The following is a 144,179-nucleotide window of genomic DNA, read 5'->3' as shown; positions in this document are numbered from 1 at the left end:
CCTGTAGAATCTGTGGAATATCAGCTTGCTAATCGATATCTTGTTTGTGCAGATACGATAAGTAATAAGGGTATCATAAGTAACGTGAGTTCTGTGATAAGTGTGTCAGCATTCTTTCACTCAGGGCTCATTTAGACGCTTCTTGTGAGACTTGTGTTTTGTTTCGGTAAAAATGGTTTGTATCGTCAGTTAGTTGAGTTTCTTTGCGTTAATCGGGTATGACACATTAATAGGTTTTTAAATGTTAAGAAGCCCTGAGACACAGTTTCGTGAAAAAAAGAGGCTCTCGGGCTTAACAGGTTAACTGCAACATTCAGAGGATGTTTTGAGGATGTTATTAAGGCCTGAGATGACAAAATGATAAAATGGTGGAACGTTTTGCCTGCAACATTCTGAGGATGTTTTTTGGTCGTTGTTGGGGTAACACATTACAGATGTTCTTTTATAAAACATTACCTCAATGTTACATGATAACAAAAGAAGAACATTTTCAAAGCAACATTTAGAAAATGTGTTCAGGATGTTATTAAGGCCTGAAATGACAGAAAGTCGCCAGCTAAAATCTTGCCTATCAAATTGGCTAGAACCGGCCCTGTATCAACCAATCAGAGTAAGAGTAACGGCCCCTACACACGGCGGCGTGCGTTGAAGCTTCAACGCTTCTGCCCATTCACTTTGAATGGGGTGACGTCACGCTTCGCCGAATGGCATTGCGCGAGCAAAGCTTAGCTTTGCTCGCTTCAAAAGTAGAGCAATGTTCTACTTTTGAAGCTTCGACGGAAGCGTCAGCCAATCAAATCATATGTCAGTACAAGCTCTAGCCAATCAAACCGCTGCTTGTGTGTCTGGGGCGGGAGATTCATGTGATTGGTTGTTGGTCGAGCGTCAGACATGCCCGCCGGCAAGCTTCAACGCACGCGTGTGGGCCTTAAGACGGTCATGCCTTTGGTTTAGAAGCAGGGTTAAATATACAGATAAATGGGCCTTAAGAAGCAATTGGTGTCTTTCTCGACAGACTGTTGGACTGTTGGTGTTTCACAACAATGTGCCCCTCTGGTCAGGTAGGGCTAGGTTTATTTGCTGGTCTTCTGTATGACAATATGTTATTTTCCTTAAGTAGAATACATAATGTAAGAATTACATACCTGGTAATTGTAGACTTTCCACAGGTTTGTTTCAGATTGAAGCCAAAATCATGGACCTTTGAAAACCTCTTAGAATATCAACAGATTGATTTCTGGGTGGTGTAAAAGTTGCTTGCTTTTTGTTTGAAAGGTACTTGCTAATTAATACAAGTATCAGTAGGTGCCAGAAGTGTTGATACATATAAAAGGGAAAAAGGATGAAAAACGTTTTTTAAAGTCCAATCATGCTGGAAACATGTCTAACTGAGAGCTCTTTTCACCACATAATAATTAATGACACACCAGGTCCGAGAAATAATACTCAGCAATCAACTCACACCACCAAAGTTTTGAAAATCCATCATTAATTCACCATGGGTTGAGCGTTCATGGGGCTATGAGCTGTACGGCTGTGGTTAAATTGGCTTTAATGGATTTCATGGGGTGCGGTTCGTGGGCCTTTTGATTGACAAGGAGGTTTGAGAGTTGCCACAGCCCCCTGCTCTCGCTCTGTCCCCGAGCTATGCACCATTGATCAAACACATACAAACTGTCACTCTGTATTGCCAAGACGCTGGTGACGGACTCACCAGTCACTTCAATCATTAGTCAATCAACCTCACATTCAATAACTGGAGGGCTGTTAGATGCATTTTCATTTGGATTAAGGTACAGAAAAGTGTTTTTTAATCATGAATTAATGCCTACTGAGTGACACAAAGTAATTACTTTATTCCATTTTCATAGCAATACAGATATAAATAACATTAGCCTTTAAAAACGCTTGTTTTTCAGATTCTGCTCAAACTCTAAAAATGAACACATTAACTACTTAATTAGCAGCTTCCTCTGAATACTGTCCAACGCACAAACACCTACTGAATCCAAAGTGCGAACTACGACCTGTGGTGTCCTTCAACGGCAATTGGCTCTCAATCTCCATGGAGACGGTGCCAGGGCACGACAGTGGATGTCCACACAGGACATGAGAAATGAGCACAATTACAGCTTTTGAGAGGTAATTATATGTGCGCTGTGGTGGCAAGGGACCATAAATAATGCCGGATCCACCCTGTGTGCTTGTTCAGTAATTGAAGAACAATGAGGTGGGAGAAGGGAGCTGCGTGGCCATATCACCTACTGTAGTGCATTGTGGTCCCTTTCACCCCGGAAGAAAGGAAGATCGGAAGGCAAGACAAAGCTGAATGATGTCAAGCACTTCAACTGTGCTGATGAATGTCTAATAGCATGGTGGGGAATGAGAAAAAAGGCGGGAAATATGGGTATGGTGGGGTACAGAGGTAGGAATCACCAAAGGACACACGATACAATACTTCAGTAACGATACAATATTTTGGGGATTTTAAAATGCTAGGATTTGCTGGGTACAGTATGCGATAACAAATATAGATATCTATTTTTGTTCAGCTATGCACTTTTGTCAACATCTGTTTTGTGTAATAAGATAACATTTTCAGCGCATTTTTTCACCAGATGTCTCCATCTTTAATTTGTTCATCTTCCTGACATTTTTACTGACCTCGGCAGAAGAAGAAATAATCAGCACCTTCTACAGTAGTTGACTGTAAAAGCAAATGTTACGAGAAAAGTTGAATATTTATTTGCAACATTAAAAGATTCATATTTGGGTTGACGGATAGCTAAGTGGTTAGAGCTGGAAGCCAATATGCGGTCACCGCTGCTTAATAAACTGGTTTCTGTCTCCCCCTTTCAACTGTAAGATCTCCAACAAATACCATAAAAAAAGATGAATATTTGGCTTCCTTATATCAATTTCATGATGAAATATTGCGATAGGTTGTATTCATTTTTGGGGCATCGGGCTTTGCGTTTTAGTGTGGCTTGCCTAAAGACATTAGATAAGCTGTAAGGGTCTGTAAGCGTTAATATTGCACATGTACTACTCCAGAGATTTAGAGTGCTAGGATACTATTAGCATGGAGAGAACATAAGCAAAAAAAAACAAGTACGGTACCTCCTGTAATTTACCGATGGCTTAAGAGTCTCTGCTCGCCCTTTCCCAAAGCAGTTTATCTTCCGCAGAAGCGATAGGACAGTAAATAAGTAGCTTACGACACACAAGAGCTTTTCCCTGACTACGGGGTGGTTGTCAGTGTTAAGTAGCTATCCTTGCATGCACCCAGGCGAGCTAACATCCAAAGTGATGGCAGCGTGTTTCATGGGGTTTCCACAATTACGGAGCTAGAAGCTGGAGAAATTCACGAACAAAGAGCACACTGCGGCTGCAAGTGGGTTAACATTTAACAGATTATCAGTAAATCCCTGCACATTCCAAATGGCTTGTTTATTTTCAGTCTTCTACAGGCAAAGGCAGTAAACCTTATCTCTTGATACGTATTTCAAATGCAGTTGGAGTGCCTTATTCTGGCCTATGTTGGCAACGTTTGCCTTACCGTTTTCTTGAGCAAATCCCTTCAAGATCAGGAGTCCTATATTTAAGAAGTATTGTGAAAACACTTGAAATAAAGAACAGAGACACAAATGCTGGAACTGCATGATTCTGAAAGTCATTAAGCTCGCCATCAACCCCCTGGAGGACCACACACACGGTCAAATCTGTCATACGCACACACACACTCACACACAATCCTCAACATACCTTTATTGGTCATGCCATTCTCTTCCTCTTCTGGGCGCCATCTCTCCGAAGCCCCCCCTTCTGCTGCCATCAGTCACTCTTTCCTTTATTTGTCTTTCTCCCCCCCTCTTCCTGTGGAGAGCGACGTGATTGTGCATAATTTCCATTTCAAGGGGTCATATAAATCCCCCTCCATGCAAATGAGTCAAAATCTCCGAGGTAATAATCACCTGAAACCCCCGCTCACACACACAAACACACAAACACCCCAGGTGGCTCCATATTGCATCGCCAACATGAATAAATAATTAAATGAAATCTATTTTTTTCTATTTAATTTCCTGAGCAGCTGAATCCAATTCCGCCTCCACCCTTTGAGGAAGGCACCCAGGTGACCCTCAGGTACAATTACCGCCATTCAAGGCGTTACACAAACACTTGTGTTTTAGAAGTGTGCTGCATTTCCTGTGCGAGACACATGTCTGATGTGTGGAGTAAAAAAACAAGGTGTATAGAAACAGCTTGTAGCATCAATGGCATTTACAGTGCGACACAATGGAAAGAATACATAAATATAGACCCTCATGCCCACTGATCTCTCAAACATCATACATTTCATTTCATCCTTCCACTGAGAGAGCATCCATAATTGTTCCTCAAATAGTTAAGGTATATTCTAGTCATATGTCCCTCTTTTTGTTGAAGAAAACAACATCCTATATTTCCCAGACACATCAATATTTCAGTCATTTTCTCATGCAAGTTCCTTCCCAGGCACATGAGTCTGCCAGCAGCCACGACATCACTGTCATCTCTTATCCAGGTCAAGAGGTATATGACCTAAAGGAAGCCAGGGCGACTGGCACGTAAAGCACCCGGTCATGTGACCTGCAGGTGACGACACGCTGGATTCTTGTGCTGCAGCAGCTCTCTGTCGCTATAGGTCTCTGAGCCGAGGCTGTGGGTGGTTCTGGGAGGGAGAGGAGACGGCACGCTAGAGAGAGGAGACTAACCCATGGCAACCACCGCGCAGATGTCTTGGCTTCCATCTAATGGAACATATGTCGTTTCAATATAGTGCTTAGGTAGTAGCGGGGCCTCAGGTGGAATTATAGGTCAACCAAACAGAAATGTTTTATTCTTAATGGTAGAAATTGCATTCAAAATGAATTTGTATTTCTGTTTAAAGCTGCAATAATCAGTATTCAAATATTAACAATGAATCAAAGGGCCACATGTCATTCGTAGTGAGGAACCCAGATGGTGCAATTTTGTTTGGGAAGTCTTTCTTCCGATTTCTTTATGTTCTTCATTAGTTTTAAGCATGGATGTACAAAGAGAACTGGATACAGTGTTGGAGGCGGGGTCCCATTCATTCCTATGAGAGTTGCTCAAAATGAAGCGACTGTAGATTCCAAAAATGTGGGCTCATAGAGGATGCATAGAGTTTTCCGTAAGATTTTTGATCTCCCACTTTTGTCTCAGTCAAATATTTGGAAACATTTTTTTATGATTTATAGACGTCTCTTTCCCAATGTAAGTCAATGGGGAAAAGTATTTATGGTGCAAAACAATGTCGCGTACATTACATGTTACTTGTTAGACGCTTTTATCCAAAGCGACTTACATACTCAATACTGTGGGCAATCCCCACAGGAGCCATTTGGGGTGACACAACGACATGCTGACTGCAGTGGGTTTTGAACCTGTGACCCCCTGATCCGAACACCAAGGCTCCATCCACTGCACCACACGCCTCCTCAACATACTAGTGTAGTACCACTGTTTGGTCACTACACAAATTAGGTTCAAGCTAACTTTAGCTACTCTAGCTACTTTTTTTGGCAGTTAATAGCCGCTTTCATACCAAGTACTTAGCCGGTACTTGTTCCCCCCGTACACTTTGGTCCCTCGAACTGTCCTAGTAGATCGCGTTCTCACCGGAATAAGTCCCTGAGGGAGGGAAAATGAAGCCGCTGATGTCACTTCTTCTTCTTCTGCTGCTTTGGGTTCACAAAACTTTTCGGAGTTTTACGGGGCGTGGTTTGCAATTCGCCCAGCCACTCAGAAATTGTTAGTGTGGCCGACAAACCCACGAATCATTTCCTCCCCAGGAAAGTACTACCTCTCTAACAGGGACTATCTGGAGGTGAAAAGGTTTGCACGAACTAGGGACTAGTTCCAGATCCTTTTTGGTGTGAAACCAAATCTCCCCCCCCTATTGGCCTAGTTCGGGGGGAAAAGTACTCCGGTGTGAAAGCGCCTATTAGAGGCAAAGAATGGGGACTTCTGAGAGAGACAATGGAAGGCTAGCATTCATTTAAAGGGGACCTATCATGCAAAATGCACTTTTGTACGTCTTTTATACATGAATATGTGTCCCCGGTGTGTCAGGGAACTCACCAAGTGTCAGAAAACACAACCCTCTCTCTTTTCCTCCATACCCAAATCTCTAAAAACGGGGATGCAACGGATCTGATACAGACTGATACAGATTTGAAAATTCTCTGACGTCAGGAACGAGGAGCTCCGCCTATATGGCCAACTCTCCACCTATCAGGGGAATGTGGGGTTGGGCCACGGCCGGCCGCTCGAAAGCGCTGGAGACGCTGTAGTACATATGCCAGGCCTGTAAGTGGCGCTGTAGTCTGCCACAAAAGCAGCGAAGAAGACTTCCCGCGCATGGTTGCCATGGTTGCCCTTCTGTTTATTCTCCGCTGTGGCTCTTTTTCTCCCTCCCCGAGGCAAGCGTTTGCTCCTGCTGCTGTAATTCAATGCAATCCCTCCCCGTTGAGGCAAGCACTATAATTCTCTCCGGTAGTCCACCAGCAGATGACAAACACCCACCTCTCCGCCTCTTCCAAGGAACGAGGGGACCGTGCGGCAGAGTTTCAGTTAGGTTTTCTTTCGCCGGTCAAGATGTCCGTTAAAGTTTAAATCTTCCGGACAAAATTAGAAAAGTGCCGGTCAAAGGTCTTCTTTGTTATTTATTGAGCTTTAAAACAAATGAATAATGACTCTATATAATCATATAAGAATAAAACACGGAGGACGGAGATCTCTTTTTCTCCCCCTCTTCTGACAGCCCAGCAGCTGATCTCAAAGCACGCTCCCCTCTCCTGCAGGGGGGCGTGGTCAGCTGCAGCTCATTTGCATTAAAGCTACGTCACAGAATCAGCCCTTGCAAAAACAGGGCTGGAAAGAGCAAATAGAGCGAAATGAGGCATGGCTAAAATGCATGATCTGTTTGGTATTTTGAAAACAAAACTTCGCAGACATGTTTTATATAGGTATGGCCCTACAATATATTATTCAAATATAGCATGATAGGTCCACTTTAAAGGAAAATGGATGTTACTTCAATTTGCATTTTGTGGGTAAATGCAGGCAAAAATGGCCCAAAGGTTTGTGCATTTTGAGTCATTTATAGACTACATTGGTTTGCATTTCAGTGTGCATATATTTAATTAAAGCCTAATATTGGTCATTCTTTTGGGATTTGTCATATAAAGAAAGTGTGTGTACTTTTAAATTTGCATTCGGCCGATGTGTTTCTCTGGTTAGTCATGACCTTTTGGGAAGGGAACTTGGACTATTAGACTGGATAGCCTATGACAAAGGATTCAAACCAGGAAGCTATGACCAGAGTTGGGTGTAACGCGTTACTTTGTAACGCGTTACTGTAATAATATTACTTTTGTCGGTAACGGAGTAGTGTAACGCGTTACTTTTATAATTCAGTAATCACACTACAGTTACTAACATTGCCCCCGACACGCGTTACTCTTCGTTACTTTTATAAAATTAGTCATAATCACACTGACAGACAAGAGGGGTTTCCGCCGCAGGTTTATATGTACGTAATCTGCGCGACTTGCGCGTCCACATCTCCGCGTGCAGTGCTGCATAAACATGGCTGAGTCAGCGATAACTTTCGAGGGGTGGAGGTATGCCCATTATTTTGAGTTCGTCTGAAGAATAGACAGGAATGTGACGGTGAGGTGCAAACTGTGTCCAGGCCAGAAGCTGTTATACACTGCTGCAAACACCACGTCAAACCTCAACAAACACCTGCAAAGAACACATGCTAAGGTGAAGTGTAAGAAATTAAAATTCAATGTTTTATGGCATGATTTAGTCTAAAACATACCGTCAGTTTAAAAGCAGTCAGATGAAGAACTTATTACTTTTAGTATTGTGTTCACACCTTAAATGGTGTGAAAGGAGGGATTGTTAGAAATTAAAATCAATGTTAAACAGCATAATTCAGTCTAAAACATATCGTCAGTTTAAAGCTGTTTTATTGTGGAAAAGCCCGGAAGTTCTCAGGAAATCAATGCCAAGCTTTTATTTTGAAAAATCCTTTATCCGGTTAGCTTGTGACTAATGTTGCGTTTTCTGAATGTAAAGTGAAAATGACTTGGAGTGTTACACACAAACGTACGGACTTTAACACTACATCGATAGACGTTAAGATATTATTACTGCTGAATATTAAATGAAGGTCTAGTTGATCGTAGTGTTTACAGATACGTGAGAAGCTATGACGTCAGAGGGAATTTCCGTAAAATAAGAACTGTGCCGGAGCGGAACCACTAGGACTTCTAAACTAAGTATTACAGCTGTTTATAAGGTATTAAATAGAAAGTCATGACAGAGATAATGAGGAGAAAATGCTTAAGGAAGTAGGCAGAGAATATCAATGTCGAAATCATCTGTGCTCTCGCGATATCGAACCGGCAAATGAGTAGGGGGCCACCCACTATTTGCACAGCGGGGGACAACGAGACGTGGATAAAAAGGCAGGACGAAAGATAACTCAGTCTCTTCCCTTCGCTGCAGCCTCCCTCAAGACAACACCGGCTTTGTCTCTCCATTCACCATGCTTGTTCTTTAACCACGTTACTTAATTAAACTACCCATTTGAACCTTTTCAGAGACTCCATTAGTCTCGTTATTTTAAGTTTCTTTCCTGGGAGCGAGAAGATCACAAATTATCAACATTTGGCTGACCCAGACGTGTGATATCAACACTGGGAGAGAAATCGCTAGTTTCGACGGAGATTCCGCCAACCAAAAGACACACAAAGGGCCCATACACAAACGGTAAGGAGAAGCCAGTTATATCAAATTCTTCAATAGCTTATATAGAACCATTTAGATTTGTGTGTTTTGCGGCGAGCAGGACATCCTGAGAACAGCTGTTAATTTAATGTTAAATATAAATTTAAACCAAACCACGTGGCGTTGTTTTACAGCAAGCAGGGTGAGTCTATTTTCCTTTCTTTGATTCATTAACCAACTGCATGTTTTTTTAAACCAACTGCATGATTATAATGTGTGTGTTTTCCAAGCCGGATATATTAATGTGCTTTTAAGCCGGTATTTATATAATCTTTTTTAAAAAAAAATAATTAAAAAAATAAATAAAAATAAAATAAAATTAATAAAAAATAAATAAATAGATCCCAGATATTGTTCGGATGACATAGGATATTTGTTATCAGGAGCGAAGGTACTATTCAGTAGATTAGTGATTCATCTTTGATACATTTAAGGACTATATCCAAACTACTTATTATATTGTGTTTGACGACTTATAGATGGACTCTTGTCGTTTTGTATATTCTCAAGACAGATGGTATCTTCTTGACAGAGAAATAGATGGTATCTTTTCTCGTTATTAGCAAGTTAAAGATGGAATCTTCTTGTTAAAGAGAGTTGATGGCATCGTCTCGTTTTTAGTCTCAAGATCAGATGGAATCGTCTTGTTTCATTGTCCCAAATAAGTGAGATGGTCTCTTGTTTAATTGGTGATAAGAGTCTGTGGAAGTCTGAAGTATACTCTTTAATCATTGCGTGTGCATTACGGAAAGAAATGCGGCATTCGTGCGTTAGATAGACGATATTCTCCTAATAGTGTTTGACTGGCTTCCCATTTGGTCGCATAATAGCGTGAGAGTTGCTCAGATGACCATAGGCTAAATAGTTTTGATGGTCTCTAACTATTTTGTATTAACTTGTTTAAATTGTATAGCATATTGAGAGCGTCGTGCTGTTATACTGCTCTGAAGTTTAGCCTGGAATGAGGTCTCCTTGTTGAGATCAACACCTCCAGGATTTCAACGCATCAGAGACAGCCATTCTTCTTGCAAAAAACTCTTTGTTCTGCAGGTCAGCATTTGAAATCAGTTGCCATCTTGTTTTGACCTCATGTTGACAAACAATGACATGGCAGTCGCCATTCTGTGAAATGTAAATTCAGAGGACCAGTTGTTGTCTTTTTGAAATCCATTCAGTTTCACTCACATGAGGCTAATTCAATATTCATGACCTCCATAGTGTGTAGAAAAAAATCATTCTTCTTGAGTCAAAGTTGGAATTAGATATTCCATTTTGCTGAATCAGGTTATCTATACCGTTGGAGTTTGGTTTTTGAAGAAAAAGATTATTGTATTTTCTAAAAAGCTCAAATCTGATTTTTGAAATATTAGTCCTTGCAAAGGAGTTTTACCTGCTTATGCTTATACTGTGCAATGTGGTGTGGCTGGGATATGCTTTGTTGATTAATCCTAAAAATTGTGTGTGCTGATGGCTGTTTTTATGCTTTGTCCATTAATCCTAAACATTGTGATTGCAAGTGTATTCGCTGGTTTAAGTTTGACTGTTTAATCATAAAGTCAATTTCTTTCCCATATCAAAGGTAGTTATTAAGAAAATAAGCTTCTTGTTAAAAAGAAGTCCGTTTTTAGAAGAGCTAAAAAAGGGTGGAAAAAAGCTGAAAAATTACAACAGCACACTCTGCTGGTTGTACAGAATTGTTGCACAAGAAATAGGGGTAAAAGGACAAACGTATAAATACAACACCAATTGATTATAATTATGCTAAGGTTTACTTTCAAGTATTATAGATGAACATGTACTTCATCACACATAGATAGAATCACAGGTGGTTCCTGATATTAAGATAAGAAACCTTACACAAGTCTTTCAACCTAGACTGTAGAATACCTAAACACCACACAATTGAAGTAAAAACATAGTTTATGACATTAGCATAATTTCATGCACTTTGGAATACACTATACACAGTAAAGCTAGATTTTTACGAGATTTCTATTTGCATATTTCAAAGCCAAGCCACTGTACAAGGTTTAAAAAAAAAATTAAAAAATTAAAAAAATTAAAAATTAAAAACGTTTTTGCATATTTTTATTTTACTTTTTATTAATCTTTAAAAAAAAATCCCAGATATTGAAGTTAGGTTCGGATGACATAGGATATTTGTTATCAGGAGCGAAGGTACTATTCAGAAGATTAGTGATTCACCTTTGATACATTTAATAACTATATCCAACTACTTAAGCAATATGTCGCCAAAATACACTAAGTTAGGAGCACCCGCAGAGCCAGGGTCAACTGCAGACATCAAGGCAAAGGTACATGTCAGATCAGATGCCACAACACATGCATCAGACAGACAAAAGAACTGGAAACAGATACAGGAATTGTTTGATCAATGGCAAACAAGAGGGTTGATTCCACCAGATGATCAACCTGGACCAACAAAAGCCCATAGAAGAGCAGTACTCGACTATGAACAGGAACAATGCCTACAACAGCTAAATGTATGGAGGGAAGCTGAACAAAGGTTTATAAGAGTTACAAGTCTAATACTCCATCTGGAATATGCCAGCCTATTGACAGACAGCATAAATGTGGTCCAAGTAGCAGACCTACCAGTGAGGGAAGACATAGCAGAAAAAACTAAAGACGCTCAAGTTATCCAAACTCCAAAGCTGTATCTAAGCCTGGCCGAAGTCCCTCCTCCCTCCCCAAATGTTGGATTTATAGAAGCATTGCAGTTCAATGGAGTCTCCACGGACAAAAGTGTCAAAGAATTGGAGTATGAAGTAAGAGTGCTAACCAGCAAATCCAAACAGCTGATGGAAGAGAACATACGATTAGAAGAAATCACAGAAGAAAGACGACGAGAAAGACAAACACAAAAGACAGAGCGGGAAGCGCTACAGATAAGACTTTTGAAGATGCAAGTAGCTGAGAAAGACATTGAGGCTTGTAGGAAGAAGACAAGGAGAAGGGAGGAGAAGCTTTCAGAGAAGGCAGGGCGAACACCTCTAACAGTTCAAACTCAGGAAGAACCAGAGAATCAAATGCAGAACCAACAAAGCGGAGGAGGAAGTTTCAGAGGAAGACGTTTCCAGAATGGTGGCTGCTACACATGTGGTCAGACGTCACATTGGTCCAATGCATGTCCCACACAACTCCAGCAACAGCAAGCACCTGTGTATCTTCCTACCCAAGTACAGCCACAAGCACCACAGTATCTTCAACAGCAAACACCTGCATATCTGCCTACCCAAGTACAGCCGCAAGCACAGGTATACCCTCCCATACAACGAAGGGGCAGAGGAGGACGTTTTCAATCAACAGAAAGAGGTTCCCAAAGTGAAGGATGCTTCAAATGTGGTCAGCTGACACATTGGTCCAGAGAGTGTCCGCAGAACATTGCATCAAACAACGGCCCTCCACAAAGTTACCCCAGGGGAGGTTTCCATGACTATAACAGAGGCAGGGGGTCTCAGGGATGGCAAAGAAGAATAGTATTTCCAAACATGAATGTGTTGAATGTTATTTAACAATAGTGAGTAGCATATTGCATTTAAATATAAATCATCCACAGATTAGTATAAGAAGATTAAAACATAGTAGAACATTTAGCAGACTATTTTTGTAATTATGAGAAGGAAAGAGATTACGAGTGATGTTGTTCCCCCACACAGAAAACTATTGTGCCCACACAGCTAGAGAGGTCAAGACAATGGTTTTCGCCCAAAAGATGAAGATGAAAGCCTAGTCCTCGCCCAAGACGGAGGGTCCTTACCAAGTCCTCCTGTTTAAATCGACTGCAGTTCAAGGGGCAGTACAGGCTACACCTGATGTGCAGCTGCTAAAAAAAAAAACAGAAACTCGATTCTGCTGTGGTGAAGTCTGGCTACAAAGGGAGGTGTTTCAATAAGATCGCTTGTCTCAAACCAGTGAAGAAGTCAACAAGAACCCAGCAGAACTAGAGAGTGACTGTTAGCGGGAGAACAGTGACAGAGTGACAGAAACTGGCACAACATTTACCAGCCACCATAGATAGACCCCGTCAGAAGACCGGGGCTGTGTTTAAAGGGGAACTTCATTTATTAAGTTGAGGTATATATGGAGTCAGATTACATTCTCTCATAAACACATTTTTATAATAGGTCTGAAGTTTCTGATTTAAGGCATGAGCTGCCAACTAAATAACATAACACTGAGCTTGGATGAAGAAGTTGTAGGGTTTTTACAACAGTTTCAAGAATCAGTCTTCATTTATTTATGTTCAAGTTAATTTGTTGATTTATAAAGTAGTGCATAAAGCAATATCTATTTTTAAGTGAGGGACATCAGCCCTTCATGTTCTTCTGCGTGCAACCCTCTGTGAGAGTAGTTCGTATTTCCCACTAGTTTAAAGACATATTATTCTGTCATGATTTGTTTGTTTAACAGTGTCAGCCAATCTCTAATACTAGAGCTATTAAGACGTATTAGCAACACCAGTGTGGTTTTTTCGCAGCAACACTGATACATAGTACCATGACAAAAGCCATTATTGAACTAACAAGAAGTAAACTATATTGTTGTACTAATGACAGATTTTTAGTCAATGTGCATTTATACCATTGGAAGACGATACATCACACAACATCTTTGTACGCCTTGTGGGTACACAGAGGATTTATATGTGTTTGCTACGACGTTATGGGTTTTCCATGTCCTATTCATAATAGAGTAATCATTGCGATATTAATTGAGCATTTTATGCTCAAAGGAGGGAAGGTCATGATTAGTCAGATAATGGATTTCGGTAACGTTGTAGTTGATAAATACTAACATGCTGTCAACAATAGGTCGCATAACAACAAAAGGTATACCAAAGCTTGGGCCTCCTCCAAGGAGGGAGTGGTCCAGTTTTAGATATTAGACAAATAGAAGTGGATGAATATGTCAGAGCTCAGAGTAATATTTTCCAAGTTTTTGTCTACACAGGCTAGGAAAGACTGCACAGATACCAGACGAGACATCAGAAGAGACTCCTGTTCGGCCAGGTGATTGGGTGAGGGTGAAAGTTCCCAAAACACAGTGGGCTGATCCCCGGTGGTCGGAACCGTGACAAGTTGTAAAGAACTTCCCACGCGCTCCGGTTTAAAGGTAAAGAAAAAGGAGCAAATTGACACCACCTCACACATTGTCACCCTTCACTGGCAACTTCCAGAAAATTATTGGAAGCTAGGACTGATTTGGCAGAGCTGGAACAAAAACAATAAATAGAAATACGATTAAGATCAACAGCTCAAGAGACGAATTGTCTTTAGATTTTTATAGATTGTACACTAAAGTGAAAACCTATTTTGTTTTTTCACCTGAAAAAGAGTCCAACGTTTTGTTTCCATTTTCGTATACGTTATTTTTGTACTCATTTACATTTTATAACTGACACAACCATGGATAAAATGTCAAGAACAAAGCCAAAGCAATTATGGGGTCCCCTAGGGATAAGAGTCAGAATAGCATTGTTGATTGTGCTCATTACACTTGGCACCTTTCTGTTTGGATGGGGAGTACAATATCATGAAAGACATGGATCCATTAGTTCACTCGTAGAAAATGCCCACATCACTAACAAAACACCAGCTGTGTTTCAGAGACTTTCACTTATCCCCAGAGCCAAAAGATCAGTTGAGCAACAAGAGGAGGAGTTAGAAATACTCGTTCCCAAAGATGAGGAGGTTACAATCAAGATCATTCACCCCCCCCTATATGCAGTTCTTGTATCAAATGATGAGATGGGTTTAAGTGATCGGAATATTTAAGTGATGGGAATTTACAATTTAGGGGAATCTCCAAATACACTGGATCCATGTTTTAGTCTGTACCAGAAACACCCCCGTTAAGACTATGGACAACCGACTGGTGACCTGAGCAAAATTATTGAAAAGTTATTACAGTAGAAACAGGGTACTAACCCACGAGGACAACTGTATGTACAAACTCTATGAACAAAATTCCCCAACAGATTGTGGCGACTGTGCACAGATGTATCCAGTCACAAAAGTTACTATTGTTCTAAGTAATAGTGAGATTTAACATATTGGAGAATATATGGAGACGTCCTTTTATAGTGTGTGAAACATGTGGTGCTTGAAACATGTAAGTATTTCAATTTATAGAAGAAAATGGTTTCCTGAAAGAGTTATTTGGAGTAGATGTGTTACAGTGGGAGAAAAAACAATGTTTAGAGATATAGTACATTTATTAGTAGACATTAATTGTGTTTAGATGGCATTTAACATTTAAAACAGATAGTATGATTAGAAGATAGAGTGGAGAAGGTTAGATTTACTTTACCTCAGTGTGTTAGAATTTCTATAGGTAATGCGTCCCGAGACCTGGACTCTCTCTCTCTCTCTCTCTCTCTCTGCCTGTCAGACTGCTACGACCCCTATCAGACAAAAGACCTCACTACAGGAGACTCCTCCTCCTCCTCCTTCATCGAACAGACAGAGAACCAGAGCTGAACCAACAACGACAAGACTGCATCCAGAACCTTCTCCACCTGCGGCATCCAGAACCAGAACAGCATGCTGACATAAAGAGGCATACTCTCATCAGTCCCTAACCCAGGACATGAAGTTCCAAGCTGAGCCACGAGATTTGGCACAAGAGCAGAGTGTGGGACATGAAAGCAGAATACGCCCTCCATACAACAGCGAAGAGACTGTAAAGAAGGAGATGAAATGCAAAGCAGTTGGGCCACTGAAAAGAGTACCAGCGAAAGGATTTAAGAGCTGATGGACTGAGGAGAAGACGGAACCAGAGGAGTTGGCATGGTCTAACAGAATGTGAGGGGGTCGTGGCTTGAGACAACAAGAGGAGGAGAAAAGGAAAACGGGAGTGAGTGAGTTTATACATAAACACACTTATTCACAAACAAACTTGAATTGACTTGATAAATACGTAAAGACAAAAAGATTTATTAGCCATGAATTAATAAATTGGTAAATTAAAATAGTAATAAAGAGGAAACTGTTAAAGTAAAATGAGGAAATAATCCTAAAACACACTGAGGGTACTGTGAGATAAAGGGGTAGACATGATGGAAATATTCACCACACTTTACACTTTAAGCAGTGAGTGTTGTGGGACTTAGGAGTAGAACATATTTTTCAATCTTTCCATCATGTAAACGAATTATTCCCTAAAAGATTTTATTCATGGGTGAATTTGGTAGAGATCTAATGTGTTACAATATTGATCTACAGCTAAAGGGATAGTTTTAGTGACCACTCTATAAGAGCAGACAAATCTGTGTTTGTTGGACAATGTTAAAGGGAGAGCTAATACCAAGCCAAATATAGTATCCCAATCTAAAGTATTGTTTTCGCCATTGTAGCATAGTTATTACCATAGGAGAACTGTTAAGGTGGAAATAACATTTGTTTGTCCAAGATGTAGAGTTTTAAAGGACACTGGGCAAAGAGCGATTGCAAATTTAATTTTGGAAAAAGCAATATAATTGGGAGTAATACATGCGGGGCCTTGGATCACTCATTGCAATGATGCATATTTTTGACAACCCATATCGTTTAGAGAGAAGGGGTCACTCAACCCACCCAGCAGTTGTTTTAAATCTTACTTGTAGCTTCACAGGGAGCGCACGGCACCAAATTATGAGTTTAAAAGACAAGCGCCACCACCTCCTGATGGTCATCCATTTAATCAGGGATGACCTGAAATTTAGAGATGTTATTTAAAGTAGAAACATATCCGCCATAAGTGAAAATTCCTAAATTGAACTACAAACCATGGATGAAATAACTACTGTTTTTAAAATCCTTGATAGAGGAGGGAGTAACTGTTACATGCTCGGACACCCAAGGTTCCACACACTGTTAAAGGGGTTAGCATAGTTCTTTAAACAGACTAGAATTGAAGATAAATTAGTGAAATGAGTTATTGATATTCCACCGGTTTTCACACCATTTAAGGAACTTTATCACTGCATTAGAACGGACCACCCAAAGGTACTGAAGTAGGAACCATAAGTGATGAAATTCTCCAATTGTTGTAACTGACCAAAATCTTCTCCCAGAAATGACTGTCTGAAATGCCGTATCCCAGAGTAGATGTTTGATGGTATCATGGAACTAAACCCTTGTATGCAGTCTTGCTACAGGATTAGACTGGGACCTGTGCACTTGTACAGCCAGTGATGTTTTATATGCAGTACCAATGACAGTGGGGCAGTTAATCAACATGGCGAAACGCCCCAAAACCAGTAGGGCTAAGAGACCAGTCAAAGGAGGGAGTTTAGGCTCGACAGTGTACAAGGATAGCATAGGGGGGCCCAGGGGAGTGCTAGATGTTGGAGTTGCATTCCATGTACCCGCACCCTAACATACCGATTGATCACCACGGCCTTTTCTAGAGAACATATTACTTTCATACTTTAAAAAGTATGAAAGGGGGGAGGGTCAATTTCTCATAAGGGAACAGTTTCAATTGCTAGCAGAACAAGACGACTCAACCCATATACAGATATTGATGAAAATGAAGACAGTGTGTAAATGATGTTAAATGATATGGATGATAAATGATGAGATTGTTCAAAGAATGTCCAAATCATGTGATATTTCAAATGATGAAATATATTTCAAATGATGAAATCATTAGAATGAAGAACCAGCTACAAAGTGGTATTACTTTGCACTATTCAAAAAAGGTTTCTAACTTTTATGTTTTATACTGTTATTAGTGATGCGATTTTTAAATAGTATGTTTTTATACTTTGTAAAACAAGTGCCTTAACACTGAATGTGGTATGGGAACGGTTTCTGTGAAAGGAGGGAGTAAGAAATGTTCTAATACCACAAGTTGCTGCTATTTTAAAAAGTGATATTGAATGTTAAAACTAAAAGTTATGCACAAGGGAAAACTTTTACACCAGAAGACCAACCAATGTATTGTTTGTATTTTTGATGACGGTTATTTGAACCATTCCATTTTGATAGTATGTTTTTGATATGAGTTATGTACTATGCAAAGTTCAGATGAAGAACTCATTGATTTCAGTATTGTGTTCACACCTTAAAAGGTGTGAAAGGAGGGATTGTAAGAAATTAAAATTCAATGTTTTATGGCATGATTTAGTCTAAAACATACCGTCAGTTTAAAAGCAGTCAGATGAAGAACTTATTACTTTTAGTATTGTGTTCACACCTTAAATGGTGTGAAAGGAGGGATTGTTAGAAATTAAAATCAATGTTAAACAGCATAATTCAGTCTAAAACATATCGTCAGTTTAAAGCTGTTTTATTGTGGAAAAGCCCGGAAGTTCTCAGGAAATCAATGCCAAGCTTTTATTTTGAAAAATCCTTTATCCGGTTAGCTTGTGACTAATGTTGCGTTTTCTGAATGTAAAGTGAAAATGACTTGGAGTGTTACACACAAACGTACGGACTTTAACACTACATCGATAGACGTTAAGATATTATTACTGCTGAATATTAAATGAAGGTCTAGTTGATCGTAGTGTTTACAGATACGTGAGAAGCTATGACGTCAGAGGGAATTTCCGTAAAATAAGAACTGTGCCGGAGCGGAACCACTAGGACTTCTAAACTAAGTATTACAGCTGTTTATAAGGTATTAAATAGAAAGTCATGACAGAGATAATGAGGAGAAAATGCTTAAGGAAGTAGGCAGAGAATATCAATGTCGAAATCATCTGTGCTCTCGCGATATCGAACCGGCAAATGAGTAGGGGGCCACCCACTATTTGCACAGCGGGGGACAACGAGACGTGGATAAAAAGGCAGGACGAAAGATAACAGTCTCTTCCCTTCGCTGCAGCCTCCCTCAAGACAACACCGGCTTTGTCTCTCCATTCACCATGCTTGTTCTTTAACCACGTTACTTAATTAAACTACCCATTTGAACCTTTTCAGAGACTCCATTAGTCTCGTTATTTTAAGTTTCTTTCCTGGGAGCGAGAAGATCACAAATTATCAACAGAAGCTAATAGCTAAGGACCGGACCCCCGAACCCAGAGTGAGGATGTTGTGAGTGCGCCGCCGCCGACTCTGAAGCGGCACAAATTAGAATTTGGAGGACCGGTAACCAAAGCAGAGATGGACAGGCTTGTAGCATCCTTCATAGTAGAGGTAATGTTGCCCATTTGCACAGTGGAATCACCATCGCATCGTTCAGAGATATACTGCGCAAAATACAGATAGCAGGACACAGAGGACAGCCATAGTCAGAGCTATCTGGATCAGTCTTATGCGACAATGGAAACTGAACTAAAGAGAACATTTGAAACTTTAGCAGTCTGCGTGATCTGCCTGTAGGGAGGGGCGGGCCGGCCCTGCGAGTAAAGTAACGAGTAAAGTAACGAGTTACTTTATGTAGAGAGTAACGAAGTAGTGTAATATATTACTTTTTTTTAAAGTAATATGTAATATGTAATATATTACTTTTTTTTAGTAACGACCCCATCTCTGGCTATGACTGTAGATTCAAGCAATGGACAGAAAAGTGTTTGCTGAGTTGTCACAGCTGTAGAGCCACGCCCCTTTAATTAGTTAACTCTCTGCAGCTGATGGGCAGCAATAGTAACTGGCTCACTTCACACTAGCTGGAGTCTCCAGGCCTTTCTTAGACCCCGTTTACACGAGGACGATACGGGTTGTATCCGCATAGTTTCTCTTGCGTATAGCCCTTTCGTTTACACGAGGCCGTAACAAAACGATAGAAACTGACCCCGCAAATGATAACGGGTCCCAAGGTGGATAGATCTGCAAACGGAATGCTCTGGGGGGTCTAACGGCTCCGCATGTACGCCCTATACAATCATTTTCTGATAACGATGAAATAGCCCCGCCTCCCTCTCCCCACGTCTCCCTCTCCCCACGTCTCCTGCTCAGAGATCAGCTGCTGGGCTGTCAGAAGAGGGGGAGGAAAAGAGAGGCTCCGTTTATTATTCTTATATTATTATATCAGTCGTTATCAATTTGTTTTAAAGCTCAATAAATAACAAAGAAGACTTCTGACCGGCACTTTTCTAATTTTGTCTGGAAGATTTCAACTTTAACAGACATGTTGACCGGCGAAAAAAAAATGTTAACGGAAACTCTGCCGCATGGTCCCCTCGTCCCTTGGAAGAGGCGAAGAGGTGGGTGTTTTTCATCTGCTGGTGGACTACCGGAGATATTTACAGCAGGAGCACACACCGTCCACCGCGGAGAATAAACAGAAGGGCAACCATGGCAACCATGCTCCGGGGTCTTCTTTGCTGCTTTTGGTGTATTTTGTGGCGGCAGCAGCGCCACTTACAGGCTCTGCATATGTACTACAGCGTTTCCAGCGTGTCGAGCGGTCTCGTGTGAACGGACACGTTAAATGAATCGAATGCGTGTGAACGGAATACTTTTTTGAAAATGCATACGGTGCGTAAACGCAAATGTCCCCGTGTAAATGGGGTCTTAATTAACTTTTTAGTGACAATTTTTTACAATTACATTAACCCTAGGTAATAAGGTCATGAGGTTAACCCTAATACAGTTACCCCTAGTCAATAAAGCCCTTAGTATTCTACACATTTTGAAATCAAAGTTAACCCTAAGAACCAGTTAGTTCAGTTTTAAGGTTTCTGTACAAATAATTTTCCCAGATTTCTGCCTGAAAATCAGATACTTTAGCTGTTTTGAGATTAAAAGCACAATTGTAATCAGATGAACTACAAAACATTTATACAGAGCACACTGAAACAGAGAAGTCTAAAGACAAAATGGTACATACACATGTGTTTTGGAGCTGCAGTAAAATGCAACCTTTCTGGGACTGTGTACACTGTTATATGAAAGGCTATAGAATGCCTCGAACCTGTTTGGTATTATACCTGGGACATATGGAAGGATCTGTACATGTCGGAGATCAATACCTGATCAAGATCCTCCTAGCTGCTGGAAAGAAGGCTATCACTAAAAACTGGCTAAAGGCTGAAACACCAAGCTACAGACAATGGGTTAATATTATTGGTAATATCCTAATAATGGAGAAAATCACATACAAGTTGAAAGTAATGGAAGACACATTTCTTAAGGGCTGGGAAAAATGGTTAAGGTACATAACAAAGGCAATATTTGATTACTATGTAGATCGTCTCCGTACAGGCATTGTTCTCTCTGAAATGTAATATTTGTATTTGTGTAATTTTACCTTGTGAAAAAAACAATAAAAGAAAGTTGTCTGGGTGTGTTTATGAGATTCAGATGCAGATTCAAAATTAGCGACATTTCCACTATTGCAAAAAGCAGCATCGTTGAAGCTGAGAGGATCTGTGAATACTGTGCTTCAATCTGTGGAAAATACAATATTATGATTTATGAAAAACATTGTTTAAAGTTACAGATGAAGACATTTATTTTGCATTATTTAACACTGTATTTTAGGTTACTTGTAAATGACATTGGTTTACATTTCAGTGTGCATGTATGTGTGTAAATAACACTGTTGGTAAATCTTTTGGGATTTATTATATATAGAAAGTGTATGAGTGTTTACATTTGCATGAGGCCGATGTTTTCCTTATAAGTTACGCTGTAAGATGTTGGTGGATAATGTCAATTACATGTAAATTACTCAAAAATAAGATAACGGCCTCATTCTATATTTGTGCATGACGTTAAGGGACGGATTTTTTTTGTAAAACATTGTAAAATCTAGATGTAAATGTATGATTCTTTTAACGTGTAAATGTGTGGAACAGTTATAAAAGACACGTTTTAGCGATAAAAAAAACAAAACATAAAATTATTTTTAATCTGATGCTATATTTGTCTATTCAGCGACGCTTGAGATGTAAGACACATTTAATTTACATCATCATTTATTCACTAAATCTGTTTCCATGACATTTTACTTTTATCTGTAACTTTTTGCTGTTTAACCAGGCCGAAAAACATGTTTTCCATATTTAAAGATTTGTCTTCATTTTCTGCATTTTCTTCATGCACAAATTGAGTAAGCATGGCAAACCAGTTGGATGAAAACGCACCTATTGTTGGCATGGAAAATTCTGTAGCCTGTATTTGGTTATTTACGGTGTTTATAACCGGTTCTATAACACGTCTCAAAATCTCCACATTGACTATCAATGCATCATACTCAGTGTAATTTGTCCGGGCCGCGCCATTCAGGAATACTAAGCAGGTCCCCTCATCGATTCACATGCAAATACTTAGCAGGTGGATTAACTGATTGGTCACAATCACTGAAATCACATGCCAGTTAATCTGTAGAAGATGAGAAGATATCTACACACACACACACATCGCCTGGCACACACGCTTTTCATTGTCACATCTCCTCATTCACTGGTGCCCAGAAGATGGTGGAGAAGTGACAATGAGTGCTGCATGTGTGTGTGTCCTTGCATGTGTGTGACAAGCATCACAAGTTTCCAGATGGGCGATATTCAGCGATTACCTTTTCAGCGCTCACCATTTCTCTGTATCTACACCCTGATCCCTCCTCTCAATAATTGACTGCAGGGTAACAAGGGCTGTGTGTGTGTGTGTGTGTGTGTGTGTGTGTGTGTGTGTGTGTGTGTGTGTGTGTGTGTGTGTGTGTGTGTGTGTGTGTGTGTGTGTGTGTGTGTGTGTGTGTGTGGCTCTTTGTGTTTGTGTGTCTCTGTGAGCAGCTTCTCTGATTAGATAGCTGAATATACTCTGTATTCAGCCACAGCACTGCCTGCCCCAACTGGCATAGCTAATGAAGAGCCTATGCCCCTCCCTTGGCACTGGTGTGTGTGTGTGTGTGTGTGTGTGTGTGTGTGTGTGTGTGTGTGTGTGTGTGTGTGTGTGTGTGTGTGTGTGTGTGTGTGTGTGTGTGTGTGTGTGTGTGTGTGTGTGTGTGAATGAATGTGTGTGTGTGTATGTGTGAATGTGTGATGCATGGAGCCAAGCTGCAATTAAAAGGCCTGTCAATGGTGTCTGCCATGACAGAGGCTTGGACTGTCACTATCGACCAAGCTCAACACACACTGTATGGAGGGAGAGGGGGAGGGAGGGGCGGGGAGAGAAGAGTAGGGGACGCAGAGAGGAGGACGAGGAAGAAGAGAAGGGGATGGTGAGAGTGGAGAAGACCCACAGTAGGTAGGTAGGGTTGTTCATTAGTTTGTCCATCTGGTCAAACTGTAAATCTTAAAGGTCCCATGTCATGCTTTTCTGGTTATTACCCGTCCCCTTGTGTGTTATGAAGGTTTTTCTGCATGTAAACGGTCTGCAGAGTCACAAACCCTCAAAGTACACCCTGTAGCGAGTAAAACTCTAACACAGAAAAGACCTGTCTATGCTGCCCCAGAACGCCTCGTTGGAGATTTCTCTTTTTCTTCCTGGGTACAGTGACGTGCCCATACCCAAATGGACCCATTGGTCCAAATGGACCAATCCGCGGAGCCGTTAGGTTAAGTCCGTGGATTGGTCCAAATGGGCCAATCCGCGGACTTCCTCACACACACACACTCAAACTTTTTTCTCAGCTGCAGCTCTGCCGATTTCTCCTCCCTGAGATGGCGGGACGCGGCGAGGCTGTGAGTCGGTGTGTGAGCACACACACAAACTCCCAGCCAGGCTGCGGGTGTGTGTGTGTGTTCGGGCTGGGTTTAGCTGTGTCTCGCTGTCTCGCAGACGGCCACTGGGCTCATAGGGAGGGGGGGGCAGGAGCTCCAACAAGCCGTTTAGGACAGAGAGTGAATACACATACTATACAGAGATGCTGTATGAGAAACCAATGTGAGTTTGGAAATGAATATGTCTATGGCGTGTTCATAGTTTGTTCTCATAGTTTTCTTTGATCAAATATCATGTTTTCAGATAGCTGCATTTTATAACTGTAGTAGTTGTAATGATAGCTGAGCACTAGTAAATACCTGCATACAGATAATATATAAATGATAACAAACACAATAATATTTGTATGCACAAAATGATTCGACACAGTAGATCTTATGGAATTATGCCATGATGAAACAATTATAATTAGCTTTTTTTTACTTTAATTTACATTTTATTGTTAACAGTTATCATTGGAACATATGGGTCACAGTTTATTTACATCACAAACACACGCTTTTTACCATTGCTGCCCTCACGAGCAGATGCAGTGTCTCGCACAGCACACGTACTGTGCCACGTTATAATGGAATGTCATTCTTTACGCTTCTTGCAGCGTCACATGTGTACAGATGTGTACAGATGTGTCACTCCTCAGAGCAGGATGCGGTACTTGAGGGCGCGGGGGACCCTGTTGATGACGAGGCGGCCATCGTAGCTGAGCGAGGCGAAGAGCCAGGGGTCTGCCGACGACCACTCTGCAGCATACACGCTGTCTTCATGCTCCTCGTAGGTAGACACCACACTGTCCTTCAGGGGCTCCTTACTCCTGAATCACACACATAACACACAGAGGGATGAGCTATGACCACTGGCAGAGGAATTCTTCATATTTTCCCTCATACCACCAATGACGTTGAAATACTGAATGATAGCTAATAGTTAATCATTTTGCATTCCTTTGTAATGTTTTTTGCATGTATTTTTAGTCATTTCTGGTTGTTTTGCATCTGTTTTGCGTCTGTTTGTGTTTTTGTAGACATTTTCAGTCTCTTTGTGCTTTGTTTGCATCTCATGAAGTCTCATGTTCATCATTTCTCTCTCTGTGGTCACTTTGTGGTCACTTTAGAAATGTTTCTGTCTCCATGTGGTCCTTTTGGGGTTTTCTGTAGTCGTTATGTGTATGTTTTTTATTGTATCCATTTAATTTCAGTCATTAGGCGTCTCTTTGTGATCGTGGTGTGTCTTTTCAGGGACATTTTATTAGTCAGACCCCTGAGTCCTTTGGCCCCTGGGCTCAGTAGGCCTGTTCAGTAATTCCTTCCCTGCCATCAGCACTAAAAGGAAGTGGTAATACATATACTCTTACAAACACAATACTTCTGTTTGTATCGGTTTATATCCTTCGAGTAGAGGGTGCCCAACACACACCAGTACCTGCTGAGGATTGGATAGTTTTGACTTTATTTCTCCCTGTCTTCAGTACACCAACATCAGCCTCCCCAGTGCTGAGACATTTCTCCCACTGCTTCAACAACGTGACTAGATACTAATACTATTTAGGAATTATGATCTAGCATTATTGCCATCCCAGATTTCTCCCAAACCCACTGCTGTACTCTAAGTAGTCCTGAGGGGAAACAGTGACATATATACTTTGGATTTATTTCCCACATAAATTGTTTCACACAGACAGTAGCTGCTCCCTCCGGCCAGCAGCCTAAAATAAGAACACTCTTAAGTGCTCTGCTCGCATAGACTCATTGGGGGGAAAAAAGACAAGAGGGGATATGAGAGAGCACTTGACTGATGCTACAAAACGCTGGACTCTGCCTCAGTTAGCCTAAAGTATTGCAAGGTCATTAAGGATCATTTCAATAGACAGTTTGCCTAAAGGAACTATTGTACACTTCAATGAGATAACATTCATTTGTAGCTGAAAAAATAGTGACTCAGTTGTTTTTTAGGTACATATGCCTAAAAGTAATTCATGGAAAATGGGGATTCAAATCGAATCCACATCAAAAGTCCTGCAATAAATCCCACTTTCATGAAGGAGAGAATGTTCAGTTATTGTTCAAACTTTTTAGGGTGATGTATTGCATTATACTGAGACTATAAGATTTTAAAAGAAGTGGACGTAATCTGGATTACTGTATGGGTCCAGTTTTTGCTAACCCTAACCTGCAACAGCCTATATAAGGGATTATGTTTTAAACTTCCTAAAATATAAAAAATAAAATCTCCATATATATGTAGATATATAGTGAAGATCTGTTTGATTGAAAAACTTAGAAAAACTAATTCCTTTAGTTTAGAGTGTTAAAACCCTATCCTCTTCTGTTTGGTTATATTGAAAAGTGTCACCATCTTTGAATTACGTCTTATCTGTTGAGTTTGAAAAGCTACCGTATAAAATCAGAAGAGAGTCCCACCACTGGAGGAGTCCTGTCTGTAGTGTCCAGGTACCGTGGAGTGGGCACGTACCGTACACACAAGAGGGGTCAATAAGTATAGTGGAAGGGTTCAAACAAAGCTGAGTGCTGGTGATTAGGGAGAAGAGTTGATAATTGTGCATGAGAGTCAGTCATTGAGTGTAAGAGCTGGTAGTCATAGGTAAGAGGCTGAATTAGACCAGAGCGGATAGAGGACTGTGGCAGAAGTAAAAGTACTGAATAGTAACCACTACAAAACCCCAGAATTGTTTTGACAGTAATATTTTTCACTGTTTTTTCCTCTCCACTTGGTCTTAAAGAGTGTGAAAGTAAAGGTTGAGGCAGTCAGCTCTAATCTTCAGAGCCCTATTATCAAATGAACAGTTAGAATACATGTGTGTGTATCTTATCGATGTGGTGGTGAAAGCTGTGCCTTAAAGGGGCCCTATTATGCTCACTTTCAGGTTCATATTTATATGTTGTGCCTATACTGTGACATGTTTACATTAAATGTTCAGAAATTGGGTGTGTGGAAGAGAAATGTTGGGATTTGATCCTTTGAAGACCAGGAAAGGGAAAACCCCAAAAAGCATAATAGGGCCCCTTTAAACAGATAGTTTGGATGTATGAGGCACTTGTCCACATTCAGTGTATTAACTACATTTGTAAGGCAAAAAATAACACAAACAAACTCATTTGTAGAGGAATCAGAGCACAATTCCCGTTCTCTACAAAGTAAAACGATATGTTCCGCCTCCATCTACTGTAGACAACACACCGACTTTTGATAAGTACCCCATACCACCCCACCTCAAAACATACAAACTATCCCTTTAACACAGCGATTCCACACCCATACTTCAAATGTGCTCCACATTATAAAATAGAATCAAAACTGAAAAAGGGGAATCAATGTCCAAACACTTTTAAGAGGATGAGGGGCATTCATGGATCACACGGTAATAGGGAGATGCTCGGAGCAAGAAAAGTGTCATCTTGAAATAGACTGGCATTATGCATCCAAAAGAATGAATTCACAACCCTGTTAATGTTTATTAAGTGGGCCAATGAAGGATGGTTTATGCATGGTGATAAACATCAATAATTGGCAGTGGAGCTAATACTGTACTGCTCCATCTCAATTTATTTTCCTCCAGTGTGTTCAGTATTGAGAAATATGAACAAGTTTACAGGAGCACCAATAACCAAGACACTTAGCGTAGCCTCCTCAAAGTTCATGATGATAACAGTCAAGTGAGTTACAGTCGACAGTAAAAACCCAAATACTTATTAATACTCTGTTTTAACAATCTTACAGCCTGGAAAAACATAACTGATAGGGTAGCTACACAAATAAAAACCCAAGCTGTAATACATGATTGGTTTAAGTCCCTATTTTACGATCTAAAAGCTAATTATTACTGAAGAAAAGCACTTATTATTGAATCTTAGATCACTTTACACTTATGTTTATAATGCACAAGGCGTCATTACAGTTAAAGGTGGGGTAGGTAAGTTTGAGAAACCGGCTCGAGATACACTTTTTGTTATATTCCATGGAATGCTCTTAACATCCCGATAGCAATGAATATCTTAAGTGCTTTGACAAAAAATCCATAAAAAAATGTCATCTGTGGAAGCCGTAATATTGTAAAAAGCACGACCAATCATTTTAGCCGGCCCGGCTAAAATGATTGGATGGCCTACCTGCCTGTCAGCCTTCCATCTGTGCACAAACTTATCTCCTGCCCTCATTGGTCATGTGCGCGTTTGTGTGTGTTGGAGGAGGGGCTCTGTAAGGAAGTGGCAGATTTTTTCTGGTTGTGTATTTTCAAATTCGAGCGATCTCGAGCCGGTTTCTCAAACTTACCTACCCCACCTTTAAAAGCATTAAGAAATATTCTTAATGCTTATAACGTTGAGTATCATGATACTTGCTTATTGCTGGTCGCTCACTGACATGTAAATAATGAATTATAAACATACTTTGACATGCTATATGAATAAACCGCATATATTTATGCGTAATAAAACATTAATTAGGAAAAATAACTATTGGAGTTATAATTTGCTATGACTATGACAAAGAAAAATGAAGGTCATGTTTATTGAACATTGTGCATAATAAAACATTGTAAATGGTTATAATCAGTCATAACAACTTTAAACAAGGTATATAAAGTATAATAAGTAGTGGAAATAATGTATTATAAGTTCATCTCCTATAACGCTTTAAGACACCATGCCTTATAAATGCATTATCATTTCCTAAGAATATGCTTATGATGCATTATAGTAGGGCTGTGCAATTAATCGTATTTTAATCTCGATTACAATTTTGGCTTGCAACGATTACGAAAACAACGTAATCGAAATAAAACGATTATTATTTTTAATTAAAAAAAATCTTTTCAGTTGAATTATCCTTAAAGTTCAGGGTAATCAACTGTTAAAAACATACTGTTCAAATACATTTTTTTCAATAAATGGATATTTTCAAAGTGAATGGATAATCGTTTTTAATAATCGTGATATCAATTATTGACCCAAATAATCGTGATTATGATTCTTGCCATAATCGCACAGCCCTACATTATAGAGAAGACCTTCATATAAAGGGTTATTTAAGAAAAATACCAATAAGGAAGTACTATGATTCCTGACCTTATAAGTAATTATAAAACAATTTATAATATTATATAATTATTGGTGTAAAGCCTAATGAAGATGTATGAGTGCTTATGACTATTATACAGGAGTATAAACCGATTATAAAGCATTATAACTATGTCTCTAATGTATTAAGGCATGGTCTCACTGCATTTCCTTTCCTAAGTAGCCCCAGTTGCTCTTACTTGTCCTCCTGGTGGTTGTCCTCGCCCTCGCTGAGCTCCTCGTCGTCCACCAAGTGTCCGAAAGGCTCCGAGGAGATGGACACCATGTTGGAGAGGATGAGGCGGCTGTCACTGCTGGCTGTCAACACCAGCTGGTCATGGCTGTGGTTGTAGCGCACGCTCCACACCCTGGGACGGAAAAAAACACCACACAATGCATTCGATATTAAATAATGCAGTAATGTGGGGAGGTGCAGGACATTTTAGAGAGTCCAAGGGGATGTATGTATCTGCCATTGTTCCAAACTCTCCGCACAGGGTTAGGTTAATCCTAAAACCCTGACGCACCATTGTTCGATGCATGCTCGGGTTGGATGGTCTGCCCTCATCATCCGTAGACAAAACCATTGGAACACCCTTATATATGAGGCTATTCTTAGTTCTCGTCCACCTTATTTGCAGACTACATCAAAGTAGAGTAACCTGTCAACTTTTTTTTTGCTCACTGTCCCTAAAGTCACCAGGCTTGGGAAAGGGCATTCAATTACGCTGCTCCAGAGAAGAACAAAACTCTGTCTGTACTGTAGATGCTTTTTATCATGATGTTACTGATTGTGACCATATATGTTCTTTATTATTGTTTTTCATTTGAGCCTGTTACTGTGCTGCTGACTATCTTGGCCAGTACTCTCATTGGGACTTTCCTTCAAATAAATCAATTGAAACACTCTTGCCCACACAAATCATGGAGAAAATGCAACGTTCTCAGTGGGATTCACTTGATATTATGCCTTTCTGGGTGTATACTCCGATGCCAGTAATGAGGATTTGGCACATTTCAGTCTATATTTAGGCTTCCTGATCATAATCATAAACTCTCTGATCCTGGTTTTATTTGTTGCTCAGTTCCGCTTTCTCCAATTCAATTCTCCCTCACCTCTCCATTTTTGTCCCCCTCTTTCAATTTTTCCGATTGTCACCACCGTCTCCCCCCTCGTGCTATTTTTCCTCCTCTCTTTCTTTCTCTATGTCTCTCTCCCTCACTGTGAGCCCGGGGCACAGCTCACAGTGCGGTCCCACTCCCCTCACAGGGAGGGATTGAGGGATAACGGAGGCTGTTGACAGGAAATCAGCCTCGGCCACGCCGTTCCCAGCGCTCCCCTAATCCGATTCCCTGCTAAAAAATAGTCCCTAATACCCCCAGCAGCCCCGAGGCCATATCCTGGCTGCGCTCCGAAAAATGAGAGCGCACAACCGACACAAACACACAAACGGAAACACCCACACGTATATTCATCGCACTGGAGATAAGTGTTCACACAGGACAAATACACACAGGCGTATGCATATGCGTTATAGAAATGCTTGAATACACACAAACGCATGTAGCCACATATAGAGATAAAAAGAGAGTCCTTGCAAAAACACAGATAAGATGGCACACACACACACACAGACACACACACACACACACACACACACACACACACATCTCCTATCTGAAAAGATCCTATCTTCAGCTATCTACAGTTATGGATATGTCTGCCAAGTCTATCTTTCATTTGGAGATAACACCCCCCTCGTGTGTGTGTGTGTGTGTGTGTGTGTGTGTGTGTGTGTGTGTGTGTGTGTGTGTGTGTGTGTGTGTGTGTGTGTGTGTGTGTGTGTGTGTATAGAACAATGTGCCTGTGTGTGTGTGTGTCTACCTTTATCAGGTAAGGACTGGTGTGCTGCAGTAGCCCAGTTTGGCTCGCAGACACACTGATCATCTATTCAGCTCACACAGGACACACACACACACACACACACACACACACACACACACACACACACACACACACACACACACACACACACACACACACACACACACACACACACACACACACACACACACACACACACACACACACACACACACACACACACACACACACACACACACACACACACACACACACACACACACACACACAACACACACACACACACACACACACACACACACACACACACACACACACACACACACACACACACACACACACACACACACACAGTAAACCATGTTCAGCTCTGAGCATCGCCTGAAGCCTCACAGAAGACTAGCCGGTGCAGGACTTGGGCTCCGTTCGACCCACAATGCAATCCTCACTGACATAATGAGTAGCAGCCTATTTAATTAGTCATTAGTGTATTACTACCTTTTATTGCACCAGCAGTAGTTAGGGCATTTCATTAGTTAGGAGATAAAGCCATTATTAAATCCAGAAACCAATCAACAGTGTGGCAAAGGAGTTATCATCATGTTTATCATTATTGTTGGTGAGTTTTACTGAACGTGCCTGAATTAGACTCCGATGGTGTTTAAAGATTTTTTTCCCATTACACAAATACAGTATAATTATATTAGACACAGGATTACTTTTCCCCCAGACAGTTGTACAATGTAATGATATGATAGATTTATTTTCCAACTATTTCTGTAATATTATCTTGAATTGAATAACATTAAGATAAAACGTTATGTCCCCAACCCAGGTTTAGTGAGCTCTGAGGAAACGTTGGAATTTGAAATACTATAATATGTAAAGGCAATGTAAAATAAATGGTGTCTCCTAATGAAGAAATCTGAACAATGTTGATTTCCTGGCATATTTATGTGAAAGAAATCCCTCAAATCTGTCATATCCACTTAGCAAATGAGACTCACACCCAGTTTTTGCCACATCCCATTCTGAGGTTTCTCCACCCTAATACAATAGAACAGTTTATTTTAATAAAACATGAATTTGTCTCTTGTTTTTGCTTGTATTCTTTATAGTTGTACTTATAAGTTTGACTTATATTCAAGAGAGATACATTGGTCAAAGGGGTAATAGAGGGGAAGACATTGCACTGAAATATTCGCAGGATCGATTCCCAGGCCCGTGGAAAATCGCAGTATTTGGCCGCTCCAGCTCTAACCACTGAGCTATCCTGCAGCCTCAATGATATGATAATTGGTCCTAGATTCACGCAATACAGTCAATAACTGCATCCAATGTAGAACAAGCCACGATACATTCAGGTCATACTATATAATAACCCACCCCAACATGAGGTGACTGAAAATATATGTATCCAAGCAGCAAATACATCACATTAAAAGTGATGATTAAAAGATGACTCTTCATGGGACCTTGAACATTTTCAATCAACCCTTCCTGCAATATGCCCCAGAGAAAAACTGCCTTAAATTAAGGAAGCTAATTAAATTGAATATTGGTATCAGATATTGACATTGGCCTTGAAGAGCTTGTACAGGGGTCCAAAGACTAACTGCCTGTAGTTCAAAAATGTCATACTTCATTAATCTCCACCCAAACATGGAAGCTAGTTAGTGTGACACTCAGGGAGCAGGACGGGTGCTCGCTAACACGGGGACTTGAACTCGGGTCATCAGGTTCAATGACACAGTACACTGTCTGACCCTCTCTGGACCACCCACCCATCCACCCACCAGTGAGAGTGCTCCTCCAGGGTCTTGACGGGCTCCTGGACGTTGCGGACGTCCCAGAACTTGACCTTGCAGTCGTCTCCGCAGCTGGACAGGTAGTACTGGCGGTTGGGGTTGAAGTCCAGGTCGCGCACCAGCTGGCCGTGGGCGTTCTCGATACAGTAGATCTGACTGGAGAGGGAGGAGAGGACACAGGTGATTAAAAACAAGGCAGACGACAGGAGGCATGGAGGGGAAGACAGATGAGAGAAAGAGAGAAGGGCATATGACAGAACGACAAAAGAGGGAGAGAGTGATTCACAGGGTCAAAACACACACACACACACACACAGCAGAACGTTCCCAGGTTAACACAAAGCCTCCTCTGTGTCTGTGAGCGAAGGCCAGGCTCAATAAAAGAAGCCGGCACTGGCGGTGGTAAATTATGAAGGCGAGCCTCATAAGCGCGCAGCCTTGAGTTCCTGCTAGAGTGAAGCTAACAGGAAGACATGACAGAGGAAGAGACGTTCTGCGTATTGTTCCACTTGACATCTTTCTGGCCAGCTCCTTTCATCTCCTATACTGTACGTTTTCCTCGGCTTAGCCTTGTCTTGTCTCCTTACATACAGTATACAGGAATATGTGGAAATATTATTGCAACGTCTTTTATTTGCAATCTCCTTGACCTTCCACCCGTTACTTTTCTTTATGTGCTGGTGTGAAGGTAGATAGTTGCACAATCATTGTCACCAAAACCCATTTACCACCGTTTCTACCTGACAGTCATTAGACACAGATATATGATAGGGGATGGGACACATTTTATACTGGTTTTAATGGGGAAGTGTCTTCAATTGCATTTACATATAGAGCAAGTAGTTGCCCTATACATGTCCATTATAAATGATAAACAGTTTGATCAAGTGACGTCAATACACAGTGCATAAAGCATCTTTAGGACTGTATAACAGCAGCTTGTACTGTATAAAATATGTTATATGAACAATCACATTTATTGCGTAAGTCATGAAATCTCTTTGTTTGTACATGTACACAACACACACATTGAAATTTGACCTCTGAATTTGACCAATCCTAGTACTAAAAGCATGTAGACAAGCTTCTATACTGTATGTGTGTGTATGTGTGTGTCAGGTGTAATAATGGTGGCGTTGCTGATTAAAGTAAGCTGTCTGTGCAGCCTGCTGAAACTGTTTTCTAACTTTAAGAAGGACGAAGCAAATCAAGCGGGTGTCAGAGAATAGAAACCAATTTGAATAAAATGCTAATAATTAAATCTAGAGGTCTGCCTCTATCATAAATGCTACACGAGGCTGTAGAAAGTCTGCACTTGTTTTTCTTCACCACGATTTCCTCTCCAGGCTAGCCTAACAAAGCTCAGCTTGGCACAGTTGTGTTCAGCGGAGTGGAAAGCCTCAGTGTTATGGCCCAGCTGGAAGCCAACAGCAGCTAGCCAGCTAGCTAGTCACCCTGCTGATCACGTTAGGCAATTAACATGCTAATTAAAAATCTCATTAAAATAAAGGAGGTATAAGAGAATGACCTCAGGCAGACCGCTGGGCTTCAATTAGGTCAAGACAACTCAGGGACTGTGTGACTCTGTCGGTGTCGGTGTGTGTGTGTGTGTGTGTGTGTGTGTGTGTGTGTGTGTGTGTGTTGTGACTGCCACTGGACCGTTTCGTTGGTGTTAGCATATGGAGCTTGACAGACAATGTCAAATATCTTCCACCAGCTTCCACTGAAAAAACACATTTTCAGCAAAGATGAAGCTACATGTCTGTTCTAAATGACTAACTCTGCATTCATGAGTTTACATAGATTGATATCTGGTTTGCAGTTATTAGCATGTCAATGCAACTTGATCCCTGGTTATAAGGCTTTTGTTATATGGATATGTCCGAGTTGCATACTTAATACCAATTTATGTGGTGCATTCTAGCTGAAAAAGGGACAGCATAAAATACCTATAATCACCTTTTTAAGGGTGTGTTTTAGCTCTTAGAGCCCAGGGATATTGCCATTTCATAAGAGCTGTGATTTTAATGTGGCATTAGCGTTCCAAGGTCATTGTTTAAATGAAGTCTGAACGTTAAGGTTTATTATTACTGTAAGTGTGTGTGAGGGTTTCCAAATGCAAGTTACATTGTTCAATGTTTCAAAACCACATTGGTTTCTCATACAGCATCTCTGTATAGTATGTGTATTCACTCTCTGTCCTAAACGGCTTGTTGGAGCCCCCCCCCCTTCCCTATGAGCCCACTGTGCTCTGATTGGTCAGCTCGCCCACTCTGTTCTGATGAGTCCACCACCGTTACAGCGGAACATCAGTGATTATGTGTTACGATGGTGTTTGTTAGCAACCAGAAAATGACACCAGTAATGACAAACAGATGAGAATGCTGCGTGGGGTCTGAGTGCCGTGTTGGCGGGACGTTGCGGGGCTCGCTGCTCCGCCCTTTGAGGCTCGAGGAGCGGACAGTGTGAGCTGGATTACTGGTGTCGTTTCCTGGTTGCTGCGTGGGGTCTGCGAGACAGCGAGACACCGCAGAACTCAGCCTGAGCACACACATACACTCACAGCCAGGCTGTTCGCCACACACTCGCAGCCTGAGAAAAGATAAGGCTGAGTGAGTGTGTGTGCCGGCGAAACTCCGTGGAGTAGCGTGGCTGAGAAAAGATAAGGCTGAGTGAGTGTGTGTGTGTGAGGAGCTCCACGGATTGGTCCATTTGGTCGCCGTTACGTCACTGTGACCAGGATGAAAAAAATGGAAAAAGAGAAATCTCCAACAAGGCGTTCTGGGGCAGCATAGACAGGTCTTTTCTGTGTTAGAGTTTTACTCGCTACAGGGTGTACTTTGAGGGTTTGTGACTTTGCAGACCGTTTACATGCAGAAAAAGCTACATAACACACAAGGGGACGGGTAATAACAGGAAAAGCATGACATGGGACCTTTAAGGTTTGGGTAATATGACATATTACACTGTGAGGTGATTTAAACAAATCTACCGTCAATGGTCCAAATAGATATCAAAAAGAAAAAGGGCCATGCTTGTCTATCATACAATTTTGGTTAAAGTGGCAATATGTCGTCATTGAAAAAACTCCACTCAATAACACTAGAGTTGAGGGTATCTCATGTACAACTTCTATCAGTAACGTAGTAATGTAACACAATACTTATAGTAGTGTTTTTAGTATTATAACATTTACTATGTCAAGTAACAAGTAAAGACTAACATAATTAATTTATGGTTATCATTCATTTACACCAAGTCACTTCCGGCGATGATATCACTTTATTTATGTTGAACTCATCAATACAATGTAGGAGGACAAGCATACAGAACAATAAGACATTGGTCAAAATAGATAAGGCTAGTCCATCATACAATGTCGGTTAAAGTGTTGATATGTCGCCATAGAAACAAATCCACGCTTTGCTGCCAGAAAAATGCACTTTATAGACATACGCCTTTAGGCTATAAATTATCGCCGACCTCTGGATTCACAATACTTTAATTAACCACTACAAAACAACATTACCATTTTCCAATTTATAATGTCACTATATTTAAAAATAAATTGTGAAAGTAATGCAAAAGTTGTGTAAGACAGTAATATTGTAAAGACTTTTTGAAATTAAAGTAACCAGTTATATTTTTAACTTTATGTATACTTTCCCATTAACAGATGCTTTATGGAATATGTTTTGCTTAAAACCTATAGTGCGAAATTGAATCTGACTTGGAACTTTTGGTGAACTTTAATTTCACTCAAAACAGCATTTCCATGTGTTATTTTGAGCAGGAGCACATGATTTATTTACAGCGCTCCCCCCCCTCTCCAGCGTGTGACTCTGAGGTAAAAGGCGTGACCCCGGGCTGTAGGGTGGCTGGTGTTCAACCCGACCCGCCGTGGAATGGGACACGCCCGGCGCGTGAAAAGGAAATGGAGCAGGAAATTGGGTTAGTTTCGCTCTTTCCCTCTCTGGTGTCTCTGAGCAATCCCCTCCACGCTGGCACACACTGGGACACACACACCCTGATGCATACACTCCCCCTGCCCCGCCAATAGTGGAGGGACCTGGGACTTTTTATAAGTGTGCGAGTGTGTGTTTGTGTTTGTATGAGGGCAGAGGATTAGAGCTGTGGCCGGCCTAAGCCACCAAACACACTCAATCTCAAGTCATCCAGTTGAGAGTGTGTGAGTGTGTGAGTGTGTGTGCTGGGGGGGTTGATGAGGGGACAGGAGACCTATTACACACACTGTTAGGCACACACAGATAAAAGCATAAACTGGGGGAACACACTGACTAAAATACAGTTATGTGTGTAAATACAGAAGAAGATTTAGGTGTGCAAGAGGGGAGCGACAAAGGTAGACAGACAAGCACAGACAAGCGCACACACACACACACACACACACACACACACACACACACACACACACACACACACACACACACACACACACACACACACACACACACACACACACACACACACACACACACACACACACACACACACACACACACACACACACACACACACACACACACACACACACACACGCACACGCACACGCACACGCACACGGCTTAGCCTGGGTGATAAATCTCTCCACTGAGGGGATCGACTGGAACACAGACGCTCACAGTCGCACACAAACTCACACACACACACTTCTGTTTCTATGACAACTGCAGTGGGGAGGGAGGGGTGGAAAGAAAAATCGAAAGAGGAGAGCAATCATTTCATCGCTGATCAAAATTAAAGCTTGGCTTTGAGAGGGAGCTGGCAGAGAAAGAAAGATGGGAGAGAGAGAGGCAGGTAGAGGGAGGGAGGGAGGGAGGGAGGGGGAGAATCTTCACATGCACATGAGTAAGGGATCATTACTGGTGGGGGGGGGGGGGGGGGGTCATGATGGTTAGCAAAACAGTTGTTTAGTGAAAAACTAGAAGTGTAAACCTAAGCCTACAACACATGATATTGGATTTAAAAATGTCTGAATTTAGTAAATGTCAGTGATACTGTAGCAGTATTAAAGTTATGAAATAAACAAATATCTCAATACGATACATTTTAGTCTTTTAACACATTTTCCTGACAATTATCGTCCAATCATAGCTTAGCAACTGTCCAACTTTGAATCTTCAAAGGTTGAGGCGCTATGTATGGTATGGGGCTGTTATTTTGCTATACTAAACTTAAATGTTTTGTGACAGTATTCTTTGGTGTGCCAACTTAAAAGGAAAACCCAACAAAGTTTCAAAATGTCACCTTTATAAAAGAAGTCTTTTATTTCAAGCATTTTTCCAAACTTTAGAGTCCAACTCCTTTTTACAACCGTGAAAACACCACATTACATTGAAATGTTTTTAAGGATTTCCAGCACTTGGCAGGTACCCTGGTCCATATATTGTACAATATATGGTTGGATAACGTTATTGTAGTAGCAGGCCTAGTTACAGGCTAAAAAAAGCCCCATTCACAATTAGCACATCAACTGTGTGTAAGCCAGCCATGCTATTTAGAAATAAAGCTAATGTCAGATTTGGACAAGTTTAAATTCCAGCCACCCAGCTAACAATACTATAGCTATAGTTACGTTTGTCAGACGTGTTAGTCCTCACCCTTTAAACCTTTGTATTGTAATGTGAAAACTGAAACTATATATTACCTATGTCTCCAATCAAGTACCCACTAATTCAAAAATAACCCAAAAGTTCAAGAGGTTAGTCTGCCACCAGGCCACCATCATTGTAAACTTGACAGGCGTAGCAACAGTATCGAAAAGAGGTGCGGTGCTTGCATCAAAAATCTACCGGTATTATTGTATTGTTTTGTTTTTATTCTTTAATTTCAAGGTTTGCATAAGGTCATGAATACACCATTATGAGATAAACACTATGATGTCTGGATGTCTACTGGGAAGTTGGGGGGGGGGGCTTGGAGCACATGAAAAGGTTACAGATGATCAATTTGACCACAGCGGGGTTCAAAAGGTCAGCCTCAGATCGACAGCGGCGTACGGACTATCACTATTTAAAAAACAGCTGACATCTTTCGTTTTGGAATGTGATGTCGGATTATCCTGATAGGCAACCCTTTTTGCATAATGGAGAGATATTTGAATATGTGAATAAAATATGATGGAAAAAAGGCTTTTGAATGATTGGCTTTACCTTGGGTACCCTATCATTATGGCACTGCCAAATCTGTGGAGCAGGTGCAATGAAAAGGCTGTGCTTTTGGCCATGAGATGTGTGTGAGCCTCTGTTGTGGGACGAGCTCTGATGCTGTCTAGCACCAACAGACAGCTGGCTTTTAACCTGGAGTGTGAAGGAGCAAATAGCACCACTATCAGTCATTCCACCTTCTTTTTACGCTCCCTCTCTTTCTTTATTGGCTCTTTCTCTGTCAGTCTCTCTCTCACACTCACACACATACACACCACAGGGGAGGTGTAGAGAATCCATGCTTCACTGCAGCACTGCACTGCTTTTCAGTATGCACCCTGCAGTGCATGGTATGGCTGCAAGCATGACAGCTATTACACAGCTCTGAGTGTGTGTGTGTGTGTGTGTGTGTGTGTGTGTGTGTGTGTTGCCCCTCACTGTGGACTGTCGATCCAAGAGGGAATTCAAGGGAGATGCAGTGGAAGAACATCTCCAATGACAGGCATGCCTTCCTGTCACACACACACACACACACACACACACACACACACACACACACACACACACACACACACACACACACACACACACACACACACACACACACACACACACACACACACACACACACACACACACACACACACACACACACACAACACACACACACACACACACACACACACACACACACACACACACACACACACACACACACACACACACACACACACACACACACACACACACACACACACACACACACACACACACACACACACACACACACACACACACACACACACACACACACACACACACACACACACACACACACACACACACACACACACACACACACAGGCTAGTACTACATGCCTGTTAGCTAGCCTAATATTATTCAAAGGCTGGAAGCACCCCAGTGTGCCGGGAATGACACACAGTTGGTTGGCCCCAAAAACACAACACTGTTTTTTTTTAAAGATTTTACTACAAAGACATTACGAAGTTACTGACATAATTGCTGACATTGATGGATCCATAATTTCATATTACACCCTAAATGTTGACAGTCTGTATTCAAGGCTGATACCATTGTATCCGACTTGCGTTCCTCGATCATTTCTGATTCTTGTGAGCGTACAATACTTTTTTTGACCAAACAATATATATTTGTTGACACTAGCGAACATTAGCCACCATAAGCTACTGTTCATACCAGACCTAGTGCACCCTGAGTGTGTGAAACTGAAGTGTGTTTAAATCTGCATAGGACATAATGTTTTCAGCTCAGTTTGTCAATCAGAAGGATGACAACAAAATCAGGAAAAAACACTGCCTGAATTACCATTACACGTAGTGGAGGAGTGCAGCATGGGCCAAGGAAGAACCAATTCATTATTGAAACGGAACGAATCACGTCATGAATACACGCACAGTGGCCTTTTTAATGCAAGGGATGTAAGAATAATCTGAAAAAATCTTGTGAACGCCCCTACAAGTCAGAAACAGCTATTGAAATGTTTGTCTTGTGGTGTCCAAGTTATTTTCAATGTCAACTTCAAGCTCATGAACACACCAAAGTCCGAAAGATCGACTTACTAAATCGGGAAATGGGACCATCCGAGGAGCATGTGATTTGGTTTTTGTTGAGGATTGCACTCTCCCATGATATTCTAGTTGTTCATTAATTCACCTTCTCATTTTTTAATGTGTCGGAATGCATTAAATTATGTTATAGACAGCGATCCCAATTATTTGTCTATCCCATTGATTTGCTGTATATAAAATATGATATTATTTAATCAATATTTGACAAGAAAAAACGTCAAAATGCTCCAAGTACCTTCTTACAACCTAGGGCACAAGTGAAATAAGACTTTAAAACATGCATCAATGCCTATAAAATCACAACAGCCTTCCCGTACAACAGGGATTAGATTCTGAATAATGTAAAAGCAGAGGTACAACAAAAAAGACAGGCTTAGAAGAAGAGAAAATGTGTCAGGCTTTTCCATTAAACACCACTTTCTGTCCCCAATATCGGAGCAGAGTATTTCATAATTTACATAATGCTGCATATTACATCAGTACAAACTAGAACAGGCTCCATATATGTTTTATAAGCAGTGTTATATTTTATTTTTTTAGAAGCGGTGTGTGTCTGGGAGATGGGGTGTGCTGCAGAAACTCCTCTCCGGGGTGTAAGATGACTAACTAAAGGCGGCTGCTACTGCTGGGCTGCTCCCCCTGTCCTTATTTCAGAGCACGGCAGCCGTGATTGGGCTGGCAGAGAGGGGGGGGCGAGCCTGGGGGAAGTTAAGGGAAGTGGTGGGGGGGGGGGGGGGGAGAAAAGAAGAGTGTGTATCTGTGTACTTCCCTGTGTGCGCCTATGTGTTTGTGCAGGTGTGAGGGGACACCTCAGAGGTCGTCTGAGGAGGCAGCGGAGCGTGCTGAAAGGCTGCCATCACACAGCTGCCACACCAACTGGACACACACACACACACTTACAAGCGGGTCATATTTATGTAGAGGCATGAGCTCACCACACCACACACACACACAAGCGGAAAGGTACACATCACAGCAAAGAGCAAACACAGGCGAGCACACAGTCACTTGTCACATGCAAGTCACTTACTCAAACAGACACACACACACGTGACTCAACGCTCATTCACACTTGCAAGCTTTTCACTCGCAACCACTTCACACTAGCGCATGGACGCGCACGCCTGAACACACACACTCAGGCAAACACTCCATGCCCTTGGTTTCTGTCTGAGTGAAGAAGGCACACGGATTCATTCAGTTATTGGATGAATGACCAAAAAAGACCCATAGAAATTAGGGAGCTGTTACTTATATTATCATATGAAGCTATAGGAATCTTTTCTTGTTTTTAAAAGGGGCCCTATTATGCTTTTGGGGGTTTTCCTGTAGTGTGTTGTATGGGTTTGTGTGCATGTAAAGGGTCAGCAAAGTCTAAAATCCCAAAGTTCCCTTGAGAGGGAGTTTAGTGACATCGCTATGTAACACTCGCGCTTCTATTGGCTAGCGCTCCAACCCATTGTAACTGATGGCTAATCTCAAATCTCTCACATCTCAAAACGGTTTACAAATCAGAAAAACAGAGAATGAAAAGAAGTGCTGCAGCACAGGCAGTATGAGAAGAATAAAGAGCTTTTTGAACATTAAAGGTGGGTTAGGTAATTTTGGAGAAACCAGCTCGAGTGCGCTAGAATTTGAAGAGAATTTGTTAAGAGCATTCCATGGAATATAACAAAAAGTGTATCTCGAGCCGGTTTCTCAAACTTACCTACCTTTAAAGCATGGACAAAATGGGCACAAAATACAAATATCAACCAAAACATTTTGCATATAAGCTTTTTACATTAGGTTATTTGTTTTGGTCTTTTAGGTAAAATGACTTTATAACTTATTAATACGTTTACAAATGTTGTATTATTATTATATATTTTTAATATGAATTATATTACATTTTTTTAAGTAGTCAAGAGCGACAGTTTACCAAAAAAAAGAAAAAGCAACCAATCTGAAAACAATTATTAATTGCTCATTAGATTATTATTTTAATTCAAATGAATGATCAAGTAGTGGATTATTTGTCTTACAATTTCAGCAACGTATTACTTGTGTATATCTTTCTTTGGCGTTTGATGTGTTACTCCCATCAGTATCTCATTTTCTATCTGCTTTTTATATTATATAATAAATAATATGTAAAGCATTGAGTAAACTTATTTTAATTCAAATTAAAGGCGATTATTTCCTTAAGCAGAATCAACCTATTTATTATTATTATTTAAAAAAAGATTAAAGACCACATAAATGTACTTAACACTTTTTCGTGGAAGTGTCCAAAGATACCAGCTGAATTTTGGGAAAATGTGTCTAAAATATATCTTTCGGTACAGTACTGTGATATCAGAGAAGAGTCTGTGCTAACAAGCCCAGTGCTGCCGCCCCCTCCTTCCCTTTGTGCCCACGGCCAAATCAGCACTGTTGCATCTTTCAAAATAGCACAGCGGGAGGAGAACGGCCAAAATGGAGCGTGCAGGAACTCGGTAATTTGTTATGGGGCTGAAGGGGAGTGATATCAATGATTCTCTATCTTATCTGGGCCTGTGATACACATCTTGTAAATATATATAAATTATATACATTCTCCCTCTCCTTCACCCGGCGCCCCCCTCTCAATCTCCTCGGCACGTTATCATTGCGATGGATAGCGAGGTGATTGTTATTCCTCGGGCAGAGAACACGCGTACACACTTGCTGACCTCGCTCATCACGTACACAAATGCAAACAAAGCACACACAATGCATGCACATGCACAGCTCGAGGTTGGGGGGTGGGTGGCTGATAACCTGCAGTTACAAGGTTAATGTGGGGTACTACACATGCTCCATGTCAAACAGGAACATTAGAGCTCGGCCGCCTCGCACTTTATCATGAGCTGCGGAGAAGCTCACACTTCATTACACTCATGAACAACCACAGGCTAACAAAATGTTTCATATAAAGACAGGAGGACACTGACAGAGGCTCAGTCCACCGTAACCACCGCCTTCCTGTCTCCACTGAGAGTATGAGTGGATGGCTGTAGCTCAGTTTGTAGGGACTTGGCTCCGGTTCAAATCTCCAATCAGACCAAAATAATACAGAGCGTGGATTGGTAGCTGGAAAGGTGCCCTGCCGAGGTGCCTTTGAGCAAGGTACTGAACCCCCAACTGCTCCCTGGCGCTGGACATACTGGCACTCACCTCTTTATAATGCATTTGTACACCTGTAACTGTATTCCATGTGTGTATTTGTACTGTAATGTGTGTGTCAAAAGAAGAGAAACGGAAACAGAGTGGAAAACTGAATATTCTAATCCACATCTAATTCCAGACAGACACTCCTAAAGAAATATGTTTCTGGACAGAACAGAAATCGGATCAAAATCGTAGATCAATACTAGGTTATGTTAATACAACTTTGAAAAAAAGAATAAGAAACCAATAAAACATTTGGATTCAAAAACATGCTTCTCAAAAAGATAATATCCAAGTTTTTGGGGATATACATGTGGATTGGTAGTCAATTTGAAGTAAAAGAAAAGGTTCACTTGGCATGATGAGTCACATTACATGTATATTTCAGTGTGCTGCACTGAAGTATCGTGTAATTACATGTAAAATGACACATTATTAGGCTCTGAGAGTAGAACTTACATGACTCACTTCTGTCAGATTTAAATTCAGGCTGTTGAGAAACATCCGACTGGTTTTAAGTCAGGTGCATGTGGAAATGTGTCATGTAAAAAAAAAGGTCCTAATACTGAGTGGCAAAGCTTACAGAACAGATGCCTCATGTTTAAAAATGTTCAATCCTCAATATGACTGAAACTTCTTTTTTTTCAAATTCACGTTTCTAGCTTGTTGTCAGTCATAGTGTTTTTGAGCATATGGGGTTTTATAAACTCATGTGCTGAATCACATTTGCAATATATCAATACAGTGAATTATGAGGAGAGGTTTTTGTAAAGTAAATAAATAATCTCTACCTTAAATAATGACCATTTCAAGTATCAATATCAGGATTTCAGGAACATCTCAGACTTGAAAAAAAAGGCTTTTGAAAAAAATATTGTATTTCCCGACCACGCCCACAAAGCGTTTCTCACCTCATGGTGCGGAGGTCCCAGCCCCGTATGGCCGTGTCATTGGCTGTGGCGAGCTGGCTGCAGTTGTGGTGGGGGCTCCACTTTCCCGAGGTGAACTTCAGCTGACCTTTGCCCTCCAGGGTGGCCGTGCTGGAAACCTGCAGAGGACAGCAACACCTTCATTACCATCTCAGAGCAGGGACGTGAGTTTCATCCAAATCTGATTGATTGTTTCAGCCGGCGCGGGGCACTCCATCAGCATAATAAGGCTTTATTAGAGCTCATTTTCTCTGCAGGCCCCACTCAACACTACAATGGTTCAGTGAGACACCGTGGTAATATTTTGGCCATTAGCGGCACACCAACTGCCTGCAGATTTACGCCACGCTGACAAGTTTGCACATGAAACTTCTACCTACTTTAAATGTCCCACTCCAGATTTAATTTGGTTCTGATTGAGACTCTGCTATAATGAACATAACTTATTCTAACAATTGATCAAATTCCTGTCAGCAGTGAATGGAGTTGTGGTGACACACTCATTGTACTAAGCTCTGCAGTTCCCATTTTCTCTACAGAGTCTTTTAGCTTATTGTTTTGGTTTTCTGGCAGGCTAGTTCTGCTCTCATTCAATCTTTTTTCAAGAGCAGGCAGTGGTTTTCAGAAGAAAGCTTGAATAACCCCATTCTATGCTCTCTGCCCAAAGGTTAGCTCCAAGCTAACCTTGCCTTTAAAATCACATTACATTTATTTAGCCAGTCACTGACTTAATTTTAGCCCCATTTCCTTTGGGGAATAATATGTTTGGTTTAGTTTTCCCATCACCAGTTGGTGATGTATCCATCCAAACTTCATTTTCATTTTTTTGACAACAAAGTTTCAGAAGTTTGTGCTTAGATTGAACATAACGGTTTTCTCTCTTTCTCCAACTGTAAGGAAAAGGCCATTATTTGGGAAAACTCTTGACCAATTTGTATTGTTAAACTAGAATGATTTGAAACCAGGCTAGGTGCACATCATGCAGCTTGACATTTTGTATGGGCTGGTGGAAAGCATAACTGAACAAAAGTTGTGTTGAAATTGGACATAAATTCTTCAAATGGGACAGTAAAAAAACAAGTACTAATAAATACTGTTGCTCTGCTTCTTCTGGATGAGGAAAGAGGACAATGCTTGCCAACAAGGTAATCATTTTGAATTCTTATGTGATGTCAGATGTTGTGTTTTTCAGCTTGTTTTTCTTTCCCTAAATCGCCAAAATATCAATTCGGAGCTTTGAATAACCTGTTAAAATAGTCAGTATGCACTGAATGGAAGAAAAGGCATTACTTTTAAAACCATGTTTTATAAAAATGAACTATTATCTAGATATGCAAAAACTGATAACAGCAGTAGTGTTGTAAATATTTTCTCAGAATCTGATCTGCCACTTCTCTGATTCCCTCTTCATAAGTAGATCCACTTTCCTGATATCAGCTCGCTTCACCATATGGATCAGTATGTTCTGTTCTCATTTCATACATCCAAACCCCCCCAGTGTGGGCGCTGGGAGGCAACAGCATGCACCTGTCTGCTCTGTGACCTGCTGCTCAGTCAGCAGACCCCCTGACCCCCGACCCCCCTGGTCCCAGAGCAGGGATCCATACAGTGGATCGTTCACAGTTACTTATAGATCAACTGTCGAGAGTGAGATTGGCCCCTGGAGGATTTAAGACTGGTGAGTGTGGAAAACTGATTCATAATAGTTTGTTTAGACTGGTTTGAAATCCTTCACACTAATTACACTTTCTTAGGTTCAACATTTAACTGACAAAATGATTGGAGCAGTTCAGCTGAAAGGCAGTCAGGTTAAATTGCCACATTTAAGGCTTTTAAAACAACATGTCATGCTTGTCATTGGATATTTATCAAAGTCAAAACACTACAAGGACTTTGAATAAAAAAAGCATATCACTTCGTCAACCTACTTTAAAAATGGAATCCAATTAATTCCGCAGGTCGGCTTTGGGATGATTATTTCCCCTTAAACTATGATGCATCTAACACAAAAAGCAGCATTACATCTCTCCATTTCCCTTGCTCTCTGACTATCTGTGGGGTTTTTATCCTTATCTTTCTCCTTCTTCCATTTCTCTCCCTCTCCTCCCTCTCTCCAGCGTCTCTGCCTGTTGGAGCAGGGATCATCGATCGCCCCGTCACCGCACAGCTCCCTGGTACACTCTCATTATTTCAGCTAGAGAGGACAGAGGCAGCGCGGGCAAGAGAGAGACAGGCCGTCAGAGCAGCAGGGAGGGAGGGAGGGAGTGAGGGAGGCTGAGGAAGGAAAGCAGAAAGGATGAAAGGAAGGAGAACAAAGAGGGTAAAAAAAGAGAGAATGAAAAGAGATAAGGTGGCAGAGGAAGTGGGACACATACAATCGGACAAGAAGAAGAGCAGATTCTTCTGTGGCCTTGATGTCAAATTCTTTGATTTTTTTCATGATTAAATCTGAGATTTGTCCCCGATTTAATCTTTTTCACCATCATATATCATCACAAAATCAGACATGTGATTTGATTAAAGACAACGTGAGCTTAGAACACCTTTACATAGCTGATAGACTTATTTTATCTTTCCGTGTCGCTATCCTTGAGCATCTTGCGTTCCTTTGTGTGTGTCGGCAAAAATTGCAGCTAAAAGTGTACCGTAAGTATGACCCAATCAAAATGCTTGTCGGATAGTCGAAGAAACTTTGGTTGATTATGGCAAAAACGCATTTATCTGGGCTGATGTATAGCTCAGTAGGTAAAGCTGGTGAGCTTGGGACTATTTGATGCAATGACCCCTCTCTACAATCATTGCTAACTTAGTGTGATCAAAATTGTGCGAATAGACACATTTATACAATCGCAACAGACTAAATCTATAATATTGGTGAAACGGCTTGCCTTTATTTATTTTTCTGGATTTCGATTTTTATGATTTGTATTTGAAATGTTGTTCCTTTCGTCGGCTCCAAAAAAATCGAATACGTTTGTCATCAGAAAATGTAGGGATTTGGACATTTGAATACTCTAGGTATGAAACATCGAGATAGCAGAATAATATTCACATGGAGACAAGGAAATAATATGAATATTGAAACAAGAATCAAACAGTGTATGCAAAAATGATATGGTTCTGTGCCTACAAAGGTTTAATTTGCTCAATCTGCTGATCGTCCCTTCAATAAATTGATCAAGTTCCTTCTGTCTGACAGAAAACTCCATGATCCCTGGGAAGTTTGAAGTAGGACTCTCCCTTTCTGATTCGTCAGCTAACGCCCGAGCTCCGTGCATCCCAGGTTCCCAGCTTTATTAAAGCATTAACCAAATTAGGGACCCTAACAAGGCAGTGCACACAACACTAGGGGACGCATTCATTTAGGACGCAAGCGGCACTAATGCAAAGCTATCTGTCAAATCGCCATGCATTTATGCTTCCTCTACACTCCCGTACAGGAGGTGTGTTTGCGCATGTGTTGGTGTGTGTGTGTGTGTGTGTGTGTGTGTGTGTGTGTGTGTGTGTGTGTGTGTGTGTGTGTGATAGCAGATGTGCAGGACAGGGTGTGTGGGTGTGCTGTGAGCCGGTGGAGATGTTCTCACTCAATACCACCAGCAATTCTAATTGATGAGCCATGCACACACAAACACACACATAAACACACAAATCCTCCTTCAAACAATGCACATTGGTAAGCTTATGCACATGATCCTCTCCTCTAAATGCATACACACACTCACACCGAACACACACACTAATCTAGGCCAGACCCTTGAGAGAGAGACACATCCACACTGCAGCTGGACACGGCTTGAGATGAACACATCACCCTCTGACAGATAGAGGGAGCGGGAGAGAAAAGAGTGGGATGAAAGGAAGGAGGGAGGGAAGGAGATTAGCATTCTCATCAGCACTGGAGGAATTTGTCTTGACTGCCAAGCTCCTTCTCCTCTCTCTTATTCCCTTTCTCCTCATCAAGCCCCCTCTCTACTTATCCATATCTCCCTCTTCCGCCTCCCTAATCTCCATCTTTCCAATCAGACGTGTCCTCCGTTGCTCCCCCTTTTTCCGTCGTCCCTTTCTCATCACACCACTTTGCACCTCTCTCCTAGTTCCTTGATACAGGATTTAATAGTGTTGTCCATGTTGGTGTGAGAGGACAGAATCAGCAACCACCACACCACCATGGTCCTATTTGACCTCACACTGGGGTAATACACACACAAACACTGACTTGATAACAAGCAGAACCAACAAACGTACAAATGTCACCATTACTGAATATTGGGTTGTTTATCATTACTTGTTTTAATTGTCCACTAGGTGGAGCTGTTTCTCATGTGTCATTTTCACGGCAAACTAGGGATGTCACAAGAAACGATATTTTGGTACTCAAACGATCGAAATTTGCAAGAAATTTGAATGAATACAGTCGTACGAAGTAGATTGTATTTATAGCTATATAAAATAGATATTAAAGCTTCCAGTACCACACTTCCAGTAAACACATACATTCAATTGACAAACTCACAATTCAATGAATCATCATTAAGGTTAACTAAGAGCATATTGCACTAATAAATAATGCAACACTTGACTCGGGAAATCGAAAATGTTGTTTTCTCCTACCAAATGTTTCACCTCTAGAGTATAGGATTAGGGCCACATGTGAATATTCTCACTAGTTCTGACCAAATCCTCTTCCGTACACCTCAAACTAATGACAGTAACATATAGTGCAGAATACATGAACATATGTATTAATTCGAAAAATGTGTGTAAAAACCCTATTGGGAATGCCTATAGTACATATGTAGCCCAAAGGGTAAGACCTTTGTCTCTGTGCGCCTGTACTCATAATTTAACCACATTGTAAAGTAGTCACAAAACCTTTCCTAACACAGAAAGAACAATGCTAGCTCGAAGCTAATATCCATACCCACTACAGCGGGAACAATGTTGCTCTGAGGCCATGTTGTGAAGGAACACGGATACAAAATGCAAACTTCTCAGTCATGCTGGAACAGGACGCACCGCTCCACACTGCGTGTTTTATTCAACGCCTCGCACTAACATATGGACAGCTCCATCTGGTGAACAATTGAAATAGTTTCATTTTTTGTAAAACAGGGACAAAGTAAAATGACCCAAAATGAAACTGTAATTGAAATCTTGATGGATCTGGACACACACACACACACACACACACACACACACACACACACACACACACACACACACACACACACACACACACACACACACACACACACACACACACACACACACACACACACACACACACACACACACACACACACACACACACACACACACACACACACACACACACACACACACACACACACACACACACACACACACACCACACACACACACACACACACACACACACACACACACACACACACACACACACACACACACACACACACACACACACACACACACACACACACACACACACACACACACACACACACACACACACACACACACACACACACACACACACACACACACACACACACACACACACACACACACAAGGTGTGTGACCTGGGTGTATTTGGTAGGTGTGTGACCTGGCCGCCCTTTTTGTGAATCCCTCAACGAGAGCATGAATTAACAATGACCCATCTAGATTCTTCTACTCTCATGTCTTCTAATGGAACACACACCCATGAAAGCATGGGCCGACACAGCACTACTCTATCACTCCTTCCTCACACACATGCACACCTGACACACCATTATCTTGAGTCTTTAAATACATAATGGCCATTTTAATTGCAGAGCCGGCGGGTTAGAGACAGTGAAGAGCCTCTCCACCTTGCATTAGGAAGGACACAACTACAAGCGAGCGGACCAGAAGTACTTACACACCAGTTACGTTCATTTTTAGTCCTTTAAAGGCCATTATTGTGTTTTCCTGCATAATAGGAATATGACGGAACAGAGTATGAATGCATTGAAAAATTAGTTCAACCCTTGTTTTTACATTTCCTGTTAACCTGGTTCTCCTCCACAACATTTTGGAGGGAAAAATTACAGTTTTTACTCCACTGCATTTGTTTGACACCAAGTGTTACTATTTACTTTTCATCTGAAGATATTTAATAAAAGAAACCTATGACATGGCAATAAGTGATTCATCTACCCAGAAGTAAATAAAATATCTACAATTTGGTGAATACAATACAATGCTATTTACAGTACATGGAATCATTGGGGACTATATTACAGTAACAAAATATATTACTATTCATACTTTAACTAGATTTTTCTGATAAGACTTTCATTCTTGTAGTTGATTAACATTTTGAACTTGTGACTTGGACTTGCAATGAAGTATTTATATTGACTTAATCTCAATACTTTATCCACCACTGCTGATTGGGAGCAAATCCCTGAAGCGGGATTCCAAAAAATGGAGGCTCGAGCCATTCTAGTCGAAAATGTTGCAGGAAATAAAGGAACTAAAGCATTTAAGATCAGGGATCAAACTGGGTCTTTAAACTTCTTATGGTAACCAATGTCACTGTGAGCTTAGACTCTAAGCTCACAGTGACATTGACCTTAGACCACCAAAATCTAATCAGTTCCTCCTGGAGTCAAGGTGTGCCAAATTGGTGGAAATTCCCTCCAGGAGTTTCTATGATGTTGCGTTCAAGAGATTAGTACGGACTGATGAGTTGGGAAGTTGTTCTTTAGACTTTTATGGCAAGCCATTTGAGTATTTATTCCATATCCTTGATATCAGACGGCAGCTGCCTACACTAGTTGGCTCTTTGATTTCACTTGTTAGATATATGGTCAAACTAGTTTGGCACTCTGCTTTACTAGTTAAATAAAACATTACACTAGTCACTCTTTTTCAGTGGATATTTTCAGTGGATATTTTCAGCCCACTAGTTGTGGTTTTCTTCTCTCTAGTTCAACACAATGGCTTACTAGTTGACATGTACGTGCAACTAGTTTACTAGTGATGTGTCAAAAAATTCACTAGACTTTGAAACAATTCACTAGTAAACTAGTTGCACGTACATGTCAACTAGTAAGTCATTGTGTTGAACTAGAGAGAAGAAAACCACAACTAGTGGGCTGAAAATATCCACTAGTTTAGGAAAAAGCCATACATGTTGAATCAATATCTAACTAGTTGCATAGTTGCTCACTAGTGCAAAAAAAGCCAAACTAGTTGAAGGAAAGGCCTTACATGTAAGACAAATGTGTGAGGTGCATCAGTCTATGGCCAGTAAAGTGCCAAACTAGTGTGACCATATATCTAACAAGTGAAATCAAAGAGCCAACTAGTATAGGCAGCTGCCGTCTGTTATCAGCCATAGACTTTGGTGTGTGCAGGAGCTTTAAGTCGCTATTTGAAAACAACATGGATGCTAATGAGGATGCATTCAAATTGATCAGAGCATGTGATTGACATTTCAGAAATAGTGTTCTGGCTTGAGTTGGCTTACACATTCATTTTTCAAGTTAAGAAATGCTTTTTATAATTCCAACTGCAGCACTAATGGCCAAAAGTTACAAAACCAAAGTGAAACATATATCTGGACCCACTCCAAAATGTAATTGTTTTTTCTTTGGCAACACACAAAGTTTCACTCAAATATGGCCAGTATCTTTTTTTGTATTCATACTTAAGGGGCCCGAAACATCACCCTCGCAGAAGGAGGTCAGGCTTGTTTTTATTGCCTTGTCCACACACTATGATGTTGTTTATCTGACACTTTTTCAGAAGGGAAACGTCTTCTTTGTATTGATACTACACCCAATAACTACTTATATATTGCACAGGAACTACAATGGGTTCCTGTACAATACGTTTCTCTGGTTGAAACATGGGTTACATTCTTGAGCTTCTTTAAAATGTGTTTGGGCCCCTAAAAAGATTATCCTGTGGGGTTAACGTGCTATAACAGCATATCGATGCCCTTGGTTTTGGAATGATGTGTTCCAAGTTTGTCGAGTATGCCTTAAACCATCATAACATACGTATAGTGGTATAATGTTACAGTGTCCACATACTGTATGCAGTGTCTGTACATTTCATCAGAAAAGCTTTCAGTAGCTCTACTTCAGTAATCTGAGAAACAGATACACTAATTTACTTTTCTCTTACTTATTAAACAAGACTATTACTATCAGTGTGGTGGAGACTTGACCAGCATTATATTAAAGTGGCCACATCTTATAAACCTGCCCAGATACTGTGTGTGTGTATCCATGTGTGTGTAGGTGTGTGAGTGTGTGAGACAGAATGAATAGTGGACTCTGTTGTCGCAGAGAGAGGATGTGAGTGCCTGATAACACCAAGACGATATGGTGGTTATCAAATAATGAGTTAGCTATTGTGTGATATGGTGTGTGAGTTCGTGTATCTACTGTGGTGTACAGTACGTTTGTGTGTGTGTATGTGTATGTGTATGTGTGTGTGTTTTTGTCCTACCTTGGCCTGTGTGGAGCTCTCGTGCAGGTCCCAGAGTAGTGCATGGTTATCAGCCAATGAAATCACACGCTTGCCATCCCCCATGGGCTCCCACAGCACGCTGTAAATACACACACACACACACACACACACACACACACACACACACACACACACACACACACACACACACACACACACACACACACACACACACACACACACACACACACACACACACACACACACACACACACACACACACACACACACACACACACACACACACACACACACACACACACACACACACACACACACACACACACACACACACACACACACACACACACACACACACACACACACACACACACACACACACACACACACACACACACACACACACACACACACCACACACACACACACACACACACACACACACACACACAGTCAATTAGAATAAAGACGCTAGTCAAACATGCATACAGTCTCAGCCTCATGCTGCAGATTTAGGGAATGGAGCGTGTTGGTCACATTTCACATTTCACATGACTGCTAAACTGCTAGACTGCTAAATGCAGCACTTTGTACAAAAATCGTAGCTTAACTGATTTAAAACTTCTGCATGCATTTATAGATCATGTCTGGGAATGCATGCAAATGTATGGATGAATGTTACTTGCTTGTATGGTGTCAAAATCCCAAAATACAATTGTACAATGTAAAATGCAAAGGCTGGTGTTATGCTTTATTTTTATTTTTGGCATAACATTTCATTTAAAAAAACATATTATCCATCATATTATCTCTTCATGTTTTTGAAACACCATCTTTATACTGATGATTCTGTATGATACTGTAATGTGAATGTTTCTGAATCTAAATCTACTTCGTACGATGGCCAACAGGTGCCACTGCGCTGCAACGGCCCGATACAATCCTGGCAGTTTCAAGATCGATGTAAATATAAAAACACAAATGTGCCAAAACACATACAAAAGAAGAAACATCATCACCAACTTGATAGCACATGCGCAGCGTTTAGAAAACATTCACCAACTTGAACGCTGCAAGAAGCTCAAAGCACAACAAAAACGTGGACACGATTATAAAGATGGCCAACTGTCACTTTTTTATACTTACAGTATTTGAACAATGTTTGATTCCTTGAACTTAGCTATTTCAAAGTCATTCATGTTAAAAAATAAAAACCGGTTATTTGGATAGCAATAAAATATGTATTAAATCCCATATGTACGGTGGCCGAAAACACCGCACTGCAGTTTCAAAAACGATGTAAATAAAAACATTGTAGAAGGACCATTTGTTATCACAATTATGGGGATGGTGGTGATTATGGTGGATCCATGCATGCTTCAGCTGTGACTCCTTGCCGTTTATCAATCTGCACTAAGAATTATTATGGGTGATCATGTTTGCCCCTTTCTCTCTGTCAGGCGTGATAGACACTGGGTGTGATTTATTTATAAGGCCCTAACCTTGCTTCATTGTACTCTTTCAATGCCCTTATCCAACATGCTCAAATCGTTGGAGGCTGTTGCAGGTGCCGGATGTTTTTACTAAGCTTGAAAAATCCTGTTTTTCTCATTGTGCATCTGCAACAGGGAATAACTATGTAAAGCTTACTTCACTTCTATCCTGAGGGACAATTCAAAATGTTCAATTTGATTCTATTACACCTCAATTATTCTTGTTTAGGTTGATTCATTTGCTTTACATATAAATTGCCTTATTTATTCTAACGCTATTATTATTCTAACCCTATTTCTGCTTTTTATCACCATTTGGATCTCAATGTATGTCCCATTTAAAGGTTGAATGAATTGATGATTTTGTGGTTTACATGTTAAAAGCAGGAACTATTGATTAAGTAACCACTCAAATCAAATCAAATCAAGTTTTATTTATATAGCACATTTTTAAAACGATTTTTGGTCGAGCCAAAGTGCTGTACATATAATAAAATACCCTACAGTAAATAGGACGACTACTACTACTACTAATGAGGACACCAGCAACTGTCTGTGTGGTGCACATAAGTATTGGGCTTTCTGTATCTCACTCTTTGGAAAAAAAGCAACTTATTCACCCAACATTTAACATTTTCTTTTGAGATCATGTTAGTAAAAAAAGATATTTCTATACCTATAGATGTCCCCAATTCTTCTGAATGTTTAATTCTGTGTGATTTCGAAAATACATTTCCTTGGTAACAATATGATTCTTACAAATTGAGGAAGCTTCTGTAACCCAGACTAACAGCATGTGCCAGTGTCACTCTCACCAGCCATAAGAGGATGTTTTTGTGCATTTCGTCTGTCAGGTTACTACTAGGATGTCTGCATAAAAAAGTCCTTCAAAAATCATTTGTGACTTTGCCTGGAGCATGTGAAACCTACACAAATTGAGCGGCTGCAGCTAATTATGAATTCCTTGAGAAAAGTGACAATAGCATACAACCGTCGCTCAGCAAAGAGTACTTATTGGCAAATCCAGCAGCCCAATTCTGTCAATCTGGTGTTCAAACACAGCAGAGGGATGCAGGGTTGCCTCAGTGGTGTTAAAGAAGAGGTAGCTTTTACTGCATACTTAGCTTTGATTCCTCCCCGCATACTACTTTCTGTAGAGTATTGATTCCTCGCCGCATGCTCCGTGGCGTTGTGATTCTCCACTGCGCTCTACTTACAATATGTATTCTGTGCGCAAGCCATAGGGACCTAACCAGGCCTGACACACTGGAGCCCAAACTTTTGCTCAATCCCTCCCTTGGCGTTGATTTAAATGCTTTTTTTCTTCAGTTGTTTGTTCTTGGAAAGGTTTAGAAACTCTGCAATGAAGACACTATATGAAACAGGACACAACCCAAGTGAGAAGACAGGGATTTTAACTCTGAGTCCTGTCGACTCTAAAAGCAATATGTCAGCGCAGTCAGAGTCCTGGCAATAAGCTAAACATAACCTTGGCCTTGAAGTGCTCCTTTATGCTTGTTAAGGGTTAGATTTAGTGTGGCCTTTCCGCTGAAGTAAAAGGAATCTGGGATAAAGGATGTCAAATGTCACAGAGGTGCAGACGTGGTCTGGCTCAACGTTTTGGATGTCTAGGCCAATCTCAGCTTTAAAGCAGCTGTCATTAGAGGTTTACAAAATCATGCCATTTATTTAAAGGGGTTCATCCATTAGACAACTCAATTTTCTTGGACTCATTTGTCAACTTGAAGCAGCAGCAACAATGCCAGTGTTTGAGAGAGCATGTGGTATAGAAGGTGAGAGTGTTTGCAGGAGATAAAAGAAATGACGGGTAGGGAAGGGAGGGAAGGGAAGACAAAGTTCAAGTTTGCTTTTGAAATTGAATTCAAGTTTCAAATATGCATAGTCCTATTAGAAAAGGTGGAGCGGGGAGATGGGGAGGGAGGGGGTGAGGGTGAGAGAGGGAAGAGCGGTGTTTATATGGGCTGTAAATTCATGACTGCTGAGGGACAGCTTTTACTGCCCTCCTGAGGAGCAGCAAGTCATGGGCACGGGATGCACGCACGCATGCACAAAATCTAACTACACACAACCTGGACAAAAGATTTGAGGAAAGATTATGTTCTCAAATATAAAAAAAAAAAAGACTGTAACCTATTAATAATAAGATGTTACATTAATGGTATACTTTAAATGCTTTTCAAATACTTTACATTTGTCAAAAATAATCGTGTCATACAAATGTGCCTTACATGTATTAACACCTTATGCTTGTCAGTGTTAATGACAAACTATTCATAAGTCAAATGTAATGTTCAAATCTGATTGACTTCCTTTAACTTAACCTTAAATGACATTCAGAGAGCACAGGCCAAGGTCAATACTGCATTCAAGTGCTTCCTGATGTTGCCATTTCATTTGAACAAACAAAGACGATGTGTTGCTCGGAGCGTTAGCAAAGGTGAAAATGATTGCGTCTTCTGCCTCCTTGTTTTGCTCCTGACACATACTGTTAACCTTAAATCAAACACTGAAACGTGATTGGTCAATACAACGATTAGAAACCATAATCTCTGATACCAAAATATTGTTCTGTATTCACCTACAAATTCTGCATTCATGTGGAGGTGTCATTTTATAAAGATTCCTATGGCCCATACACTAAGCCTAACCATTACAAAAAACAATGAATAGCTAAATCAAATGTTTAACTTAGACCACCTTTTGGCCCCATAATGTGAAAGGCTGATCAGATTCGCCTTCCCAAAAGTACACACACAGCTTGGTGGGGCAACTCAATGCATCTCAGACCTTAGAGATGGAGGCTGCAGCACTTCAGATTCCACCTTCCTTTCTCTCTCACACAAACACACTGTTAAACACATAAATCAGTACACCGTAGGACCAATTAAAATATACAGCATGCTTCCCTGTAGTATCAATCAATTCCTACAAGGGAGAAAGGGAGAGCGGGAGGCAGAGACAGTATGGTACACACCACTTCATACTGCCTTCCTCTCGTATTAAAGTATACAAGTTATGTGCATTTAACCTTGAGCTCTGCAACATGCAGGCACATGGAATGGTATGTAAATACTGTTGTGGAGCGCTACGGAGGTTTTACAGCCTCATATATCTAAGTCTGGGACACAGATGCACTGCTCTCTCTCTTTGTCTCTCTATGGCTCTTGCTCATCAGATTGTTTCCCATCTTTGCTGTGCTTTGCATCCATATGAGTTTAATCCCAGCCCCTTATATAGAAAGCCAACAACAAACACAAACAAAGATGTGTGCGCGTGTCTTTTCTCCTTCTGGATAAGATTTCAGTGTGGATACAGGGACACCAAGGGCAGTGTGTGTGTGTGTGTGTGTGTGTGTGTGTGTGTGTGTGTGTGTGTGTGTGTGTGTGTGTGTGTGTGTGTGTGTGTGTGTGTGTGTGTGTGTGTGTGTGTGTGTGTGTGTGTGTGTGTGTGTGTGTGTGTGTGTGTGTGTGTGTATGAGAACCAGCTTGAGTTGAAGTTGTTCAGAAGAAAGGCATTATAGCAAAGTGCCATTGGGAATGAAGTGTGGGTCTTTTTTACAGCTATCGTTTGAGATGAAGTCTCTAAGGATATAGTTGTGATCTGGGAACATGGTGACATTACCACAAAGGCTTCACGTAGTACGTTTGCTTACAACCTGTGTTTTGGACCAATCAGCATCCTTTGAGGAGCTAATTGTGGTTACTTGACTGGTTTAGGTGACGACAAAAAGAGGCGACAAGACACTGGTTCTGGCTTACTATGCTGTGAAGTGATCCACACCTTCCTACATTCATGACATGGTTACACCAAACACTCTAGCACATGCACTTTGCTCTGCATCAATCGACTTGTTAATCCCTCACTGCGAAGTGGACCCAGGTACCCTTCAACAAAAACATGCCTGTTTGCTACCCTGGCACCAAAATGTTGGAACCAGCCCATCATGGACATCAGGACGGCAGAAAGTCTACCGACCTTTTGTCGAACACTTGAATCCCATCAGATTCACCTGTACCTTGGCCATTCAATTAAAAAGAGAAGCACTTCAATGGTTCGGCTTATTTGAAGGGATTATATCTGACCTTTTTTCTTGTTGTTGTGAGTTTGTATATTTATTGTTTATTGCAGCATGTTTAAGTTGCGTCAACTAAGTGAAATGTCAAATGTGAAAATAGGGTAGCATACAGTAGATGCCCTTTTAGCATCACTTAAGAACTGGAGAGTATTTCTCGATTGGAAAAAAGGCATTAAAGGTTTTCTCTCTAAAAATATAAAAATATGTTCAGTCTTCTCCCGACTGGCCTTGGGGGTTAGGGTTGGTTGGCCAGATCTGATTGGTTGAAGTTAGCCCGAGATAGACGATGATAGAAAGTTGGTTGATCCAATCACCTGCAACATATTTATTTATTTATTTTAGTTTCTCCGATTTGTGTATCAGGTTTCACCTGATGGTGGAAAAGACTCCCGAACTTAAATGCAACACCTCCGTTCATGTTTAATCAAAGATGTGGTTAAAAAGAAAGGGTCTCACAGGCCCTACAATCGACTGATAGCCCCAATCAAAAACACACACACACACACACACTCACAAAGATACACACACAGTGTACCTGAGAGCTCGCTACTGAGGTCCAATTGATTGGGACTAGGGGACCCTCACAGTGAAAATCACATTGAGTGATCGCCAAAATCGCCCTACACACTTTTGCAAGTCCAGGCACACGCACAAGGAAACAGCAGAGAGGATATCGCACTGCAGGACAAAAGAGACCCGACATATATATACAGCCAGACCTCTGAGTGAAAGCCTTTGAGTCCTTCACTCGAAATAATCACACAATAATACACATGATTGCATTCATGCGTGTGTGCACAAACACGCACAATCACATCCACAAACACCTCCAACCCCCCCGTCACATCCCACTTTAAAAAATCAGCCATGTTGCCTTTTGTGCTCCAGCATTCCCTCCTACGGCAGTGATTGACTCAAATGGCTCCGCGGGAATCGATTCGCCCGAGCCAATCGAATCCAAGGGTGTGAGGAAAAAGAAGCGGAAGAGGAAGAAGAAGAAGAAGGCGAGGAAGGGAAACTAACGCAGCTATGGTGCACATATAAGCCACAAAAAACACAGATTGGTTAGCCCAGGTTTGTGGGGACATATTTTGCCCGTGTTTCTATTCAGAGCACGCTTCACAACAGGACAGAGCTCAAATGTTTGCCCACCCAAACAATGAGGGGATTTGTATTGTAGGAAGGAGAAAGTGTTATTGTTAGTGAGAGTGGAGGACACCAGGCACCGGATGACACACACATGAAGGATGTAGACATGCTACAGTGAGTGGACGCAAACACACACATGGGCAGGTTATCAAACACACACACGCACGCATGAAACAGACAATACCCTCATAAGAGTATGAACTCCAAACTCTCTTTACTCTTTGTCTACTTACACACACAAACATGCACAGGCTGGTGAAAGCTGCCAGTATAATCGGAGTGAGTGTGTGTGTGTGTGCCCGTGTGTGTGTGTGTGCCCGTGTGTGTCACAGAGAGATGGAGGAGGTGGGCAGCAGACCAAAGCCATCCATCTAGGGGAGCCAATAGTGAACAGCATAGAATACAGGCTTCACAGCACTGAATGCACACTCCCACCACACACACACACACACACACACACACACACACACACACACACACACACACACACACACACACACACACACACACACACACACACACACACACACACACACACACACACACACACACACACACACACACAACACACACACACACACACACACACACACACACACATCACACACACACACACACACACACACACACACACACACACACACACACACACACACACACACACACACACACACACACACACACACACACACACACACACACACACACACACACACACACACACACACACACACACACACACACAGTTTGGTGCCCTTGTGAGGGTTACAGCTCTCACGCTGTTAAGATGGTGGAGCCCACAGCCATCAATCTTTACCCAGCAGCCTTGCCTGACCTGCCCTCTGACACAGACGCATATATACAGTACATACACACACATGGGCGCACCCCTGCTCATCCAAAACCCTCCTCCTCCTTCCACACACACAAGTTGCACAAATGCAATATATCTTCTTCTCTTTTGTGCTCTTCTTTGTGAGCTCCTCTCCATCTTTCCCTCTCTCCATCTTCCTCACTCCTTCTCCATCTTTATCTCTCCCGCGCAGACAGCTGCTACAGAATAACTGCTAACTGATCGGCGCCTCTAAAAATGATAGTAATCATGAGGCAGCTGATGAACAGTGGACTAAAAAAGGGAATGACCATTGATTTTCATTCTTATAGGCGTGAGTTATGGCAGGGCATTGTGCACAGGAGCTTCGACTGTAAGACAAACGGGCCGAGACTACAAGCTGAGATGTGGGCCAGTCAATAGTCTGAGCCCAAAAAGTAAAAACACTCTTATAAATTAGGGTAACAGGGATAGAGGTAGGGATATGAGAAAGAGGAGAGGAGAGGAGAGGAGAGGAGAGGAGGAGAGGAGAGGAGAGGAGAGGAGAGGAGGAAAGGAGAGGAGAGGAGAGGAGAGGAGAGGAGAGGATAGGCAAAGCCAGGAAAGGAAACACAAGGAATTGAATGGAATCTAAACGTGTGGAGAGTGTGGGCTATTTCAGTTTCAGAAGGAGTTGTCCACCATCTGTCCATAATTCAGGAATAAATGAAAACATGCACAAGTTTCGAGGGGTTGCAAGTAGACATTGCTATAGTTCATTTTATGATTATCCTTACATTTTCGCATTATATTACGATGATCTTTTTTTAAAGAACCTTATTGGCTAGGTTTGGTGGTTGGCGGTATGGCTAGATATATGGATACATATTTCTTTGTACAGATAATAGTTTAATGGTCATTTGATTGTGAAACCATAAATAGATAACTAATCAGATAGGAATCAGCCCTGGAAGATAGAGAAAGATAATATGATATTTGAATAAAAATGCCCCAATATTGCAATATAACTATGGATATATAATATTGGTGATAGCAAACATCTTAAAACCTATGAGCTTTCCATCCTCTTGACCTTACAACTCATGCGCTGCCTAAGAAGACCATGACATGTATTTTAAAGTTCCATAAGAATATATATTGACCACCAATAGTGCTAGACTGCTCATTTTATTCAGCTAAAGCCACAATGATCTGGACTAATATAGAATAATATATAACATATAGCTTGATATTCCAGTAGCCAGATCTAAATCCTTTATCACAAAGGGCTGTCAAGGTGCCCCAGGCGTCTGTGTTTAGGTAATCAGGCCACCTGTAGTCCACAAATACAACAAAGGATAGAAAGAATAATTGCACTAGCATCACTGGTACTGTGAGTGCGGCTGTTCCCCAGCAACACCTACCAGGCAGCGTTGCCGTGGGGGCTGTCGTCTAGGTGACAGAGCAGCTCCAAGGTCTGGGGGTTGTGGGCGGAGTCGTCAGGTGAATCATTGCTTCCTGTCTCCCAATCGCAGGGCATCCTCCAAACTGCCGCACAGGACACCACCCTGCTGTCACTGGCTGGAGGGGACAACACACACAGTCAGAGTGTTAGAGTACAGTGTGTGTTTGTGTGGTTTACAGGAGCTAATGCGGTGACGTGAATACACTTTCCCCCCAAAATCCACATCACAAATTAGTTATTTTGGCACATCCACACCAGAGCCAGAGCTGCTAATTGGAACCAGTGGAGTAAATGTAGAATTGATACAGTAATTGGAGTAAAAGTTTGAGGCTGTAGGGCATAAACGATCACAGAGAGAGGGAGAGAGAAAGCAAAAAGCCTAATTTCTTTTTGGTGTAGATATTGACAGTGTGTGGGCAGGCGTTGGGCTATGAAACACTGGCGTTACGCCTATTTGTCAAATTAAAAAGCAACGTGCTGCGGGTCCACAGGCTCTTGAGTGGTTTTAGACAACCTTGCACTTGGAGTAAGTGGGCAAGCAATCATCTCGAACAAAAGCCTTTTCTTGCTCACGTATTGGAGTGCCGGTGGGAGGCGGTATGGAAGCGCTTTATTGTTTGTGTGTTTGTGGTTTGTACGTATACATCTTTTTTCTGTGTGAATATGTGGTATGCGCAGCAGTGCATTCTGGGCCCGTCTGAGCTTCAGCCCGGCCCAGAGTGGCTGTCATCCTGTGAACTCAAGCATGTAGAACTCAGAGACAGAAGTGAGATGGGGGAGAGGGTGGTGGAGGGTTATTTGGGGGGGGCACAGAGACAAAGATCCTGTTCCAGATGAGGCAAATATCCCAAACTCTAACTGCGTCTGGCCCTAGAAGATATCTTACACACAAATAACAAAGGTCCATACTAGCCATTCAGACACATTGAGGCACCGGTAGCTGGAATTTGCATACCGTATGGATATGTATTTAAAGGAATAGTTCTGATTGTTTGAACTCCGATTGAATATCCATTAACAGTGTACGACCGGTAGGCATGCCTCAAGTTTGGTGAACCAGACAGGAGAGACCGCATCGAAGCAAAGCAATGTACTGCTGTGGACGGTGGTACTGTAGTAACAACATGTATGATACCTAAAAGAAAACCTGCTTAAAGAAACCCAAAGTGGGTGTCACCAAAGTCACACAAAAACTCAAAATTACTCGAGGCAGCGACGATAGACCAGAAACCTGTTTTTAGAAAGTAAAAAATTCTGTTCTTGTCAATGGAGTGTGGTTGCTTGGGCGAGAGAGTGTAGAAAAAATGGCTTAGGTGGCTAACAAGAGTTTTGCTTCTGCCCTTGTCCACAGCAGTATAATGCTCAGCCTACCTGTGCTTCTTCCTGTCTGTTTCTCCAAACTGGGAGTGTGCCGACCACCATTTATTCTATTTGATACACTGATTATGGGTACCTTAAGTACCTCCTTCCATCCCATTAAAAACATATAAACCATCCAAAGAATGAGATGCAGGACATTGTATATAACCCTAACCCTATTTTATAAAAATAAATCTTAAGAGTTCCACTGATACACTGGAATTGCAAACATTATCGGCTGATTTTAACTAATAAAAGATACATTGTTATTTTCTCCAATTTAGTTTACTATTTAAATATGGTGCAGAAAACCTGTGAAGTTTTAAAGCTAAAATAAAACCCTACATATTGCACAGATGATGTGCATGTGACCTTTTTAAAGATTTTCTCCTGTCTGACAGTGATTGTGCAGCCGCTGCTCTTATCCCTCATGAGGTTCATCATGTCCACACATTAGTATTGATTCTATCAGACATGACTTCTTACACAGTAGCGGTAGCCGCTGTCGGACCTGTGAAGAGCGACTGTCTGTTATCGATCATCTGTTAAAGACAGACTACATGTCATGATTCTCAACTAAACTGCATGAGGTCATTAGACGGAAACAGAAAGGAAGGGTTTATGTAAAATAACAACAACAGAAAAACAGAAAAAGGAAACAGAGTGACTAGATGCTGAAAGAGGCAGTGAACGGAGCCGGAGACAGAAGGAAACAGCAGGACTCACTTTTGTTATAGCAGGTGGTAAGCACAGCCTTATCGGCAGGACTGGCTCCAATGTGCCATATCTCCCCAGCTTGGTGCAGAAGGACATTCTTATTAATGATGTTATTCTCATCATCAAAGTCAATGATGTGGATCTGGAAGAGAAGCAGAGACAGAGAGATGTGTCGAGGAGGGTTCTAGAGTTAAAACACTGCATGCACCTCCGCACTCGCACACACACACGCACACACACACACACACACACAAACGCCAGTTCAAAGCTCCACTTTCTCCTCTGATCCCCCCAAAAAAAGAAGACTCCTCGTTTAAATACGACAGTAAACGTAATTTAAAGGCAGGCATCTCTTTGGTTCTCTTTTCCCCCCCGTCAACTTCTAACGGCTGAGGACTTTTCATCTTGATTTGGCCTTTAAAACGGTGATTAAGACACTTCTAGAAGCCTTTTAGAAGTTGGATCCCTGGGAGTTCTGCATATGACACGTAGAAGGAGTCAGAGGAAATGGAACAACAAAAAGGAAATCCATGAAACTCATTCCATCTTTGTTTCTCTTTGACGAGTGGCCCTGCTAAAAGGGGCTGTGGATGAGGTGCATTATCCAAGAGAGCTTTTTTAGTAGAAGTGCTTTCATTGTGTACTTATATAAAAGGAATTTCTTGTGCGCCAACCTTTGGCAGCAGATGGTAATTTGGCTATAGCTATACTCCAGTTCTAAAGGTCTAGATTTGATCTGCATAGTGTGTAATTTATCATTAAAAGTAGAGTGACAGTCTCGGGGGGGAAATCAAGGAAAAAGGGAAAAGTATATCATGATTTTGTAGAAGATTTGAGTTGCACCTTGCACATATATTTTGCAAAAAAAGGTGATTGATGTTACTCTCACCGGAGAACATGGCGCCCTGATTGTCTATGATAGCGTTCTTTGTGTTGAAATATAGCTTCAACCCAGAAAATCTTAAATGTGTATATGAGGTTTGCATATTTTAAATATAATTCAGTGAGAATGGGGGAACATTTTTACAAGAGAGGAAAGTATTATTTAAGGGTGATTTCAATTATTTGGAATCAAGCAGCTCAGCAACCTAGTGTTCACTTTATGTTAAAAACGTTGGATACAATGTACAACCTAACCCTGGACCGCCCAGTAGTCAGATCGCTACTCCTGCTGATTTTAAATCTACTGTAGGTCTGGGTTGGGATTCATCCACTTGAATGTGCGCAGTCTTTTATCTAAACTAGATTTTGTCCGCATTTGGGCAAGCTCGACTGACGCTGATGTCATTGTTTTATCAGAGACGTGGCTAAAAAAATCTATTTCGGCCTCTGACATCTCCTTAAATGGTAACAATGTATATCGTGCCGACCGACCTAATAAAGGTGGTGGCGTTGCCATTTATGTGAAGAATACGTTTTGTGTAACCACGTTGGTTTCCAAATCAATTAGCAAGCAACTCGAATTTTTAGCCTTGAATATTGAAGTGGCAAAGGGTCAACAGGTCATGGTGGTGGGCTGTTACAGACCCCCATCAGAGTCTCTGTCGTCGTTGGCAAATCTTTTATCTCAACTTGACTACAAGGAAATAATGCTACTTGCCGATTTTAACTGGGACTGGTTAACTGCTGTGTCAGAGGATTTTAAAAATCTTTGCATTTCATTGAATGTTACTCAGATTGTTGACAGTCCTACTCGCCCTAATATTAAGTCCCCTAGTAAATCCTCCTTAATTGATCTCATTCTAACTAATGTTCCCCATAAATACTCATCTGTGGGAGTATTTGCAAATGATGTGAGTGACCACTGTGTTGTAGCCACAATTAGGGACACAAAGGTCCAAAAAGGTAAACCTCACATTATTATAAAGAGAGACACAAAACATTTTGTGGAGCAGGGTTTTGTACATGATCTGTTTGGGTATCTTACTTAGAGAATAAGCAGAGTTGTGCAGCTCTGTTTATTGATCTTTCCAAAGCGTTCAACACCGTCGATCATCATATCTTGAAGCAGAGGGTGGTTGGTGAACCCTCTGAAAGGTCCCAATGTGTTCACTTTGATGGGCTGTCTTCTGAGTGGTTGAACATTGCTAATGGTGTTCCCCAAGGTTCTGTTTTAGGTCCACTATTATTCTCCATCTATATCAACAGTTTAGGTCAAAATGTGGATGGAGCAACTTTACATTTTTATGCGGACGATACCGTTATGTACTGTGCAGGTCCCTCCATTAAAGAGGCTGTTGTTAAATTGCAGGCTGTTTTTAACATTATTCAGACTCAGCTCTCTGAACTAAAGCTTCTTTTAAATGTTGATAAAACTAAGGTAATGCTATTTTCAAAAGCCAAAAAGACACCAGAGACCGCTTTGGATATTGTTAATGCGCGTGGAAAAATACTTTAAGTGGTTGCCTGTTACAAATACCTTGGTATCTGGCTTGATGATTGTCTCTCTTTTAAACTTCAGGTCAATAATCTGCTTAAAAAGCTGAGGGTGAAGCTACAGTAGGTTTCTTTTTCAGAAACAAGTCCTGTTTCTCACTTGAGGCCAGGAAAAGGCTAGTGACCTCTTTATCTGTGCTGGATGGTGATCTGATTTATATGAATGCACCTGCCTGAACAAGTAAGATGCCGCCTATCACAGTGCACTGAGATTTGTTACTAATTGTAAAGCACTTACTCATCACTGTACCCTGTATGCCAGGGGTCATCACTGTATGCCAGGGGTCATCACTGTACCCTGTATGTCAGGGCAGGTTTGCCTTCACTTACGGCCTGTCCACACAGCAGCGTTAAAAAAATCTTGGAACGCTTCTGCCCATTCACTTTGAATGGGGTGACGTCACTTTGCCTCACTTTTCTCCGAACTGCATTGTGGGCAGCAGAGCGGAGATTTTCAGGATTTTCAGGATTCAAAGTTGAACAATGTTCAACTTTTGAAGCTGAGGTGGAAGCGTCAGCCAATCAAATCCCGTTTATGCAAATCTGACAGTACAAGCGCTAGCCAATCAAACCGCGTGTATGCTGGGAGAGACATACCGCAGGTCATTTCCTCATATTCCAAAAAATGGAGGAGAAATTAGCGGTAGGGAATCACCCGGTGCTTTATGACCAGTCCCTATTTACCTACCGGGATATAAACCGGAGGAGCCAGGCATGGAGGGAGGTGGCAGAGACAGTGGTATGTTTTCGCCTGTTTGGGGAGTTTATATCCAGTTTACTTCGGGATTTTTTGCTTCGTATGTCGGGGACGGGAGATTCATGTGATTGGTTGTTGGTGCCTTGCTCGCAAAAAATCCCCAAGATTCAGATACGCCCACCTCCAAGATTTTTTTTAACGCTGCTGTGTGGACGGGCCGTTACTGTACGGAGGCTCAGTCATTGGTACATGTTCATATATAAAGCCATGTTGGGTAAACTTCCATCTTATATCTGCTCTCTGATCACACAGAGAGTTGCAGGTAGCTATTGTCTGAGATCACATGATGTAGTGTTGTTAGATGTGCCAAGTGCAAGGACTGACTTAGGTACGAAAGCTTTTATGTGCGCAGCTCCTCTTGCTTGGAACAATCTTGAAAAATAATTGAAACTGAGCAATTTGGTTCCACTGCATGTTTTTAAAGCTTGGATAGGTGAAATGCTCTTTGATACTGTTGGTACTTGTAAATGTCGATAGGTATGTAAATGTAGCCCTGTAAATATGAAGTATGATGTCCTTTATTGTTTTATGTTTCATGTGTAACCTACTTGCGCAGGTCTCCCTTGAAAAAGAGATCAATGATCTCAATGGGACCTACCTGGTTAAATAAAGGTTTGAAATGAAATGAAAATTGGCTAGCACTCCAACACAATGTACGGGATAGGCTAAGGAGCGGGAAATCTCTAAGCGGTTGACCAATCAGAGCAGACTGAGCTCTTGATTCAACACAATTTAAAGGGGACCTATCATGCAAAATGCACTTTTGTACGTCTTTTATACATGAATATGTGTCCCCGGTGTTCCAGGGAACTCACCAAGTGTCAGAAAACACAACCCTCTCTATTTTCCTCCATACCCAAATCTCTAAAAAAGGAGCTGCAACGGATCTGATAAAAACTGATCCAGATTTGAACACTTTCCTGACGTCAGGACAGTGGCGCTACGGCTATTGGGCCAACTCCACCAATCAGGAGGAGACAGCCAAGGCCATTGCCGTTCGAAAACGCTGGAGACGCTGTAGTACATATGCCAGGCCTCTAGATGGTGCTGTTCTCACAGAATCTGCCCTTGCAAAAACAGAGCTAACATTTTTCAAATTGAGCGAAATGAGGCATGGCTAAAATGCATGATCTGTTTGGTATTTTGAAAAAAAAAAAGTATAAATATGCCTTATATAGGTATGGTCCTACACTATATTATTCAAATTTAGCATGATAGGTCCACTTTAAATGACAGGTAAGGAATTGAATGATGGCTGGAATTCATTATCTTCTTTTCTTGTCACTTGTGTGGTTTTGAATACAATTTTAGAAAGTATTTCTACCTATAGAAAGGAACAATGCTACTTTTCAGATTACATTTGAAAATGTGATATGCATACCAATAACTCGTTAACAGTTACCTAAACTTCTATATTACACAAGGCACCTGAAATACTCACAGGTCTCCTTGACCTGGTCTACCGCAGAGACCTGAGCTGCACTTGAAAACAAATCAACAGTTGTCTAGACGTTATAGAAAACAAGCTAAACTTTTATCCATAAGAACTTAATAGAAACTCCTCCTCCTCCTCACTGAGTTTGTTTTTTTAGATGGAAATCTATTCCAAGAGGGTCCTCAATTGAATGCAGTTCAGGGCCCACAAAGCAGTAAAACAGTGAGGGTCTCAAGGTTTGATCAGACAATTAATGGCGGTTTCTCCCATAAGAGAGACACTTACAGCACCTTGGGGGACCGTTAATGGGGTTGCACTGGACAATAACTCCTGCTAGGCACTTCCACTCCCCTTCCCTGTACTTTTACAGGCTAGGAAAAAAAAAAGGATGAAAGGAGAAGGCGTGAGTAGGAGGAGGAGAAGAGCATCGTAGCGCCAGCATCCTTCAGCCTCCTCAAAGTCAGCTAGGCGGCTATTAACCTTGGGTTGGACTGCATCGAGCAAAAAATTATTACGCAAAGTTATAATTTTATGGTGGTGTGGGAGCGGTACAAATAAATTCAGGCTGGCGGGACAGGGTAATTGGAGGGCCTGGTAATAGGGTCCCCCTAAATGAACCTAGGTGTGAGAGGATAGAGAAGTTCCAGCCCTCCTCCCCCAGGTGATTTATCCCTCGTTCTTCCAGGCTTGGGGAGTGACTCATAGCCTTCAGCCACTTGGGCACCCAGCCCGGCACTTTTAATTATGTGCCGATGTTGGGAGGAATGGAGGAAAGGAAAGGGGAGAGGGAGATCAGGAAGAGGGGGTAAGGGAAGGATAAAGCCAAGCTGGCTCTCAGCCCCCCCCCCCTACTTCAGGGTCCTCTCCGCTAAAGCTCTTTAGCCGCACAGATGACAGTAAGCGGGGTGGAGGAGTAGCGAGCGTGTGAGAGGTGCCAAGCTCGGGCGCTTTATCTCGTTAGCAGCCTTAAATGCCATGCCGACGTGCCCTCCTATTTGTCATTCCTGCTATTGGTCTCTGAGGGATTTGAGAGGTGCTCTGCGAGTTAAGAGAGACATTTCCACCCTGCATTATGCTTAATGGGAGGTGGAGAGGCCAGCAGGCTTATGGATACAGCAGAAGCAATCAGCGCTGAAATGCCCATCGGAAAAACATTTTTCACAACGCAAGTTCAAACTTAGACGAAGTGAGCTCACCAATGTTGGCCAGCAAAGTTATGCAGAGTGCGAAAGACAATGAGCTTCATGAATAAAACGGACCGCTCTGACTGAGTCAAATGTAGGGTCATCTCAAAGAACATGGCCCAAAAGATGAATAATGACCCCAATTAGATTCACGGCTTCGAATGCTCTTTGACATAAATCTAAGAAAAAGTCCGTAAAGTTCGTTTTTTTTACACTTAACTATGGGATTGATTTCGCTTTGTTTTAAAGTAAACAACTTAAGTTGGTATTATCCAAAAGAAACATCATTCTATTAGCACTAAAGGAATTAGCAACAATTTAGTAGTTATTTGCATTATGTGCTAGATGGATCTAATCAGTTTGAGAGATGTTGGTGTGCAATGATGTGTATCTTAGCCCTAAAATGTAACTTAGGAAAATATCCAAACAACTTTTCTGTATTAGAAAGTTACACACAACTACAACTGGAAAGGGATTTTCAGGGGCCGTGTGTCGATTTAAAGAACTTTGTTTTTAAAGAATATTGAGGCTTAGACTGTGAGTTATTGGACCAATCTAGTGTTGGGTTATGCTTTTCTACGACACGTTGTCCAATATCTTTAGATGTTCCGAGCGGCCGTAAAGGCGGGGTAAAAAGTGAGAAGTTCTAAACCTGGCTCCCTTCAGCGCTGGGTAACGAGTTGGACAAAAACATTAAAGTCAGGAAGATACAGGCGTATTGTTGCTTTTGCTGGGAATTGTGAATGAAAACCATGCCCTCTTAAGTGGATCTCGAGTTCACATACCGAATACAGACCTCAGCATCTAAAAAGGTAGGTAGAGTCAGATTGGAAACCACTTACTGTGCGACCTAAGACCAACGTTTTGGCAATCAGCTGAGACATCACAGAATTGGAAAGTCTACACTAGCCTCAAGGTAAATCGATTAATAATGAGTAATAAGCCCATTCATTACATAAATCGAGTGACTGTCCTGTGATTATTCACCCTACTATTGAACAATTTGCTTCTGATTCTCTCGTGTCTCAGCTTTGCACTAATGCCAGAATAGTGAAAGTGTTAGGAGGAGTATATTAAGCTCCTGTCAGAGTGTAATAAGAAATCACACAGATCGACTGTGCTGTATTGTCACTATTCCCAACCAGCTCTGTATTAGACTCGCTACACAGCACTTGGATTGAACTACGTCTGTATTCAGTGCCAGGCCGTTTTCACACTGCAGTATGCCAGAGAAATAGGCTTGTTTCTTCAAGGCAGAAATGCTGTACATCTGTGTGTATGTGTGTGTGTCTCACTCTCTCTCTCTCTCTCTCTCTCAGAGAGCTAATTATTTCTCCCCCGTTTAGAGCCAACTGTTTCTGTCATCTGTCTCTGTAATGACCTCTGCAAGATGTGCATGCATGCACACACCCCACTCTCTATCTTTTTTCTCCTACAAGCACTCTCACAGCACAAAACCCTCACCAACACTCAGAAATACAGGCAAAGAAACCATACAACATGGATGCACATGCAACAAATATTTCTGCTATTAACGATAACTCTAGCAGTTGCAGTTGAGGGTCAGACTGCAGCTCCTCGGCTACACCTGAAGTCCCTATCTATCTGAAACAAATAGTTGATAAAGAGAATTTCAAAATCCTGACACAAAAGTCAAGAATTCTGATAACTGATAAACCGCTTATCATTAAAGAATGGGTCAATTAACAGACAATTAGTCCAACAATATTCCCATGAGTTTATGTTTTCTTGTCATATTCAGTCAAACACGGTAAACACTGATTGCAACTTATTAAATGTAACCCGTTTATTTCTTCTTCTTTTTTTTATGGGCCCTATTATGCCCATTTTCAGGTTTCCTAATTGTATTTTCTGCCTCTACTGTGACATGTTTACATGCTTAATGTTTGAAAAGGTCTTTATTTATCTCATACTGCCTGTGCAGCACTTATTTTCGACCTTTGTCTGAAACCAGAGCCCTGTCTGCTCTAAAAAGCGTAATAGGGCCCCTTTAAAGATTTATTTTCTCTGTGTTATGAGGTTTTTTAGAGCAAAAAATTAAGTAAGACAATAACAGCGGTTTAATCGTTTTGGTTTTGTCAAGCAACAATGTTACAAACCTCACATTTTAGATGTGTTTCTAGCAGATCTTGCTGTTTTTCTCTGGTTTAAATGAGTCTACATTATGAATCATGATGTAAACTTGGGCCATGGAACATTTCGATGGGACCTTTATCCAGATCGCCTTGATGTCCAAGTGGGTACACTTCATAAAATATAACCACAACATCCTGGGTTATTTGCAAAAATGGCAAAAAAATAAATCTACAGAAAATGAGTAAATGTTACCCAAATCCAATATGCACTTAAAGACAAACCTGGCTATTGTTGCTTTAGGACTGGCAATGAACAGAATGAATGGACATGGAAAGATTACCAGCAATACAAGGTAACAGTTGTCAGGTATGTTCTTAAGTTTTGGTCTTTAAATGTATTTTATTTTATTGATAAGTACAAATCTTCTTCAGCTTTTTGTTTTTAAATATTTTTTCATGTATTGTAGAGGGAGCCAAAATGGACCATTATTTGCAATTACCGGTAATAATGATAAGGGGTCATAGTTTACCTCACAGCATATTGATCTTTTTGGCCCTTTGGGTCTATTCAAGCATTTGTAACCTTTTTACAATTTGCAGGACTAAACCCTATTGTATGACAACAAGACTCTTGAATACATACCTGAATCTTTCTGCACTCAAATCCTGATTGCCTTGAATACATTTCCTGACTAAAATCAGAACTGTTGAATCTTAGCTTCAGGTCTTAACATTAACAAACAAAAAAGTTTAAAATTCTTCAAACTTTTTTCAACTCCAGTATGATCTGATTTTTTTCTTCTTCTAATTGGCCCCTTAAACTCCATGTCATAATGTTGACTACTATCATGCTCTGCAGAACAGTCTTTGACTCTCATTTGAAATTTAAAATTGAGATGCAATGCAAGAGGTTATTTGGTCATGCGCTTCACATTTAACAGATATTCAAAAACAAGTCTGCCTGCCTCTGACCTAGAGAAGGTTATTCATTTGTTCATTCATTTCATCTGTATGTGTTATACCAACGACAATAATAAAGTAGACATCTGCCGTTGAATAAAAATACATTTACATTTAAAACCCTTCAAAAACGTTTCATTAAAATCACATAATCCCTATTGGACTCCTTTTTTGTGAGACCTTATAACCTTGGAAAGCAAACTGAAAAGAGAAAGTTTACTCCTTCCACTTTAGTGTCAAACTAATGTTTCTGAAATCTTAATATCTTACGTCCACTCTCAAAAGAAACTAACTTTCAGAAACATTTAACACATGAAAACAATAACTCCAAGTTAACCTTATTTCACAGTAGTTGAACAGTATCTTAGAATAAGCCGGAATCACTTTTAATTGAAAATAATGATAAGGTGTATTGGAAATTATTTATGTTTTTTGCTTTTCCTGTTTACCTGCATTTTACCTTAATGTTAATTTTAAATTCTACACATATGTTATGGTCGAGTCCATTGTTACAACTACTGAGCAGAGGAGATGCAGCATCATGGATACTTGTTCCTATTATTATAAAGAGCCATTTGGGATTTGGGGACACAAACTACTACTGTGAACTAAGTAAAGTAAAATAGGAGTTCCCACTGTGTTCTGTTGCAGACATCTTCCTTCCTATAGCTGTAAATGGAATGACATGTCTGTCATTAAGTATGTTTCTTACCTGGTTGTCAAATTTTAGGGACTGTGTGCCCACAAGGAAACGGATGGCATCAGTTTCAGCTGTCTGGGCTGTAAGCGCTCGTGCCTGCAATATGATACAAAATAACACGACTAATAAAATAATATTCATACTGTACAATAGATCAGAGAATTGCTTAGAAGTATACAGTATGGAGTAGAGCTTTCAGCCGGGTAAACACATAATGAATGGTGACAGTACCTGGAATTCGAGTCCATAAATGACAGGAGCGTCGTCCTCCATGTTTCAGTCTGTTTCCCAGAGCTTTCTTAGCGTTTTATTTGTGTTTTATAAACCTCGTCTCACGGTCAAAACACTACAAAAATACTGCATCTGAACCACGTACTGCACAAACACAACACAGTTGATCCACTTCCGCGATTCAGAATTGGAAAGAACGAAGCGTAGGACTAAACTACGTAACGACAGTCGTGCAACGTTCTAAAGGTTTTTAAAGTTACGTAAAAAACGTCGGGAATACAAAATATCAGCGTCATGAAATGTGTCTGCTCTTGAATACCGTAGATGCAGCTTTCCTTTGGAACTGCGCATGCGCATTACATGTATATCTGTCAGTGCAGTAAGGTAAGAACATAATCGTGTTTGTTTCAGTTTTGTATTTGTTGTTTGCCTTTTCGGTTTTATAAGAATATCGCGGTAGTATGTTTCGTGCTTTTTAAAACGAGGAGAGCTATGAGTCGAGCATGTTTTCTACATTTGCAACCAGCTGCTTAGTTAAAATAGCTTGATAGCCAACCGGCTAATGTAGCATTAGCCAGATAGCCAGTAATACACAGACAGCGAACCTGCGATATATCTGCTAACGGCTCTTTCGTGACAGGACGTTAAGCACGGATAAAAGAGCTGAAGCTGACTCGTTTATCTCCGGATGTAACTGTGAACGTAAGCTCAATGACGATGACTAGAGCTCGTAAAAAATTGCGTTTACCTATGATGACAGGAAGTGACTGAGAAAAATGCTGCACAGTGTTGTACAATTACGCAGAGAGTATGAGTCTGTCACAGTTTACATTACATCAAAAGGCATTTCTTGATTTTTCAGGAGCAGTAAGATGGACAGTGAGGAGGCTCCTGCTCAGAGGCCAGTCTCCTTGGAGATCACAGTGGAAGATGTAACTACTGAAGGCCCAGACCCTCCAAAGCTAACCATCAGCCAAACCCCACCCAGAGAAAATCTCCTTCCCCAGGTAGAGAGCATCGACTTGGGCGGGGAGTTTTCCACCCCCCAGGAAGACAGCAGTGCTACACCTTCAGAGAGCCTGATGGACAAGCTAAATGACCAGATGATGGAGAGCGTCCTGATTTCTGACTCGCCTAACAACAGTGAGGAGGACGACGACGTAGCCCCCATGGACTCCTTTCTAGATGCAGTGGAGGAGGAAGAAGATCATTTTCACGAGACATCAGTCGACAAAGAGGAACAAAGTGAAATAGGTCAGAATACGACTGAGATTGAAGTTACAGTGGAGGAACAGGAGAAGGATAGCTCTGTGGAGAAAGTGGATGAAGAAACCAGGGAGCAGACACTGGACACTGAGGAGCAGGTGATATCCTGTGTTTCACTCCAAGTTGACGAGCACAGCCCGTCTGATCCCAACAGTGGGGAACCGTCACTACTAGAAGCTCAAGAGATGAAAGATTTCTCTGTGCCGGTGTGCACTATATTCAGCCATGGCACCCATCCAAAGTCTTTGGTGCCCGATGGATTCCAGCCCACCCTCATCAAGTCCCCCAGTTTTAGCATGGGGAGCGGTGTAGAAACCAGTGAGGCAGTGACCCCCAGCAAGCTGATGGCCCCCCTCGTGTGCCAGCCCAGCCCCAGCCTCAGTAAGTTCTTCAATGATAACGGACATGTCAACCCAGCCTCAGATTTCTTTGATTCCTTCACTGTCCCCTCCTCCTTCATCTCTGTTTCAAACCCAAATGCTGACATCCCTCCTGGTGCCACCCCAGCGTCCATAGCCCCCACCCCTGAGCACCAGCTCTCCTCCACCTCCTCCTCCATCTCCAACCCCGGTGGAGCTCTGGACTCTGGTGCTCCCACTCCTAGTTCAGTGTTTGCCCCATCTGAATCCACCGCCAAGGCCCAACCTCCTCCATCCCAAGAAGCCCCAGCTCAAGCCCCTGCCCCAGCCCCTCAGCCGCAGCCCTTCAACACGCTCCAGGCTGTGTTTTCGGGCAGCGATGACCCATTTGCGACAGCGCTGAGCCTGAGTGAGGTGGACCGGCGCCATGATTCCTGGCTGCCATCTGGGGAGACCAGGAAGGTGCTGATCTCTGTGGCCTCCCAGCAGTACAGCCCTGCCTATGTAGAGACCACCAGACTCACTATGCCCGGACTCAAGTTTGACAACCTTCAGGTGAGACTTATGGTGTAATCAGACAACATATTTCTTTGGAAAGTTTTGAGAGCTGTTATATACCCTGTTAACCAGGGCTTTAACACTGAGCTTTGAGAAGCATGTGAATATTTACTGTCCTAAAGCATTGCAACATGCTGGTGAAAGTAGCTACTGAAAGATGGCTAGCTTGAGTTGATGGCACAGTATAACAAAATCAAACAGCTCAGGTTCAGGCTTGTCGCAAAACAATTATTTATCATGTATATTAAACATTTGTTTAACAAAAACATAATTTCATACAAACTCAATATGATAGTAACCCATATGTGCCTGTCTATATCTGTCTGCATCATGGGAAATGTCAGATACAGTGTTTCTGAAGCTTGTTCTATACTAGGGACTTAAAGTCAGGACACCCACGTCTTCTTTTTTTTTATCAGTAAAAAACAGTTAAATAAAAATGCCCTCACAAGTTTTGAGACACTTTTACATGCCGTGTCTGCTCCAAACAACCATTAAGAACAATTTCATTCTAATATTTATGAACAAAGAAAAGCAGCAAATCGTAACACTTGAGAAGCTAAAATGGTTGCTGGTGTAACGATTGTGACGATACATCAATCGATAAATTGCTACAGCTCTAGCAGTATTATATTTCAGCACAACGCTCTTATCACATTCTTCATGAAAAGCAGCTAGGACATGACAATAGTGACACGGTCATTTTGTGTTCGTTATTTTGTGTTTTGTTTAAAGATTGTAGCTACATGTTTAAAATCTTATAATCTTAAAGGTAAGGCATTTATCAAGACTTGGGCTCCACCATGATCATCCATTTGGTTTAACACATTTCTCAAATGATGCTCTGGCACAACAGGCAGCATGTGGACATTTGTCACTCATCAACAAGCAGTCGTACACACACTCTTCATTGGCTATTGTGTCACCATGTCATGTTTTTTTCCCTCATAAACTCCCTCTGAGCTCCTTCAACAGTAACATTTATTTGTAATAACAACTCTTGAGTGATGAAACATCAATTCACTTATTTATTCAATTGAATTTGATGGTGTACGTCCACCTCCCAGCTTAGATTGTGTTCATTATCCTCCTCAGTGTGTTTGAATGCCTGCCTGAATAAATGAATACAAATCAAGGATTTCTTTTTTTTCGTCATCTTGGTGTTTATGCCTACTAAAAGCCAGTTTTCAGCAAACAAATTAGATCCACTCTAAAGCTGGAATAAAGAGTATTCTGACCCTGTTTTCTTTTCTTTCCTATTTGGGCAGAATATATTTTGTAACTGATTGTTTTTAAATCCAGAACTAAGGATGTCCAGATTAAGTTTATTAAAAGAAAATTGCCCCCAATCTGCTTTATTGTTGATTAAAAAAGTACTGATATTTTAAATCCTGCATGTAATTTTCAGGTTCTTTTAGCATGACATCACTAAGGCATATGCACTTCTATTATGTGCTATTTCATGATGTTAAATGCATGTGTGTGTGTTTTGCTGCAGGGCGATGCTGTTAAAGACTTAATGCTTCGTTTCCTGGGAGAAGCGGCGGCAATGAAGCGTCAGGTCCTCACCGCCAACTCTGTGGAGCAGTCCTTCACGGGCCTCAAACGTCTCATCGTAAGTCACCTGCTCTTCTTCCTTTCTATGACCTGTTTGTTCCTGTTCTTTTCACAGGTTCAGAGCATCATCCACTTTGTGCCAGTGCCTCTACTGTTGCAGTATGGTCATCATTATTTTAGCTTTGGTGCTCATTTGTGATAATTTATGTCTTTGCATAATAAGCATGCAGTTGGAACAACCTCTTAGCTTGACCGTTCACTCCTGACCCTGAAACTGCTGTTGATAAAACAATCTCCCCTCAAGGTTCACTTATGATCCTGTGCCAGATTTGAAAAATGTATCACACAGTCTGCATTAGCAGATAAGTTTTGCCTAGTTTTCATTATTCACAACATCTACAGTTCCATCAACTGAGCTATCTTCATCTGATGATGAGGACTGTTAATATGATTTCACTGGGCCAGAATGAAGGCTAACATCTCCTAACCAGAGGTATTTTAAATACTCTGTCAAATCCCCAAATTAACACTCTTGTTGCTTTTATAGTTATTATTTTCATACCGGGATACACACTTTTTATTTATTGTACTAATATGTTCATTGTCAATATCACAGAGGAGGATTATGTACACTTAAATGTTAGGGTAAAACATGCAATTCTATGCTATGCTATAGGAGTTAAGTGTGCATTTGCTACTGTGCAGGTGCATTGGACTGCAGTGTACCTGGCAGAGGCTATGAAAAATATAGTATTTCTCATAATGCTAGATAAGATGTATTGATGAAATAATAACAATTAGAGTTGTCCAGAGCAAGCAGAACTCTGCTGTGTTGTGTCTACCTCAGCCTGTTAGTGTTGCAGCCAGGGTGTGGAGCCAAACAGTGGAAATGAGTGCGTGTGAATGGGAAAATTGATTTAGTTGCACCGGTGATTGGAGTAGCAAAATATACTAAACTCTGATGGTAATTAAGCTGTTATTTCTCCTCACTCTTTCTCATTAGCAAAGATCACTATAAAAACATTATGTTTCTCATTTTAGCCTGTGCATATCACCAATTTCAGCGGTTAAAATGACCAACATATATTGTGTCTTGTCATAATAGCTGTTGTTAAATAACATCAATTGTGAGTAAGTTGATGGCTGGTTAAAAACAGTGATCTTCTCTGTAGCGGATCCCAGGAGACACATTATTCCATTCATACCTTAAAGCAGGGGTGGGGAACCTCCGGCCTCCGGGCCGTATACGGACCGTGAGACCATTTGGTACGGCCCTCGAGGTAATTTATAAACACACGCAAAAAAGAAAAAAATTAAAGAAATCTAGACCGCAAAAGAATTAAACAAGCGAGCAGCGACGTGGAGGCAGGGGAGGCAGAGCCTCACCTGTCATACTCCAATGTAACGGAAAAACAATTAAAGAAAAACTAAATAATAATAATAATAAAATGTCTCCACTGATCTTGTGTAAATGTGATTTCTGTATGATTCCAATCGCATTTTATAGTCAAAATCAGCAAATTTGCCGAGCTCCGCTACGGGAGGGATGAGAAGTGAGGCAGGGACGAGCACTGCCTCACGTAAGCCCACAGTAACTTGCTGGAGCGCGGGCACTAATTTAGCGCGGCCACTTATTTTGTGAGCGCGCTCAAGCCATTTACTGTGGGGTGAGGTGAGGCACAGATGAGCTCTGCCTCACCTCAGAATGCGTCACCCCACAGAAACTGGCTGGAAAGCGGGCCTAAGCGCATGCCTGTTCCCATCTCACTGTAGGTCACCAATGTAATGTTTGTAGATCCCTTTATTACATTTATCCTCGCTATCCATAGTCTCTAAATAACTTATTTCACGTATATATGATATTTAGGCTCGCTGGTCTCATCGTACAACGGCAATGAAAAAAGCACCAGGAGAGGCAGCCATAACCTCTGCCGCACTGAAGGGGGCGCACGTGAGCCCACAGGTTCTTGTTGCTACTGTTATTCTACCGCAAACAACAAACTAGACTTTTGAAACTACAGGAAGATAAGGAGGACTTTTACAAAACAGTAATAGAGATTGTTGTCCAGAAGGATAGCATGGACTTATATTCATCTTCAAGTCAAGGTAAGACCACAACTGTAATGAAAATGGGATCTTACTTAGAAAGAACAATCCAATATTTAGATTTTGGGTATCCTTTTGTTGATCGGTCTGTTTAAAATTAATCATAGCATCAGACTAAAAAAGCTTTTGAAAATAACAGAATATTTCGATTAAGGTCAAAATAGGCTATAATATTTGTAAATCTGACTCTGAAAGAGTCAGTGCCTCACCAGCCATGAACCTCACCGCACGTCACTGCAAGCGAGTGCCTGTTTTTTCCTGGCTCGTGTTGTGTTCAGGGTCCTTGAACACAACACGAGCCTAACGTGTCATCATGTGGTATATGTCTCGTCTGACAGGGGTGCAGTTCTGCCAGAGAGCAACAGAACGCCGCTCCGGCACTTCAGAAATGGCAGTACCCATAAGGAGCCGTACACATGCCAGTTTTTGCGTGGCTGTGTCTTTAGTTGAAAGCCCAGTTCATCTGTCATACTGATCATACAGTCAATAACTTTGTTGTTATTAGCATCTGGTTAGCTAGCTATGCTAACGAATATAAGAAGCTTGTTCTACAACCAGTGAGGTAAAGGCACATCTTTATATGATCATTATAGTTATACAAAAATAGAGAATAAAGTAAACGGGTATAAAATACTATATGACAGTAAAAAAAAGTTGTTATTAATAAACAAGAATACAGTTTGAAAGGGGAGTGATTTGTAAAATATCCAAATAAAGAAAAATAAAATCTGCTTACAGGTCTGTTTCATATGGGTGTTGAGAGATGTATCCATAGATCTCCTAATGTTGCTCTCAAAGTGCACCAGATTGATGCTTTTAACTTCAACATTTTAAAAAAATCTTCCCGGGGGAGCATGCCCCCAGACCCCCCTAGAGGAGGTGAGGACCCCCCTAGAGGAGGTTAGGTCCCCCCCCACTTAAATCATGTTCACATGGATAGGAAACTAAATACATTTGCACACATGTCCATATCTTTCTGTTTTGGTGGTCATGCCACAACCGTGCACAGGGGCGCCGTAAGGGGGTGAAAAGTTAGGACGATTCTAAGGGCCCGTGACTGACGGGGGCCCAAAAATGTTTAGAACATTAAGAAAAAATGTTTAATTAACCTTTCATCATTCATCAATAATTAACATTAATAGAACGTTATATTGATAATGTACTCACTAAACTTACGATTCATTACGATACGAACTTTTTTTCTTCCAAAAGTTAATTATCCAAAGCCTCTGTACACCCCCCTCTATTTACATGTAATGGTTTGGCCCTCCCTCCAAACGCGTTGCTGCACTGGCACTTTCTGGCAGAGAGTGAGAGCATGTGAGGAGGGATGCTAGTACTTACGTGTGTACGATGTCTCAACGACTAACAAAGTCAGGCTTTCAAAAAAGAAAAGAAAGGAGAGAAAGACGAGAGAGAGGGCCTAAAGGGCGACAGTATGTCACCCAGTTTTTCAAAAGAAAAGGTGGGTGTGGTCCATGAGTGGTGGAAATTAGTCTGTTAGCTAAGCTTAGTCCATTGTCAATAATAATGTTAATGTTTTGCTGACATTAAGTACTGTTAATATCTAATATAGGTTTTTCATTTCACTCCTCTTTTAGCTGACATTTCATAAATGCAGGTACATTTTTAGCAGCTATTCAGTATTCATACTAAATCAGTTGTCCTCCCTGGTGCCAGGACCAACAGATCCATCTTTAGGCTCAGCCCCCCCATAAGGCTTTGCGGTCTTGCCATGCTGTCCATTGAAAGCCAGTTGGCTAGAAAGCTGGACTTCAAGGACTTGATCAGTGACTTTGCCTGTAAGAAGGCTAGGCGCTGGGCTCTTGGTGAGTAAGGCTGAGCAAGGGCTCGTAATAACTGTTAAAGGGCAAGGCTATGGTAACGATATTGGATCACTACACACAAGATGCATGATGAGAAAAAGACTGAGAACAGGTAATAGGCTCTGATTTAGCACCACCATCAGGCCTTTTCATTTCCATTTCCGTTTTGTTGTCCATTTAATACCTGCTTATTTTGTAGTTGGTATGTATATTTAAAATAATCTGCTGCTTATGTTATTTTTTGTGTCATAGCATTTTATAAATGATAATATTGGTGTTAATGTTCACTTTATTTTAATTTAAGAGGTCATGTATATTTAAGTTATATTTATTTGGATTTATGAATGTTCCATTCAAAAATGTTATTATTAAAAAGGTATTTACACCATAAAAGATGACTATTGAGGTCTATAGAGTGTCACAGTGACGCGTCCTAAAACCCGGAAGTAAGCTTCTTCCGGTTCCCTCGATAAAAAAGCAATGCGATTTCTCCATAGGATTTTGGAAAATAGCTCGAAATAAGGTCTGTGGTTGACACACATTTAAGAGACGGATCACGTTTTGTTCAGTCGGATAATCTCCACATGTCTACCCTACTTTTATAATTTTCGAATCATAAATCTATCAATCATAAAACTATCGATTTAGGGTTTTAGGACGCGTCACTGTGGCACTCTATTGTCAGGAATGTTAGTCTTATATCAAATAGTGAATTCTACTGCAGCAGAATGTTGCACGTCTGCACAGTGTTATATTTTCACAGCTCAGTGTCAGTAAATATTGTGCAGTTAGTATTGGACTTCAAGATAGTTGCAAGCCTGTAAAGGTAGAGTTATTTAAAGCATAAATGGGTCGGTTGGGTTCTGGAGGTGTTTACAGCAATAGTGCTTGGTTGGCGTGGCCTGAGCCTGGTGGTGGGGCCCAATGTGATATCTTTTCATGGGGCCCAAAATCCCTGGCGGCGCCCCTGACCGTGCACGTGCATGCATACGCGAGTCATGGTAAGATATCTGGATTAAGAGGTTGCTTTTTCTTTGCACAGCATGAAAGAAAGGCGAAATGAATGGGCTGTGATTTTAGTATTTTTAAGCAGAGTTCAATCATTTGTACGGCCCTCGGAGGATGTTGAAAAAATTGAAATGGCCCTTGAGAGGAAAAAGGTTCCCCACCCCTGCCTTAAAGCATGCCCTTCATTATTTGGATCAAGTTATTTGTGAATAATGTGCATCAGATTAAGTAGGCTACAGCTGTTATTTCAATGTGTCAGATACATATTTAATCAGAATTGGATCAGACTCTGTATCTGCAGATATACAGCATATTAAAAACTTAGTTCAGAATCGGGGCAAAAACTACTTAATTGGGACATGCGTAATAATGATGCAGATGGTTTGTTTTAAAGAGGCACATTTTAATGTTTATATTTGTATTTAATGCCTCTACTGGGATGTTCAAAAGGGTCTTTATTTTTCACCCTCTGTCTGAAACCAGAGCCCAGTCTGCTCTGATTGGTTAGCTGGCCGGCTCTGTTGTGATTGGTCAACCGCTTACATATGTCCTGCCTGTTAGCCTATCACCTACAATGTGTTGGAATGCTTGCCAATAGAAGAGCGAGTGTTACGTCTTCTATGTTACAGAAGTAAACAAAGGAGTCCAATCGAGGCCGGAGGGGAAGAAAAAGAACGGAAGAAAAGAAAAAGGAGACAACAAAGCAAATTGTCAAACTTAATAAGTGTCTTAAGTTATGTGTGCCGTGCAGCAGTTGCTTCCTGGGCAGATCACCTCACTTTCTGGAGTTAAATGACAAAACCCCTGGTAGGTTAGCACAGCTTAGCATGCTGTGGTTCCTGCAGCCTGTCTGACCTTCTGACAGTCAGCATGTCCTGTCACTGCTGGGCGGTCAGGCCTCGGCGGAGGGAAAACAGTGAATCATTGCTCTCCTTTCTCTTCATATCACGTTGCTCTGCTATGCATAAAAACGCCTGTCTTTCTTTGTGACCGTGCAGTCTCGCCTCATTCCCTCTCCTGTAGCCATCCATCTATCTCTCCTGCCCTCATGCGTTCCCTCCATCATCATTTCTGACCCACAAATGACCCTGAGAGACGGCTGTTATTTAAAACATATGCACAGCAGCAGACAGTGGGGTGGCGAGAGGAGGAGGGGGGAGATGGAGAGGTGGAGATCCACTCGGCTCACAAGTTCTTTTCTCCTGCTGTGCCCATGTATTATGCATGGGACTGCTGTGCATATTTCAAGGGCCTTCTGGACTCGGTGTATATATACACACACACAAGATGGTACTTTCAGCTCGCAGTCAACTGCACTATATGGTGTAGGTGAGTGTGTGTGTGTGTGAGAGAGGATCATACGCTGTCTGCCAATTGGTGTGGGTGGCTCCCTGGAGCAAGAGGCAAGGGAAAGTGGAGAGAAAGTGAGCCAGAGAGGTGAGGTAGGCTTACAGGAGAGATGTCAAGGAATGACAAGCAGAGAGAGAAAAGAGAAGTTGTGTGTGAGACATGTGGAACAGGAGAGGACTTCACCTAAGCACACACACACACACTCGCATATGCATACTAGGGTTGCACGATATTGGAAAAAACTGACATTGCGATTTTTTTCCCCTGCGATATATATTGCGATATGAAAACATACAGGAATTGAAGAAAAGACCGTTTTTTTTCCCGCAAACCATCCTTTCTTGAACTTTAATGCTATACAATTGGTATTTTTTTAACTATATTTAACCGGATGAAGGATTTTAGTCACGGACGTCTAGATCTTAAGTTATCAGAGCAACAAGCTGATGTAGCTCGGTTAGCAGCGCCGAACTGCCCTGGAGAAACACATGAAACTACTTTATTCAGTGTTTTTACCTTTAATCACCGGGTCTGTTTGCTTTGGAGATTTGATTGTGATTGGTGGTTTGCTGTGCATGCAGAGCCTGCATGTCACTCACTCAAGTACCCCTGACATGAGAGCCGTGCAAGTTTTCCTTTTGTAGCAAGCAGCAAAATAATTGTAACATGACGTGTTTGAGTTAATTTGCCTACTTAATATCGCAAGTCCTTAAAAAAAAAAGAATTTACTTTTTTTTTTTTTTTATCGCACGTCCTGCGATGTGAAGAGCATGCGCATATCACGATTATCGTCACGACACGATATATCGTGCAGCCCTAATGCATACCGACACACACACCATTTTTCTTCTTGGTCAACATCTTAGCCATTTGTAGTATATTAACATTCATGTTAGCCTTGTCTGCATCACTAGACAACATGAAAAGCAGCCCTTGTTCAAAGACAATACATCAATTTAGTAAAATAAAAGAAATATTTATAGAATTGTGTTGTTGTTGTTGTTGTTGTAGATTTAGTAAGTCAAATAATTAATGATAGACAAAGGATTCAGTTGATGCTTGATCTTTTGACATTTGCTCAAGGGTTCTTGGCAACAACAACTATCTGCCATTCCTACAACTCCAAGTGGAAATGTGCAGTTTTTTTGTTTCCATATACTGTAGGTCTTGCTGTGGTCAGTATCCCTTAAAGGGGACCCATCATGCAAAATGCACTTTGTGATGTCTTTTATACATAAATATGTGTCCCCGGTGTGTCGTAACTCAGAAAATAAAACCCTCTCTCTTTTCCTCCGTAATAGTTGGCGTCTTTTTATTCTTATTTGCCTTGAACCAAGACAACTGCTTGCAGTTGCAGTGGCTTTTAGAGTCATATTAAAAAAATTGTGTTTTCCGCACTGATGCAGATTCATTCAAGGGTAGCATTTAAGAATGAACATTTTTAACATATCCTAGTAGCTACTGGCGAAAAAGCACTGTTTGTCATAAATACTAAATACAAAAAATACCAAAAGATTTATTGGTATTCTCACTCCCATCAGTGATACCCATGATCTTATGGTTCATTCCTAATAGCATTACAAATGCTTTTGAAAGGCTTAGATCTTGCCTTGATGAATATAAAGCCACTATGATATATTCCATTTCATGCGTGAAATTGCAAAAGAGCATGTTATGTCATTGGGCATCACCAAAGACTTTCGTTTAACTAGAAAACCGTTATAATTTGATACTTGAAAGGAAACTCTCTTTTTACCTCCCTCTTTTTTACTGTAAGTCCAAAGGTCAGACCAGCTCTGTAGCTGCTACTTGAGATTCAGTATCTTTTTTAAAACCACTTCAATACAGCTGGTGACTTGAGCCCAGGGCCTCCAGCTGAAGGACAGCCTCTCTACGCCCTGCATCACCCAGAGTGGAGCCAACACATCCCGCTCCCTAATAAGGATCTCTGCCTGGTCTCCATCACAGCAGCCCTCTCTGTGACGGCTTTGCTGACATAATAGTCATTGACTGAGTCACTCCCACTGATGAATGAATCAGACACCATCTGCAGCCTCCTTCTACTACCATTTACTTGCATTCATATGATTTACTTACCAATAAATTATGAAACTTCTAAGATCAAATAAACTCATAGATCAAAGCTGTCGTAGGTGATGTACATCACTAAGCTGGGAGGGGAAGAAAATGGGGATGTTGACGAGCACACACACGCTCTCTCACACACACGGAGGACATTTTAGTAAACATGTTGCCATTAAAAGTGTAGCCTGGTGCAGCTTTATGTTGCCATGGCAGCTGATCAATCACATAGGATCCTGCTGTCATACTGCGTGTACGACCTTTTACTTGGATGAAGATAGTTCATAGAGGTGTGTGTGTGTGTGTGTGTGTGTGTGTGTGTGTGTGTGTGTGTGTGTGTGTGTGTGTGTGTGTGTGTGTGTGTGTGTGTGTGTGTGTGTGTGTGTGTGTGTGTGTGTGTGTGTGTGTGTGTGTGTGTGTGTGTGTGTGTGGTGTGTGTGTGTGTGTGTGTGGTGTGTGTGTGTGTGTGTGTGTGTGTGTGTGTGTGTGTGTGTGTGTGTGTGTGTGTGTGTGTGTGTGTGTGTGTGTGTGTGTGTGTGTGTGTGTGTGTGTGTGTGTGTGTGTGTGTGTGTGTGTGTGTGTGATGAGCTGGTATGAGTCATGCTGCAGAGCCAGAGTGTGACTGCACCCACTGCCACCACACACTCTGATCATACACACACATGTGCACTGAGTACACACTGACTTCACTCACAACCCACTAGAGACCTAAGACTCTGCATGTCCTACTTCTCTCTTTTTTTCTTTGTATGTATCTCTCTCCTATCATCACTCAGTCTCGGTAGGAGAGCTGCTCTGGTGGTACACACTCTGACATGCACATTCAAAACTTCTTTCTGCTGAATTGTCATGTAGTCTAAAACTTCATATGCTCTGGGGAAGTGTTGTAGTCAAGTCACCAATTCACGAGTCCAAGTCACTCTCTAGTCACCACTCTTCGAGTCCGAGTCACCTAGGGAGAGTCGTAGTCGAGTCCGAGTCCAAGTCTGAGTCACCCAAGGAGTGTCCGAGTCATCATTACCTGTGTTCGAGTCCGAGTCACCCAAGGAGTGTCCGAGTCGAGTCCGAGTCATCATTACCTGTGTTCGAGTCCGAGTCACCTAAGAAGAGTCCAAGTCGAGTCCGAGTCATCATTACCTGTGTTCGAGTCCGAGTCACCCAAGGAGTGTCCGAGTCGAGTCCGAGTCATCATTACCTGTGTTCGAGTCCGAGTCACCTAAGAAGAGTCCAAGTCAAGTCTGAGTCACAAGTCTTCATGTATTAATCTTCGTGGATATATGTGTTGAAATGTAGCTGCTCCTCTACATTGCTTTTATCCTGTCATGTTATACTAATCTGTCTATTGAACTGCTGTGAAGCCAGTTTGGCTACAATTCTTGTAATAGGTGCTATACAAATATAAAGCTTATTACTAATATTAATATTATTATTATTATTGTAAATGACCTTTAATATGTCTAACTATATTTAAAATGAGTTACCTTTTAGAGAAGTGATTACATTTGTATGCCAATATTTTCCTATGGTAAAGTTTTCGTTTTGCGCTTTTATTTTGATAGTAATAAGATCGGGACTCTTATTTTGAAGGAACTTTTACCGGTTAAATCGGTTTACCGATAAAGATTGAGCCCCAGAAAGCACACACTACTTAGCATGCAAAATGACGTCATTCTGCATGTTAAGTAGCCATGTGCTTTCGTGTTATCGGCTGAATCTTTATTTATTGATTAGATCACGTTACTCTGATGATAGTGTTCAAGACAGCCTATAGATGTCTGAACTCGATCCTTAGAGTAATGTGTTACGGAGCCTTCTCTTCAATATTGTTTCCACATAACGAGCATTTTGCGCTGCTCTTTTCCAATGTGGAAGCAGAATGTGAAAGCATACAGCACGATGCGGAGTGTGTCTCTAGACATCTCTAGACTGGAATAGCGGGGCCCAGTACGTGAACTCGCCTCACAGGTGCACATGCCAGGATAGAGGACATCAGACTCCAGAGAAAACTTGCTCGAGTCCAAGTCGGAGCATCAATGTACAAGTCGAGTCCGAGTCATCGTGGGGGGAAAAATTCACGAGTCCGAGTCCAAGTCAGCGTACGCGAGAATTCACGAGTCCGAGTCCAAGTCATCGTGCGCGAGAATTCACGAGTCCAAGTCCGAGTCGCGTCAATCAGTGCGCGAGTCGAGTCACGAGTCCCGAAAATCGGCACTCGAGTACTCCATCTCTGCTCTGGGGACACTGTAGCAATAGGCTGCTGAGAAGCATCTGGAGAAACCTAAAATGTAACTTTTATATGTTCTATATCTTAAAGGGGACCTGTTTTGCTTTTTGGGTTATTCCCTTTCTTGTAGTGAATTTCTATAGGTTTGTTGTCTTCAAAGGCTAAAATCCCAGAGTTCCCTCCAGAGGGAATTTCTCTCCCACACACTCCCCCCTGCCTGAAACGCCTCAATATAATTAGCTTAAAAATGAGAAAATCCAATCCCAATCCAATCTAATTCTACACATTTTCTATATCATTTGATAATCCAATTGGCTCTTTTTCCACTAGGGTAGCACATTTTTTACACACTGTTCTATAAGTTTTCAGCCAGTTTTAAAAATGTTGGTTATCAGGTTTGGATTTTATACATCTAAATTTGGGTTGCTGTCCTGGCCCCCCCTCTACTTCTCCCTTTGTCTTCCCAGTGACCTCTGTGGTGTGGTCAGAAGTGGGATAGTCTCTGGCTCAGCAGCACCCTGAGCTGCCCTCATCTGTCTCTCTCATTAGCAATCAGCCCCCCTCCTCCTCACCTCCTCTTTCCTCCTTTTCCTCCTTCTCCTTCATCTCTTTCTCCCCCCTCCCCCCCCCACCCCCCACTATCCACCAGAGACTCTAACCTCTCTTTCCTCCCACAGTGTGATGCCGTCTGGGCCAGGGGCCAGCATATATGTGTGTCTGTGTGTGTGAGAGAGAAAGAGGAAGAGAGACACCTTGGCTGGGTCAGACAGACACACCCCCATAATCACCGCAACGACCCAGCTGCTGCATCGCACTTTGATATCATTGCTGTAACCTTTACTTGTCATTATCGTAACCTTTTTACATAGCTGTCATTTCCGCCACCAGTTACACTTGCAAGCCGGGGCCTGGGTAATGCACCGTCAGCTTTTGTAGCGCCGAAGGGCATGTTTAAACCGTAGCGCTAGTTGTTTTCGCCTTGCTCTGTTTATGTTGGCAGCAGCTATACGCTCAGGCCTATTGTAAAAGTACAGAGTGTTCAGCCTGTTGGTCTGCCAGCATAAAGGATCAATTCAGTTTATCACAACTTGTGTCTTGTTTTTGTACTTCCTGCCATCAGTTCTATTGGCGACCATAACAATGCACTCTATGCTTTTACAGTGACACTGAGATCTAAAAGGGGCTGATGGTATGGCACTTTTGTTTTACACTGCTGTTTTATTGGGTTGTGGCACACAACAGTATGTCACTTGGGTTCCACAAGGACACGACCACTGTCAACTACTTTGGTCCGGCCTGAAATATTTCGCAATCAGCATTATTGGTTAGATTACCATGACGTTCTGTTCACACATTCATGAATACATGAATCCTAGTCTTTTCGGTGATCTTCTGAATATTACTGAAGCACTGTGAGCCTAAAAAGTATCTAGACATTACCCAGAGGAGCTGTATGTGAGATCTGTAATGTCCCAATCATTCTGACCAGACATTAAACAGACTTTACCCTACCAGGTTCAGAGTACAAAGTGAGTGTAATAATGTCCATATTAGCCCATTTTGGAATCGAACCGCTCATTGTCCTGAGCATTCACAGCAAATAAGACAATACTGTATTGTCACACTGGTCCTGTGTGAGGTATCATTTTTCCTTTTGGTTTAGTTTACCCACACTTGAAAATAAATTATAGGACTTCTTTGTGTCATTATCCTTATTTGGACGATTGGTACCTGTTACTCCTGTATCCAGGTTTTGTGGCTGTTCTGATTAGGTCTTAACATTTCTACCTTTTTAATTGTCTGATGTATCCTTCCCATTGGACTAGTGACATCAGTAGGTTTCCAGACCACAACAATTACTTTAGTAATTACAGTATTTACAAGTATATTTACAGCACAATACTATATATCAGTACAAACCGATGGCCAATCAGTGGCCTCATGAAGGCGGCGTCAACTTCAGGTCTTGCAATATTGGGAAGCATTGTACTTTGTGAGTCTTTGATGTGAATCAGGCCTGAGACAAAAGTTCTCCTTAACACTTCAGAACCACTCTCAGAGGAAAAGGAAAGTGGAACATTCTGTTATTGTTGACAACCATCAAAAGTTATCCAGTAGCCCACTAGTCAATCAGTGGTTAATATTACCCAGAGGAGCATCACTTAGAACTTGGAGGCTGTGTTGATCCATCTTTGGGAGTGTTATGTGGAGTTCTCTTACAAGCCATGAGCTAGTACGGTGTCTTCACATAATATATAATGCCAGTTTGTGTCTTGGCGTCTCTCTGTGATACCGTTTGAAGAACCCAGAGATTGCCTTTGGGAGACAAAATGGCTGCTGTGTGAAGTACATATCAGTACAGTAGGAAACAGGCCGTCCTCCAGCTCGAGGGCATGTTCTGTCCCCTGGTTCAAGAGTCTGTAGTCCAACTAAAGAGGCATCAAAGTAAAGTTAGCCACTGTTGCAAAGACTGGCATGCACTCATGGCATACTACAAATGTATTTTTCCCACACCCTCGGTGTAATCCAAAATGCCGGGTCTTAATTAAAGTAGCACGGGTTCTCCCCGTGTTAACCAAAGCTGGAGTGAGGAAGCCTTTTTAAGTCTGTTTAGCCTGGAGGCTTCGGGCCTTTGAGAGAGAACAAGTGGGCGTTCGTTTGTTCATCAAGCTTTGTTATGCAGGTTTTTTTCTTTCACTCGCCAAAGGAAAGGCGCGCTGAACTTATGATCGTCAACACATTTTAGAAGCCTCACCCCTTTTAAACTTGCGACGAGACTAATTATGAATAAGCGTTTGTGTGTGTTAACAAGAGATAGAGGATGGTGTGTGTGCACATTAGTCCGAATGGGTGTGCGTATATAGTGTGTGAAGCATTGTGTTACTTCTGAAGTTAAAGGGGACCTATCATGCAAAATGCACTTTTGTACGTCTTTTATACATGAATATGTGTCCCAGGTGTTCCAGGGAACTCACCAAGTGTCAGAAAACACAACCCTCTCTATTTTCCTCCATACCCAAATCTCTAAAAAAAGGGGCTGCAACGGATCTGATAAAAACTGATCCAGATTTGAACACTGTCCTGACGTCAGGACGGTGGCGCTACGGCTATTGGGCCAACTCCACCAATCAGGAGGAGACAGCCACGGCCATTGCCGTTTGAAAGCGCTGGAGACGCTGTAGTACATATGCCAGGCCTGTAAGTGGCGCTGTAGTCTGCCACAAAAGCAGCGAAGAAAACTTCCCGCCAATAGTTACCATGGTTACCCTTCTGTTTATTCTCCGCTGTGGCTTTTTTTCTCCCTCCCCGAGGCAAGCGTTTGCTCCCGCTGCAATGCAATCCCTCCCCGTCGAGGCAAGCACTGTAATTCTCTCCGGTTAGTCCACCAGCAGATGACAAACACCCACCTCTCCGCCTCTTCCAAGGAACGAGGGGACCGTGCGGCAGAGTTTCAGTTTCAGTTTGTTTCACCGGTCAAGATGTCCGTTAAAGTTGAAATCTTCCGGACAAAATTAGAAAAGTGCCGGTCAAAGGTCTTCTTTGTTATTTATTGAGCTTTAAAACAAATGAATAACGACTCTATATAATAAAACACGGAGGACGGAGATCTCTTTTTCTCCCCTTCTTCTGACAGCCCAGCAGCTGATCAGAGCACGTCTCCCCTCTCCTGCAGGGGGGCGTGATCAGCAGAATCAGACCCGTAGACAGCAAACAGCACATAGAGCGAAATGAGGCATGGCTAAAATGCATGATCTGTTTGGTATTTTGAAAACAGAAACGTATAAATATACCTTATATAGGTATGGCCCTACAATATATCATTTAAATATAGCATGATAGGTCCACTTTAAGTTCTGAAGATATTTGTCAATACCAATCAATAAGTGATTTTCTGTAAATGTTATTTATGCATGTGCTCACTTTACATTTTGGTGAATATACTTATATATATATATATATATACTTTTCCTTACTTGTCATCTGTCAATATCTTGCTCACGGTGTAAGCACTTACCTTTTCCATCTTGAGTACCTCATTGTCACGCTGGAGGGTCATATCTGACATTTACCCTCTATTCTCTCCTATCTTCCTTCTTTTGTTTGCTGTCTTTGTTTTGTTTGGAACAAAGGCGGGTATATTTTCTACCGTCCACAAAAACAAGCAGCCACAAACAAAAGAAAATGGCCCTTTCCCGCTATCGTGCTAGAGCCACGCCTACCCATACCCAACACACACTTCTTTCACCAAGCCTTTAAAGTTAATTCCTCATTTGATATCACTGGCAATAAATCACTATGGTAATGCCTCCTCATTTGATTTGGGAGGATCTGATTATGCCTTATTGCAGAGTCATTTGAGCTGAGCTAAATTATTAATCACCATCAGCCTATTGTTTTTCTATATTGATGTCCTCCCAACCCCCTTTCTGTGTTAATTGAAATAATTCAAACCTGGGGAGTGACAGTGTGATTTGTATGCATGATGGCCTTCTTGACAGCCTTTCATAAAGCACTCCGTCGTCTCTTCAATGACAAATCGTTTTTTAGCCATGCTGTAGGTATAGTTATGCTGAGCGGGTCGGTCCACCAGCTTGGTTTGGACTGAAATGTCTAAACAATGAATGGATGAATTGGCATGAAGTTTGGGACAGATATCTATGGTCACTAGATGATGAAGCCTAATGTCTTCAGTGATCACATTTGCTTCTAACACCGTTAAGAACAGTTGTCCACCATATGCAAGATTGCACAGACATAAATGGCTCTAAATGGCGTTCCCCTGACCTCCTCTTGTATTGACATTGGGTATACACATTTATGTCTACCTCAGGGTGAATTAATGTTCATCTCTGGTGACATCAGCAGTTACATTTTTTTACCAAAAACATGACTTGCTAAATATCAGCATGTTAGCGGTGTCATTGTAAACATGTTGGAATGCTAATGGAAGTTACATTAGGTTTTAAGTCTTTCATCAAGAGAAATGGTTCATGTATTCTCTATAGGCATCACCCTAACATCACGTGCTAGACATTGCTTATTTTGAGGGAGTAGATTGAAACGCATTGGTCCCAATTGGCCCTTCTAAAAAGAAGGACAACCAAAGTGTGGCTCAGTTTGGGAATGCCTTGTTGTAGAAACTCATGTGATAACGGATTAGCACAGCACAATGGCTAAAGCATGCTATGCCAGGTCTATGGAAGAACGCTATTTGACGAAATGTCCACGAATGAAACTGAAAGAATATTAAGATGTTGAACACAGCCCACTCTGTAAATGTTCTGGCACTTTGTTCATCAGGGGGTCAGAGCTCAGGTTCAACTATAAGAGATGACAGAGAAGCAGAGACATCCGTCATTATCTGTCTCAAGGTTGCTCACGATCACATACCATCTTTAATGGAGACTGACCCTGTGGCCCTCTGGTAACGGCAGATCGCCTCTTGAAAACACAGAGCCCGCCCGCTGTCTACTCTAATCACAGCTCCTGTATCTCTGTACGCCTGTAATGCTAGGTTAGGATCGGTATGGTTCAAGACCTAAAATTATAGGCTGGTGTAAGATAATATCAGACCATAAAGCTGTGGTAGCGGCATGCTGCACCGTTATATAAGGCCTGAGCTAAAGTTCACTTTTCCAACTTTCTGGTGTGTTTTTTTCACTTTGGCCCCTTGTGGTGCCTCTCTGCAGTTCCCTTGGCCCTCAGCTCTCGTCTACTCATCCTCTGCTCTCCACTCTGCCACCCACTGCTCTTTTTTTCTTCATCCAACTCTTTTCGGACAGAGTTTCTGCTTCTTCTTTTTTTCTTCTTCCTTCCACTATGTCCAACTTTGACTTCTGGGCTTTTTCGCTACATGTTGGCCAGATTTTGTATCCATCCATATCCTGCCTGTCTGCCGTTTGAAACTCCTTATCCGTTTGTGTCCTATCTCAACAGTTCTCACTTTGCCTCTACGCGTCCAATCCAAATCTCACACAGATATTCAGATAAACACGCTAGCACACCTTTCTGCTCATGCCCTGTGGCTGGGCAGTGGTGTACTATAGCATACTGTACGACGTGTGTGTGTGTGAGTGTGTGTGTGAGAGAGTGAGTGCAGCTGCTTTTGGCCATCCAGGCTGCCTCCTCGTTTTCAGCTTCATTTCCCTCCCTAATGAAGATTCAGAGGCAGCGCTGCTACTGGCACAGGATAGGAGAGGAGAGGAGAGGAATGAGGAATGAGGAAGGAGCTATAGGGGAGGAAGCCATGACAGCGGGAAGAAAGGAAGGCAGAAATGAGGGTCAGAGGGAGAGGAGGAAGATGGAAGGGAAGAAAAGTAGGCAGAATTCTGAAGCAGAGAAGCAGGCAAGAAAAAAAAGGGGAAGGGAAGGAGGGAAGATGAATGGGGGAGAGAGGACAGCTACAAGAGGAAAAAGGCTGATGAGTTTTGTGATAAAGATGACTAGAGAGGAAGTAGCTCTCTCTCTTCCTCTCGTCCTCTCTCCCCTAATTAGCTCCCTGGCTGTGATGAATGGCGCAGCACTTAGGACCCAATCGGCAAGCCGACCTTGTCATGTGTGTTGATGGGGTGGGGTGACTCTACCTCCCCACCTCTGTCCCCCTCTTACCTATTGTACCACCTCCTGTGGAAGCAGATGCTGCTAATATCGAGGAATGTGTGTGTGTGTGCGCATGCTCAGTAGTACACTGTGTTTATGCTTTGTCCTCCAGTCTCGATGGCTGGCAGCTCCACACATAGGTGGAAACACTCTCTTCCAACAGCTTCATTTCATACGTAGGGACTTTTGTTTCGCAGTAATAGCTGTCACATTGTCAGATCACATATAATAATTAGTAAGAATGAAACATCCCTTTATTTTCTTATCTAAATTATCCGCTGTAAATTCAAGGCCTCAAGAAGCTACTTGCCTTTGATTTTTTTTTTTCACATTGTCTTTTAGGATTTCCTGCTTTTTCCTAATTGCATAACTGTTCCACTGAGAATTCCCTCTGTTCAAATATGTTCCATGTTGTGGTTTTCCCACCTGGGATTTGACATAAAAAAGCTCTGATTCAAATATGAAGTATTAATAAAGATCAAGTATCTGTCAATTTAGTTGATATGCGTAATTATGAATACTACATTTTACCCAGGTGTGATAAACAAGAATTATCCTTTGCTTACAAGTTGTTGAAACATTCGTCCTTCTGTGAAAAAATGTGTCCGATTGATGCATTTGAATTCTTGAAACAAGCTGTTTTTTTCTTTCCTGAGTGATACCTTGTTAGTTAGAGATGCGTCCTACTGAGTGTGTTTGTGATTATGATAGCTGGAACCCCGTGGATATAGCCGCAGGTCTTCCTCTGTGCTGCCATCCGTCAGTCATGGTGTGTGTCTCAGATCCAGTGTGTCTCTTCTCCCCCTGCAGAGCAGCAAGAACTGGCGGGCCGCGGTGGATCTGACGGGCCGGCTGCTGACAGCTCATGGTCAGGGGTACGGGAAGGCCGGCCAGCAGAGCTCCCACACCACCGACTCACTGCAGGTAAGACGCCAGCCGCTGTCTCTTCATCAATCCCTCCATTCAGCTGTCCCTCTCTCAGAGCGTTGGTGGGTGGAAGACAGTGACGCCAAGGCACGTCCTGTTCTACTTATTAATGTAATAATTCCCCAAAAGCACTTGAAATGAAATAGAATTTGCAATAATAATAATAAAGCTTTATTTATATAGCACTTTTCATACAACACATGCAGCTCAAAGTGCTTTGAGGGGTTGCTAATAAACAGCTCATCTAAAAAGATGTGTCTTTAGCTGGTGTTTAAAAATGAAATGTTCTCACTGATAAAGTATTTGACTAATTATTTAATACCCTCTTATCTTGTTATGAGAGTTCATTCCTTTTTTTGTTTCCGAACTGATGATATCAATTAGATTTAAGGGGGGCTATGATGAATTTAGTTTTTGTGTCGCTAGTTTTTTTGTGTTGTCCCTTTTCGTCAGTGTGTTGCTGTTGGCACATTTTTGAAAGCCCTTGTTCTTGGAGCTCTATGCAGAAGATGGATGGCTGCATGCGCTCATTAAGAAGGCCACCGCTGTGGAAGGCTCTGTGCACGAGACTTTCAGTTAATCGACCGTGTTGTTGCCTCGTGCTGCATATTACTGCTTGTTTGCGTTCCTTAACATCCTGGCACCATTTTTAAATCCTGGGTTTTAAATGTGTGGTCCATTTCTTTTTTTTTTGTATGTATTTTATTATTGTTATTAATAGCAATATGCAAAAATGAAGACTATTGGGCATTGCTGTTAACCTTTTACCACCCACTGTTCTTCCCACAGGACATTTACACTGTGCTGAACTTTCACAGACTGCACGATTCAAAGTTACATAAACATGGACAAAGTTACTTTAGACACTTGTATACAGTGTGGGGGAAACTTCTGTGTAGCAATGCAGGAGGAGTCACCGACTCAAAAGGAGACACGGGGAGAGCTGGAGCTTTGATGGCAAACACTGATGGTTTATTTAGAGCTTCGGCCGGAGAATTGACAAGACAGGCGGTGTGTCACGAGTTGACACAGCGGTTGCCAAACCAATTCTGAAGAACTCTTTCTGTAGCTCGAGGTTTTAACTAGTTCGGAGTGTAATAATCAACATTCTTTATCAGTGAGACTAAACAATTATGGACCCTGAATCTAACTAGAGCTCTCGTCAATAGAAAAGAATATGCGCCAGGGAACCTACGTCCCTGAACAGTAAACTACCTCATGGCGGCTTGTGCTCTGTCATAGACTGGCAACAACAATGCGCCCAAGCTGCTCCTCCTTAAGAGAGATAGCAGCAATCCCCAAGGCCGTAGACCTATGCCATGGGAGAAGAGACAGTAAAGAGAGAAAATGATGAACTGGGTCGAAGGTTGAATACCTAAGCAAATTATTCCCTAACATACAGATGCATGGCAGAGGATACAACCGAAACCAGAAACATTTTTTTATATCTACCTTCAAAGCCATTACAATAAACAGACAAATCATTGAAATGTAATCTTTAAATCCATCACAAAGGTCTAAAATGATCAAATCATTTTCATTAAGGTGTACAAACCTTATGTGGGAGACAAACTTTGGGATTTTAGCCTATGCAGACCATTTACATGCACAATAACCTATATAACACACTACAGGAAAGGGATTATAGGGCCCCTTTTTAAGGTGTACAATCCCTGGGGGCTCCAATGCTGCTCAGGAGCTTCTGGATCCTTCCTTCATGGTGTCTGGCTTGGAAGTAGTCCATCCCCAACCCCATCAGGACACAGCTTCATGGGCCTGGGCTTCTGTCCAGGTGCTCTCCAAGGCTCAAGACCATTTTCACAACATGGACCTGGAACAGCCTGTGCCCTCCAGATGTGTAGAAGTTCATTAATGTAATTCACATGTGAAATAGCCTCGGTCATTATTCTTGAATAACCCAATTTAAGCGTCCTTATCCAGGTAAAAGAAAATGAATGCTGGATCTTACATCATCAGATTTTCTTGTCTTAATTATCAGTATTTCCCTTGAAAAAAAACCCCATCAAAATATGTTGGTTTGGTTCTAAAAGAAAACATTGCATCAGGATTGCAACCCCATAATATAATTTGAATAATGTATGAAACACAGATGATTTAATTAATACTGCAACAATGTAAAACCCAGTAATGTAATGACTTTATAAAAATCGTTATGAGGGTTAAATGAAAGTCAAGACATTGTATTAAATGATTGAGCATGTTAATCATAATTGGATTTTGACCAAATTAACTGGAAAATATTAACAGTTTAAGGAAGAATTTAGGAGGTTTGATTCGAAAGACGTATGCGTCCTTTCTACTGCATGCTACAGGTGCAGTGCACTACTCTACTCACTCTTGGGAATAGGTACATTTCTAGATTTCATTTTCTAATTCATATAGTACCCTGTACTGCCATGACACTTTCAATCATGCAGAGCTTTCTCGTCTGGTTCTTTTATCTTTAACCAATAAGAGGATGTTCTTCATTTCTTAAATTGACCAAAGCTGACTTTTATTATTTTATTTTCAGTCATCTAAGAGCAAGATAGTGTTGAAGAAGAAAACGCAACTTCTCAAATCATGACGGAGTGCAGCCAAAAGCGGGTTTTGATTTGATTCAGATACTCATACAGGTCAACAATACAAAATCCTGCCTCTCTGTGTTCAGATCTACCTTTATCGACTTCACATTAGCTTATATTCCTGTCCTAGTTCTTAATATTGTGTCTTATGATATCAGGGTCACAGTGATATTTTCCTGCTATAGTCATACATATTATTTCGATTCAACTCTAGCTGTTGGGCAATGTGTAACGTAACCCATATGCCTTCAACAGTACAGAATGCTAATATCATTCTTCTACATATTGGCGAACTAGCCGGGAGGGAATTCAATTGTACTTTAAATATTTGATTAATGTCTTATTCCCTTAACGGAGGGGTGTGTGTTTGTGTATTCCAGCTGTGGTTTGTGCGGCTCTCCCTCCTGACCAAGCTGAACCTCTTCCAAAACGCTGAGCTGGAGATTGAGCCCTTCGGCAACCTGGACCAACCGGACCTCTTCTATGAGTACTACCCCACTGTTTACCCTGGGAGGAGAGGTACACACACACACACACACACACAGCTTATATATAACCAAACCCAGCCTCTGTTCTTTGGGGTAATAATTCTTGATCTTTAATGTAGGAGGAGAACTCTGGGTGTTAATCACAGGAACTTTTATCCACAAACGTAACATTGTAAAAGAATGCATCGTTTCCGTCTCTTTTCATATTTCCTCCTTCCAAAAGCCGCCGTTTGAATTCTGTGTGAAAGCTGACTCAAGGTTGAATAGTGGTATTCATGATAGTGCCGAAAAGCTGCTCGGAAACTCTTATCTGTGAGCTTTGAATGTGTTATTAGCCTGCTCTCCAAAAGGATTTTGCATTTTACCCACGTTTTTTTTTGGATACACAAGCATACCACCACTGTCCTATTAAATATTCAAAGGAAAGTTTCTGCCAGGAGCTTGATATTAGACTGTATCGTCGAGAAGCTCCAACAACTGCTTGTCTCCAGCAGTTCTTTGGTTTTGTTTTTCCTCTTTTACACTGCATGAATTGCTCTCTAATGTATTCCCATTACTTTGGATCTGCTTCGCCCCTCGGGCTACCACAGTGAAGGCAGTAGCGGAGACACAGCTGCACACACACACACACTCGACACTTGACGCTACACCGCACACACAGCCTTCTGAAAGAGAGCACCGATTGACTTTCCGTTGCTCAATTTAAACGCTTTGTGCCCTGCTAGGTGCTCGCAGACAAACTGGCACGCGTTGTTTAGCCTGGCATCAGAAGTCGAACATTTCTCCGGCCCAGCGCTTGTATCGACTATCTATTACCCATGATCACACTCTTTGAGGCTGTAAAGAGTTGGCTGCCCATGTATCACTATCTGTACAAATTCAGATCAACGTGGCGCTTGAGAAGGAATCAATGTTTGTCACTTATTAATTTGTTTGCCAAATGAAAAGTTGGATGCTGCGAGCCTGGCAAGTGGCTATTCATTAATGTCCTTTTCCAGCCTGTACACTACTTGAATCCTTCTCACAGGTAGAATAAAATGAACTTTTGGCTAATGCTAACCTTTCCAGGTTCTTTTACAGAGAGCCCTTTTTTCAGCTCTATAACTGGTCTAATAAAATAAAAATGTATTAATGTATTTATAAATGATCATTTTAAAAACAATGAAGAAAACACTCAAAGACACTTTAAAATACATGTCAGAATTCAATAATAAATCATAAAAACAATACGCTTAAAATATAAAACACTATATACATGACACAATAAATAACACATTTAAAAATACAAAAAGCAGTTTTTTGTCAGGCCCATAAAAAGATGAACATGCATACTAGACTGGTGAGGAAAATATATTGCTTATTTTTTTATTTAGATACATTTGACACAGTTCTCTTTACCAACAGTGGCTTAATAATAGGTAGGTAACTTGAAGGAGAACAATTTTACATAAAAAAAAAAACTTTGTATCATCAACTTCCAAAGAAATATTTAAATCAATGAAACCTGGTACAAAGTTTTATCATAAATGCTGATGTGATAGGAACTGTTTGTACCTCGTCATGTATATTGCTTTATAGCGCCACTTTTAATCAAAAACTTAAATTCAACAAAAAATGGGAGGAAATATGTAGGGCAACAAACCTTTTTTCATTACAAGACGATTTTACTATGACGATATCAATAAGAAATATAATATAATATAATATTGTTGTATTAGACGAGACTAAAATGTAGTTTTAAAATTGCACTCCAACTTTTTTAGTTGTTGACAAATGACTCGAGTCACTAGAACTATTAAGTACGTCTGTCTAAAGAATAGACTAAATCTAAAATAGTTTCCAGAATTAACAAAGCTTAACACGGTATCTTTTATTTGAGTTTTTATGGGTCTGTTCAATGATTCCCTGGGTTGTTTTCCATCTTAGTCACAAACAGTTAACTTTGAACAGACACTAAAGGTATTAAAAGTCTTAATTTTAAGCTGATGAAACTTTCTGACACCCAAGAGAGAATGAGCTGTCCACTCAGCACTAAAATATGACATGGTAACAGGATGCAGTAATAGAGACACTGGGGTAAATGGTGAATATTTCTGGATGTGTTGGATAGACGGCACAGGCAGATATTCTACAGAGATGGAAATGGAGATCCACAGACGGATCAAGATGGACCAGCTAGCTGAGCTTCAGGTCTGATGACAATATCAAAGAGACCCTGATCAAAGCCCAGGAACTCACCTGAATACAGGCTCTTCCTCGGGGGTGGGGGGGGGGGGGGGTGTGTGTGAATGATGTAGAGGCAGGGAGAGACAGAGGGATGAGGCAGGGAGATGAGTGATGGAGCTGTGCAGCACACAGAGAGAGAGATGAGAGGGTTTAATAAGCAGCCATACGTAGCTCAATGCCATCTGTAGGTTCCTGCCTCCAGGGCTGTGTGCTGTCTGTGTGTGGGTGGATGGGTTTATATTCTCATCTCGCGCTCTGTGTCTCTCTGCGTCTCTCTCCGCCTTCCTTCTCTTCCCCTCTTCCTCTCGTATGTCCTCATTCTACCCTATTCCTTATTTCCCCCCTTTATTCCTTGCACATTTTCAACCCCTGTGTTCTGCTTTCTTCTTGTCCTTCCCTCCCTCCCCCCCTCCCGTCCAGGCTCCATGGTGCCGTTCTCCATGCGGCTGCTGCACGCCGAGCTTCCCCAGTACCTGGCCAAGCCCCAAGAGGCTCTGGACCGCCTGCACAATCTCAAAACCGTCTGCCTCGCTGTTAGTACACACACACACACACACGGGCACGGAAACAGCCTCTGGATGAACATTAAAATATGCATACTCTGTAGCATTCACACAATAAAACAACACAGAAAAAGCACGTACAAAGCCTTAAGCCCACCTGTGTAAACAGCTAAATATGGTTTGGATTTTAAAGTCATTAAATATGCAGATTCTAATACAGACATAAAAAGTTTGAATTCCCTCCGCCCCTGTTAATAGATTCTGGAGAACTTGGAGAAAGGATTGGCTGAGGATGGCAGCATGATCACCCTGACACAGGAGAATAGGCAAGGTAAGTACACACACACACACACACGCACGCGCACACGTACGCACACAGCCAGTTGGATACAGACCTGGCCTCAGTCCCAGACTGCATCACACTGTGGGAGGAGAGTGAGGTCATGGGTAACACACTAGCACTGAGTCGGAGGCACACCTGGTGCAGGACTGCAGCATACCTCAGCCACACATACACACACCACATAAACACAGCGATGCGGTGCTCTAAATGTGTTTAGCACCTCACTGCTCGGGCACCCGCGCTGAATATCAAATGGTCTCTCCAGCCCTTCACGCCAAACAGATCAATACAGATCAATCCCATCCAATCCACTCACATCTGCAAGTGTGCTGTGGAAATGGGCGCCTGCATCTGAAATCCACCGGTTTTAGGTAGAGACACACCTCCACACGACATGATGCAAATAGACTTCCTCCTCTCTTCTCCACACAGCAATACATCTTAATGCAGTGAGTCTTATGTTACCAAGCCATGTGACCGCTAATTAAGAAACTTTTCCAAAGGCTTCTTTTTTCTTTCTTTTTTTACAAGCAATTTAATCAGCTAATTCACGGCGATGAACAACAACAAGCCACTTGGTGAAGTTGAGCTAAATGTACCAAGACACTTGCTTATAATTGGGAAAATTGGCAGGGTGACGCGCGTGTTTGCGCATGCGTGTGTGTGTGTGCGTGTGTGTGTGTGTGTGTGCGCGTGAGGGTGCGCCGGCGCTGGCAGTCCCTCCCCTTCTAAAAGCAGCGTAATAGCTGTGCCCTCTGTCTCTCCTCTCTCTACCCACGCAGACAGTCGACAGTCGACAAGTCAATAACGCGGGGCCTTGCCTTCACACATCAGACCCCTACTGAGTGATTAGCTCTCCTCCCAAGCACACACACACACACACACACACACACACACACACACACACACACACACACACACACACACACACACACACATGTGCAGCGATGAATACTAATAGGCCTGCACACTTACTCTTCCACAGGGTGCACTGTCTGAGGGAAGAAAGCAGAGTGTGCCGCAGTGTCTTCCTCACCACCTCGCCTTAAAATAAACTGGTGTGGGGGGGGGGGGGGGAGGAAGAGGGGAGGTTTAATGAGAGGGATAAGAGCAATGAATGGAAAAAAGGTGATGTTAGAGGGGCGCCCCAAAAAAAAGAAGCAGGTGAAATGAGAACAGGAAGTCGCTGTTTAAGATATAAACGCTCTTTCTTCTTCTCTCCCTGCTTTTAGGGTCTCTTAAGCTGTGGAGGTCTCGTCTCAGCCGGGTCATGTACTCCATGGCCAACTGCCTGCTGCTGATGAAGGTATGTGTGTGTATTTGTGAAGTCGAGGTTGTGTATCGGCGAATGTGCCCCTGTGTGTGTGTGTGTGCGTCTGCCGGAGTGTTTCTGTGTGTGTGAGACGCGGAGATCTCTGATGCCAGGCTGGTGGAGGATTCACAGTGAAATCCCCCCAGACTGACCACTAATTGGATTCTTGGTCAGAGAGGGAGAGAGCAAATAAGAGAGAAAGCGACACGCAGAGAGAGAGAGATCAGGGTGGTGACTTCATCAGAGTTAGAGAGAACCACAGTGCCATCTACTGGTCCACACTGAGATTACAGTAACATAAATGTACTGCTAGGCTCAACTTTACTTGCATTTTGCTCACCTCTCCCTTCCGTAATAATGACATTATTTATGTTGTAGCATATTTATTAAAAATCCTACAAACATTATGGTTCTTAAGTAAAATATCTAAAAAAGGAATCCACTAGTTTCTATTCATCTATTCGTTTCAGGGTCTGTAACTGTCTCGTAAAAAAAGATTAAAAAAAGATTTTAAAATATCTGAGACTGTACTCCATGGATTAGAGAATGTGCTACAATAATATTGTGCAAACTTTTGTAGTTACATTTTGAGTATGATGGTATTTTTATTGTTACAAATCTCAAAACCCATCAATATCCTAGTTTATCCCCCAAAACTTCAAAGCCTGATGTTTCCTACTGAAAAATGTAAAACAGAACAAATCCATATTGTTTGTAATGTTAAAAAAACACTCATACATTTCCTAGATTTGAGCAATTGTTACTCTCACGGGAGAAAATGTATGGGGACTATTTTCAGGGGCGTATTAATCTACAATTGCTGTTCAAGTGAGTATTTCTGGCAGCAGGACGGTGCGTGGACTCCAGCCAAAAATAAACAACAGAGTGTGTGTGAGCCATAACAAAAAGAAACCTGTACCTTGTCCCAGCCCTGTCCCCTCTCTCTACACACACACACACACACACACACACACACACACACACACACACACACACACACACACACACACACACACCTTCCTCTCCGACCTCTCGGCCGTCCGCTCAGCAGTGCAGTCACCATGTGAGCGATGTGGAGGTGGGAAGAGGGTCACAGCGGCCAGCTAATACTCCATATGTTTGATTAATGCCGTCTCTCCCTCCTCACCTCCACTCTCATCTCCTTTACCTCGCACGCCCTCCACCTGTCTCCACCTCCTACTGTTTTCCCCACTCTTTATTAACTTCCGTCTTTACTTTCGTTGCCCTCCATGCTCTTCTTTTGTATTATTTATTTAACTTTTTGTTTTGTTGATCTCTTTCTCTTCTCTCTCTCAGGACTATGTTCTGGCTGTGGAGACCTATCACTCCATCATCCAGTACGAACCCCAGCAGAGAGTGCAGCTGCTCAGTGGCATAGGACGCATCTTCTTGCAGGTCCAAACATTAACACACACACATACACACACACATACACACACACACACACACACACACACACACACACACACATACATGCACACACACACACACACCACACACACACACACACACGCACATACGCACACACACACACACACACACACACACACACACACACACACTATGCCACAGCACAGCTTGTGAACCCTTTAAAGCGGCCCTATTATGCTCATTTCAGGTTCCTTTTTGTATTACTCTACTCTACTGTGACATGTTAATGTTCAAAAAGGTCTTTATTTTTCCGGTGCTGCAGAACCTCTTTTCACCCTCTGTCTGAAACCAGAGCCCAGTCTGCTCATACAGTGACATTTTGCTAATTTGCTGTCATTTATATTATCTTGCAACAGTCCCTCCGTGAAACATGTTTTTGTTGTAGCAAGCTGGATGTTCCATTAAGGATGCATTTTATCTTACATAATAATACATTGCATATACTTGAATACACCTTTGATAGCGCAATTTGTATCCCTCCCAACACAGGGAAACATTTCTACTTAGGGATGGTGACGTTCCTAACACTTACACTTACACAATAACTGCAATTACGCTGTACAAATCATGAAAGTAGTGTTCATTATGATGATTTTCTTGCTGAAGAAAACATGTAAGAATCATACGTTTGGCCACAGAGCTTATTTTCTATAATGAGACTAAATCCAATTTGCTTTCTGTTGAAGGAAACGGTGCTACTTCCTGTTTGGCCTAGAAAAACATCAATCCTGCATCACTCTATTGTGCTGTACTAGATAGATATATTTGTTTTGTCATCATTATTACCTTCAGTAATGGTTCTGTATGTATTCTTAGCTGATGTAAGAAGTCTGCCCTGGGGGAACCTGAAATCTGATCCAATATATTTGTGCTTGCCTGATTTTACAACACACACACACACACACACACACACACACACACACACACACACACACAGATCAGTGGTTAATGTGCTGCTGATGCTTTGTTCTCTGCCAGATCGGAGACGTTAAAACGGCAGAGAGGTACTTCCAGGACGTGGAGAAGGCGTGCCAGATGACAGGGAGCCAGCCCAGTCACACCACATGCGTGCTGATGAACAGGTACCAGAGTGTGGTCGTTTAGCACCTGCGCACACAGCATGTTTACTTTGCGCTGCTCAGGATCACTTTCACTCCACACAGCCGTCATCCTTCAGGGCTGTTCGCAGGGCGGGGCTTCCCTCTGGTGTGTGATCTAGCTCAGGAGGTCACACCTTCTGTGGCTCTGGCCTGAGGACATGTGGAGTCTGAAGCAAACCTCCGGTGACACCTTATCTCACTCCCACTGGGTGCTCTGACGCTCACTTCACAAAGGCAGATGATAATATTAGAATCAGAATGCTTTATTTATCCCGGGGGAAATTTGGTTTGGTACAGTTGCTCCATTTCAGAATGGAAAGAAAAAAATTGTAATAAAAACATAAGAAAATAAACTAATAATGTACAATGAAAATAATAAAGATAATTATATATATATATAGGATGTTGAGGTAAAATGTCCAATAAAAGATCAAATCTAATAAAATACAATAAAAACATATATAGAGACAATAGAAGTTTAGTAAAAAAAAATTGCACAATTCGAATAAATCACATGTTTATTACAGTATATATGCAGTAATTTTTTGTTTATTTAGATACACTCTTAAGTTGTTTTCTTTATTTCTTTGAGACTTTGTTGTCTCAGTTGTGATAAAAGGCTGAATGCTTTAGAGTTGTCCTGCTGTAGTTAATAGATTATACTTAAAGGATCATTGTGGTTGCCTTACCTTATGTTCTGTAATACACTCTGCTCATTGTAAAACGTATTAACCTCAACTTTTAAGCAATAACGAAGTGACTCACTCTGGAGATTAAGCTTTTCTGTTTAAGATATTTCAACCGAATTAGCTTGATTTCAAAGGCGGCTGTGGATCATAAAATACATCCCACTAGCTAGCATGTTTTCATAGCAGCCTAGCATTGTTCTGCCTAGGAAGCGGCTCTACATGTCTCTAGAATGATGACCTATAGATTTAATATATAAAAATATGTAATAATAACACATTAATATAGTATATACATTTATTTATTTTATGTGTATTTTAACATGGCATGATTGAAATAAACAAGGTTTTTTTCCATTTCACAAATATGATCAATACACACTACTGTTTGTTGATGTATTAACTGTTTGTTTGTGTATGTGTGTTTTCCAGGGCCTTTGTCTCCCTCAGTCAGAACAACTACACTGAAGCACACGCATCCTTCACTGAAGTCTTAAAGATTGACCCAAAGAACCCCGTTGTAAGTGCCACCATGTCTTTTCCTCTACAGCAGCTTTAAAGGTCCCATGTCATGGCCATTTCTACTGATCATAATTCCATTGTTGAGGTATACTAAAATAGATTTATATTGTGCAATTTTCCAAACTCACATTGGTTTCTCATACAGCATCTCTGTATAGTATGTGTATTCACTCTCTGTCCTAAACGGCTTGTTGGAGCTCCTGCCCCCCCCTCCCTGTGAGCCCAGTGGCCGTCTGCGAGACAGCAAGACACAGCGAAACTCAGCCTGGGCACACACACACACCCGCAGCCTGGCTGGGAGTTTGTGTGTGTGCCCAGCTCACAGTGTCCCGCTCCTCGCAGCAGCGAGCCTCGCAACCGAGTGTGTGTGTGAGGAAGTCCGCGGATTGGGCCAAACGTAACGGCTCCGCGGACGTAACGTAACGGACCAATATGCGGAGCCGTTACGTTACGTTACGTCACTATACCCGAAATACGTCACTATACCCAAGAAGTAAACAATGGAAATAGAGAAATCTCCAACGAGGCGTTCTGGGGCAGCATAGACAGGTCTTTTCTGTGTTAGAGTTTTACTCGCTACAGGGTGTACTTTGAGGGTTTGTGACTCTGCAGACCGTTTACATGCAGAAAAAGCTACATAACACAAAAGGGTAATAACCTGAAAAGCATGACATGGGACCTTTAATGACCCACATTAAGTCGAAGTCAAATATAAAGTTGCTCTGTAAACAACGTCTGTAAAATATCAATCAAAAACACATTTATTTTTCAAATTCATTCATTACGTTATTATTTGAACAAATATGTAATCCGTCATTCCCCTGTCAGTGATCTATTCATTTTATCCAGAAAAGCCTGGTTGAATATGAGCTCTATAAATCAATCAGTGATCATCCCTCTGGCGTTTAATAATGATGATTGAGATACCGCGGCAGTGATGGATTACAGATACAGGTGATGAGTTAGTGCTATGGGCTCTATACATAGCCACCGCCCGGTAATGACAGCTGTTCCCGTGCTGATGGAGAACCTCGTTGAAGCAACACAATCTGGGATGTTTTAGTTCCTCCTCATCGTTCTTCATCCTGATGGGTCTAATAAGTGATGGAGCAGGCCAAAGTATCAACATGCAAACTGATTATTAAGGGTGTTTCGACTTCCATTTACTGCAAACTGTAGAGTTCAAGCTTGTGCCGAGCGCTACAGTTGTTTACAGATTTATAAAAAAGAATCAGAATACCTAGTCCCACAGAGGGGAATTTGACGTTGTTACAGCAGAAAAAGAGCCACAGACAGCTTAATGTTACATATGTTACATGCATTAAAAAGTACTAAGTTAAAAAAAAAGTTATGATATAATAAAGAATATAATAAAAAATAAAAAGTTACACAATTTACAAAATACACATCCTGTAACAGTTCTTAGGATTTAGCAGCCAGGTATATATTGCACAGTTATTAACGGCATATAGCCTACATGTGGTTTTATCAATCTGGCGAAAACAATGCCTATATTTTTGTCTTAATATGTAGAGACAGTTTTAGCTGAGATTCCCTAAGATCTGGCCCTGTGATTCAGGCACTAAAAATAAATACTGAGATATTCTGCTACGTAACAAATGTAATACTGCAATGTAGAAATACTCTGTTACAGGTCAAACTCCTGCATTCAATACCTTACTTAAAGAGGACATACTTTGCTCATTTCAGGTTTCATAATTGTATTTTTTGCCTCTACTGTGACACGCTTCAATAATCAAAAAGCCTATAACGTACGATGTGTTGGAGCATTGGCCAATAGAAGCGTGAGTGTTACATAGTGATGTCACTATAGAAGGGAAGTTTTAAAAAAAGAGTCCAATGGAGGTGTTTCGGGGGGAGTGAATGGGAGAGAAACTTCCTGGAGGGAACTTTGGAAGCCCTTGCAGATCATTTACATGTACACAAATCTTTATAAAACACTACAGGAAAGGGAAAACCCCTATTTATTTTAGGACATTTTTAAGTAGTTCATCCTCTTAATCTAAAAATAATACATTTTAGCTTATTTGTCGATAATATTCTACTCTAATAATCGGAATCTGGGGAGTAAAAGATATTTGCCATTGACATGTAGTAGAGTAGATATATAAAGTAGCAGACAATAGAAATGGTAAAAAGTAAATCATTTTAATAACTGTACACTACTTGACAAATTGCACTACTTTTCACCACTGGAGCCAGAAGGTGCTTAGCTTAGTGCAGCTAAATGTACCTTGGCTTAGCATAACGAATGAAAGCAGTTAAAGCAGCTAGCCTTTCTCCAAAAACAAAAATCTGCCTACTAGCACCTCAATTTCAAAGGGTTACTTTAGCAGTTATAGGGAAAGATGCATATTTGGAACTCTACAATTACTGTAGCTCACCCCAGTAAATATAGTTAAATACTGGATGGAAGAATTATGATTTACACTCTCCCGTCCTCACCCATTCCCTCCCTCCCCTCCCTTGTTCCCAGGCCAACAACAACGCAGCGGTGTGCCTGCTCTACCTGGGCTGTCTGAAGGAGTCCCTGGGCCAGCTGGAGGGCCTGGTGCAGCAGGACCCCGCCCTCTACCTCCACGAGAGCGTCCTCTTCAACCTGACCACTATGTACGAGCTGGAGTCGTCCCGCAGCACCCAGAAGAAGCAGGCTCTGCTGGAGGCCGTGGCCTGCAGGGAGGGGGACAGCTTCAACACGCAGTGCCTCAAGCTGGTGTGAGAGGACATACACATCAGCATCACGTGTGACCGGAATACAGCAGCAGGAGTAGAATGTTTAGAGGGGTGGACATGTGGAGAAAGAAAGTGAGTGTTTCTGTCTTGATGTGGTTACCAGTTATCACAAGGTCTTCCAGAACTGGTTTTATTTCTACAAAATAGAAGTGGAAAGCCCAAAGACATGTTTCTCTTCATGTCATGGCACTTCTCTCCTTTTGAAAGGTGACCCTGTAATGATGCACACATTTCGTCACAGTAACAGAAACCCAGGTGGTGGAATGACATTCCGGAAAAGAAATGACCCTACATTAGAAATCATGTGTGTGGAAGTAGTTTTATTTTACAGTTAAAGGAACAGCTTGACATTTAGAGAAATACGCTAGATGAGAATATCCATACCACCCGTGTTTGCACCCTTAATATTATGCTAACTGAAAAGTTCTGTGATAATGCAATTGCAATATAGAAACCTTTTTAAAGTTAGATCAACAGGAAGTTATTTATAGACAATGCATTCATTACATTTGAATGACAGTGATAAGGAAATGCCAACCAGCTATTTGTTTTCCAGTGACAGCAATGTTCATATTTATTAAGCTAACCTTGTAATGTCACTCGAGAAAAAAAAAAACACATTTTATAGGCTAGCCATTTTCCCCTCATTGCTTTCTTTGTGCTAATTTAAGCTAACAAGCTAAGCTAACAGGCTGCTAGCGTTATAGTTATTCTCCTCTGTATTTCTCAAAATGTTAAAATGTTCCTCAACATTTTTATCAAAGATTTTCTGGACACTGAGGAATTATGAGCATTAAGCGTTGTGAGATTGGAAGCGAGACCTCAGATGAACATTGCACTACAGACCGGCAGTGGTTTTAAGGGAGCTGCAGACTCATAATGTGAGTCCTGACACGGGCATTATCCTGAGCTTCAGTATGCTTAAAGACTAATAAAGTACCAGAGGTCCAAAGCTTCCTCCCCAGCAGACACCTGTACAGCTGGATTAACAGTCCAACACCACTCCATTTCAGCTGCCAGCTTTATTAACTCAGAACATAGATAAGCCCTTCTGATTGCATCCCATCCTGTTCACTAAACTGTAAAATATTAAGAATCAAAATGTGTACATATCAGATTTTTTTTTCCCTTCTTCTGTTATTATATAAAGATTGTCTTGTTAAATCTTTTATTGATTTGTCCTGATGGATCTTTAAACTATCACTGTTTACATATTGTGTTGATCATATTTATGTATATTCAATTGTGTTTTATCTGAAATAAAAAACATATTTTAAAATCAACTTGTCTGGTCAGATCATAAAGAAACAAAGCACATGTTGAAAATAGCAGCAGCTTTATTATCCATACAACAAAAATGTATGTAAATCTGTCAGAAACCACTCCATTGGTGCGGAGAAGAACCTCAAGTGACATCTCTAAATTCTGATTTAAAGGTTTGAATATAAAATCAGTAAATAATGCAGATTAGTGGTATATTTCAACATGCTTCTCTGAGATTACAAGGATTGTCCTGTGCTGGAACAAGTATTTCACCCTAAATAAGTGAAGAATGACCCCTTTGAAATGTTACAAAGTATGTTCATTTATGTTACATAAGTTGTCAGTCATTCCATTTTAATGTAGCTGCTTACTATGATGCTAATCCTCCTTTTGTGGTTGCTTTGACAATAATCAATTTAAGCTAGGATAAGATTTCACAGTTTAGCAAAGCTATAGCTTTTTAGCTAGATGTAAATCTAGATGTAGTCATGTAAATAGAGTAAGATGGAGGAACCTGTGGTTGGGTAGTGTATGTCAGTACACAGAATATAAAACACATTACGATCTAATCATGCGTTTCATCTGCAGAATCATAACTACTAACAGAAAAGTAGAAGGATTAACTGGAAAGAGAAAACCCACATCCACGATTTTCTAAATCTAGGCTACATTAAGTCATTCTCAACTAGAAAGCATCTTGGTGCATGATTTTGGCTAGAGGAGATCTTAAATCATCCACAGTATGATTCTTAACATTCTAACTGTAAACTCTACAGAATCACAATAAAGGCCCTGATTCTGGTAGCAGCAGTGTTCATATTGGATCCACGTTTCGATGAATGGCACAGTCCCCTCTCAGCATCCCTGCAGAGATGTCACATACTTCTTGCGGATGTCAGAGTCATCAGCGGGCCGGTTATACGCTTTCCACACCGGCTCCCCCACAAACAGCCTCATGGCTTTGGTGTAGTTCTGTAGAGACAAACAGAGAGCCGGTCAGTCAGAAGGACAGCTCTGCCTCCCCATGTCAGAATGAGGGTTAGGCTTTAAATGTAGTGTTAGTTAACAGTGAGGTAATAGTAGCTGAAAATGCATGTGTTTGGGAAGTAGTAAGCATGACATTTCTACTATACTCTACAAGTTGTTAGAATGTATGGACAGACAATGTGATGCAGTTTTCTATTGTTCTCTGTGTTTTCTCTGTTCCAGGTTCCTTCATTCACCATGGGGCTATGTGATAATAAAATATGTTTTCTTCAAGAATTCAAGGTAACACTGGGTGATAAACAAATGGTCATTTTGCGGGTAATGTATTCCTTTTTTTGCATTTTAAAAAAGGAATTCAGGATTAGAAACCAACACCCTAAAAGAAAGAAAACGGACACAGTTCATCTCTCAACGTCAACGTGAACTTCCTGTAAGTGGGAAATAAATCAAAACAAAGCTTCACATGCCAGTTGCAACAGTTATTACAACTCTGATAGTACTAACACATCCCATAGTCACCACACTTAGACAAAAGAGAAATGCATGTAGAATATTGGTAAATGTAATGCATTAATGATACATTTCATATGTTTGGTAATATAAATGCTGTTTGCTAACTTTTGTTTGTATAATGCTGTTTGAAACACACCAGGCGGATGGCTATCGATATTCTCTGTACTCTTAATCTTTTCAAATTTATTATTTCATTTCTCCACAGGCCTTATTGAAATTCTAGCTCATCTACAGCTCCTAATATAAGCAAAATGCAGGTAACTACTTGCAATGGTACTACTTGTCCATGACATTTATGCGTGATACGTACAGTCTCATCCAGGGTGAAGCGGTGGTAGATGCCGGCCGGCAGGGTGATCAGGTCTCCTTTTCTCATGGCCATCCGGATCCACCGCTCCTCCTGGTCCCTGACGTCGAAGTAGGCCTGGCCGTCCAGGATGTAGCGGATCTCATCATCCAGGTGCAGGTGCTCCTCGAAGAACCTCTTCAGCTGAGCGCAGACATAAAGAGAGAAATAGGCCTGAATTAGTGGTGGTTTCGAGACAGTTCAAGTACTAGCTGTCCTAATGTGTTATAGCCGTCACCACTGACTGAGAACAATGGTCATTTAAATGTCATAAACCACTGTAGAGCATTATACTAATTTCCACAGGTCATAAAATCTTCTAATGCAGTGCAGACATTTAACTTAAATCTAGTTCAAATGAAGAGTCCTTTCTGACTATTCAACAGTTTCATTATTAGAGAAGAGTGTCTGGTTTAAAATGCACAGATATTACAATGCTTCGTCACCTTTTCCTCATAGTTAGGAAGTGTGTCCTTGTGAATGGAGATTATGTCCATATAGGAATAGCCCTGGTCTTTACGGATCTTCTCCAGCTCTGGGTCTGTTTCGTAGATATCAGCATTCAGCTGCAAGAAAAAGACAACAGCTTTGATCAATAAACAATTGTAACCAAAATCATTTACGATCATTTGTTACACATCACAACAGCAAATCCCATGCTAGCAGTCTGGGAGTCTTATGTAATCGTAATAGATTCGTTAGAATAATGAATGGGGCTGGCTAGCAGTATGAAATAAACTGCAGTAACTTGAAAAGAACAACTAATTTCTGTGTTTTTTTTTACCACATGACAGATTCTAATGCTTGGCCACTGGTTATAATATCTATAAAGAATCGAAAGCTGGGGGGGATCTAGTAGGATTTGCAGTAGATTAATTAATTAATTAACAGTAATACATTTTCCACATTTCTACTTTATTCTCGAAATTGCATAAACCTGATTATAACTTTATTCTCCTCATTTCGACTTCTTTTTTTCTTCTTTCTTCTTAACATTTCAACAGTGTGACTTTATTCTTGCGATGGTTTAACTTTGAATGTATAATCACTATAGTTGCTCATATTTATTCTCGACATTTAGGCATCCCTCTCCAAATGCAAAAACAAAACATCTCTTTATTTGTGTTATGGTTGTCCCAAACGCTCATAGCTTACTGCGTATACAGTCTATGGTATGAACTCAATAGTTTAATAACTACAACAACAATATCGTTTTTTGTCCCTAGGAAGTCGCTGAAAAACACAATATTTGTGTAACCTGAATAACTGTTCACAGACATTCTGTTAGGGATTCAACTCGGCGTCAAATCACAGTTGTACGTGTTTAACTTAATCTGTTCACTGTTATGTTGGAACCTGAAGGCAGCAGCTGACAGGCTGTAACGTTCACGTACCTTCCAGTGAAACACCCCGAGCTGCCGTAGTTCTTCCAGAGAGACGGGCTGGTCCGGGGTCAGTTTGTGAGGCTTCCTCTGGTCCTCCTCAGAGCTGTCCATGAACCAGGCTTCTAAACCCATGCTGGAGATTAACAATGGGACCTTATTAATGCTGGACTTCTGCAGAAAACACACACACAACTCCTCTTCTTCTTCGTGGGACTAACTGGCGGGTCTAAATCACACTAAAAGTCAGATAGCGCCACCTACTGTATCGGAATGTGATGTGAATTATGGCTTTATCTTTTCTGAAAATTGTGACTGTAAAGAAAGAAAGAAAAATCAGAGTAAGAAATAAATAAATAAATAAAGAGAGAGAAAGAAAGGAAGAAAGGCAATTTAAGATTGACACACTATTTTCTATCATATCTGTATTATAATTGACCAACCCCTGTCTAATTTCCCTGTACTGCGTGTCAAGTGACTGCAGCTTCACCAACGTTAGTTTTAATTGTATTATTCATTCTTTTAAATGTTTTTGTATGAATTCAAAGGAATAATAATATAATGTAATTATTATTTTCACACACACACACACACACACACACACACACACACACACACACACACATGCTGCTTTAATGTTAGCATTACTTAATCAGTGGGTTTGGTGATGAGGTATGCTAATGTGCATGATAACTCTAAAGTTTAACTTTGGGGGTAGCCATATTACAAACACACATGGTCATTTAATTTGATTAGTTTGCTACCAGAGGCGTTAGTCTGGTGAAGGGGGACCAGAGTGAGTAGTTATACTGCTCTCATGTGTTCATTGTGAAAAACTACAACTCAGTAAGTCTTAAATAAAAATAAAAATAATTCAATAATATCAACTAAAACGTATTATTTAATATTTCGTTATGTGATGAACATTTAAAGAAAAAGTGTCATTTAATAAACATTTCAAAATATCTTATATATACTTATACTATGCCAAAATGAAATATAAATATTAGAAATGCCATTAAAAGTACTAATATAGTTTGCAAAAAAAGTTGTGCTATAGTATGTCATAACAAATTGCATGGTGTTTAAAAATACAACAGCTTTATAGTATAGTAGGCTATGCCATAAAATAAACAAATATGACCTAAGTCGTTTTTAAAAAGCATGGTATTGTATGTTAATACAATCAGTGTGCGAAAAAGCACACGTCCCACCGTCCGGGACGTGTTATTTACAATGTCGGACAAGTAGATCTTTCAATTGACTTGTCCAGCGGGCAAGTGACGTTTTTAGCCCTCATTTATTGACAAATTATTGATAAACTCAGTTTACAAAAGGCAGAACTCATTCGCAAATTGTCCATGTCCGTCAGTTGTTCGTTTAGAAATGTTAGTTTCGGTTCTGCTTGTCGATTCCTAAGGAAATGCATCTCGCCGCTTTCTGTACTGTTAGACGGGGGCGGGGCGGACAGTGGCAGAGTTGGGAAGCAAAACTCGGTGCCGAGTAGGAACAAATAACAATTGTCCGGTACCGGGATTAATAAGAGTTGTGAGGACAGGAGGCGATGCCGAGCCCCGCGGACCGCAGCTCTCTCTCTCTGTTCCGGATCATCTGATCGCTGCACGGTGCAGTTCAGCGTCTCTCTCTCTCCCTCTCTCTTTCTACACACAGCGGACCCGCTGCCCTTTAACAGCATAATCTTTGTCAAACTTTCTTATGTTCTTTCTCTAACACGTAATGAAGGTTATTAAGCGTTTTAGCTCCTATGTTGTATATTGACGCCATTTCCTTTATGAAGTAAGTGGAGACTGGAACACGGATATGCAACGTAAAGACACGTCCGTCTTCAAGTCCTTCAGTAGGATTTGTGATCTGCACGGCTTCAGCCAGCTAATCACCCAACCCACCCGGGTATGTGAAACAACACAAACTACCATTGATCTCATTCTGACCTCTGACAGGTCCAGGATCTCCAGTAAAGGGGTTATAGCATGCGGTTTAAGTGATCATTATATGATATTCTGTACCCGCAAAAAGCTAAAACAAAAGGCCGGCTGTCACAAAACAGTCATATCTAGAGACCTCAAAAACTACTCTAGCGAGGCCTTTAACCTAGAACTGGAGAGCCTGGACTGGTCAGATGAGCTCAGTGGTACACAAGTTGAAGAAACATGGCTTGGTTTCAAAAACAAATTCTCTGCAATACTCAATGATTTGGCCCCCCTAAGAACAACCAGGGTAAAAAATCGCGCTGAGCCGTGGATGCACTCCGGCATACTGACCGCCATGAAAACCAGAGACAAAAAATGCTCTGAGTTTCATAAAAGTCAGTCAATGCTTTCCAAAAGCACGAGCAGTGAACTCCAGGCCCACGTGACTGAACTAAAAATTGAAAGAAACAGACTAAGAAATGACGTAAGCTCCATGATCAAAACTGCCAAAAAGAATTTCATCAATGACAAAACTGAGGAAAACAAAAATAAACCCCGTGAACTTTGGAAATTACTCAATAACCAGCTTGGCTGCAGTAAAAAACTCAAAACGAGATTTTCAAACGTAAACATAAAGACAGATAACAGGCTCATCACAGACAAACTGGATGTGGCCAAGTACTTGAACATTTTTTTCACAAACATAGCCACAACTCTTGTAAATAAATTACCCTCCCACTCAGGGCTTTTTGGAGTAGATCACATCATGACCTACTACAAAAACCTAGGGGTACGCAAAGATGATTTCAGTCTAGCAAGGGTAACAACAGCAGAGGTACTCATTAAACTGAGCGCCCTCAAACCTAACAAGGCCACTGGCCACGACAATATCCCCTCCAAATTCCTCAGAGACACAGCAACCGCCATCTCACCAGTCATAGCTCACATAATTAACCTCTCCATAAAACAGGGAAAAGTACCCAAAGACTTCAAAATTGCAAGAGTAACCCCCCTGCACAAAAAGGGCAGCAAATTGGACCCAGGCAACTACCGCCCTGTTTCTATACTTACCTCCATCTCGAAAGTCATGGAAAAAATAGTATATGAACAGGTCGAAAAGTACCTCGCAGAAAAGAAACTAATCTATGAATTTCAATCTGGCTTTAGAACATCCCACTCCACTGACACATGCCTTCTTTATTTGACCGACCACATCAAACAAGAGGTGGACGAGGGTAAATACTGCGGCATGGTGATGCTGGACCTACAAAAGGCTTTCGACACTGTCAATCACCCCATTCTGATTGACAAGCTAAAAGCAATTGGTTTTGATAAACTATCGGTGAGCTGGATGCAATCCTACCTGGAGGGGAGAGAACAGATGGTGGAGGTAAACGGTACTCTGTCCCCCCCCCTCCCAGTGAGCTGTGGTGTTCCACAAGGAAGCATATTAGGTCCGTTACTGTTCCTAATTTATGCAAATGACATGTCATCAGCATGTGACTGCAACTTGTTCCTGTTCGCGGACGACTCAGCCCTGCTGGTCTCTGACAGGAGCAGATTGCAGGTTGAAAAAACCCTCAGCTCCGAGCTCGGCAGAATCTGCACCTGGCTCGCCGATAATAAATTATCATTACACCTGGGTAAAACAGAGTCCATTCTCTTCGGTTCGAAACATAATCTCAGCAAATCCGACGACTTCTCAGTTGCAGTGGGTGACATTATTGTCACAAGTAAGAAGGAAATTACATACCTAGGATCTATTCTTGAGGCAAACCTCTCCTGTGACAAAATGGCATCCAATGTAATAAAAAAAGTCAATCAAAGAACTAGATTCCTATACCGGATCTCCTCTCTGGTAAACAAAAACACCCTGAAAACTCTGGCAGGAGCACTCATTCAAGGGTACTATGACTATGCTTGCACGTCATGGTACCATAGCACCTCCAAGGCGCTAAAAACAAAACTTCAAACATCGCAAAATAAACTGGTCAGACTACTGCTTGACCTTTCATCTAGAACCCACCTCACCTCTGCCCACTTTGACAACCTAGGATAGCTTAGAGTAGACGACAGAGTACAGCTACTTGCAATGGGCCTGGTCTACAAGATCCACTACACCTCTATGGTACCCATGTACATGTCAAAATTCTTCCCAAAGGTCAAGGAATACCATGATCATAACACCAGAGGGAGCTCCACAAATCATGTAAAACCCAGATTTGGCACAAAAAAAGGGGAATACACGTTTCGCAATTATGCCACATCAAGGTGGAACGCTCTTCCCACAACTGTAAAGGAAAGTAAAACTATACTTACCTTCAAAACCTCTCTTAAAGAGCACCTTCGGGAGAAAGCATTGCAAAACTGGCCCCGGTAATGGTACAAATCTCAACCTGTCGTACAATGGACAGCTTCCCCCCCCCATCTATGTATATACTCGCATTTTAGACTCTGTTACTAACTGTATATCTGTAGACTTGGTATGTCTTAAATGTCCGGTTAGGATGTATTAGAACGAAATCTAAAATGAAAATTGTAAATAATCCATCTGTATGTAAAAAACCACCTGTATGTAAATTGTAAATAAGCCATCTGTATGTCATATATGTCTTATATGTCTTAAATGATATGATGAATTGGAAATGGGGGACCCTGATGTAAACAAGACGAAAGTCTTTCTCTGGTCTGCATCCCCTTAACAATTGTATGTTTTGAGCTGTACTGTACTGTACCCAATATACAAGCTGTTAATAAACTTTTCAATCAATCAATCAATCAAGCAGCCTCCCTGTCTGTGTCCTCGCGCTGTCCTCACATCCCCCGACCCCCAGACTCGGAGGAGCACAGGGATTTCAGTATTGTTGATGAAGCAGGGTATAGAAAATACATTATTGAAATTAAAATAGTATTTATTTACTTTTACAAACAGTGAGCAGCTGGGCAGCTGCAGCATGTGTATTGCAGGACATGTGTAAGCATGCAAGCGTCTTTGAGTTGTAGAAAAGCGCTAGGCCTATAGGCTATAAATATAATGTATTATTATTATTATTAGGCCTATGTGTTGGACATGTGTGGTTGGACTCTGTCTCACAGGCAGGTTGCAGTGTAACATCAGAGGAGACTGGGCCAATTGTACATTCTCAAACTGCACCACATAGAACTAACTAAACAATGCAGAGATTATTTTTATATCATTTTATTCAATAACCGTAAGAAATTAAACAGTATGAAGTGATTTGTAAATAGGAATACAGATTTGACTTAATGTTTTCATAAATATGTTTTTCTCCCAGTTTGTCATGGGACTTATTTTTACCCTCTCAAAGAACCGGAATCGAGAACCGAAAATAACCGGAATCGAAAAGCAGAACCGGAATCGTTAAAATCCAAACTATACCCAACCCTACGTATGTGTGATGCAGTAAAATCTTACCGCTCACTTACGTTAGCGGTGTCGTAAAAAACGTGGGAAAATGTAAAATACGTTGGCGAAGAAGAAGATTCCAGTGGCCCCAATTTTTCCATTCTGGACAAGTGAAAAATGTATTCGGACAAGTAAATTGCCAAACTCACTTGTCCATGGACAAGTACTCTCTAAAAACTTTTTCTCACACTGACAATACCATATTGTAGTCATGTAATATTGAATTCAGTGGATTTGTCTTAAGATCAGTTTTAAATAAATAATGCCATGTAAGTGGCGTCTTACTAACGACTAAAAAGCACAAAAAAACGAGTTTTTAAATAGAGGCTTGTAATAATTCAACATAAAGTAGATTTTATTATAATATTTACAGATGTCAACCTTATTTCAACCCACTTTAAATTATGGTAGACATTGACGCACTTACCTTTATGTGTTGCAAGACTGTTATTTATACCAAAACCTGCTTCTACAGCTCAATAAAACACCTAAGCCCTGCTAATAATACTTAGCACACAACGAGCTAAGTTTGGCTAATGTGCTTACTATAAAGCAAATAATTACATACCATTCTATTTCTGGCACCACAGGGAGCCATGGACCGACAAATATCATGAGCTATTTTAAGCATCTCATATTTAATTATTTAAGCATCTGATGACCACAGGTCAGATAGTGTGTTGCCATAATTAATTAAGGAAGAAATCCTATTAACTCTATTCATGCCGTGCTAGATTTACACTGAAAAAACTGAAACGTTGACCTTAATTAAATGTATTATGTCAACACATTTCACATAACTGTATTAAATTAGTTGAAAGCAATAATATTAAAGGTCCCATGACATGCTTTTCCGGTTATTACCCGTCCCCTTGTGTGTTATGTAGCTTTTTATGCTTTTTATCACCCAGACCCCACGCAGCATTCTCATGTTTGTCATTACTGGTGTCATTTTCTGGTTGCTAACAAACGCCATTGTAACACATAATCACTGATGTTCCGCTGTAACGGTGGTGGACTCATCAGAACAGAGTGGGCGAGCTGACCAATCAGAGCACACTGGGCTCACAGGGAGGGGGGGGTGGCAGGAGCTCCAACAAGCCATTTATGACAGAGAGTGAATACACATACTATACAGAGATGCTGTATGAGAAACCAATGTGAGTTTGGAAAATTGCACAATATAAATCTATTCTAGTAGACCTCAACAATGGAATTATGATCAGTAGAAATGGCCATGTCATGGGACCTTTAAGTTTAATTAAAACAAATGTTGGTTCAACTTAATATTATTGCCCTCAACTAGCCTAAGTTATGTGAAATTTGTTGACGTAAATGTAATTAAAGACAACGTTTCAGTTTTTTCAGGGCCTGCAGCTGTACGCCCGCAAATTCGTTGTTTGGATCAGAGGTTTATTTTTATTCAAAGCTTCTTATCTTCTGTTAAGAGGCTCTTGTAAAAATGTATGTGTATAGATTCATTTGCAAAAATGTGTAGCCATCGTAATCATTTATGTCTGAGTAATACACAATATTGGTGCAGGCGAGACCTTAAATGTAGGATAAGTAGGACTCAGGCCTATGCAACCTATGTTTACTGTACTTTTTCCTCACTATTCTTTGTGTTCCTTTCCTAAGAAGCCACATTTACATTTTCATAATCTAGCCAAATGAACTATATAAAGCTTGTTTATACTTCTCATTTAATCCAATTAATGTGTATTACACACTGGTGTATTCAAATGTATTTTTCATCCAAGGCATTTTGGCTTTTTAAATCCCTCATTTATTCATACAACCTGTTTTGTATTTGTGTATGTGTGATGTAATGAAAGGCTACTTTACAAATAGTATGACGCAGCTTCTTCAGTGTGTCCTGAGGAGAGAATCACAAGGCGAGACACAGACAGAGGGGATCGAACATTTATTTACCCTTATTAAAAGTTACAATAAAACCATTAACATCCTCAAACGATAGCAAAATAAAAAGAGAACCAAAAATATTGGCCAAAACATATTTACAGAGACAGTTTGCAGATAAAAAGCTCACATTTTGTACACAACCCCAACCCCTGCATCATAAACTCTGAAATGTGAACACTGCAATGCTCAAGAAGCTTGAATGTGGTTTTAGCCAGAAAAATAATCAAAAAGCACGAACAAGACATTGCTCTTTTTCCATCTCACCTTCCTCGATTTTTACTTTTCTATACATGACAAAATACTTGAAATTTGGGGCTAAAACAAAGGAATGTAGAATTCTAAAAGTTAATGAGATCTTTTGAAAGGTTTATGTGTCCATATAACAGTCATTTCGAGTGAAGGAGATGGTCTGCCTTGATCCGCAACAGTGACAATTTTTTAGATCCCAAAAAGATGAGAAAGAAAAATAAAATGTTATAGGGCTGCCACGCTGTTAAAAAGGATGCTTCTCCATGAATTGGGAAAATAAGTCAGTATTCCTGATTCGCTCCACATCCAATCCATTACCTTTGCCACACGCCTGTCCCTGTGTGTACCATGAGGGGGCGACACACGCCGACGCTTTCATCATGAGAGGGCCCGGTGAGATTCCGTCTGTCGAAGAACTAATAAAAAGGCAGTGAACTGGTGGTTGAATCAGCAAACGTGATATATCCTTTGTCTTCTCTTCTAGTTTTGTTTATAACTTTAAGAACGTGGCACGAGTCTCTCATATATATATTTATATACTTTAATCTTGGAAAATCAGTTCAGGTGCTGTGGCGGGGCGCAGTCACTCTGCCTTGGCCTCGCCCTCAGAGGCTGCAGGTGTCGTGTCCTCGGCGGGGGGGGCGGCGGCCTCCTCGGCGGGGGCAGCCTCTGTGGTGGGAGCCTCCTCTGCAGCCTTGGCCTCTCCCTCGGGTGCAGCCTCAGCAGCGGGGGCGGCGACCTCCTCCTCTTTGGCCTCGGTGGCCGGCGTCTCCTCTTTGGTTTCCTTGGCTGCGTGGCCGTTCTCCTCTGGCTTCTCCTCGGTCGTGGGGGAGGCCACCTCCTCCTTGGCCTCCTCGCTGCCCTTCTTGGTCTTCTTCAGCGAGATACCCTTGAATTTGAAGGAGTTCTTCAGGGAGAACTTCTTCTTCTTCTTGCACTCCTTGGCGGCATCACCTTCGGCTTTGGCGACCTCACCCTCGGCGGCAGGAGCGGGTTCGATGGCGTCCCCGGTGCCATTTTCTCCCTCCTTGGCTGGCTCGGCTGTTCCAGTTCCATCAGCGGCAGCCACTTCCTCGCCGGGTTTGGCTGACACATCGCCGTTGGTTTTAACATGGCCGTTCTCCTGCAAAGAAAAAGTCTCATTAGTTGTGGGTTCACATAATCAAACTGGGTCAAACCAACACATTGCCCCTGGGGATGGAAAATCTCCAAAACATACAGATGGATAAACTGGTCAACTGTAAAACATTCAAAAATAAATCTAAAGAGATCTGGCATATGACAGATTAGCATTAGCCCATTTACTCCAATAGTTAATCCGTGTTATACTTGAGGAAAGCTGCTTGCCATGACAGTAGTTTAGAGAGGGGGAATTCAACAGCTGTTTGTATGACTCCGAGCAGACACATGGGGGCACTAGTGCTGCATCTGAACGTCAACACAGCCAGCCAGTTGAGGAACAAAGGAATCCCCATGAAACCTGCTCTCATCCGAGCTGCAGCTCAATATGCCCATTATACAGGCAGCGCAGACAAAGCCACTGTCAGAGCCAAGAGTCATATTCAATTCATCTACTGCACTTATAATGAGGGGAGGAGGGTCTATAAATCGGGAGCATCAACAGATGAACGTTTTTATTCTTCAATCCCATAATGAATCTTCTGATTTAGGGTCAGGGTTTAGGCAAGCGACTCGATTAACTCCTAATAATCAGCAATTAAACAATCGTATCGGGGATTTTTGCCCTCCCGAGTACACCCAAGCGGAATGTAATTGACAGCAAACGCATACATATTTCAAATATGGGGTTAGACCTCTTCGCGCTTTGTTGCAACTCCGCAAAATGCCCCTCCAGCAGAGAGCATTTTTCAGCCTCTCAGCGACTCGCTCTTTTGTTCGACGTGAACAGCGACTACCTCCCCGGCTACAGTCAACTCATGAGAGAGAACACGGTCCGAACACACATTTCGACCCGAACCTGCCTTCCATGCATCAAATGTGCGGGTAAATGGCCCCCCTGAGACCCGCAGACGAATTTAACAAAAGGCTGGTCTGGCGCGCGCTGAGCGGGCACGAGCGTAGCCTCTCGGCGGTAGCTCTCTGCTGGAGGTCCCCCGGGTTCAGACAACCTGTTATAGTTAATTCAAACTCTGCTCTAAAGTCGCTTTGCTAACAGAGGACTGGTTCTGCTCTCGGTGCAAAGTCTGAAAGAGCAACAGCTCGGCACCCATCGCTACCACGAGCCCCGCCGTGGCACCCATGCTGCCGGTGGGCGTTGGGTGCCATGTGGCTCCCCGCTGATGCTCGGCTTGTCAGGCCTGCTTTACTCACCTGGCCGTTGGCTTTGGCAGCAGCCGGGTCGACGACGACGGCTTTCCCCTCAGCAGCTACTCCACCCTTGGACAACTGGGCTCCCATTTTTCTCCTTTAGATGTTTTGAACAAAAAAGAAAATCGAAAAAGAAAAACCTCGAAGTTTTTGAGATTTAAAGATCCAGCAGTAGGATGGGTAAGATCTTGCCAATGAAGTGAAAAATCCGACCAGATCTCCTTCTCGCTGTGTAGATTTGGAAACGAGAAGATCCTCCTTCAGTCTGTGTGGACCCCACGGCGGCTGAGCTCAAATTAAAGGATGTCGGTGAGTGATGAGGCTGTGAGTATTTCAACCGCGCCTCAAAATCGACCCGAGTCTCCTCCCATGGGCGTGGCATCCGGGCTCTGTCCAATATGCAGCCGGGGGATGGGCTTCCTTCGCCCTGTGTCACTGCAACAGTCTGCTGCTCAGCTGGATGTTCAGCAAGACTTTTTCCACTGTTTCACGTCTGCAATATTTTGGGGCATTTTTAACGTTGTTCATTTGCTTGATCCCCACTTGTTGCCAGAACCTGAGCTCCTACAGGTCATAGGCAATTTACTCTGATTAAGCTTCATAATGATAGAAATTGTATTTATTGGGATAAACCCCTTGAGATGCACCATCTCGTTATCATGATGTATAACAGTGTTTTATTGACACCATAATGGGAAAACAATACCTTACATTTTAAATTATTCTATAAATCCACTGGTGAGCACAGCATGCACACCATAAACGTGTTTTAGCATCTGATTAGTGGTTTCTAGACCACAAAGGGAAATAAAAAAGACTTCTGAGTTTTTTTATGGCTTTTTTCTTGTAATATACCAGAGAGTTTTGCCTCTACAAGTCTTTAAGAAAAATCACCAAATCTTGGAAGGGAACATTATCGAATTGAATTGCTCACCCCTCTAAGAAATACCTTAGATAAGGGGTTGCAAACAGACTCTTTACCTTTACATGCTCTGCTAGTGATTATTCTAAACTCATGTTTTCCAGACTCCATTCACATATTCACCCTTGCTTATGAAGATAATATAAACTTATTCTCATGTCTAACACAGTCTTTCACAGTTTCAATGACTTCATCTGTTTATTTTATTCTTGCAGAGATCACAGTTTATCCCAAAAATCCGTTACCCGAAGGATTTTGAGTGACAGGCCTGGCTTTCCAAGAGTAACCTTGTTACATAACACATGGCCAGCTCTGCGCTCAGTGGAGACCTTGCGATGGCACTGGGGCTGCTTTGTCACCGACACAGACAGGGCATCAGTGAATCAGCCTGTCAGACAGTAATGAGGTCTCTTGGCCAGACGAGCAAATCCCACAATCGCAGCAATGACACTGCACTATTTGGGAGCCCAAAGCTCCTCTTGTGATCAGCAAGGTCAGGGGTTATATGTTTTAAGCTGAGTTATGAAGACTGGCCAGTCATCAACACAGGGTCATGCTCTATACGCCAGATGCCTTGTTTTCAAGCCATTACTCTTAATTGTGGCAGCCTTAACCAAATTATCCCTTCTTTGCCACCGACAAGGCCCCCATTTATCCCACAAATGAACCCGTGTTAACAAAATGGCGCTCTGCCGCTTGTCATCTTTATGGGACTTCATTAAGTGGAATTTATGATATCCTCTTATTAAAGTATTCTTCTGAGGCACCGCTTTATAGCTCTCTCTCTCTCTTCGTCTTTCTGTCATTGTTTCCACCAATCCGATGGCACACAGAACGACCCCCTCCACACACAGAGACACACAAACATGTCACAGCAGTGGTATGCAAGGCATGCATAACGCCACCCAGAGAATGAACTCCATCTATTCAGTGGGCTGAGCTTCCCACAGTGGAATACACCCTCAGGGGTTCCGAATCTGCACCCCCCCCACCCTGCTAGCCAACCACCCTCACTACATTCTCCTAAACTGAGTCAAGAAAGAGAACAACATGTTTGAAATATGTTTTAAACCTCCACATCTCACCATCCAGCGCATGCATAGCACAATCTTGGAATTCCTCTTTGCTCTCTGATGTGGGACGTCTGACTCGGGCCTTCATTCTGATGAGGTCTATACATTAAGGTTGTCAGATTTCAAAGGGATGTTCCTGGTTTGATCAGCACAAGAAAGAGATTTCTTCCCAGCAGGGCTTCCAAGTCTCTATTGAGACACTTGGTTAACCTCGGGTTTATCACCCAAAACCTACAGAGTTAGGCGCCGTTTACACGAGGAGAAAACTGCTTGTATCTGCATAGTTTCGCGTGCGTATAGCCCTATTATTTACACGAGGCCGATAGAAACTGACCCCACAAACGATAACGGGTCCCAAGGTGGATAGATTTGCAAACGAAACGCTCTTGGGGGTCAACCGAGTCCGTGTAATCACCTCTATACGAATATTTCCTGAAAAAATAGCGATAGCCCCACCTCTCCTGCTCACTGCTGTAGCAACTATCAAAAATGGCTGTGTTAATTAAACGCACAAGGGGTTCTTGAATGAAATAATATTATAAAAGGCAAACCAGAATTGTTAACGCCCAATATACTCCTTAAACAAAATAAACAGAGTCAGATTTCATGCATTGATCCATTATATTGACAAAGGTGCGATCTCACCCGGTGTTTGTAGAAAATATCTCTCTTTCTGAGACGTGCTTCTTGGTCGGTCGATGCAATATCCACAGATTCGGTTTCTTTCAGTTAACTTCCCCGTTGCATTTATCCATATGCTGAGGAAATTACTATATCCCGCTGAATACCAGCAATCGCCACACACACTTCCTCCTGTCAGTAGCTACTGCTAGTGCTACTGCTACTGACCATGCTACAGATATTAGTGCAAAATCTACAGCTCCTCTACCACAACCATCAGCAACAAGTGGACATGGAGAATTACATGAACTACATGTTGCTAAATACACCGTGGGGCGTAAACAGAAGGGTAGCCATGGCAACATTGCTGCGGGGCTGCTCTTCTTCTTCGCTTTTGGTGTATTTTGGCCGAAGTTACAGCGCCACTTACAGTCCCGGCATATGTACTACAGCGTTTCCAGCGGCCTCGTTTGAACAGACATGTTAAATGAAACGAATGTATGTGAACGGAAGACTTTTTTGAATACGCATACTGTGCATAAACGCAAACGTTCCCGTGTGAGTGGGGCCTTAGGCTGCAGCCACACGGAGACGAAACGGAAATCTTATAGATGGTTCGGCCACACGAGGCCGACAGGGAAACGCAGATAACGATAACGATAACGATAAAGGGTCCCAAGGTGGGTAGATCTGCGGACGCAACGCTCTGGGGGGCCAAACGGCTCCGTGTCTACGCCCTATTCGATAATTTCCTGATAACGATGACGCGATAGCCCCGCCTCTCCCCACCTCTGCTGCTCACTGCTGTAGCATGGCTACTGCTACTGACCATGCTACAGATGTTAGTGCAAAATCTACAGCTCCTCTACCACAACCATCAGCAACAAGTGGACATGGAGAACTACATGAACTACAAATCCACCACGGAGAATAAACAGAAGGGCAACCAGGCAACCATGGCAACCATGCTCGGGGGGGTCTTCTTCGCTGCTTTTGGTGTATGGTGTATTAATGTGTTTGGTTGTGGCGGAAGTACAGCGCCACTTACAGGCCCGGCATATGTACTACAGCGGGTCGAGCTGTCTCGTGTGGACGGAAGACTTTTTTGATATCGAATTTGGTTCGTTTTCGTTATCGTCTCCGTGTGGCTCCAGCCTTAGCAGCAGCTGATTAACTTAGCTTTGTATAACAACAATAAACAGCTAACAGTGTTTTTACACTTCAGTTTTTTTAGACGATTAAAAGCAATATCTAACTAGTTATTTTATCAGTTTTACGGTTATTGGTCGATGTGTTACCCTTTTGTTAGAGTCAGGCTACCTAGTTTACCCATTACATCAGCCTTTGTGCTAAGCTAATCTAAGCTAACTGTCTTTTGGCCGCAGACACATTTAGTGTAGGGTGAGGTTGGTATGATTTTTTCTAATTTTACTCTTGTGAAGAATAGTGTTGTAGAAACATATTCTACATAAGTGCAGACACAGCTTTAATTGTGTGAGTATTTAAAAGTCTTAAAAACTTGCATTACACGCACTGTGAAAATTACACAATCTGTTATTTGTGTCACGTTTAACATGGTGCTTCTTCTCTTCTTCACACACTTTTCTCCCTCCAAGCTAGTCAATGCCCACGTTTGTGTAGATGCCCATTTTTCATGCCCTGACACAGGATGAGCTCTCAAATCCTGCTAAAAGCCTTCATTGTCTCTCTCTCAGCGAGCCAACTGATGAGCATCACAAGTAGAAAGAGAGGCAAAAGGAGAGAGGAGGCTGAGAGCGAGGGAGAGGAATCAGAAACATGTCTCTGGGGTTCCTTTTGCTTCAGGGGAAGAAAAGTTATCTTTGAGACAGTCACCTTGAACAGATTACTTGAGCATATCAGCGTGATGAATATGTAATTTCCCAGGGTTCCTCGGCAATTCATGCATACACAATCACACAAACAAGACTGCAGGCTTCCTGTGTGTTTCCTATGGTTTTGCACAGCCCAAATACCTCAAAACCTTATGCAATGCCATTCTATGAGGCAGTCATAAATTGCTTTTACAATGAGAAATATTTTAGAGAAAAAAGATTGCCAGAAAGTGGATAAAAATATAGCGACAAAACCATTTGTTAAAGGAATTGCATTTCACAATGTTCAGAATTTGTATCCTAGCAAAGAAGTACATTTGATTTTACTTGTCTGATTAAGTCTGGTGTAAACATCTAATTTGCATTGCCAAGCACCTAATTACAAGGAGAATCAGGTGCACAGCCCTCTTTGCAGCCATGAATAGGGGTGCGTAGACTTAAAAGAAAGCCCTTTGTAATGCTAATTAATTCGATCAACTGGCTTATTGACTGCAAAAAGGCCATGACCAGCAGGCAACCACAAAGCTTGCACATGGCAGCCATCTTGGCCGGGGGCTTGTGTGCAGATGTATCTGTCTATCTGAGTCTTCTGGCTCTCAGTAAAAAGAAGAGGAGAGAGGGATAGTAGCTGGATGTCCGATGATTATCCAAGCTTGCATGTTTGACTCGCCACATTGATAAAATAGTTGTTTGCATTACGGAGGAGCTTCACAACCTCCCAAAAAACCAACATTAACAATGTTGATGTGTGTAGCCTTCCCCCCGTTCTGTCTTTCTGTGCCGAAGGTGGCAGACATGATGTGACACACCCCTCCCAACATCTTTGCGTGTGTGCAGACATGCCACAGAGCTGGTTACCATGGCAACTACTGGTTCTATCAACGTCTCTGGCTGATGTTACTAGGGGGGGGGGGCGTGGTTTGGTAGGAACCCAATGGAAGAGGATATGGCTTTGGCCTTGTTTTTGTTTGCCTTATCATCTGGGGCTTGTTTATTTAAGATGACTTGGCCTCCCACAATTTAAGCAGTTGAGGCTCTCAACCTCTGTGACCGCAGGGAAATGAAGCGTGGTTTCCTTTTAACCTTTACCCTCACCATCTTCCCGTCAAACTCAATTTTTTCTTCCTCATCATACATTCTTTCTCTCAGTTTTGCCTCTGCTTATGTGTGTTTCTGGCATCAACGCTCGGGCCATTACAAATTCACCCAGCAGTACTTTGTTTCCATCTGTGGTCATAACACACGAGCCAGGTAAGACGGCAGCGAGGGATTAAACAGATGGCGAGACAAGCGAAAGGAGAGGGTGAGGGGTTAAGAAGTTGAGAAAGCGTTGATGAGTAAAGCAGATATAGGGGCCGGGCAGGGACGTCTGTGTGTGTGTGTGAGTGTGTGTGTATGTGTCAAACAGAGGCATATAGTAGTAAGGCAGCATATCCCTGCTGCCAACGGCACTGCGGCGTTACTAGGTCAGTGTGCCATCATCTCATTCATCATTTTCACAGCCTGCTCTTCCTCTTCAACCCTCCCACGCTTTCTTGCAGTTGCTCTCTTCTTCCCACAATGGGAGAGACAACATGCCGAAGCAGAAGGGAAGTACACCTTAACAGACTGATGTGGATGTAAAGTAAAAAAATGAATAATTCAAGAGTAAAAATAACATATTTTCACAATGGCATTTGAAGGTTGTTTTTTTATAGAAATCCCTGCCAGCACGGTCTTACCTGAGCAACAGGAAAACAGCCAAATCCTCATCCTCTTATCAGTCGGAAAACTCCAACATTGTGCATCATGATTCTGTCTAAACACATTCTGTTGTGAAAGTGTACACTTTAGAGTATCACCTCTAAAGTGTGCCTAATTAGAAATCGGTGCTATATGTACACAACCGTATACAGTTTATAGCACCCCTGAAGGACCTTTCAATATCAACAGGGCCATTGTCGCCACCATTTATCAAATACATGTCAAAAACATCAAATGCCCTGTGACAGACTGGCCAATCAATTATCCCTGGTGAATTCGGTGTAATGACCTGGAAGTATAAGCACAGATTGCACGACACAGTCCAGACCAATAAAAACATAATGGGCTGTAATTCATGACAGCTTTGCATTCCTGCATATTAGAAAAGCGCCTGGGCGATATTAGGCAGCACAGACATCTCCCCTGCTGCTAAGAAATAGCTGGCCTGGCACCATAAGTGGCGTTTGTTTTGTATACACAAAGACACATATACGACAACAACCACTTGCATGCAACCACATGCAAATGTGTTTACCCCCCACCTCCGCTACACACACACACACACAGACTCATTAGCTTAGTTCTAGTTTGTTTGCTAGCTGGGTTTTTTTTTTTCCTTGGACTGTGAGATCATCAGCACTCTCTCTGAGCCCCCGTCAGTTTTTTATTCAAACCCCCTCTCTACCATCTTCATTGTAATGCAGATCGGGTGGGGGATGGGATCAGAGGGGGATGGGGCAGAGAAGAGGTTTGTGGAGAGACTGTGCTTGGTGTTAAGTATGACCTGGCAGCCCTGCTGTGCCACAGCGGGCGGTCCAGCGTGGGCTGGGGGGAGGGGAGAAACGAAAGAGAGAGCTTTGAGGGTTATCCCCCAGCCTGTATACATGACTCAGACATCAGATATCAATCTCTTGAATTAAATGGTGGCAGACGCACCAAATAATCTCATCCAGGAGAGGAACACATAAGAGTTGGCTGTTCAATGGCGTTTTCACTGTCTAGACATAATGAGCTTAATGACACTGAGGTTGTATTGTTGTTACGTCTGTCATAGATTGCTACAAAATCAAACTAACTGGAAAATGAGTGGCGATCATATTTTGCCAATGGAAGTGCCTCTATATTTTAAAGGTGTTTTTATCTGTGTGGAAGCAGTAGCGCCATTACTAACACATCACTAATCTCCCTTCATAGATTGTTCAGCCATTATGCTGAGTAACATCAATATGTTTTTTTTTAAGTCAGGGCATGTGTTAGTTTGTGTATAACCACCATGTTTGTGTGCATTTGGGGTCTGTCTAGTTTCTCAGCTCAACACTACGGGCACGCTCATCACAGCTGTCAAAGGAGTCAATCCTTGACCGAGCAATTGCCCTCCTGGACAATGAACCACACCCATCCTCCCAAATACACACACACACACACACACACACACACACACACACACACACACACACACACACACACACACACACACACACACACACACACACACACACACACACACACACACACACACACACACACACAGTCCAGAATGGGGGGCAGAGATGGTAGAGAACAGTCTAAAGTCGATATGGAGCCATTGCGTTTTAATGAGGCGTGTGGGATGGGTTCATTGACTCCAGAGTTCCTTTTGCTCTAAAAAAAAAAGGCAGCTAGCTAGCTCACTTCTGTTGTTCACTTTTATTGATTTGGATTACACTGAATTGCACTCACACAGAAGAACAAAGCAGTGCACAGTAACATGTCTGTTTCAATTAGGATTAGAGCACCACTTTACAGCGGCAAAGAGTGAATGGATGCCTCACGTTTACCTCTTTTCATTTGCGCAATAAAGAAACTAAATTGAAAGTTAGAAAAAAAATGAAATATCTCACAAAAATGGTTTACACTTCTACTGAAGCTACTGCTCTGCTGAAGAGATTAAAAGTAGCAGCAGATAAAAAAACAGCCTCCTCAATGCTCCACACAGATCTGATGTAACCTTCTTCATATTAATAAATCAAACCAATAGAAATTTTATTTTTCAGTCTTGCTTTTCCCTGTGTGGTTGCGCTCTCTTCTTCTGCAAAGTTTGTTGTTTATGTCTAGATGTTTACCGTTGATTGGCAAAATGATCAAACCTACCTTTGACCATTCAATCTTTGCACAGATTACCATCTATCCTTATTCAATTTAGACATGTTTTCTTTTTCTAACAAGGCAAAAGCCACCTATTGCTTTCCTTGAGTCATAATAATCTCATTTAGCGAGTGGATGTAAGCAAGCATTAATTATTTTTCTAAATTTTCAAAATGTGGTTACAATTTTCCAAATCATATGGATGGAAACCTGGCTATTGACACATAAGGAAAGGGGATGTTCGCAAAAATAGTGAAGGTCCTCCAGCTAAAGGTCGGCCTTCCCATTCATATCAGTCAGTCAGTTTTGTGTTCACTTAGTTTTGGTGTGTTGTCATTTTGCTCCAGTTTTCAGTTTCTCCATCTGCCATTGCAGCTGTGTTGTCATGGAGCATCATTGCAGCGTGTTGCACTTGTTTTTGTGTGACCTATTTATAACCCACCCCTTCTATCTCGTGCCCCCAATTCCCACTCTTGTCCTTCTTCAGTTTATCAAAACATGGTTACATAAAAACCACTCCCTTTAGAACCAGCACTGGGTCATGGGCATGAACATCTTCGTGAGTTGTTGAATAATTCAGCAGACGGGGTAAAGTGTTGAGTCTGGGGTTATTTAAATTTCACTCTAAAGATATTCTTGGCTCCAACGTGACATGTGGACACTTGAGTGTCACATTTGAAATATTGAAAGTCAGAATAAAAAGAAAGCTGGAGTATTTTCATCTTTCATAATGGGACATATTTTTGAGGGAAATACACATTTACATTTACTTTGCTGGATGAGATAGAACACATACACACAGATATTGATACAAGCTAACAACCAAGTGCATTGTATATACAAGTTTGTCGTTCCAGGTCAAATTGTGATTTTGGATAAAGGTATGTACAAGTTCAAGAAGAGTTATCAAAAACATTGTAATGTTTTTCAGCACGTATGTTTTGATTTGAAAATGTACACATATCAATAGATTGCTAAACAATTACAAAATAGTAAGAACTTTACATTGTGTTTCATTGCATATATTCACCTGTCTACTGTATTTTAGAGATTGGATGATAACAAATAAAAAATGCAAATAACTTCTTTAGATGAACGACCATAAACTACAAAGACAGCGGCTGCCACTTTTAAATCTCACCCCATTTGCTAACGTAGACCTCTAGCCAGCCTTCACATCTTTTATCATCACACTGTCGCATTGCACTTACTCAGACTGCCAGCTTTCCTTGTTTCACATTGAGCCAGCAATGTTTCCCCCCCTCTGATCACTGTTTTAATTGATCTTAAACTACCTTACTGTGTTTGCAGAGCAGCACTGACCTCATCTCCAGTGGTCTGCTGAGACAGCCAGCATTGATCTGCTTACCTTGAACAACCTGCCTCTTTGAGTGTGCATCAAAGACTGTAAATAAGGAGTGGACATATCCATCGTAATCACCCATTGGTTTGGCTGTATTCACTGCTTTTTATCCGTCTTGGTTTTTTCCTGCCATTGTGACCATATTTAGAAAAGAGACCACCATGGCAAACACTAGGTTACAAGCTAATGCTAACGCTATCTTGGTTTGCAATGTGCATAGAATAGATAGAATCTGAGGGATGACACCCTCTTTAATGGTCACACATGCAGAGCACACAGCACACACAGGGAAATGTGGCCTTTGCATTTAACCCGTCCTAGTAGTATAGGTATATGATTGTGTTTCATGTATTTGTGTCTGGATATTTGTCTATGTTGGTGTTGGACATGGAGCTGCTGTGACGCAAGTCAAATTTCAGACTTGGTCTGACTAATAAAGTAATATCGTAGGAGCAGTGGGTAGCTATTGTACAGCGCTCGGGGAGCAATGGGAGTGAGGGGGGAAGGGGGATGTCCGTTGCCTTGCTCAAGGGCACCATGGCAGGGCCCAGGAAGTGGGACCTCTCCAAGTAGCAGTCTGTCTAGCAGCAGGCAGTCATATTTAGGTCTGTTCGGGGACTTGAACTGGCAACCCTACAGCTCACAGTCCAAGCCCCTACTGACTGAGCCACTGCCGGACATGTAGCATGTATCATTCTATAAGTTAACTAGTTGACTGTGATATTAATTGGGATGCTATTTTTGGCAAATGAATAACAGACTTAGAGCTGGATGTGTTAACGTATAAAATGAACATCCTGCTCCTTAGAGTGTCTTGTAGCACAACCAAACACTGACGACGTAGCCTATCCCCAAAGGAGGCCCTGCTTTATTGTCTATTTTAAGCTGAACAAGACCATAATTTACTACATGCTGTCTTGAAAAATACCTGAAACTAGCAATCGACACTATAAACTCATGCTGGACTTTCAGCAAATCAAGTTTAAGACATTTACTTTTTATTTGTCAGACCCGCCGGTTGCCCCTTGATCTGCAGTAACCTCCTGCTAGCCTTGGTCTAGCCCATAACACTAACTGACAGTGATTGCAAGTAATTGATTAGAGATTGATTGGGGAATAGGGAGGGAGGTGGGGTGAGGTAAAGACGGGCAGTTATTTACGTTTGCGTCTCATCAGGAAATGGGTGCAGTGTAGTTTGGCAGAGATTTACTGTTACTGCTCTTATTATACTCTCGTACATTCACTCCCTGTCAGAGCCTGAGATACCCTGACAGAGAGATACATTAAAAACAAAGCGGGAGGAATATATCTCCTGCTGACAGGCATAATATGAGAGACACCTGCTCCAATGAAGGGAAGAAAAAGCCATTTGTCAGTTCCAAAGGGAGACGCTTTCCCTTGTGTGTCTTTCCCCTGTGGGGCTTAATAACAAGGTTATCATGGGTCAGTGATGAGCTGGGACTGGAGATCAATTGTAGCAGTTAAAAGACCCTGTGATTCTGTCCACGAAGGAGGTAACGCCACCAGGGAGGGACAGGGCATGGTATTGGGGTCAAGGGCATTGGTTGGTGCAGGCCACAGGAGCCATATCATCAGGTGCTGCTGGCGAACGTCCAATATATCCTCCAATACGCAACATGTAAGCCGATAAGACACCATTCAGGAGCGTGTGGGAGATAATCTGCTTGAACCAGTGACAATGGTTTTGATATATATAGGAGAGCGCAATTTGATGAGATTGTCAGTTCTTTATTGATGTTACTCAGGATATAAGCCCGTGGATGTGTAACATAAGCACATTACCTGTGTCACACGGACATGACCAGAAGGATGTGGTACGCACACATCAGGAGGAATTTGATCACCGTCCATTGTAGCCTGATTTTTGTCGTCTGGGTGCCCTCGGGGATAGTGGCGGGTACGTTATGGAAAGTAAAGACTGTTGAACTATCAAGACTATTTGGTGTCACGATTTGTCCCTGCAGCTTATGATGGATGTTGATGTGGCTGGTTGTGGGGCAGCTCCTCTTTCATTTGCTTAAGAGTTTTCCAAAAAGAGGCTCATTCCTGAAACATTCCAGAGTATCCTATTTTCTTTCCATATTTGATATAAGTAAAACCATCTTACCCTATACATTCCAGCTGTCGGAGAGTGGATAGAAAAAGGAAAAGCTCCCAGAATTCTCAGAATCTTTAATCCCAGGTAGATAAGATTTTTTAGCTGGGCAGGTAATAAACTGCTAAAAGGCTATTTAAAGTCTGGTTTTATGCTCTCTGCAGAACATTCAGCGGAATCTTTCAGAGATTTATGGCGGTGTCATGGGAAAGTTGTCCCTCCTAATGGAGCGAGTGACCTCAGTCTCCTCAAGGTCAGGGAGTAATTAATGCCCCGGCGCTTTAACTGGCGTTATCTCTGCTACTGTGCTATCATCAAACACCTCAAACCTTCAGAGTGCCTGAGCTAACACAACAATCCACTCGCACCTGTGTGTGTGTCGCTCACACAGACACACTCAAGGTTGCCCAAGGACGTAGTCTTTAGCTTGATCGATGAGCATGTCACATGTGTGTGTGTTCCCAAAGTGCTGTGTCACAGTATAACAAGAGGTTGTTTCAGGGCAGTAATGGCTTGGCTATGGACAGACATAAAGCTTAATGAGCTGAACGCCTGGGTAATCACAGCTGACATAAACACCATGCGGGGAATCTGCATCGGCTTTCACTGCTGGGCCTGTTTCTAATGTCCCAACATATAGACCCATCTCCTGCTACTCTTGGCCAACCACAGACCAAATATCCTTATAAGGGCTGAAAGAGTTCTGAGCCTCAAGTAGTTTGGCAGCAAGCAAGTGACTGTTGGGTCTGATGTATAGCCTTGTTATTCCAAATAGAGAAGAGGGAAACGGCTGATTATTGATATCTGCTAAATGTCCAGGATGAGTAATGCGGCTGTCCAACCAAGCAGCTGTTCACCAAGCTTTTGGCAGGTGGAGGAAATCAATAGCAAGACACACCTTTCAGATGAGGATAACGGATGAGAGGGGGGCACTGTAATGGAAAGATACCCATCTTGCGCTTTGGCCCGGGCCTATCCAGCAAATTGCACGGCCAGTGGAGTCAGTAATGACACGGTGGTGATGAAAGCCAGACCGATAGTTGTCGGATTTCAAACGGACTACATGGTTGACCGCCGGTGTCTGTAATTCTGTTGAGGTTTGCAAAGAGACACAGAGGCTTTCCATGTTTCCTTCATCAATTCACTGTCAGAGGTGGTAGAGCCATAATGGTTTTCAAAATGGAAAGTATCTCTTACTCCAATGGTGCCATAGGCTCAGATACATCCTCATAAAGATGAAGACAGCTCTCATGCTCCCTCAAGACATGAAGCCCATTCCGTTGCTGAACCCTTTTTCACTTTTTCATCAGCTGGCATCATTACACGTCACATATCATCTGCAGATACATTTAAGATGCAGCAATGCAGTTATATGCGCATGCAAACCCATTTGCGGTGATGTACAGTTGCACCCAAGGGTCCCTGACTTTTTTTTATGCCTGATTGTTGCTGTCTAAATGTAAAAGATACGGTTAGGTCTCCGTCAAATTTCAGCTTAACCATGTGACTGTTACCCTTCTATTCTCCTCATGTTGGTCCCTATGGTTCTCTCTTCCCTCTGCTGCCTTGCAAATGGATTAATCTTGTAGCTCTCATTCAGAAGGGAAGGTAGAGTGGTGTTCTTGTGTCAGGGCACAGTGAAATATACATGTGTGTGTATCCACATTTGTGTGTGAGTGTGGGTGCGTGTGTGTGTGTGTGTGTGTGTGTGTGTGAGTGTGTGAGTCATGTGGGGCAGAGAGAGAGCAAGAGAGATGAAGCTCAACACGGTGTCATCAGACAATGAAATGTGTATCTCCTCTACTTACAGTATGTATACTTCTATGTCATGACACGGATGTAAACAGAGAAGAGGGCCTATATGCCCTCAACTATGTAAAGATCAAGTGAGATTTGTACATATTTAGCCCTTTCAGGCAAACATTCATCACATGGAGTCCAAAAATAGAGTCATATCCATTAATAAACCATGTACCTGCTGTGCATCCCTTTCCCAGTATCCCTGCAGGAGAGAGAGAGGGGGGGGGACAGTCAGTGGGTCTGCCTGTTAACAGAACTGGATCTGTGTAAATCCCTCGGTCTCCAGCAAACACTCATTTCAGCCAGTGCTCGCCTCTTCTCTACATTATTAAAAACGTTTTAATGGTCAAATCACATCAAATATTTACTCCCGTCTTGTCATTCACAGTAAATCTCCCAAATCTCGACCTCCTGCTGCCCTTATATTGCTCATTCCCCATCTCACTCTCCCTGTTGACTAAGCAGCGGCTTCAATGACAGGAATTTAAGTGGTTGCCATGACAATACCATGACGACAGTGATGGAATTCACTTGGCACATGAATGGATGAGTTTGAACCTGAGGAACCTCACGTCTGGTCGCTGCAGACGGCGAGAAGCAGACCCATCAACCCCCTGCAAACACAGATGGAAAACACACAGATGCTACAATATTAGATTTCTATTTTCAGAACTTGTGGTCGGACATAATGATGGTGTCAGCATGTTGCTTTTTTATCTTTCTGTTTTCTGTTGCATAATAACAGCCAGTCTGTCAAGATTGAGAGCAGAGCAGGGTGGACTCAAATGTGAGACGTACACATTTTGAACAGAAAAACACCTTTGCAGAGCGGAGCAAGGCTAAACAAACGGAACAAACAAGAAAATAACAGAAAAACCAGAACTTAAATACATACAAAGACAAATCACAAAGACAAGACACAGCTTGGGAGCAAGGCAATCAATAAGGTATCTTAGAGTGAGGAAACTAAAACACTTTGTTGAAAGAGTGCTTCTATCATATTCATGGCTAGATGCTTTGGCAGTTTTTGTATCGTTCTTCTTTCCTGTTCAAACCAGTTCCATACGTTACCCACAACTGGGCATTGACCACCAATGGTTCATTCAGAGATGCGGTTGCGTTTTGCTAGTAGCAGCAATGTAGCGTCTATTCTCTAGCTTCAAAAGGCGAAGAGGTGTGGGCTACAGAGTTCTGGTAAGGCCAAATCTTTCTATTTCCACACCTGAGCCAACTGACATCACTTGAGGCAAATTGTCCGACTTCACTAAACCCCCTCTGGCACCCCAAAAGTATTTTACAACGTGAATGTGATGTGTACATTTTCCGTGCCTGAAACATTTGGTTAAGGTTGTGTTATAATAAACTGAAGCAAAGTGATATAAGTTTTCATATGGCGGCTAAGGTGTTTCTTTTCTAGGTAGAAGAAGTCGGTTTTGTAGTGGACGATATGCACACCACAAGCACTCACCACTCATACTGCCGCACTCACCACTCTCCTGACGCCGGCAACAGATGAGGAATCCTGGGAGGTCAGGGTGGGCAGGAGTCGCCATGTGACATCACATCCATCATGGCCGCCCCAGGCTCCCAGCTGCCACCAGCTGCTGTGCATTAAGCAAAGTGCGGCAGGCGGCTTTGGCTGAGCCAGTTATAGGATAACTCAATAATATCACTCTGTTAGGGGCTGCCTTGAGCTCTTTATTTCAGTTAGCATCATTGTTTTACCGCCCGGCCCGCCACCTGACCCTCAGGAGTGCTGGTGAACTTCTAAGCTGATTACCACACCCTGTGCTAAGTTTACGGGTCATTACGATTGGCCTCTGCACATCAGTCAAGTCTTACCCCATCTTGTCATCTCTATCTATGAAAACAGTGTTGGCATTAGGTTATTGTACAGATGGGAGTGCTGAATTTCATCAAGCAAGGCCATCAAATCAGATGCTCGATGTTTCCCTGGCCCCTGGCTTACCGCTCACCAGGTCTTCATGGAAGTAGTTTAAATGCCTTGTGCCAACGCAGAGAGTCACACAGCATGCCTGCATTAATCCGACCCAACTCAAGTACTACAAAATTATTCCTTGGTCAAATTCTGCGAGCTCACAAAACGTTCCCAAACTACAGAGAAAGAAAGTTGTTAAAGTTTAAAAAATACGAACATTTAGGATTTCTAAGAGATGCCAACATGTTTTGACCTCCCCATTTGTTTGCTTTGGGTGTGTCTTTGATGTCTGTGTGGAAAAATAAATAGAAAGAGTGTGCAATATGTAGCTCAGCTTTTTGACAGTAATTGTTTGGGATGGAGGTGGCAGCTGTGGGAGAGCCCGGGGGTGGAAAGGTGATATTTTGACCCTCCCCACCCTCTGGGCCCCACACAAATAGAGATCATTTTTGAAACAGCATCTTTTCCTCTACCATTTGGCCCTCAGCCATACTTAATCGGCCTTTTCCAGCATTAAAAAAAAAAATTAAGCTCTGGGGAAAAACATTAAATAAGCTCTGAAGATGAAAACATTTTTGAAAACCTTAGACCTGGTTGAGTATACTCAGCAATAAAGTTGGGTGAACTGGTATGGAGGGACATCTTTTAGAACCTCTTTGAACTGAAATCAACATTTATTTTTCTTGCTACAAGGAAATATATGCTTGGTCTTCGGTTAGAATTGTATTAACCAAAAATGCTTGTTAGCCTAGCTGGCTAGCATCTACCTTCCCAATGGACTACAACAATGGCCAAACGGATGGATGACAGCTTTTATCGCACATAGTGTGTACATGTATTGTTTCATTTATTGTGCCTTTCAGGTACTTCAACTAAAAGCATTTCTTTACTAGTAGCCTTCTGCCTTTGTAAGAAAACACATTTACATTATTCACCCTAAGCATCGTTTTTTTCTCCAGTATTTGCTCCGTAAAGCAAGATTGACAGTAGTTACAGTATATTGAAGGCCTGTCTTCAAGCAAAGATAAAGTAGTAAAGTAGTTTAACAGCACCAATAAAATCGACCAACGTACCCTTATACACATTAAAGGTTTGATAAGATAACGTTTTGAAAGTCAGGCTCTGAGTTGTTGTCCTATCAAGTCCCAAGCCTCATTATTTTTTTGGAAAACATCAGCGCCGTGTGTTGACTCTCCCCCCCCCCGCCCCCCTCTCTCCAGACTGCATCAGACAGCCTTTACCTGCTTTTTGCTGTTAGCATCTGTTACACGGTGTCTGGCATTGGTTCGGATCACAAAAGCTCTCCCTCATCTAAAAATGTCACCCTTGGATTTCCCATCTTCACTTTTGATTGCATACCGTCTGTTCCAGCTACCTGGCTTCATTCCTCTGCCTTGTTATTGGCTGTGCGCTTATTAGTCTGCCTCCTTGTCTGCCCTTTTGCTGGCTCAATAGGAGAGTATAAATACATTTTACAAGCTTCCCTCCAGTATCTTTCTTTACCTCATCCGGCCCTACACATCCTTCCCTCAGCTTGATTCTTCTTGTCTGCCTTCCTTCCTTCTAAGAGGGAAGACACATAACATAATAAACATTCTATATATACTGAGGTATATATGTCAGACATTATATTTTTCGGTGTATATAAAACAATACACGGAACAAAGTGTATTTGTCTGGTTGACATTTTTATGTAGATCCTGAAAGCACAGCATTCTGCAGCAGCATGTGTGAATGTCATCACTCATCAGTGGTTACTCGTGGGCATAGAGTAGTGTTCAATGACAGTTTCACAACTATAAACCCAGTGGGCACGAGTGGGGAGAGAGGAGTGTGTGGCTCACATGCTGGCCTGGGGGCCACGCTCTGTCCATGTAAGGGGGGGTTGGACCAGCTTTGGCCGTTACAGCAAACTGGGTCAGTCAGAGGCTGAGGAGGAATGACCTCATTGCCCCTGCATTATCATTATTTTCCCAGTCTGTCACTACACTGGGACTCAGGGAGAACCTGCAGCAGGAAATACGTCCGATTCCCCCTGTGACAGCACATGTACGCTCACACACATGCACACACACACACACTTCCCCAGGGGAGAGGAAACGTGGTTACGACAGCACCGAACTGAGAGGTCAAGGGTTACCATTACAAATGGCCCACTCTCACGTTCAGCCGTTCACTAATCACACTCTCCCACACAAACACAGTGACCCTGAACCCCTCTCTCCTGCAGTGCTACATGATCGCACAACTCACGGGTTGAGATTTCATTTGCGGCCATGAAGTGGGCCCCATTTTCTCACATAAGTGTTTCCTCTCTAATCTCTCAGCCTCATGGGTAAAACAGTTTGATGAAACACCAAAGCCATCGGTGCAAAAAAAAGGGAAAGAATGTGCCACCTCTTTAACAGCACGTCTGTTTGGATCTCAAGGACACAAACCAGCAACCTTTTCCTCTGTCGCTGCCTCGCTGGCGCTCCCTCCCTTTCCCTTTTGCTCCATTTCTCCCGAGACTGTCTTTCCCTCTCGAGCCCTGAACTCCTGCCAATGACTGTTAGAGGAATCTGATTTGCGTTGATTGCATTAACATTCTCCAGATGTTCATAGTCAGAGATCTGACACCTCTGTCCCACAACTGTCTCGTCTTGGAGAGCCAAAAGAGTCAACGCTACGTCTTGCCAGAGCTGTGAGAGAGTGCTGCAGAACATGAGCCGGTGTTAGAGACGGACTTGGATTGGGTTCAAAAGAAATGAGGTGTGAGCTTTATAGGAAAATATAACTGAGATGTACAGGAGACAAAGGAGAAGACATAGGGAGTTGAATGCAAGTGATTGATGCTGGAAACATACTAGCCTAGGAGTGAGAGAACCAAACTAAACTGTGTGCAAGATTAAAAAAAACGGAGACAGTTCTCTTGATAGAAGGAGGTGAGTCTGTACCTTCCCAATGGACAACAAAAATCGCCAAACGGATAGATGACAGCTTTTATCACACATAGTGTGGAGCGAAAGAGCTTCAGTTTGACAGGAAATACTCAAATCCCTTGACAGTCCATCTGTTTGGTCTTGTCTTTACAGGGTTTGGTGCTTGCCGCATGGCCACAGGAAGTAGCCAGCCCCCTGGGTCTTCACAAGGGAACATGATCCTCTTAATAAGCCCTAACATGGTCCTCCACCACTGCACCCCTCTTCAGAAGTCCCTTCAGGCTCTGCTGTGAGCCTCACTATGGCCTTCGAGAAGGTTCAATACGCACCCCCACACAGGGGTCAACGCCGAGGCCAAACATATCCTCGTTATCAAAGCCAAAATTTTGGAAAACAGATTTACGAGCTACTAAACATGATAATTGGTTACTAGTAAATCACACATTTTTAGGATTGGAAAGATTTTTATTTCACAGGATGTGCACGGTAAAGTACGCTTGGCTTACTTCTGGCTACATTTATTAAGCTAACTGCATGTTACTGTTTTAAAAGGATATCATTGCTACATCCTGGGCTAAGCACCATGCTAGATGATTGTGATTGGTTTCAAGAATAAAGAAAGTGTAAAGCTGTCTATTGAGCTAGCAGCTTTCTCCAACATGCTAACATGCTCACAATGATAATGCTAACAGGTATAATATTTTGTTATGTCATGTTTAGCATGCTAGCATTTTCTCATTAAAGAGGCCAAGTATGCTTCGGGGTTTTTTCCTTTCATCTAGTGTGTTATATAGGTTTTTTCAGTCCTCCTCCTCACCTACAAGTCCCTCCATGCCCATGCCCCCCAGTAATTATCGGACATCCTTCGCCCACATGCCCCACCCCGGAACCTGCGGTCTTCAGACTCCGGCCTGCTTACCACCCCCCGCACCAACCTGCGAACCTTCGGGGACAGAGCCTTCAGTGTGGCAGCCCCCACCCTCTGGAACGCTCTCCCTGCGGAGATCCGCAACATCCCCACGCTTGACGCCTTCAAAAGGGCCCTCAAGTCCCATCTGTTTGCTAAGGCCTTTGGCCCCTAATCTATTTGTTGTTTTGTCTGTCTGACTCTTTGTCTGACTGCCTTTTGTTTTTGTTATGTTTGTTTCTACTCCTGTTCTTCTTTTGTAAAGCGACCTTGTGTCTCATGAAAGGCGCTATATAAATCCAAGCTATTATTAAATGCTCTGCAGAGGCTAAAATCCCAAAGATCCATTCAGAGGGAGTCCCCCCCCCCCCCCCACCCCCACCTGAAATGCCTCTTTTTTACATTTGCGTAACAATGACATCACTATGTAGCACTCACGCTTCTATTGGCTAGCACTCAACACATTGTACGTGATAGCCTTTGGGGGGGACATCTCTTAGCAGATGACCAATCACAACAGAGCCGGCCAGCTAACCAATCAGAGCAGACTGGGCTCCGGTTTCAGACAGAGGGTGAAAAGAGGTGCTGCAGCACAGGCAGTGTGTAAAAAATAAAGAGCTTTTTGAACATTAAAGCATGTAAACATGTCACAGAAGAGGCACAAAATACAAATATGAACCTGAAATGGATCACAATATATCCTCTCTAATTCACTGCTGATGATTCAATAAAATAAATGGAGATTTGACCTAGTAGTGGCGCAAAATAAGGAAGGGACCAACAAAGTTATAACAACTTGTGAGGGGAGCTTGAATGTGTGTAGCAAATGTAATGGCAGTCCACCCAACAGTTTAGGTAACAGCCAAATCTAAAGCTGATGGTGGTGCTCAAGGGAAGAGTCTGGGGAATACCAAAGTTCATTTAATTCATCATCTGGGTACCATGAATGTCTGGGAAACCTATCAAATAGATGTTGGATCAAAATAAACTACACATGTTGTCAATAATCCTTTTTCAAATGAGTTTAGACTTATAGGCATTAACTGGTAACAAACCCCACATTGTAACTGTGATTGAAAACACACTGTATGGCAGGAGTAAGGCGTAGAGTGATGTGACAAAGGTATCCCATCACTCATGATAG

The 144,179-nt window shown here is 41.8% G+C and overlaps 4 protein-coding genes across 5 annotated transcripts; 1 reads left to right on the top strand and 3 right to left on the bottom strand.

Moving 5' to 3' along the window:
• Nucleotides 1–23,856: 23,856 nt before the first annotated feature.
• eipr1 (EARP complex and GARP complex interacting protein 1) lies at nt 23,857–73,641 on the bottom strand. The gene is made up of 9 exons (XM_034124363.1): nt 73,471–73,641; nt 73,252–73,335; nt 63,681–63,813; nt 61,555–61,711; nt 52,600–52,699; nt 44,112–44,248; nt 32,240–32,407; nt 28,759–28,926; nt 23,857–24,297 (listed from the first exon to the last, which is right to left on the bottom strand). The coding sequence occupies exons 1-9, from the start codon at nt 73,510–73,512 to the stop codon at nt 24,123–24,125; spliced, it is 1,164 nt and encodes a 387-aa protein (XP_033980254.1). The 5' UTR covers nt 73,513–73,641; the 3' UTR covers nt 23,857–24,122.
• A 3-nt stretch (nt 73,642–73,644) lies between these two features.
• On the top strand, nt 73,645–110,587 carry trappc12 (trafficking protein particle complex 12). 2 transcript variants are annotated; one of them, XM_034124345.1, is made up of 12 exons: nt 73,645–73,854; nt 74,333–75,650; nt 77,152–77,268; nt 95,217–95,330; nt 98,299–98,437; nt 101,053–101,165; nt 101,394–101,466; nt 102,711–102,784; nt 104,108–104,206; nt 105,221–105,324; nt 106,461–106,548; nt 109,048–110,587. In XM_034124345.1, the coding sequence occupies exons 1-12, from the start codon at nt 73,820–73,822 to the stop codon at nt 109,288–109,290; spliced, it is 2,517 nt and encodes an 838-aa protein (XP_033980236.1). In that variant the 5' UTR covers nt 73,645–73,819; the 3' UTR covers nt 109,291–110,587. The 2 variants fall into 2 exon arrangements, with proteins under 2 accessions (XP_033980236.1, XP_033980243.1); XM_034124352.1 differs by lacking the exon at nt 73,645–73,854 and adding an exon at nt 73,904–74,172.
• A 36-nt stretch (nt 110,588–110,623) lies between these two features.
• adi1 (acireductone dioxygenase 1) lies at nt 110,624–113,990 on the bottom strand. Its single transcript, XM_034124375.1, has 4 exons — nt 113,808–113,990; nt 112,860–112,979; nt 112,378–112,557; nt 110,624–111,539 (listed from the first exon to the last, which is right to left on the bottom strand). Exons 1-4 carry the CDS (start codon nt 113,928–113,930, stop codon nt 111,423–111,425), a joined length of 540 nt encoding a protein of 179 aa, XP_033980266.1. The 5' UTR covers nt 113,931–113,990; the 3' UTR covers nt 110,624–111,422.
• A 7,070-nt stretch (nt 113,991–121,060) lies between these two features.
• On the bottom strand, nt 121,061–123,980 carry marcksl1a (MARCKS-like 1a). Its single transcript, XM_034124335.1, has 2 exons — nt 123,657–123,980; nt 121,061–122,448 (listed from the first exon to the last, which is right to left on the bottom strand). Exons 1-2 carry the CDS (start codon nt 123,741–123,743, stop codon nt 121,909–121,911), a joined length of 627 nt encoding a protein of 208 aa, XP_033980226.1. The 5' UTR covers nt 123,744–123,980; the 3' UTR covers nt 121,061–121,908.
• Between the last annotated feature and the right edge of the window lie 20,199 nt (nt 123,981–144,179).

This window comes from Trematomus bernacchii, unplaced genomic scaffold (genome assembly GCF_902827165.1).
Source record: "Trematomus bernacchii unplaced genomic scaffold, fTreBer1.1, whole genome shotgun sequence".
Classification (NCBI taxonomy): domain Eukaryota; kingdom Metazoa; phylum Chordata; class Actinopteri; order Perciformes; family Nototheniidae; genus Trematomus; species Trematomus bernacchii.
This window is presented reverse-complemented; position numbering and strand designations above follow the sequence as displayed.

What these genes read in the sequence shown, in the direction of transcription:
- eipr1 (XM_034124363.1), bottom strand. Translation starts at nt 73,512, where the DNA reads ATGGAGGACGACGCTCCTGTCATTTATGGACTCGAATTCCAG. An exon ending in CCCCACGGCAACGCTGCCTG is followed by an intron (nt 52,700 to 61,554) that starts GTAGGTGTTGCT and finishes GTGTATTTACAG; the next exon opens with CGTGCTGTGGGAGCCCATGG. An exon ending in CTGGAGGAGCACTCTCACTG is followed by an intron (nt 28,927 to 32,239) that starts GTGGGTGGATGG and finishes TTTCCGTCCCAG; the next exon opens with GGTGTGGAGCGTGCGCTACA.
- marcksl1a (XM_034124335.1), bottom strand. Translation starts at nt 123,743, where the DNA reads ATGGGAGCCCAGTTGTCCAAGGGTGGAGTAGCTGCTGAGGGGAAAGCC. An exon ending in CTGCCAAAGCCAACGGCCAG is followed by an intron (nt 122,449 to 123,656) that starts GTGAGTAAAGCA and finishes TTTTCTTTGCAG; the next exon opens with GAGAACGGCCATGTTAAAAC.
- trappc12 (XM_034124345.1), top strand. Translation starts at nt 73,820, where the DNA reads ATGCGCATTACATGTATATCTGTCAGTGCAGTAAG. An exon ending in TAGGACGCATCTTCTTGCAG is followed by an intron (nt 104,207 to 105,220) that starts GTCCAAACATTA and finishes GTTCTCTGCCAG; the next exon opens with ATCGGAGACGTTAAAACGGC. An exon ending in TTGACCCAAAGAACCCCGTT is followed by an intron (nt 106,549 to 109,047) that starts GTAAGTGCCACC and finishes CCTTGTTCCCAG; the next exon opens with GCCAACAACAACGCAGCGGT.
- adi1 (XM_034124375.1), bottom strand. Translation starts at nt 113,930, where the DNA reads ATGGGTTTAGAAGCCTGGTTCATGGACAGCTCTGAGGAGGACCAGAGG. An exon ending in TCGGGGTGTTTCACTGGAAG is followed by an intron (nt 112,980 to 113,807) that starts GTACGTGAACGT and finishes TTTTTCTTGCAG; the next exon opens with CTGAATGCTGATATCTACGA. An exon ending in GCTTCACCCTGGATGAGACT is followed by an intron (nt 111,540 to 112,377) that starts GTACGTATCACG and finishes TTGTCTCTACAG; the next exon opens with AACTACACCAAAGCCATGAG.